Source organism: Empidonax traillii, unplaced genomic scaffold (genome assembly GCF_003031625.1).
Source record: "Empidonax traillii isolate 1590-97213 ecotype Southwest subspecies unplaced genomic scaffold, ASM303162v1 scaffold474:size1423191, whole genome shotgun sequence".
Lineage (NCBI taxonomy): Eukaryota > Metazoa > Chordata > Aves > Passeriformes > Tyrannidae > Empidonax > Empidonax traillii.
The window spans coordinates 411,492-537,120 of record NW_020955667.1 but is presented as its reverse complement, the minus strand read 5'-3'; the positions used below and the strand labels follow the sequence as shown (position 1 = coordinate 537,120).

General features: G+C 47.4%; 2 protein-coding genes across 3 annotated transcripts; both read left to right on the top strand.

The window, feature by feature from the left end:
* The first annotated feature begins 8,338 nt into the window (after positions 1-8,338).
* On the top strand, positions 8,339-24,035 carry METTL11B (methyltransferase like 11B). The gene is made up of 4 exons (XM_027895907.1): positions 8,339-8,556; positions 15,695-15,870; positions 21,080-21,329; positions 23,211-24,035. Exons 1-4 carry the CDS (start codon positions 8,403-8,405, stop codon positions 23,483-23,485), a joined length of 855 nt encoding a protein of 284 aa, XP_027751708.1. The 5' UTR covers positions 8,339-8,402; the 3' UTR covers positions 23,486-24,035.
* Positions 24,036-25,737: 1,702 nt separating this feature from the next.
* On the top strand, positions 25,738-111,086 carry GORAB (golgin, RAB6 interacting). Of its 2 annotated transcripts, XM_027895859.1 has the most exons (14): positions 25,738-25,992; positions 31,064-31,255; positions 32,695-32,844; positions 34,043-34,156; positions 50,143-50,188; positions 50,673-50,811; positions 88,247-88,791; positions 91,672-91,863; positions 95,156-95,260; positions 95,846-95,942; positions 102,769-103,123; positions 104,863-104,964; positions 106,685-106,825; positions 109,360-111,086. In XM_027895859.1, exons 8-14 carry the CDS (start codon positions 91,852-91,854, stop codon positions 109,820-109,822), a joined length of 1,275 nt encoding a protein of 424 aa, XP_027751660.1. In that variant the 5' UTR covers positions 25,738-25,992; positions 31,064-31,255; positions 32,695-32,844; positions 34,043-34,156; positions 50,143-50,188; positions 50,673-50,811; positions 88,247-88,791; positions 91,672-91,851; the 3' UTR covers positions 109,823-111,086. The 2 variants fall into 2 exon arrangements, with proteins under 2 accessions (XP_027751660.1, XP_027751661.1); XM_027895860.1 differs by lacking the exons at positions 25,738-25,992; positions 31,064-31,255; positions 32,695-32,844; ... (5 more) ...; positions 95,156-95,260; positions 95,846-95,942 and adding an exon at positions 101,988-102,063.
* Positions 111,087-125,629: the final 14,543 nt, after the last annotated feature.

The following is a 125,629-nucleotide window of genomic DNA, read 5'->3' as shown; positions in this document are numbered from 1 at the left end:
TTCAAAAAAAATAAAGAAGATTTTGCACAACGCTTTATGACCAAAATAGTTTTCAGTGCATTCTTGAACTGTCCTGAACAATGCTAGCCTTGTTTTTCGTATCCATGCAAATCCTACTCGTCTTGCAGGCTGCAGCATTTGTGTCTTTGTTTCCACTTACTTTTAACCAAAGCACATAAGAAATGCAGCAGAGTGAAAAACAAGGAGAGGCATTCAAGCTGGATGAATTTAGACCTGAAATCAAGCATAAAATTTTAGTGGGATAGCATTTAACATCTGGAATAACCTTAGGATTTACAAGCTGATGCTTCTCCATAATTACCAGTCTTTACATCAGAAGTTTAAGAAAGAGAATGTGGATGAGTGTACAGTAAATTCTTTCACAGGTTCAGTTCTAATGCTGATTTGCTTTATTTAGATTGTGGAAGTGCTCCACTAGGTAGGGGGGATGATAAGTCAGTTTTAGACTCACTGGGAACCCAAGCAGAGGCTGTACTTCTGTTTGATTTCCTCCACTTGCCCCTTCACCCTGCTTGGTCTTCCCAGAACCATCTGAGGCAACATGTCCCGAGTGGAAACTGGGAAAATGTGCCTCACAGAGAAAATGTGAGTTACGTGCCAGTCAGCTGGGAGCAGGTAACAAGACGGATGCAGGGGTGAGGGCTCATCATGGGGACAGTGGATTTCCCTCACAGTGAGCAAAACTTTAAGGCTGTGCTTGCTTGCCCAGAGCCCACCTCACGCTGCACCTCAGCCATCAGTTCGGGGTGGAATTGCCTTTTCCTCAGGAGCTTTCCAAGTTATCCCTGACAAGACTGGATGTGACCTGCTGTACTTTCCAGGAGTCTGGAAGGCACAGGGGGAAGGAAGCACTGGAGGCTGATCTAGCTGGCCCGTGGGTAAGAAAATATGAGGGCCCAGGAGTTCAGCTCTGGTAATTACTGGTTTTCAGGAGCTTCTGGGTTACAATAATGGAAGTTTTACAGCGCTGTTGAGCTGTGTGTTGCAAAAACAATCCTTCAGCTTCCAACTAATTCAGTTACCATCTGTAAGCTGTTTAAGCAATTCCCCTTATTTCACTTTCCCCATTTAATTTTGCTATGTGTGCTTTTTCTTCATTCCACCTCCTCCACATGCATCTGACCAGACACACAGGTATGGAACTCGAGTTTGTCCATAGGACTGGAAAACACAGTAGTCACTGATGTGCTTTGTGGGCAGACCAGGGTAATGCCCATCCCCAGACTGGAGGCACTTTGCTGGGGGGACCTGCGGTCTCTTCCTACACCAGGGTATTTCACACAGGCCCAGAAAGAGTGGAAAACATAAATAAAGAAGTGATTTGTCCTGTGAAACTCCGACATTGGTGTTTGTATACATGGCGTGAGTTTTCTTTTGTACAAAACTCGATTTTCTACTAGATTTCACATTTCGAAGTTACATATTAAAGTTGTCCTTAGTTCACCCAGCTCTGGCTAAGTACTGCTTCTCACGTGGTTCATAAGAGTTCCCTGGAACCCAGGGGCATATCAGTTGTCGTGGCAAGAGGTGAGTTAATTAGTAGCATTCCAACATATCCTGGGCTTTATTGGCTAGTAGTGAAGAATCCCAGAAGAAGGAAAGCACTGTAATTGTGCCAGATCCATCCTGTGTTTCCTATAGTTTCATTCTTTTTTTTTTTTTTCATACATATTGTCTCAGTGCCAGTGCTCATGCTCTCTGAAATTAAAAGCATTTCTCATAAAGGGGATTATGAGATTAAAAATATTGCTTGTAAAGAACACATTGATCCTCACTGGGAGGATGACAGACATAAAACCATCAAATTACTGATGTCACCGAATAAAACTAATTTAGGAGATAACAGTGCATTTTTAAACAAATAGTGGGGATGAATTAGATTTACAAACTGCAAGAGCTTTCCTTCCCAGTATGCTCATTCTTCATTTGTCATAATAAGAAAACCCCTTAAACTTAAAGTTAGTCTCATACAAATGTCACTTGCTAGCTTTCTTGCTAATCCAGAGGAAATATTATCCTAGTGGTCCCTGAGGTCCAATGTCTAGGTGTTGGATACATGATAAACTTACTTGAAGCTTTCTTAGTGAGATATAGTCCTCTAGAGACAGCTGTGGATTTAATTTTTCAAGCTTTAGTACAACCTAACCTCTTAAAAATAAGATTTAAGTTTCCCTTGTCAGGTCACTTAAGAGTTTCTTCCTTTATTTTACTTTTTTTTTTTTTTTTTATTTCCCTCCTCTGCTACTTGCCCAGACTGCTAATCCCCAGCCTCTGGAGGAAACACTTAACCATCTTGAACTTTTCATGTCTTGATTATTTTTTTGGTTCCCAAAGACAACACACATACATTTGGCTTTTGAATGGTCCTAGTCCGAGAGCTCAGATAGAAAATCTCAATAAAAAGCAAATAGTTTCCAGTCTTGATCATTTCATTTTCTGCTTCGGTTCTGAGCAAAGGTGGGTTTTGCAAATTTGGAGCCACTCCTCGGAGTAAGAGCAGCATTTCACAAGAAGAGGCGTGTTTATAGTCCCTGCAATCCAAGTTCCTGTGAGTTGGGTTTAATCTGGTTTTCTTGCCCCTTGATACTTATTTTTTCAGACACCAAGTTTAGTGTTCCGAGGCATGCTCAGGATTTAACTGCTGAGCTGCTGATCCTCTGAAACTCCACGCAGCTCAGAGACAGGTTGAGGATGGAGGCTGACCAAGCCACCAATGTCACACTGTGTCTGGAAAGCAGGGGGTATTATACTCCTGATACTCGTACTGATCCACAAAAAAAAATGCTGTTTACAGCTCCTGAACCTCTCTCATTTCCCTGCTGTGCACACACACCCCCAGGTTCTGCTAGACCGTTCCTTCTCAGGAGCTAAAGGTGCAAGAAGTCTTTTAAGGTCCCTTGTCAGATTTGTTCCCTTACAATCTGCTTTTCTTTTTTCCTTTCAGCTCATTTGGCTTCCTCAGGAGATTAGTTTTATCTTGCCTTACCTATCCATGCATTCATCAGGTCTCTTCTCCCTCTCTCTGATAACTTCATGACATGTTGGCCAGGTGCAGTCACCACTGAAAGATGTGCAGAGTCGGAAAGTTAATTAAGTTTCTAGAGGTCTGTGTGCTCTGGCTGCCAGGTAGATGAGAGAGAGAGAGAGACCTGTGTTAGGGACTGCGTTGAGGGAGAGTTAAGCAGAGTTCAACTCTTTGGCAGCAGTGAGGGGTCAGTCCCTCTGTGCGCACTCACCAGACAGACAGACAGACAGCACAGATGAACGGGCTGGCCAGGCTGGCCCAGAGCAGCTCCAGACTGGCTGCAGCACAGGCAGTTTTTTGTCCAGTGTGGATCTTCCAGGATGGATGGCAAATGAGAGGAGGCATGGGCCTTTTTTAGGGAGTAGCAGTAAGGCACAAATCTAAAAGAAAAATCATGGGTGGCTTTAAGAACAGCACATTTTCCAGTTCAGTTTGAACTGTTCTAACAAAAAGGGAGTTACCACCAGTGCCATGTGTGAAATGTGCTGCTGTACCAGATCAGGGAAATGCCAGTCTGATGTTTGCCTTCCGAGCCAACAGCAGGCAGGGATCCACAGAGCTCCAGATCTCAAAGTCTGGATCTTAACATCTCAGCCTCTCTAAAAGGACAGGCATAATGCAGAAAGTGAAATGACCTCTCCAGTGCCCACAGCACTTCTTTCTACAGATCTGTTGTTACCCCTTTTGCTCTCTTCTTGCTCAGGTTGGAGTTTCTCTTTTGCCATGATGTTCACACTCTGCAGAAAGGCTGTTCCTTCCTGGAGTCACCACTGCCACATCACATCACTGGCATGTGCCCTGCTATTCCCAGGATGGGAGGCTTCATGCCTGTGCCTTCCAAGAGCTCAGGAAAATACCTGGTCTGGCTCTGTGCAGGAGCAGTATGAAGTGCTAAGAGCCAGCCAAAGCACATTTCCTAGCTAATGGATTTAGGCTGGTCCCTAGGCACTGCTGCCAGTGGCTGTCAGACACAGGATGACTGGCCAGTAGCTCTTTGGTCTGAGCAGATGGGTCAGTCATATGCCTTAGGTAGGAAGGATCCAGCTGAGAGGAAGTGGAAAGGCATGTTTTTCCTGGCAGCGTTGTGTGCAGAAGGAGCTTTGATGGTGTGGGTTGCCATCTTTCTTTTGCTTTGGAATTGAAAATAAAGCCTTGAGAGACCTTTCACCAAAGCATTTCTGGCATTTGCATGCCAGAGCTGAAAGACATTAAAATGCTGACTTATCTCCCACTTGCCCAGTTCTCCCACAGGCTTTACTGTATTGCTTTTTGTGCTGTTTCCTGAGCGTGCAACATCCTCCTTTATCCTGGCCCACCAAACCACTATCCCCTCCAGCCACTCCTTAAAACTCTCCTCTCCTGGGCTGTGGCAATGGCTGAGACAGGCAGTTTCCAGTCCCCCTTCCTCCTTGGTGAGGGCTGTGCCTGCATTTGAAACAGAGCTGTGAGGGATGTGAACTATGTACACACGAATACACAAGGCTACAGCTGACTTGATCCTGCATTTCCCAAAACCCACAAGCCCTGCCAGTCAGCCAGAAGGAGATTTTTGTTAGCTTTCACCTCGAAAGGGAGCTTTATCCTGTGCTTGAGCCAACAGAGGGCAATAGACTCAAAATTCAATACCGAGAAGAAATGCTTTTGAAAGATGCCTCTGAGCAGCCCAGCCCTTGCTGTATCTGGAGTCACATATCACAGTGAAAGGCAGCATTCCATGCTGGACCTAAAACCTTCTCAGGCTCCATCAATTAAACCACCACATATGGGGTGGAAGAGACTCAGCAAGGAACTCTCACTAGGGTTCAATGAAAACCAGATGTTGTGGGCACAGCTGTCATGCTTCTTATCAAGAACAACAGAGCAGCTCCTGCTGCAGTTTCATCAGGAACCCTGCCCTTCTTTTCCCTCAGCCCCAGCACTACTGGGAGTCTCTAACCAGAACCAAACAAAATGCTCGTGGCCAGAGCATGCAGGAGTCCTCCCCAAATATTGCTATTTACCTTGGCCTGCTGTTTGTGGATCTCCAGATCAGGGTCCTACTGTGCCTGTTGCTGTGCTTGGGACATGAGGAGACAGCTCCTTCTCCTACCTAAGAGTGGTTTCTCTCACTCCCTTTAAAAGGTAATTTAGTGTTGGCACCAGAGCTGGAAGGATTAGAGGAAAAGTGTGTATTCCCTCCACAGGGACAGAGCTCTGGCCAGTTTCATTTACATGAATTATAATGTCTTTAGCCATAGGGCTCACATGCTGTCTTTTGTTGCTTTAGATGGAATTCCAGATTGCTAAATTCCAACTGTATAAACGATAACAGATTGCTGCTGTGACTGCACCCATGAAAGCGCCTGGGAATTGGGCAGGATATGCCCTGAAGGGTGTGAGTCATCCTGACCTACAGGCAGTGAACTCTGCTTTGGAAATGTGATTCAAAGAAAGGGTTTCTCCTGAGACATCAGCAGTCTATCCCAAGGTTGGGTCTTTGCCTAAGGACCTGTTTTGCTCTGCATTTCCTTGGGTCATTTTCACAGAGCGATTTTGCAAGACTGACCAGTGTGCTGGTGACAACAACATTATTCTTGTTTGCACTTGTAAATGAGGGGCAGAAACTAAATTTACCTAAATTTGATTACAAACAAACAAAAATTTGAAGAAGGGAAATACCCCTGCAAACAAACCAAAACATTTTGTTTGGCCTGACACAGAAATTTTTTTTCGGGTGAGAAAAGGGAAATATTTCAGTTTCTCATCAACCCAAACCACTATTTTTTGTCAGTTCCACAGTCAACTCAAAACCAAAACACTTTCACAGTAATACTTTTGAAAACTGCTAAGTCTAGTTGGACCCATGAGTGGAGTTTAGGTGGGCAAGGATTGTGACTAAGAAAGTCAGACCATTAGTGCATCTGTTGTCATATAAGTGCTTTCCAGCCTGACACCCAGACCTGGCGTTCATTCCCTGTCGCTCTGAATAAGCCAGCGAATCTGCAGCAGAACAATCCAGGCAGCAGCAGTCAGTTGTAAAGGTTACCACCTGCCACCCAACCTGCAGCTGTTCTTCTCTGCCCTCACAACTGCACGTGTGCTCTCTGCCCGTGCCTCTTCTGTCAACAGCATCCGGTGGTCCCCAGGAACTTTTAAAAACTTGTTGTCAAAGATAAAACAAAAATGACTTGCTTTAACCACATCTATTCCTGACAGCATGTGCCAGGCATGAGTGTGAGGGAGAAGAGTTAATAGAGGCCTTTTTAAGGTAAGGAGACATCTTACAGCAGTTCTGATGGTTTGTCCATGTGGAAATTGGATTGCATACCAGGTGTTTTGTAAGCAGAACACAGTAATTTAAAGGCAAAATTGACCCTTTGTGATCTGTGTGATATGTTGAGCTGGTGCACATGGTTTTGTTTTTCATTGCTATGCAGCTGATGTGTTTCAGAAGTAGTGTGTACAGCTCAGATCTGCACAGGCAGGTGGTTACCTACTAATGTAAAGGCCAGTACAGCTTCTCTTTAAATACCCTGATGCTCCAACAGCCAGATCCACCTTGGATCCTGCACGACTCATCATAAGCCATCTGATACCTTGTTTTAAACCTGCTTCTCTCAAGCAGGGATCAGCTGCAGGTGTTTTAACAAGAAGCAGGAAGGAGTGGAAAGGTAGAAACATATCTTCCAGTACTTAAATCACCTTTGGCTGTTGTGGAACCCTCTTGGGCACACCTCTCTGCCAGGATGAAGCAGGGAGATCTGTGTTATTGGTAAGGCCACTGTGTACTGTTGGATGCTCCCTCCTCCACACTGCTATCCCAAGTGGCTGTTCCAGCCCCCATAGTGCAGCACATGACACATTCCCTTGTGTCAGCTGTGGGCTGGGTTGGGGAACTGATCCCATTTGAAAGAAAAATAAGTATATTTTTCTGAATAATATTTATTCATTAATCTCTTCACCAGCACGTTTGCACAATCACGCAGACTGGAGCAGCTGGGGGAGCACGTGCCAGTGCAGTTAGGTAAGAATGAGTAGTACAGGATGGTAGTTCAAGGAAACAAAAAAGGCCAGGGTTGGTTTTGCCCCTAAATACTTTGAATAAGTAATATCAAGGCAGAGAAACAGAGATTGATTGCTCCAATGGGAAAATGACGTTGAAAAATAGGCTTTAATTGATGCATTGCTAAAGCATCATCTGTAGCCAAATTACTAGTGATTCTTTTTGGTAAAGGCTGGGTCATCTTTGTGCTGCTCTTAGAAGCTTGATCAGATATTAGTCAGGAGGTTGCAGTGCTGCTCAGGTCATGTGGCAGCCCTTTTGTATTGGAAACATCCAACTTCCTGACTCTGTGTTGCTGTTTGCTTACACTGCAGACAGCTGGAATAAACAGCCTGCAAAAAGAAAGCACTCTTGGGCACACTGTGGAGGCCAGTGAAGTCAGAACAAAGTCCCTATCCCCTTGCCAGGTACCTTTGCAACTCCAGAGTCTTGAGGCTGTCCCACACCAGGAGCCTGAACTGCCAAGGGACAAACAAGGTTTTGAAGCAGTGCTTGTCTCTCCTTGTCCCTTGGGGGCCTGAATCTCCTCTGGGATGGGACATACTTTTTGTTCTTCTGTGTATTTTGTTAACTGAAGCAAAGAGCTCTTATCCTTCCCTGACTTTACCATTCCTGTGTTGCCAGAAAGCAGTTCATTCCAGCTAGTCCCTGCTGATGAGGTAGTCTGTATGATTTAGCCAGATTAAATGAGCCCAGGCAGATTGTAGAAAGTAGTTTGCCCTGTCACACACAGTGACAAAGCCTGAAGCTGAATCTGTTGCTTTCTCTTTGCTTGCTCTAATCACAGTTTATTAGCACACATGGTTTGTGTGGAGACCTATCCATGTTCTGTCTTCTGGCTTTCCTGTTGAGTGCTCTGGACTGAAGAACTAATAGTGAAGGAGACACACAGAAACAAAACCACCCTGTGAGATATAAAAGAGGGAGATCCTGGATAATGTCTGAGTTCCTTTGAAGTGAAGGATGAATAGATAAGGAAAAGTGTAATTGAATTAAAGCTAGTCTCTCCTGGAATAGATATACTTTTACCCTGGCTAAGCAATTTCCTGGGTGATTTTTTTTTTCCACTTTCCAGCACCTGCTTGTCTCAGAGGGTGACACTCCACAGCCTGCTGTGAGCCGGTGCCAAGAGCCAGCATTTCTCACTCCCCTCGCCCGCCCCCGCCCCCTGCGCCGCTCTCGGCACACACCCCGATATAGAATGACAGCACATCGCCACAATTTAAATGACACTGCCTCTGCCGCTGCGGCAGGACGGGTCCTGCAGAGAGCACCAGCCACAGCAGCTGTCCACCCTCACACAACATCTTCATCATGGCCTATAAAGCAGCACATTTGGCCTTCAAGTCGCGCTGGCACAAGACGGACGAAGAGCTCTGTCGGCACAGCATGTCCTTTGTCTTGCACAAGGCGATCCAAAATGACTTCTTTAAGTGTTACCTTTACCTGCTGGAGAAGCTTCCCCTGGGTGAGTGGGCAGGAGTGTCTGTGTGTGTGTGTGACCGTGCTCTGGGAAGGTGTATCATGTTCTGTGTAGAGGGCAGACACATCAATGACAGCAAGTGTAGTAGTTCAGAGAAGAGAGAGTAGCTCGGCTGGAGAGACTACAGTGCTCACTAAATCGTTTGGCTTTCTCTCTCTCAGCTCCCTCTAATTTAGTACCCTGTTGTTTTACCTAAATACTCCAGGAATTGTTAGAAGACGGCAAGGGAAAGACCAGAGTGAAAGCAAGGTCTGGTTTCTGGCTGACGGTTCCTTATTTTGTCACCATTTGAGTAAAACACTCTTTGACCTGTTTGGAACTTGGAAGGACAAATGCAAAACTAGCAGAGCTGGCAGGCCTTGCTTTCTGTTGCCTGATACGGGTTTTGTTGTCATTCCGGGTGTCCTTAGCCCTGTTGTTTGTATTGTTTTGGAAAAGTGCTTGAAAGGTAATGATTTAAATTTTTTTTCAAGACTCTTCTTTGCCCTGATCTCTGCAGCAGGCTGTCTAGAGAGGAAAATGCTTCTAAAACATTTGTTTATAGGCAAATTCCAGTAATAGCCTCTGGTACAGAATACCAAGGCATGTTCTTTTTTTTTTTTTTTTTTTTTAGATGCAGAAAATGAATGTTCACTTCTTATGAAAATTTGACCCTGAATAAGAAAGAAAATTTCCATAGTATAATATAGCTAAAAAGTAGATTTGACTTGAGTCTGCATTACATTAGCAAGTCATGTTTTAAGCAGAATTATTCAGCCTACACTCGATGTCAGAACTGTAGGAATTTAAAGATGGAAAGGATGAGTCTGTGCAATCTGTTAAACTGCTCTTCACAGTGAATTCCTGAGAGCTCCTTCCTAAAGGACTGATCCGTTTAGGTGAGAGGATTATCTTACCTAGTTGTGTGAACAATACAGATCCCAGTGACAACTCTGCTCAGGAGGGCAGAACTCATGAGTCCTGTAAAGAGAAAAAGCATTTCTGTGTATTATCTTAGTATTTTGATGTGGCTTTTTAAATGCAGCAATATCTGCAGCTATTTGAAATGAAACATGGAAGATAAATAGTTCTATACCTAGTGGTAGGTAGCTGTGAATGACGGAAAGGAGGGAAAGATGTAATGGAAGGGAAGTCAATTACATGTTGATGAAACCTCATGAGGTCTATGAAAATGTTATTCTTTCATTGTTTTGAAAATAAACACAACATATTAGAAACTGAGCAGGGTTTTCTACCTTGTTAACTATTAGTGTAAGTACCAATAGATCATTTTCAGGTTAGAAAGTACCATCACGACCATCTAGCTTAGTATTTCATGTAAAAGTTCTGCATTCAGCTTGTAACTTGTGTCTGGGTCACAGTATGTATTTGTGAAAACAAAAATATCTTGATTTAAGGGCTTCAAATAGCTGAGAATCCATCAGTCACCATTAAGCTGTTTCCAGGCCTAATTGCTTCACTCTTGTAAAACTATATTTTATTTCTTGTCTGAATTTTATTTGAATTTCCATTCCCAGCCAACAAGCTTTGTAAAATGTTCCTATCAGACTAAAGATCCCCTCTGCCCGGCTTTTCATGACCTGACTCATTAAAACTCCACTAAAGATCTTACAGGCCTATTGCCAGCTTATCCAAATTGCTTTGACTCCATGGAAAATGGAAGCCCAGGCTTCCAGTGAACATGCCATATGTCTGTTATTCCACGGTTATTGTCCGGAGGGAAAAATGGGCATGAGGACACTGCAGGGGAGCTCATGCACTGTGAATACACATCCAGGGAACTTCACGACGTGTCAGAACTGCCATGCAGAGGCACCTAAATAGGCTGGAGGAAGGAGCCAGTGGAAAACCGGTACCATTCACATTCCCTGAAATTCAAAGGCAGATGCCAGGTTGTGTACCTGGAAAGAGAAAAACCTTTGGCAGCAACGCCTCAGGCTGGGCAGGGACTGGCTGGGGAGCAGCCCCGCTGGGAGGGTTTTGCTGGGCAGCAGCTGATGGTGGAGCAGCAGCGTGTCCTGGCAGCAGAGCCAGCCAGCAGTATCCCGGGATGTTACAACAAAGGCACGGCTGGTAGATGGAGGGAAGTGGTTATCCCCTTTTCTGCAGCAGTCATTAGACCACACTGGTGGAATCTTGAATCCCCGATGCAGGAAGTGACCTGGAGCTAGTTGGGTGACCTCCAGGGTGGTGAGGGAACTGGAGCTCATGCCCTGTGAAGACAGACTGAGGGAATGGGGAATGTTCAACCAAATATCACCCTGCTAGTACCTACCCCAGAAGATCACAAGCAGATGAAGCTGAGCTTTGCACAGTGGTGTGAGGCAGGAGGACGAGAGACAGTGGCCACAAATCAAAATAAAAGTAGTGCAGACTGGGTGTAAGGAAAAACTCTTGCCCCAAGAGGACAGTCAGTCAGTGGAACAGGTTGCTTGGTGAAGTTGTGCAATTCTCTGTCACTGGAGGCTTCCTAAGTCTCACTGAACAGAGTCCTGGGGAACCTCATCTGCTGTCACGTCTGTCCCTGCTTTGAGCATAAATTTGGATTAGGCCTCCCTATACTGTGATCCAGTGCTGCAAGGGAAAGCACAAAATGTGGCAGGTCTGAACATCTCTGCAGAATGACATTTTCCAGTTCAGTTCAGAGCAAAGCTGAGCAGAATTGAACTGAACTTCTCAAGCTTCAAGACTAGATCCAGATATCTCTGTGTAAACAATATTAAACGACTAAAGCAGCACTAAGACTGTGACCCAGCAGGGTAGTTAAGCGTGTCCTTAACCCTAAGCATGAATAATAACGCTGAAATCAAGCCTCCTGTTGAATCTTGCAGTGCTGCCCAGGGTCAGCAGGGTACAAAGCTTCCTTCAAGCTATGCTAACTCCACACTCCCCCCACTTCACTGCCAGGTTCAGTGGTGGAGCACTTTTGGTCATGTTTACTTAGGAGCTGAGCATATCTGGTATCACAGCCTGTTAAGAGAAACATGTCATTTTTACAGACCAGGGTAACATTTATAAATAAAAGACATGAGTAACTTTAGGCCCTGGTCCAACAAAGTACTTAAATGTGTGTGAGTGCCCTTAAGCCCAGTGGACTTTAATTGGAGCTACTCAGATGCTGGAAATTGTGCACGTGTTTACATGGGCTGTGGGACTCGGTGCCAGTGGGGTGAGATCTGCAGTGGAAAACTTAGATGATCCATCCCTGGAGACAAATATTCCTGCGTGTGAGGCACGTGTCTGTAAGTAAAATCTGTTCTGGGGGCGGGATGATGTTCATCCTCTATAAAACAGAATTTACATGGTTCTTAGACCACAGCAGAGAGGTGAATTCTGCCCTGCACACAGATAACTATTTTTCAACTGATGCACAAAGCAGATGTTGCATTTAGAAGGGAATGCTCAGCCAAACTGGAATTAGTTCAGTATCTTGCAGAAAGCAGTTGGAGCCACAAAATAATGTTCAGAAATAAAAACTTCAGAAAAATTGCTTGCAACATTTACTTCTGCCAGGGAAATTTAGCTGAGTAAACCCTGCAACCAGGAGCTGTAAGACAGTGTACTGCAGGTTGGGATTGCACATGGAATTGTGTATTGAGGGGTCAGTTTCTTTAGAGGTTTAGACCAGATGCACTGGAAAACAACATTTTTTAACTGATCCATAAGAAAATATTAGAGATAATGTTTTTGGACTTTGCAGGGCAGAAGGCTCAGGTGGATCGTGTCTGTCTAGTCCTCAGGTTGGCATTCAGCTGTAGATCACCCCTCTGCATCCAGACTGTGTTTGCAGGGACTGAAAATTATTAATATCTCATGACTGGAGTGACCTTTAGGGAGCCAGTTCCTGCCCTCAGCCTGATTTTGGAGTGGGTTTGCTTTAACTATCTCCACTTGGGGGACTTGCCAGCAGATTCAGCCGAGGGACAACTGTGCCATGGAAAAGTTTATTCTTAATTTACTGGAAACACATTTCTAACGTTAAATCTTACAAGTTACCTGCCTTAACTCAGGAAACCTCATATGTTAGACAGCTGCCCACTCTGTAATGTCTGAGAGCCTCCATCGTCCCGTCCTGCCCATGCCCTACTTTACAGAGTTCACTGAACTCAGGCTGTGTATCTGTAACAGGCCCCACAAGTATTTCATTTCCTGATGCACAGGATAGTCCCACATGGGTCATGGAAAAGGATGGATATCCTCTGGCTGGATAGACCCTGTGATGAGGGGGAGGCATGCTGGAGCAGGGCTGCAGCACTGAGTGCCACCAAAGGCTTGTGTGCCTCCATGCTTCTCTTTTGGGGTAGATTCCTGCAAGTTGCAAAGCTCCCTCTCCCTGTGGATGTGCTGCTGGAGCTACATGCCAGGCACAGCTGCAAGGCAGACCAGAGGTGAGGCTGATTGGCTGTGTCTGGAAAATTGGGCTGTGCATTGGGAGACTTGGCAGTGCCGCAAATTCCTGAGAGGGAGGAGTAACACTGAGGGAGCAAGAGGTGAAAATCACCTCTAGAGATCTCACCCTGCCAAGAGGTGAAAATCACCTCTAGAGATCTCACCCTGCGTGAGTGAGACTGTGGGGCCACAGGAGAAACTTTGGGTACAGTGCCAGTCTTTCTGTTAGCCTGTGTCCTTGCATGCCCTCGGGTGGGAGACATGCATAAAAAGGTCTTTGCACAGTTTGATGCGTGGAGAAGCCCCTGTGGATGCTGACCCAGAGCTGCTTTGGGATGCCAGCATGGAAGGCAGGGCTGTGGGGCCCCAGCTGGCCCGGGAGGAGCTGCAGTCAGCTGGTGTGTGCATGCAAGTCCCGGCAGGAATTCTGCAAGCCTGATACTGGTTCTGAGTGAGAAATCTGAGAGCACCCACTACAGATCTGCTATCTTGAACAGCATATCGTCCCCATGTGTTGCCTCAGGTCAGGCTCATGTTTTGAGTAGAGGGACTCTGAATATTTGTTGTTCGTGCTGTCCTGTTGTGCAGACAGCCTGTAAATGCCGTTCCCTTCAATGTAACAAAATGGGATAAATCACTGTCCCTTGACAGGTCCATTAAACAAGCCCTGGAATCATCACTGGACTCTTATATGGAAGATCTTGCAAAGCCACCATGCAGGGATTCAGTTCTGTTCACCAGACAGGCTGGCCTCTGAAATGGAGCAAAAGGAGACATAAGAGAAGACAAGATATTGCCACTCCTGGGGAAAGATGGAGATCACTTACTGGAAGAATCACAACTGCCAATGGAGTCTTTTTTCCAGGCTCTGGGAACTACCCTGGCCAAGTTGTGCTGGGGATTGGCTGCTGCCCCCTTTGTGTTAATTTCTTCAGCTAAATGGTTTCTTCTGAGTATGTGAATATAATCAGCAGAGTGTGTAAAACTCGCAGGTTTGACCCTTGCTGGGCTCAGTGCTTCTTGTGGTATAAATTTCTCAGGCATAACATAAATGTGTAATGGATTAAAGCTTTAATAGTATCCGTTCAGCAGTTGACTTAAGCAGGTGATGACAAGAGGGGCTGTAATGCTGCTTTTGTTGGATGAAGGATATGCCGGGCATGCTGCTTATGTGTAACCCAATAGCACTATTCTGTTCCGAGTGGTCCTTGGTGGTAATTATTCCCCATCCTACTTCCTTTGTCCCCCCCTCATTTGCCTCCAAAATGTCATTCTCCCGCTGAGGATGGGCAAGCACACACTTATCATTCCCTGCTGAGCTTGCTTGCCCTCCATAAATACATTCCAGGCTTATATTCAGGGCCTCTGGCCTAACTCTCCTCCTCGGTGTGGAGGGCATCATTCCCGCTCCCCAGCCGGCATAAGCACGGCATGGCCTGTGCAGACCCTTCCCAGCAGCGACTGGCAGCGCTCCCGGGGACGCTTAAAGATGCGGTGACCAAGCACTGCTCCCTGACCCTGCTGTGTGTGCAGTGGCAGGGAGCTCTCCCTTCCTGTTGTTATTAACCCAAAGGGTGTTTGCTGCTGGATCATTTCCAGTTCCCTGAGCGCACAGGGAACCTGCAGCAGAGCTGGTCTCACCCTGCAAGGTGGTGCTCACAGGGGATTGTTCCCAGTGTGACTCCATCCCTCCTTATCGCTTGGCTTTCTCTGTCAGGCTTGCAGTGGTGTTTGTGTTGGAAGGTCTGTCACACACACAGGAAAATGCCTGGGCACTTGTTTGTGCACATGGGATGGTCAGAGGGGATGGTTTCTGAGCAAACTTTATAACCTGCCTTAATCCAAACTTCTGAGCTGCAAAACACAACTGCTTTGGATATGCTGATGCACATCAGATATAGGGGAACTCAGGATGCAGAGCACAGACCTCAGCTTTTTAAAAGATAGAGGTAAATACTCCTTTACCCTGCAAAGCTCACTGGTTTTAATAAAACAAGCTTCAAACTACTGATTGCTTTATATTATCAGCAAAGCAGCCAAGCAGTGAAAAGAAACATCCAAGCCTCTGGCACACAGGAACCTTCCAGTATATCACCCACTGATTACCTTGCTCCTTGATCTGTGACAGATGAAAATTTAGGACTGCCTCTCCTAAATTGTCTCTCCCCCTGTATACCCATCTAGGCCTGGGGCTACCACCTGTGCCTTGGTTCAGCTTACTTGCAGTGCCACAGGCTGTACAGTACCACTAAAAATAGACCAGAGCAAGCGCCTCATTCATCCACTCTCCTCTTGGTGCACTCTCCCTGCAGCTGTCAATGGCTGGAAAGCATATCTGGAAATCTGCACAACAGCGAGGTTCGTGATTACAGAAATGATGACTCTGCATAGCAAGAAATGCCATCCACATCTTTTCTGGGAAAATCCAGGCGCCTTGCTCTCTTTGGTGTGTGTGTTCACTTCAAACTTGAAATGATCTTGCACTGACCTGAAAACATAGTGGCATGGCAAAAATGGCCTCTGAGCCTGGGAGGCACTGAATTTGCCCAGGGGGGACTGTATCCTTCAAGGTCTCCCAGGATTAAATCCAACAGCTTTCCTTCCACCGTTGCTTCAGAAACAGGTTTGGTGGTTTGAAAGCTCAACTTCAGTTCATAGATCTTTGTCATTATGCCATTAACTAAACCAGAAATACCTGTCACTAACAATAAAATAGTGATTTCTCTGCTTGCAGTGAAACTTTATGCTTTGACGAGTCAAGTCATCAACGGGGAGATGCAGTTCTATGCCAGGGCCAAGCACTTCTACCGGGATGTGCCAGCCACGGAAGAGGGAATGATGGGAGACTACATCGAGCTCTCCAACACAGATGTTGAGTCCTCCAGGGAATTTCTCAGGAAGTTTGTTGGGGTGAGTCATCTAATCTCATCTTCTGCAAGAAGCAATGGTGATGTGTCAAAATGACATGCAGGGTGCCCAGTCACATCTGTTTTAAATGGCTCCAAACACACATTTTGCCAGGTCTTACATCATTATTTACCTGTTTTACATCCTTTTGTTGCTCTCCAAAGCTGCAGAGAGGATTGTGCAAGGAGTCCTTAGAGCTGTGTTTGAATGGAGGATTAATTCTCAGTGCAGAACTGAGATATGATAAAACCCTTGCTGGTTTCAGTGGCAGGTTTGCCTGTGCAAATTCCTGCAGTCCACCTGGGAAAGTGGCTGAGACTAAATGCCAAGTTTCTGGTTTGACTATTTGTAGATATTTCTGAGAATGCTGCAGCAAAACCCAGCCCTCCCCTCCCCATTTGAAATATATAGAATATATAGAATAAGCTACATATTAGCAAAAGATTTTTTCTTGAACATTCTGGTGTTCCTCCATCACTGAGGACCATTTCAGGCAGATTGCTAAAGGTCTTTAAATACCTTCAGAGGTCTGCTTTGACCTGAGTTGCAGAGAGATGCCAAGTGGGATTTTAAGACCTGTATTTCTTTGATCCTTAGGTGTCTAAAAATCTTGTTCTTTCCTAACTGTGTCTTTGAAAATCTGAAATTCTTTAGAAGTGTGGCCTGATGGTTTTCTAACTGCTCTTCCCTCTTCACAGGGGAAGAGCCCACTAAATTAGCTCAACAACAGTATTAGGCACTAAAGAATCCACAAAACCAATTTCTTAAATTCTCCTGCTGACCAAATGACTAGTTCTGTATAATGCTACCATAGATCTTTAATTTTCTGCTCCAGTGTACAAGTTTGCCATAGCCAGATGACCTTTTTTTAGCCTTAATGATCCACTGTGGAAAAAAAAACATTGAATATGTTAATTAGATGTTGTGTATGGAAAAAAAAAAGGGGTACAATTGAAATGGCTTGGATGGAAAATGAGTGTGGCTTAACACCAGATAGAAATCCACAAAATGGGATAGAAAGGAGGTTCAATGGGGAGCTGAACCTGATGGGGACATTTCTGAACGACATTTCTGAAAATGGCATTTGCAGAAAAAACGAAATGCAGTTGAGGCACGTGCTTTAAGTTTTATACAAGAGTTGTTTTAAAGACATTTTTGGAATTCAAGGGGTGCTCAGGGAAGGATCTCACAATTCCCAGACATCACATGGACTCGGCTCCCTGAGCGGCAGGTTTGTATCACACTCTCACGCTTTTCCCATCTCCAAGACCCAAAAAGGAAAGAAGTACAGTCTGCAGCAGAGTTTCACATGCCAAAGAGAAGTCATACCCAATGCATCAGGTGTGATGACAGATGCAGAATGCTCCAGAGCAGAGTTCCTACTCCTATAATTAGCCAGGGATAGAAAGGATACTCTGAATGGCCAAGATCAAACAAGGAAAAAAAAAAAACCAAACAAACAGGAGTCTGCACATGTTGCTAATTTTGCTGATTTAATTTGTTAAAGCTTGTCCCCTGTTGAGATGCAAGTCAATTGATTTTGTGACTTATGGTTTATTTTACTTTCTTACTGCTGGAATTTGAATCCTACTCCGCCAGATACAGATATTTACTGGCTTTCTGTAGCAGTGACTTTATCCTAAATCTGATTTGAGTTATGTCTTACCAAGTTTATGGCTCTATGAATAGGTGTTTTATCCAAAAAGGTGATCAAGATAGAAAAAAAACAGTCTTCTGCTTCACCCTAACATAAACTATAAGTTCTTTTTTAAGAGAAGTTTAACAAAATTGGAAAATAGGAAAATTAATTTCAGATCAGCTAAACAATTTTTTTATTGTTTTACCCTCTGAAGAACTTTTCCCTTTGTTTTCGAGAGTTCGAGCCAGTTCCAAAATAAAAAAATGCTCTTTAGAAACTAAAAGTTGACAAGTTTGGTTTCTTTTTTTTCCTTGAAAGTCATGAAAAAGAAACCTTCTGACATTTTCAACGTTCTTTCCCAGGTTCTTTTGGCTATAACTATTCTCTAGATTTGCAATAACAGTTTTATTCTTCAAAGCCTTTACATTCTGGCAAAACTAGTGCTCCTTGAAAAATAGTTGCCCGGTTCCGCTCAAATTACCCCTCCTGAGTCAGTTTGGCTGGTGTGGAAATGCCACACAGTGACATTTCCCTTCCATGACTGATGTTGCATACCTTCAGGTACGGCATTTCTTAGCATGATTCTTTGCACCGCTGTAAACTGAGCTACAGAGTCCTTTACCATCGGAGGATTTATCTCGCCTGGGCACATGGAAGGAATTACAGGAAGGACTGAGGACCTCACTTATATTTTAGCCTGTCTCCCTCCCAGGCGAGGCAAAGGGAGTTGAAAGTGCCACTGTGCTCGAGTTAAGAGGTTTTATGTGTGTGTGGGCAGAACTCAAACCAAGAGCAACACGCCTTGAGCCAAGAGCGCTGTGCAGACAAGCTCCAGGCTGTCTCAGGTACAGCCCTACGTGAAGGGTTATCAGCAGAGCTGCAGCCCTGCATGTTTATGGCACTGTGTTAATGCCAGGTAAAGCCCGGGTGTCCACACAGACACTGTGTTTTCAAGTGCCTACTTCAGAGGTAAGTGAGTAAAAAAGGAAATAAAGAAAACAAAGAAACCATTAATTGAGGAACAGTTGTGAGCTATAGGTGTGTAAAATAATACAGGCAGAGGCTGTGTTAACTTTATAGCTCCCTTTCTTTCCTAAACCCTTTTCCCTTTTTAGCCTGCAGTTCATCTGCCTCATGGGTTATTTGATGAGTGAAAAGCTTCTTGAAAGTGATTTTTCTCCTGTTTGATCAGGAAAACAAAAGAGATGTTGTTGAAAACATGCTTTTTTTGTTTTAATTTAGAAAGAAAACTATGATTTTTATCTATTTCTTGAACTCTGATTTCCTTTTTATCCTACATACCTACATTTCCTTTCAAGACCTGAAGTAGCATCAGGAACATATTCCATAGCTCTTTTATCCCTAAGGAAATTTTTGAGTGCTCTATTTAGCTTTACAGAAGAATCTGTGGGTGAATATGTGTCCTAAAGGGTGGTGATTCTGTGGGGAAGCAGGTAGTCAGAGGAGCAGTCAGTCTTAAATTTTGAAGCCTGTTCTGGCTTCCAGTTTTCACTTATACTATTTTTTTAATAAGGAGTCTGATTTTCAACTCAATTAGACTTTTGGGAAAATGATTGCCTTCCAAAGAAAATGTTAATACTCTGTCAAAGCCCTGAGCACTTCCAAACTGAAAATATATTAGCTGAACATGGAATTATGTCAACATTTTCATTACAAACGGAGCCGTGGTTTTTCACAAGGCTTCTCAACTGACTGCCTGATGCTCTCGCTCCCTTTCAGCAAAGTGTGGGATCGAGCTTTGTCTCCCATGAGTGTTCCCTTTCCTTCCTCTCCATGACCAACAGGGATGTGTCATCAGAGGTCCTTGCCGTGACATAGCATGGGAGATGAATTCCCAGTTCTGAGCGAGCTGCTGGGGCTGTAGATTCTCTGAATCACAGATGTTGAAGGAGTTACGTGGCATTTTGTCGAATTCTGGTGGTTGTTTTGGTAAATCCTCCCAGTTTTCTCACCAGCTTTCTCAGAGACTTTTACTTAATCAGATCAACATAGACCAACATGTGTCTGCTGGCAAACAGTATGGAAAACCACCTTGTAGAGATCCAAGACACAGTTCCTTCTCCTTTCCTGAGCTGCTTGTTACAGCTTAGTCTGGTCCCCAGGAAAAGCCACGTGCTCCAAAGTGCAGCCTGTGGATGAGCAATGGCTCCCATTTTCTGGATAACTACAAACAGAGAGTCTCCAGAGTCCTGTAGGGTTGCAGGCTTGGGGACTCTTGCACACATCAGGAGATTAATCTTCCTGGTATACATATTGGGACCAGCAGCCCTGGGGACTGGTGAGAGCCCTTGAGGTCCGGGTGCTCTTTCTACGGTTACTCCGTGTAATCGGATGCTCGGCTGGGCTATTCATAGTCATGTCATTGACAGTGCTGTCCTTTGACCTTAATAATCTACTGAATTACCCACTGAAGCAAGGCCAGAAAAGTGTGAGTTACATGATTTATGCTTGATCGTTACAGAGGGGAATCTCCCAATAAGTGGGAAGAGCAAGACTTTTCCTGGGCTTCTATCCTTTCAGAGCAGTGAAGCTGCAGCAGGGACTTTGGCCCATAGCTTTCACTTCAGCTCTGTTCCAGGGGACAGGGAAAAGGTGTTTACATTTGCTTTTAATGTATTTGTTCAACAGATAACTTTGGCCAGGGGAGCTCCAATCTCACACTCAGTGCTTGTGCAGACTTAGAATTTCTGTTTTACAGAAGAATAACAGGCTCTTAAGAGCCTTTTTATAGCTGGAATGGAAGCTTTAGGGGTGAAATACAGCTTTCATTATAAAGCTCCTTTTACAGCACCTCATTATTTTCTCATCACCTTAGCCTTTGTACCATGTTTTTTCATGTCTGATCTCTGTCCAAAGATGACATTTATGAAGAAAAAAGGAACAGTTAAGCAAAATCTATTCAATCATCTTTCTTGTCGCTGTGCCTAAAAGACATTCTGTATATGCTCCAGCCCAAACTTTGTGAGCTGTCACACGTTACCTACCACTCCAAGGTCTTCGTTCAAACACAGCTTGTTTTGAGAACTGCATCCCTGATCCCAGGGGTTTTGTGTATCTGGAGAGATGTCTGTGGGAACCTTGGGAGTTCTGTGCTGCAGAAGTTACTGCTTGCATGCACTATTTGGGATGTGCTTCCTTTTCTGTCAGGCCTTTACAGGGCACAGAATGGGGCTTATCTAGCCGTGTAGTCGGCCGTGAGGTGTGAATATTTGAAGTTGCAAGGACTTTACAAGGAGCAGTGGATCTTCTGAGAATGCTAGGAGCTTCTGAAAGACTTTTTCCCTTCTTGTTCCAAGCAAAAACTTACTGCACAGCAGTAAATCCAGTAAGGAAATCCCCTCAGCAGCAGCCTGGGAATGTGGCAGCCCAGCCGGGCTCACACAGCGGTACCCAGGGGTGGATTGATCCTTACTAATCTTGCAACAGTTCTGCAGAAATGAGGAGACAAGACACTAGATTTGGTGGGCTCGGGGCCATAGGGGATAACACATCACTGTGATCTCTCAGGTGTGGCATTTTTCAGATTTCAGATTCTTTTCTTGTGTCCCGCAGGGGGTGGGGAAGGCCGGCACCAACCGCGCGCTGGACTGCGGCTCTGGGATAGGCCGGATCAGCAAGCACGTCCTGCTGCCGGTGTTCAAGAGCGTGGAGCTGGTGGATATGATGGAGAATTTCCTGGCCGAGGTCCCGAACTACCTGCAGGGCAAGGGGGACAGAGTAGAGATGTATTATTGCAAAAGCCTCCAGGAATTCACTCCGGCCCCACAGAGATACGACGTCATCTGGATTCAGTGGGTTTCAGGTTAGTTCGGCATCGTTCACCCAGCCCTACATCTCAGAGAATATACAGCCTGTGCTCAAGTTTATGCTCAAGAATGGTGCAGCTGTAAAGGGAGGTTCTCAGACCGTTGGGACTGCTTCCTAAAATATCACAAGTGGCTTCTGAGAGTCCTCCCAAGCCACGTGCACAGTGGGTACAGATTAGGTTGTTTTTTTCAGGTCATGGACCGGAGGAAGGTACCTGTTCCTGGAAAGCAGCCTGCATGCTGAGGTGCAGCTGAGGAGGAGGCCTTGTATATGGGTTTTCTTGAGCAGGAATCCTGCTTCTTACTTGCCCTTGCTGCAGACAGATGCACCAATGCCTGTAAATCAGATGATGTCTTATACATGCACTGATACTTATTAAACAGGTTCCCTTAGCTACGTCCCACAGCACACCCTCCTATAAGAAATATCTACTGCTTCTCCTGCAGTGAACATCCTGCAGCATTTAGAGCAACAGGCTGGCTATCAGATAATGTGGACCATGTTTCTTACATGCCTAAGAAACAAAATCATTTCTTCTAGAAAACTTGCTGCAGAAAGAAGGTTTTCTTCTTGTCTGTTAACCTGTGTCCATGGCGCATTTGCAGCTGGCAGAAGGCATTATTTTAAATTATTTTAAAGCATAAGAGGAGGTCTGAACAGCTCCTTTTATCCAAAACACTGGAGACAGTTTCTTGCTAGGCAAAATGAAAGATAAAGGTAGAGAGATTAGCACAGGAGATAGTTTTATTCAGGAACACTTACTTGTCCTTTTCACACAGTCTTAAAGAGTAATAAAATTGAGGTCCTTAGAACAAGCCTTTACAGCTGTACAAGCAAACCAGTTTCGTTTTGCTTTGTGTTTTTGCTTTTCTGGAATAACGAGTCATTGCAGTAAATGTAGCTCCTGCCTCATCTTTTGAGCGAATCTGAGGCAACATGAGGATGAATGAGCTCAGACCTGTCCCACGCTCTGCTGGTCAGCTTTGTGGCTGCTGTCCAAGGCAGTGTGTGCCTTTTCTTTGGCATAGACACATATCTAAATCTTCTTTCTCCATCAGTTTCAAGGAAATAGAAGTTACCTATATTATTAATCAAACTTCTACCCCATCTTGAATTTGGCTGAAATATGCCAACAGGTTCATTTGGTGGAGCGAGAGCAGGACTGTGTGCTAGAGAGCCATGCCTCGAAGATCTCATTTCCTTAGAAAACTGCACTAAAAGTCAATAAGTTCCAAATCAGTGTTTAAAAGCTTCAGTGAATCTTGCCATTGCTGTCTTGGTTTGTCTTATGCATGCATAAGTATGTGAGCCCAAGCAGTTATTTAATTAAAAAAAGAAAGTTTATATGTCATATAGAAATTATCATTTTCCTTCCACTTGAAAGGTATTCAGCTTTAGTCAGTAGTTTGTGTTCAATTAAAACATATCTTGGGAAATTCAGCTACTTGATTTTGAGGACTTCAGGAGGTGGTAAACACCGCTTCTGGTGGTAGTTTCCAATGGGTAATTGCTTACACTTAAGCAGTTGTCACTTATTCCCAATATGAATTTGTTTGGCTCCAGATTCCTGCCACTGATTCTTATTATGACTTTAACCACCAGATTAAAGAACCCTTCAGCACCCAGTATTTTCTCCACTCTCCTCACTGGCTTCTGTCCACATCTGCTGCTACTACTAACACGGTTCCTAAATCTTGATTTGAGTTTATATCTGTTGATCTCATTGATTTGCCCAAGATTTCATTATTAAATCTGTCAGGACTAGAACTTCTGCAACGAACAGGGTGCGGAGACTCAGATCAAGGCACCATTCTGGTGTGTGCAGGGCGGGTCTGGATGGTTACCAGTGATCTATTTTCCATCTTTTCATCTGTAGGGTATCTGACAGATAAAGATCTCCTGGAGTTTCTCATCCGGTGCCAGAATGGCTTGAAGGATAACGGTGTTATCATTCTCAAGGACAATGTAGCCAGGGAGGGCTGCACCCTGGATTGTCTGGACAGCAGCGTGATCCGAGACCTGAACATCCTGCACAGCCTCATCGAAATGAGCGGACTCACCATCCTGCGAGAGGAGAGGCAGGAGGGCTTCCCCGAGCAGTGTGTCCCTGTCTGGATGCTGGCCATGCAGAAAGGCCCTGGCCAGTCCTGACTGCCCAGGGGGACTGCAGAGACTGGGCTGTGGATGAACCACTGGACTGGGAAGGAGGAAAGCATCTACTGGAATACTCCTAACCGTGCACTGCTACTGCTGCAGCTCTAGGGCAGCAACTCCTAAAGGGTCAGGAGAGAATTACGATGGAGTCAGCTTCTCCAGGGAATAGTCTGCTTCTAAATCCTGCCTGCTTCATCATTCTTCCCATTTTTAAAAGCCTTCCTAACAGCTCCTTGTTGGATCTCTCTTTCATTAAGGAGTCAACACTGGATGAAACTTAACCAATAGAAAATAATTAGGTGAATGAATTAAAAGAATTTTCTGTAGTTGCTGATACAATTTGGAGTGTTCTGTACAAGGTGTTAACAAATAAGCCTGGCTTTTACTATGGCACTTAAATCTTCTTGGAATTTAAGAAGGGTGTGTTGGATCACTGCAGCAGGAAATTCAAATAACTTCTTGGAAAACTGAACCCAAATTTTGACTGTTCTCACTATCTGTACTTCAAAATATTTAAACCAAAAATCTAAGGGAAGTTTTATCTTTTTCTTGGCATCAGCTGTGCAGTTTATTTAATTTTTTTTTTTCATTTCTGTCAATTTGGGCAATAAACCAACCTGGTTAATTTTCCTTTTTTAGGCACTACTTCATCTTCCTGATGTTTCTGCCACAGAACAATAGTGGTGCATAAGGGATTTCACACTCTGGGGGAGAACTTAGCTGACAAATCTATGCATGTTTGCATTGAAATTTTGCGAAAAGCTCGCCCCACAAATTACACTCTGGAAAATATTTTTTTTTCAAAATGTTCACAGTGGAAACCACTTGAAAGCTTCTCTTTATTATTCATACCACTGTGCCTGCCTTTCTTTCCCACATTGGGAACAAGTCTGGCACCATATGCAGAGCTAATGGGATTTCATGGGCCGTTAATAGTAAGACTATAAGAAGAACTAATACAGTATTGTATTAATTAACAGCTGTGCTAAACTGCAGAGGGTGTTAGTGCAACCAAAAGCTTCTGTGATTTATACTCAGACAGCAGCTGTATAAGCCTGGATTTGAAAGGACTAACACGCACCCCATCTCCTTAAGGCTCACAGAAATTATACATTAAACCTCTTGTCCTCTTCACACAGGCACAGGAAATGCTGTGGGAGGAAAGAAGTTCATTTTGCAAACAACTTCAGAATTTGAAATTCTCTTGTCGTTCTGAGTGGAGGCAGGGAGGGAGAATTTTGAAATTCTTTATGAAGGAAAACCACACAACCACAGTTTTCCAAGTGGATTCATATTTTTTTTTTTATTCAGGCAAAATAATATGTTTCTTTTGAACAGAAGTATTAAAATAAATTGCACTTAAAATGTTATTAAGGCTTGTTCAAAATTTTAGTAGTTAATGGTGATGTTAGAGAGGACTGTTCTGACTGTCAGAATTTTTATCACATCTTACTCCCCTGAAATGCAACTCAGGCAAAGCTTTTTAGACTTTATAAAGAGTTGCATAATATCAAACCTCCGTGTTCTGATAGAAGGGAGTTCTACAAAACATCCTTCACATGACTGCAGGCACAACTGGCTGTGTCAAACACTGTCAGCTGTGTTAGATTAACTAAAAAAGAAGCCTGAAGATAACGAGATCAGGGAACCTCTCCGCTGGATTTTAGTACACAGAGCCATCCTTTGATAACAGATCTCCAGTTTTGATTTTAATTGCATAAGTCATCTTCTCTAGCAATATGGTTGCACATGCTGAGAATTTCCAGTTTATGGCAGAGGGCTTTCTGCCATCAAATCTTAGCCTGTAACTCTTCTGTTTGTGTTCCACTGCTAATTGTAGCATTAAGGAAAACCACCCTGTGATTTGGTGAATATTCTGGTGTGTCTTAGAGCCCAGAAACCCATAACACAGATGCTTCTGGGATGTTTTGGCTGATTCTTCCATTCTGTTTAACTGGTAATGGACACAAATTTAACATTGTTAGAAACCTTAGGTGCACACTTGCATTCTGGAACTGGCCCCAAAAACTAAAGGCTTCACGTTCCCTTTAAGCCACTTACACTGCTTTCATTCTGCCAGGGCTGCTACAAACTGATGTGGACTTTGTGTGCATAGGAGTACATGCAGATACTTGAAGGAGTCTTAGAATCATTAATATCCTGAGTTGGAAGTGACCCATGAGGATCATCAAAGTCCAACTCCTGGAATCCCCCAGGAATCCCACCACGTACCTGAGAGCACTGTCCAAACGCTTCTTGAGCTCTGTCAGGTTTGGTCATCTGTTTTTTCAGGAAAGAGGCATCAGTCCTAAAATGAGTAACAGTGGTTAGCAGTAAGAGGAGAATATTTAAAAGGCCTTTACATGGATCACAAATTAATTTGTCCTTCACCCTTTTTTCTTCCATCCAGAGGCAACTGCCATGGTGCAGAATACTTGGACTGCAGGAGATCCTTGTACAGTGTCTGTGCCAGGCATTCCTGAGTGGTGCTGGTCCCTGCAATGGTGAGAGAACAGCATTGTGGAAATAGGGGAGTAAAGAATTTTATACAGATCTAAACAGCTGCCACATCTCACAGGGCAGAACACATCAGCTGGTCATGTGCACACCAGAATGGGTGCGGTTCAGTAATGAGAGACGTGGTTCCAAGATGGATATAGAAGTCAAAGTGGTTTAGGATGAAAAGCAGAATATAAATGACTGGTGTGGTTACCAGTGAAATACATTTTTCAGGGTGAAAATGTTCTTCCTGTGTTTTGTATATCTTTCCTATTTGAATTTCCAGAATGCATATACGTGAACATATAATGAAAATTGGTTCCCTTAACTATGTGAGAAAAAAGTAAAATCTTAATTTAGTAGAAAAACCCATATTTCATGGTTTCCACATTCCTGGAAATTAATGTTTCATGGCTGCGTTGCTTCCACAGTGAAATAGTAAAGCTTTTCTGGTGACATAATGAACCTCAAGAGTAAAGAAACACAAGCCCTTCAGGAGCTTAAATGCATGAGATTGCTGCAGACTGAATAATATTTTGATTTCCTCCTTTTCCAAGCTATATTTTAATTCAACAACTCCAAGTCAACTAGCTTGGGCCATCCTTAAATTTTCTTTAATTTGGATAAGAGCCATTCTTGCCTTAGAAGTTCGGGCTCTCTGCACTTTACCATAGTATATAAAAATGATTCACAAATTTCAAAGAGAAGATCTTGCTTAGAAATCACCTATGTATCAGTCACTTTTTGATGCTCTGCCTCAACTTCCAGGCTATTTAAACCATTGATTTAAAGAATGATCATCTGATTGCAGAGGGAGTTTCAGTCCCATTTGCTTGGTGCTCATTTAAGACTTGTTCCCGATCTTGGTGTCACCAGAAATTTAACCCAAGATCAAGCCCCTGTCTGAGACAAGGTTCACAGAACACTGAAGGTCCTTCAAGCTCAAGTGCTCATCCTCCACCAGCAGGTGATGAGGGAAGTACCCAATCTGTCCTTCAGTCAGACTTTTCTCCCAGGCCACCACTACTCAAGCAAAAGCTTGGCCAAAGCACAGTAAATCCTGATTCTGCTGTGCCACCACATGGTGGCCCCAGGTCAGGTCCATTGCTCCTGCTTACCTTTGTTAATGACTAAAGCCTCCCTGCAAAAGAGATGCAGCCCCCAAATGCTACTGCAACCCAGCAAAATGTAGGGAAGCAGTTCCAGCATTCTGAGGAGCCATCCCAGCCGTGCAGCTCCAGCAACCACCAAAGCTCAAGCTGTTTATGTTCCTGAGGCAACTCAGGCATTCCAAATGGACTGACACAAGAGCCTCCTCTCTCTCCAGGGGCTGTGCAATGACAGTGCATCCCTGTTACGACCAATTCAGCATCTTCACTGTTAAACAGGAATTCAGTGTGATCTGAGCAGATGAAAACTGGAAGAAGGCATGAACTTGGATAACCAAACACCCACTAAAAATCAGAGTCAGAGCAGCAGGACACTACATTCATGGGAGCAATATTTCCCTGCCTCATGCCAGCTGGCAAAGGCTTTGCCAGTCATTCCACTGAATGCCCTGAGTACCTTTGTGCCATCCACTTGTTTTTCCCATTCTCTTAATCCAGGCTCCCTAGAGCACTTACAATGGCATATCAGCCAGTAGGGCTGTCTAGAGGAACTTGACTCTTACATGTAATTAAAACCAGTGGTGCTGCATCCCATCCTTCTTCTCTTCCTTTGATGCCCCTTCCTACTAGCCAAAAAAACCCTGCCTCCACTTGCCAAAAGTGATTTGTTCTCTGTGGACATCACCACATCTTGCTGAAGTAAAACAGATTACCTTTGATTTTAAGAGGAGGTAATTCTGTTTGTCTGAGAGCAATATCAACATGCTGTATTTCAGACGTAGAGGTTAATACCTGTCTTTTCCAAATGATGTCAGGTAGGCACTTCCAGGCCATTGCACCAAACAAAGCTCACGTTCTCATCAACACCATAAATAGCAATATTTATATCACACTATCCATCCCTAGGCCTTGAAACATGGTTTTCATTTTGTTCAGGATAAGGAAACGGAGGCACAGAAGGGTGATCTGGGCAGCATTACCAAGTGGTGGCTGTGAGTGATTAACACCTGTACAAACCAGGCCACTAAAGGAACTACAGAATGTTTTTCAGGCAGACATAAACTGGTGCTGGTTGTGCTTGGAGCAGATTGAAACAGCACAGTCATGGTTAGCCTGCTTACCAGGCCAGCGTGGAATGTTGTCCAGAGAGGGCTCATGAACATAAACAGCTTCTGGTCCTTCCAAAGCATTGGAAGAGCAACCCAGTGTGTGCCTGCAGCAAAAATAAAGACAGAAAACTGGTGAAAAGCCTCTCTCCCCTGTATCCCTCTTCCATGAAATGTTGAGTTTGCAGGCATTTCAGCCTGTTGTTGGTAATTTCAGGCTCCTGAGACAAAGATTTGTAGAGGCATTTGAAGATGCAGGAGTCCTGTAGATTCACTATGGTTTAGCAGATACCTGCTGGTGTCTTTGGATGCCTGTAAGTCTGCGAAGGTCTCATGTGCAGGAACCTCAGCTTCACACAAAACTGCATTTTCAGAATTTTCCAGGAGACCGGATTAAGTGCCTGCCAGTGGGGATGGGCATTTCTGAAGCATTTGGCCAATTCAGTCAAAGTTTACCACTCGCATGTCTTTGCAAACCCTGCAGGGGGATGTAGGCATCTTTGGTACAAATAATCTCCCTTGATTTAGGACACCTAAATGTAGATGGCTCATCTAAGGTAATTGTCTAGGCTCTCTTTGCAGTCAGTGGAGAAGAACTGGCCCTTTGCAGGAGACGTGGCAGGTCCACACATTCATCCCATTCTAAACAGGTGTATTAAAGATCCAAGCAATAAATAAGTCCTCCTGAAAGCTCCATTCGACTGTGCCACTTGACGGGGACTTGAACTGATTTGTAGGTACATTATGCCTGATTGTGCCCCTCTCCCTTAACCTCTGCCAAGGCCCTGTGAACGTAAAATCCTGATTCAGAGGCTGCCACTTCCAGTTCTGTAGCAGAGATTCACGGTGTCACACATGCCACAAGTGCTACCACGGCTCTGCCAAGTGGTAGCCAGCGCTTTCTGAGCAGCCTTCTGTGTGCAGGTGCAGCCTGACACCGCTGGGAGCAGCTTCAGTTCCTGCTGCCGTGGCTGTTGGGGCAACACTGCAGCGTGCAGGTCCTCCCACACTCCTGCAATGACAGAATAACACACAGCATCATCAAGTCAAAAATCACAGGTCTAGGTTCAAAACCTTAGTTTGGAAGACTCCCCTCTGGGTGCACATACGTGGTTAACTGTTTTACATGTGTCTACACATACATGTGGAATATGTGCAGTTTGTATGGGCCAAGGTGACCCGTGGGCCGTGGAGTATGTGTGCCTTGCTAGCTTTTCACAGGGCATCTGCTGCAGTGGAACAGGGACAGCTGTGTGATCTGGATCCTCAGCCACACAAAGAAACTGTTTGCCAAGGGAACTGTTGCTGGATCAGCACTGGATGTCATCTGCTCAACCTGGCTCCAACCCAGGACTCCGTGGCAAATCCCTTGGGTGACACCTGACATGTCTTGCTTGTAAAACCCTCTCAGATCCATCCCAGCCTCTTTGAATTAATGCTGCTTGTATCTTAAGCCTCTTAGTCATGTGAGGATTTTGTAATGTGCTACACAGGATCGTCTAAATGACCTAAGGACCTTGTGGCTCCCTTCTCTCTGGCTGCACATGATCACAGGGCACTTCGGGGCTGAGATGCTTCTTGCCTAATTTGGACATCTCAGAGATACTTGTCTGAGCTTAAGATAATTGTCAAGACTTCCCATGATTGTCAGTGGGGAGAGAGCAGTTCCTCCCAGAAGGCTTCTTCCCTCCTGCAATGGTTAGCCCACATACTCAACTGTAGAAGAAGCCTGCAGGACTGTCTTAGGACCAGACAAGTAATACTTAGGTGTTTAAAGGAGGGGAGATGAATTTTAGCTCCAGTGTGTAGGAATTCCTGGACCTGCTGTCTTCAGTGCCTTGTGTTCTTTCTCCCACAGATGCAGAACTCGGAACTGCAGCCCAAGATGTAAAAATCTTACAACTCTGAAAGCCTCTTCAGAGGTCCAAAGTGAAGGTTGTTGGCAATAACTCCATCTTGGATCTTTTAGAATTTTCCTTTCAGAAGGTACGGGGACTGAAACTCCTGAGAACTCTGTGGAGTACAAAATCACACTGGTATTTGGCTGGTACCTCCCTCAGATAGACATGATGAGTTTCCCAAGGGGTGTGCTTTTTACACTCTGGATTGATCAGTTTACCAGTGAACCAGGGCTGACCTTCTGTTGGGTCTTATTAAATAACACTCTGGTTTTATTTATGGATCAGTATGTGAGTGCATTGCTAAATAAACAAGTGACTTCTCCTAAAATGAGGGTACCATTGGCCAACTCTTAAAAATCCAACCCATAAAATAAACAGACTCCAGGAGTTACCTGTTACTCCCAGCACTGCAGAAACTTCAAGGTAACAAGAAGTCAATAAACCCCCATCAACAAAATCCCCACTGGGATCCAGGCAACTGAGACTCTGAAGCAGCACTCATCAAGAGAAACTAAGTGATTCAGTAAAACATTAAAGTTCCCAGAGGAACCGTATTTGGGCTGCCTTGATTTGGTGAGGGAGGAAGCCCTGACCACTTAGCAAAGGCAAAATGAGGGCCCTTGAGGAGGCTCCTGTTGGATGGTGTCTGTAGAGCCACTCTGCCATAATCACACTGCTCACAGCCTGTGATTATAGCCTGTGTTTCATCCCTGACTGCCTGGGTGCCAAGGCAGAAGGACCCTGAGCAGAGAGTACGTTCTCACCCTAATCCAAGTCATGTCACTGCTCAGGTAGGATTCTCTGCTCTCCTCAGACTTGTAGATCCCCAGCTGATGTCTGGTAATGCCTTCAGTTCGCAGCAGGCAGCAATTCTGATCTCCATAGGCAGAGCAAACCCTGCCTTGGCCCTAATGTAGATGAGACCGGGAACTAATTATCTCTTTTTCTGGGCTCTTCCAGCACAGGCAGCTTTATCCTGTCTCCATCCACAGACTGCAATCTCTACAACAAGGACAGAAACACCACCTGACAAAAGATGGCTGAGCACGTCGTGGTGATCCAAACCGTCCACACAACTGCCAGGACGGGTGCATGTACCAAACAGAAAGAAGTTGGGAACCAGTGGACTACTTTTCATTACTGCCTTCTCAGGTAGATATATCTGCTTACAGTCCGGCTTTTATGTCCTCCAGCATTTCAGCATCAGAGCAGGCTGTAATAATTAATGTACATGGATCCTTTCCACCCCACTGGCAGCTAGAGAAGGACTAGGTAGCTTCATTGCATCTATGGGAATCCCAAAAAGCAGAATACATTCATTTTGTCTTACTTAGTCCAGCGGGCTGTTACAGCTGCCTAGTAATCAGGGAAGCAGGGCCAGTACCTCTGCAAGACTGTTCTGTACACCCAGTGCTATTGGATAAATCTGACATTAGGAATATCCTGTCTTCTACTGCTGATGAGTGATTTGGCCTTCAGCTGGGACCAGTGTTAAATGAGGGAAGAGGGGCCTTAGAGTGTTGTCTGTGTTAGAGCAGGGAACAAACCCAGCTCTCCTGCGCTCAGGCCACTGAGCCATTTTCTCTCTTATTTGTGTGTTTGGGATTTGGGGTTCCAGCGTGGTAAACAAGGATTTAACTACTTCCTCCCTCCTCCCAAATAACTTTCCCTGAAATTAACATGGTAAACAGAGCCCCTGCTCTCTAAAAACCCTTTCTCCTGGGTGTTGTTTTTGTAACTGATCCTCTGCTGGAAAACAAGCAACTCACATTTCTGCTAAAAACAACCCAAGGGAACATCTAAATAATAACATTACAAGCAGTTTTATATCCTGCTCTACTGGGTCTTGTAACAAAAGAGTGGACACCCGCCCATGGATGGGTTTGTAATCCTGTGGGACAGAGAACCTGTGGGGCAGCTGGCAGCACACAGCAGCACGGAGTGCCTCTCTCCTGTCCAGCTTTGTGCCCTGCCTGGCTCTCAAGACTGGACAGAACAGCCTCTGGCTCCTGGGAGCAGGAGCCAGAAAGAAGACGTGGCCTCATGCTGGGCATGTGTGAAATGCAAAAGTGGTGGTGTAGGAAGCAGGAGAGTTGACAGGCTGGACTATTTTCATCCTCAAACACCCCATTGTAATAGCGGTTTTCAAATAATGACATTTTAGGAAATAATCATCTTGTGGTTTCAGTTAATACCCTTTAAGGCTTAATTCCACTGTGGAGGATTAGAAAATTTCTCTTTCAAAATGAAAATTCTCACATAACTCGAGAACGCAGAAGTGGATCTAACTGGCCTTTGCAGATTGTCCTTCCTTTCTGACCCCTAACAGAGAGTGCACACAAACAACCTGATGTATCCATGGAAGCACAGCGGCTGGCAGAAAACAAAGATCAAGACAAAGGTGAGGAAGAGGCAGAGTCACAGATAAGGGAAAACCAGGGATTGTGCTACTCCTTTTGCCTGGAGAATAGCAAGAAACCTGCTGCCTATCACATGGTCGAGGAATATGACTTGGAACTGTGCCTTCTAAATGGCTTTACTTAAGGTTAGGCCTAAAAGCACAAAGCAGCTTACAGCACTTTCATTCACAGGTCTCAAAGGGTGCAGTGCAGAGAGAAGCAAAAGTGTGGGAGGGAAAACAATGGTCCAGAGCATCACGTCACTGAGTAGCCAAGTTGGGAATCCCTCCTGAATCAATCCTGCCTCCGGACAAAGCTGCTCCTTCCTTGTGTGGACTACAGGTACGTTTTTCATAGGCTAGGGCTATGTTTTCTTGGCATGCTGTGCACCTTTCCTTCACAAGGGAGCTGACAATGACAGCATGAGACCTGCAGGGCCTCACTGCTGCTGGAAGCAGAGCAGGGCCTGCAAGGAGAGTCTCTTGGTATGGTAGGACAGGAGTTCCAGCCAGGACAGCTGAGGTGAAAATCCTGCACAAATCCATATGAGACACCCTTGCAGCTCAAGACATCCATCAGCTAATCCTCCCTTTGGCAATCTCCCCACTTACCCCTTCCATCAAAGGAGCTTGGATTACAACGGCTGCTGTCCTAATGAGTGAGAGACTCTGAGGAGGATGCTTTCTCCAGGACAAAAATAAAGCACTTTGCACTGTCTTGGTCACGTTGCCTCTTAAGAGAACCAGGTGCTTTAAAAAGTGTTACTGAGGCCCAGGAGGGAGGCAAATACTCACCCAGGGAGCTGTGCACACACCCAAGCTGGGGCTGAGGGAAGCAAAGTGCCCTGTCTCATGCTTCAAAGTAATCCTGACCTGAACTGGGCACAGAACGTTCATGTCCCACCTTGCAGGTTTTTGAGCAGATTGTGAGGCCTGGCCCTGGCCATGCACCATCACTACAGACCTAGTGGTGTTCCTTGGCAGAGGGAAGGTGTTAACTCACGTTTCCTGGCCACACTTCAAATTTGGCTGACTCTATTTTTGCTTTCCTAAATTCCTGCCCCACCCAACCAACCGGTTTGGATGATTTCCTGATTCCCCACATTGCTCATTCCTTGTGGAATGGCCCCTCTTTCACCCTGGGCTTTACTGCATTATGCTGCATACATGGTCTCAGGTTGTGAGGTTATCGACTGCCACGTTCCCTGCTCTGGAGAAGCCCGTTCGCAAGATGGGTTTCTCACTTTTTTTTCCAAGCCTTGGAAGTGTGTCTGTCACAAGAAGGATGGTGGAGTAGGGCAGTCTCATGTGCTGTCACAGAGGTGATGTGCATAGAGAGGGATTTCCAGTTTCTCATTTCTTCTCATTGCTTTTTCCTCTGTAACTATTGCAACAAACTGCCCATGCCCCTCTCATCAGAGAAATGTGAAGTTAACAAGAGGCCCCAAATACATTTCCTGGCAACAAGACAAAAGTAAGCCTACTGAGAAGTTTTTGCAAAGAGAATATTCCTGTTATATACAGTTGTGTCTTGTTCTCAGATGCCCACACCAGAGCAATTACCATCTGGGAGATGCTGACTGGCTGGAAGAACCTGTTCATTCTGGGTCTGTAATGGAGTCTGTGAGGAGCTCAGCTTCCTGGTGTGGAAGAAGGTAAGTGTGTGTGAGGAAGGGAGACTGGGCCGTGTTTATTTGGGAGGGCAACCTTTCTGGGCTGGGAGCCTACTTTTTAATTTATTTGGTGGTCCAGGAAAATTTGTCACGTCGCATTCTTCAGCTCCTATTTCCACTGAGGTGGTTACATCACCCCAGAGCCTTTGCTGGCTAACAGGGATGCAGCTGGATAAAGTGCAGGCTGGCTGTCTCATGATGGCAGAAATGTGGTTTATCCCTAAGACAAACAGAGTTGCACAAGAGAGGTAAAAGTTTGGGTCCAGCCAGGGAATTTCAGATTCAAGGCCAACCCTGAACTTAGAGCCAGCTCACAGTTGGTTTTTTCCATGTCTGCTTTTACCCCACTCATGGGCTCCTCATATCAGATCCAGAGACACAGTGTGGCCCCTATGTTCCTGCAAGCACAGTGGTGGCAGTTTTTGGGACAAGTGCTCAGGACCAGTACCAAGGTTTTCCAGTGATAACTCAGATGGTCTGAGAAACATTTGGATGGTCTGGAGTTGCAGGGGATCTTGACTTCAGCGCTGTATTTCGCAAAACAAGAGTGAAGGATCAAGGCCTGCAGGAGCTGGGGCAAAAACTGAGACACAGGGTTGCGGAAAAGTGCTGAGGGCTGAGGAGAGTTAGAAAGGGAGAGTCCTGGAATGGGGGATAAAGAATCAGTGGCTCTCCTATCACATACTCACTTTTTGGTGTTATCTCGTGTGCCAGTGTGAAATACAGAACACTTGGTGTTCTTGGGTCACAAGCCCTTGCTCTGGCATGCCTGGGTTCATACTCTTAGGGATGTTGGTGAATTTACTCCTGGAGTCTCACAGCACCTCTGAGAGGTGTCCGAGTGGAAAAGCAGTGCTGGGAATCGCCTTTCCCAGCAGAGAGTGCAGCAGTGTCAAAGGAGAACCCTTGGGGCTGCCTGGTGGTGCTCAGCCCGCTGTGTTCTCCTCCACGTGCTGCTGTTCGCTCTGCAGAATGCTGCAGCTGCTTCTGTCTCGTGTTTCTAGTCCATCTCTACACCAAAATCTTAACAGCAGTGTAAACTGGCGTAATTGGTTTTGATAAAATGCACCTCCAAGCTCTCGCAGGCCTGGATTCTGCTTCCAAAAGCTGAACTGTTCCTCCTGCCTTGCAAATCAACCATACTCTCAGAGAGTTCATAAATTCATGAGCGCTCTTTAAAAGAAGAAATCAGGAGGATTTTTTAGACATTTTTAGGCAAAGGTTCTCCTTTTTTCCTTTTTTTTCTTTTTTCCATGCAGCCTCCTTGGTAACCAGTTAAAACAAATTCCTCCAGACTGTAAACTAGAGATAATGGAGTTCGCCTTTAATCTCAGCCCGCTGCAGATCAAGTTACCTCTTAGAAATTACTTATCCTGGCCAAGCAAATGAATTGGAATTGATGTTCTTAATTGTTTTCTAAATTGCTGTTCCCCACTCCCTTCCTCCCCTTCTCTCCACACAGCTGTTTTGCATCAGAGTCTAGTCTAATGGGTACTGTCACTCACACAGGGGGTGAAGTCATGTGGTCATAAAAGAGAAAGATTGGGGGAAGAGAGGGAAATACCACCCAGTGCATTATCTGGCTGTGACACACACAAACTGAATAGAAATAATTCCTCCTAGGGGGCTAGTCCCAACAATGGACACGGTTCTGTCTTGGGCTAGGAAAATGTAGAGATCCACTCCGCTCTCTGATACTTGGTTCTCTCTCACAGAGAGGGAAGATGGTTCAAGTGCTAGTTTGGGACACAGGAAACCTGAGTTGTAACTGCTGACTCTGCGGCAACCTCCTTTGTCTGGTTTTCTGCAAGTTGCTTTGTTTATGCTTTACTGGCTGCATTTGTAATAATAATAATACAATTCCCTTCCTTTCTCCTCGGGGCACCAATGGTCTTTTATTAGCTGTATCTTACAAAACAGCTTAACCTGCGCTGCATCTCCAAAAAGTGCCCCAGCACTCTGTGTTTACGTATATGAGTCTCCAGCTCACTCGGAACCTGCACTGCAAAGTCTCTGGGCTCTGAGAACATCAGGCCAGGACTAACACCAGGCTCCCATCCCTCCACATCCTCTGAAGTGGGCACAGATCTCAAGTCTTAAGTAGGACCCATCCACTGAAGACCTTTTGCTCACATAAAAATCATTCCTGCATGTGAAATGTGTGCAAACAAGGTATTCCACCAACTTCCTCATCCTGTCACTGTGTTCCTTTCCAGCCTGTAAATGACCAATAATCCCAGTTTTGCTGCCAGCAGTTTTCCAGCACTCAGCTGTTCCCTTATAGACCTTATAATTCCATGGACTGGCAACTGTTTTTGGCTCATCAGTCCATTCAGAGTAGAACCTCCAAGAGCAGAGGTTATCCTCCTCTTAACCTCTCCCAGAAGGTCTCTCTTGACAAACAACAGTCCATCACTCTCATTACAATGTTGAGTCAGTTTTCTGAGGGAGACCAGGGATTCAGAGAATTTGCTGCTCACATAAAATTCTCTGAAGTGCCTGCTGGAAGAGCAGCAGACTACCTGTTTATAATATCTGAGAGCAATGTGTAGAATAAGTCCAAGAAAAAATGGCAGGAAAGGAGGAGTTTCATACAGAATCAGTTAAAAAACCACGCTAACTGATGGTAATGGTGAGGAGAGCTGACTGTTACAAGGGTGGGGATTTTCTCCCTCCTTTTCAGTAAGGAAAATATGAATTGCTTGGGTTTGTAGCAGCACTGCACACAGCTATCAGGTACCAGACTCTTGTTGACACTAGAAAAATTCACATGCTTTTATTCTGCACATGCTGGCCTGTGGGAGCTGCATGTTTAGTGTTCTTCACAACTGCAAAGAGACTCTGGCACTGGCTGGCCTGTCCTTACAGTCACAGCCACACTGTTTAGGCAGCCTTGTTTCTCGGGAGGTGTAGTGCAAGTAGTTCTGGTGATCCATATTAACATCACAGTGCAAATCTACCTGTGACAAAGCTCAGCCACATGCCTGGGAGGTGTCCTGGTGTGGAGTCCTTCTTCCTTCATGTGTGGGCACTATTTTGCAGTCTGGGAGGGAAAGCAGACAAAAGGTGTTTAGAGAAATGCTCAGGAAGGAACTGACCTCATCACAGCTTCCTTTTATCACAGAAGGATTTTTCTAGCTCTTGGACCTACAAGCTGAGCTCCTGTAATTTGCAGTAAGGAGCAATCTGCAACCAGCGTTTTGCTTAAGAGGTGCCAGGAAGAAAGGAACCCAATGTGCTTTTCCTGTAGCAGTGTGTGCTAATAGCAGGAAGGAGAAAAAACTAATTTATGCCAAGGAAGCAAACAGATGTGACCCTTAGATGGTGCTACCCTTGCTGACATGAGGTACTTGCTGAGTCCTTCAATAGCCCCATTCAAATCAATGTAACTGCTCTTGGAGTGAGGCTCTGCTCAGTGTTAATGAAGATGTCAGCATCTGGCCCACAGGGAATAAATGCATTGGGCAAGAAGGGGCTCTTTTATAACCTCCTTCCTAGAACACGTTTGGAGGCCTCAATTTGCAGCTGGTTCCTATCTCAAAACCAGGCCAAAAACAAGCCCCCCCTCACCAGAAGATGCAAGCGTGCCCAGACTTTTGGAAGTTCAGCTCCAGATCCAAAAGTAGGCCTGATCCAAAGCTGATAGACTCCCACTGACCTAAACAGGCATTTGGCTTCAGTCTCCACGACTTGGGCCCATCCTGACACAAACGAACACGCCACACACCAACACTACTGGCGTGTCTGGGCCCATGTCTGTATAAATATGATCCCTTTCCCCTTTTTTTTTTTTTTTCCCTCTTGCTTTAACATTTTTTTAGGGAAGGAATTGGTCTCAGGGAGGCATAAACTCCCTTCTTTTCCATCCCTGATTGAGTATCAAGCTCCTCCGCTGAGATTTCTCCATGGAGCCATTGGGTTTTCCTGGCAGGCAGGGTTGCAAACTACTCAGCGGAATGTCTGCAGCTCTGCAGCTCGAGAGGAGCCAGCAGGCTGGGCATCCCAGCCAAGGGAAATACTGCTGTCGTCCCAAGAACACTTTCATGGAGACTGAGGTGCATACTGGATTAGAGGCGGCTAAGCTGGCTTCTCGTGTTTTTCTGTTGGTTTCCTTCTTCCCTTTCTGAAAATGTAAAGCCTGGGGAAGAGAAATCCACAGACGAGAAAGCGGGGGGATCCTTGTGGATGTTGAAAAATGCGGTTTGTTAATGGATCTTTTTACTTCTCGTACTTCTGGCTTGTTCAACACATACACACACAAACACACATACAGAGAATAACTTGGCAAGCTCGTGTTTTCGTGGCACAGCACCAGGAAATGGGAGTTCCCCTCCCAACAGAGAAGATCAGGGCAATGAGGCAAAGGTGGGGAATCAAACCCAGCCTGAGTCTCAGTGGAGCGCTGGCCTGGACAACTCTTACACAAATAATCTCCAGGAGCTCTGAACCCGTGTTTCATTGTGGACACAGACAGTGCTGTAGAAAAAACAGACTGAAATTGCTTCTCTTTCATGGCATCTGTAGTGTAAAAATGGTTTTCGTCCAAGACATTTGTGGTCGGAAAATCCTGACACCTCATAAATTATCTTAGAGGCGCAACAAAGCTTCAAAAAGATGAAACTCAATGCTGAGGTCAGCAGGAATTTTTTTGCATCTTTCTGCAGTGGAGGAGCGTTTTCAGTCTCAGGAAAACCACCACAAAAAGAAGCAGCAAGAAGTGAGAATATTTCTTGGCACGAGAGCCTCGGTGCTCAGGGGAGTGAGGCATCTTCTGTTATTTATTTCTGGCCACCTCTGTGTTCACACATCATCAGATCATGATCCAAGCGACCAGGGGCAGCCTGACAGCGAGGTGGCTGCTGCACTTAGGTGACACTTGCAGGTCCACCCAAACACTCAGCCTAATTACCTGAGCATAGTGCTGGGGGCTGATGGGTTGAGCACCTTCCAGTCTGACAGCACTTCGTAGGTGAGGTGGGTGTGGGATGGGGCTGAAGTGCTGCAAAACCACAGTCAGCATCAGTGTGAGGCTGCAGAGAGCGTGGAACCGTGTTGTGAGGAGTGGTTTATGGTCTCTAGCAGCTCGTGTCCCCAAGCAGTCAGTTGGCATTTTTTAAAGCTGTTTTCCTATTCCTCCTGACTACAAATGCAAACCCACTGCTGGAGCTCTGGCTGCCCTGCTGTGTGAGGCTAAACAGGCTGCTTAATCCCTCACACCTTCCCAAACTATGGCTAGTCCAAATGAGGACAACTGCCTAGTAGTTTCCTTTGCTCCCTGCTTGAATATTTCTTCTTTGTTACAGACAAGTTCTTCTTCCAGACAAGAACAAAGTGGAGAAAGAAGACTCTGAGGGCAACGTCGTACACAGCCTTTTTCAACGCAAGAAACTCTGCAGATTTTTAGTCACCACTTGTGGTATTGGGGTGGCACCCAACTGTCCTCTGCAGCACCTTAAATTCCGTGTTGCTCAAAACAGGAAAATCGAGGTGGTGTTGGAAAGGAGAACAGCAACTTGATGTCCAGGATGGCCTGTGGTTCCCCTGTTGTGGCGTGTGGCAGGAGGGATGTAGCCAAAGCCAGTCAGTTCAGGAAAGAAAGGCTTTTTTTTTTGCAGGGTGAGAAGTGGAAAAGATGTTTCTAAGAAGGCAGAGACTCTTGTCTCTTTCAGGAAGCAATCATCTATCTTATAGCAGTGCGTGTTGCTGCTCCTAGCTCTGCCATGCAAATCCATGGCTGGCCTTGCTCTGCAGTGCTGCTGGCAGGAGGTCTGGTGTGCTGCAGGGTGCTGGAGTTGTGCCTGCAGGCTCGTGAGGGCTGCCTGGGAAAGGCAATGCCCAGGATGTGACAGCCAGCCCTCCTGCAGGGTCCCAGAGCGAGGGGCGAGCTCCCGACGTAAAGCCGGTTTTGCAGGCAGGGACAGTGCCCGCTCTGGGACAGTCAGTGAGTTTTTGGGTCATTATTTATCCCCTTTACTGAGCAGTCATCAGAATGGCTCCATTTAATCTGTAGAATTTTATGCATCTTATTTTGGCAAGTGAAGTTACAGGGTAAGATGTGAACTGCTCTCCCTTTCTGTGGGTGGACAAAACTTTCAGATTTAAAACTTCTCTCCATATGTTGAGCTCTCCAAGTCCCTAGCAGGATCTGACCTCCCTGCCCACTTAGTAAATCAGTGTTTTCCAAGGCATGTAGAACTGATTTTATGGCAGCAAGATGCATTTCACTAGATTTATGTTATTAAACTGGAGGGGGGGAAGCCTCCTTTTATTTGGGGCAGTCCTTGAGTTTTACAGGCTTGTTTGAGTAAGTAATTATTTTGGTAATGCTGGGGCCTCCTTTATTGAATCGTAAATGCATCCTGAACAGCTCTCGGAATAACAGCCAGACCTTTCCCTGAAAGGCTATGGATTGCCCTGATTAGCAAATCTGAACATTAGTAGTTTACTTAGTGATTAGCTTTGCTGCTGAGAGCTGCCTTGGTTCACTTCTCTGGGACTACTCACAGGATTAAGCCTTGTGTGTAAATGTTTGCAAGATCAGTGCCACAAAGGGGGGAAAAAACCAACCCAAAAGCCGTTTCTTTGGAAACATCCTCTCTGACCATGTTAGGAAAAAGGATCAGATAATTGGGATCTTTATGATGCTTATTATAAAAAATGTTTTGGAACTAGTTCAAGCACCAATCAGAAACCACATTGTTCCACTAAATCACTTTCAGATGCCATTTCAGATACAGAATACAATTACTCCTAGTTTAAAAATATAAATGTTCCCTTCATAAAACACACACACACACACAAGTATTTTAATTTCTTTTATTTTTATCTGTCTTGGCTGGAGTTCAGGCCTTCCCCAGATGATCTATCAACAGATTTTGTGCCATTTCTTTCTGCCAGGCCTTGTGCAGAGCCCACCATATGCTACAGAAATGGACGTGGACATGAGGGCTTTACATGCAAAAGAGCTCTTGCACAAGCCAGGGGGCTGGAGGCCCAGGCTTGGATGTCTATGAGCTTAAGAAATAAACTCCAGGCAAAACCTGGAACAAAGATTCTGCCTGAATGCTGCATTAAAAACCCACCAGAGATGCCTGGAGGGGTTCCTGCCCTGTCACTTCTTGTTATGGGATAGCTGTGGGGTTTTGAGAAGCAAACTCCCTTCCCTACGCAGTGGCTGCCGCCCACGTGCTCTCCTTGCTGCTGGGGGAGCGTGGGGACCATGTGGGATGAGCTCAAACTGTGGCTCTGGCCCTGCTGGGAACGGGGACCCACCCGCCCTCCGTGCAGTTCATGTGCCAGCACACGCTGAGGTGCCGGCACTCTGGGAGATGGGAAGAGCTGGAGAGGGAAAAGGCTGTTACAACCACAGGCTGGAGGGGCCAGGCACTCTCTGATCACCCGGGGTCAGCACAGCCCCTGGATAAGACACAGTGTTGGCAGACACAAGCGTGTCCTTCCTTCTGAACCCGCAGATGGCACAGGGCTCCTCAGCCTCTCTGTAAGGTGTGACTCATTTCCTAGGAGGGAGCATCCCTGCAGGGAGCTGTGGAGGGAGCCAGAATGACAACAGCCAACCCCAGGCCCTGGGGAGGCAGAGGGTTGGAAAGGGTCCCAATCCACCCAGTAACAGCCCAGGGAGAGGTTTCTGAGCCTTGAGCTCCCACGGTGTAGCTGCTGGGCTGCAACGAGGACTTTTCCACCTCTCCAGAACACCACGTGAACTCCAGGATGGGACCGTCTGGGACATTGCTAATGGAAACCTTTCCTTGTTGTCAGGAAGTCCTTCATCGCTGCTGAAGTCCTCGGGAGTGGTTCCGTTTTGGTGAGCCCAGCCTGTGCTCCTGCCAGGCGGCTGCCGGCTTTGCCAGGGCTCGGGGCCCCTGTGCTGGTTCAGTCCTGCTGTGGGACAGGAAGCCCACAGACACTCAGAGTGTTGCCCCCAGAATCCAGACAAACCCCCCCAGAGATGCTAGACCCCTAACAAGCTGGCAAGAAGCCCTGGGAACCTGGGATCAAAACAGGGATAACAAGGCTTGGGGATGCTTGAGGATGCTGCCATCTTTCAAACACTCTGCGGGCTGCCCTTTTCTTTTGCTATTTCTGTGGAAAGCGAGGGGATTTCTCAGCATCAGGGCAACATGAGGATCCTGAGGGCTGCATTTTGGAAAAAATATATGGAAACATTATCATACTTTCCAAAACAAAAGATGCTGAGGGGTTTGTTACTAAGGGAAAATTCCTCTGCTGGTTTTGGAAAGGCTGGGATTTCTGGGTTTCCTTAGTGCCGCTCGTGGCTTCTTTAGGAGGGCTTTAGTCCTGACACTGAGAGGAATGGCATTAGAACTCAGTGGCAGCTCAAATCCAGTGCGTGAAATCCTGGTCCCACAGAAAGCAGTGGACTCCCAGTGACTTGCACCAGTGAGTGAGATGAGGAATTCGGACATGCTGCGTTAGCTGATGTTCTGGGGCCTCATGGTGCAGCAAAGGATCTGCTGTGAGCTAAACTTTTGGCAGGCTTGACCAAAGACCACTTGGCTTCCATGTCTGCAATGGCTGGGAGGCAAAGTTTGAATGGAGAACAAAGCCATTTCTGAAGAAGAGATGTTTAGGCTGATGTACAAGTTATGTGTGATTGTGCAAACCTCTCAGGTTTTCTGTTTTTCAAGATTATATTCCATGCCCATCTGATTACAGAAAAGTTTCTAGCACAGTGAGTCAACTGCACCTGAAAGCTTAACAAAACCTAGAGAAACAGTAACATTGTGTCACGTTTCTTGTTCTTTTTTCTCTTTTCCTTTCTTTTCTTCCATTTTGTGCCTGCCTCCTGATTTCAGCAGTGAGGTTTGGAGGCACAGAAAACTGCAGTGGGAAGAAAGCCAATATTATTTGGGCAGATGGACTTAAGCTACGGTATCAAAGGTGCAGCCTTGGAACCAAATATGACCAGAATTCATTTTCCATTGGCTCTGATGGTTGAGCTTGAGCTCTTCTGCACAACAAAGAAAACTCAATTCACCTCTTTGGAGGTGTGGAAAACCAAGTGTCAGTAGTTATTAGCAGCAGCAGGACAAGTGCCATATTTCTAGGTGTGTGCCTCTTCTGGGGCTCACTCCTCATTCCACGGCAACATTGAAAATGCCAGAGGAAGCAGGAGCAGCGGGAGCAGAGCTAATGGGCTCCGAATGGTGCCAGAATGCCACGGGTGAGCTTCCTTGCAAGCTGCCCGTGGAGAGGGCCCGTCAGCACGCACCAACAGAGCCATATTTCATCTGCACACGAGAACCTGGGGTTGTCCTGGGAGGCTGCCTAAGAAATGAGGCTCCATGGTCGGTGCAAAACCAATAACAAATAACGGCGTTCCCTCCTAGCACGAGATCAGGGCTGAGGGGGAGGAGAGCTGGGACAGGCACAGAACAGCAAAGGATGTTTGTTAGTTCTTCACTGTGTCTCCTACCAAGCGTAACCAACCTCACCACCATCAGTAGGGATTGTGACCAAGGAATGAACCCACCTCTGGGACCTACTGGCCATTTTTCATTAGGAGATTTTTAAACAAGACATGTTATTTCTTTTTTTTGGTGCAAACATTAAAAAGTACCTGTTTTGAATGGTTTTTTTCTGTAGAAAAGAAAAGCAAAGAAAACCCAGTCTTTCCCCAAAATGAAACATTTTCCTAACGTGAGAAAGTTTTGTTTCCACAGTTTTCAAGGGTTCTGAAATTTCATATTGTCCAATATGAAATGTATTTGGTTATATTTTTTTGATGTGTCAGGAAATCAGTGTCAAAGTGGAACATGTGCTCATATATCTGTCAATACAGTTTGATTATGAGAAGTGGGTTTTTTTAAATACTACTTTATCACCAATATGAAATGTTTTTATCCACTCTTTAAGAGCAAAGGAATTCAAAATCATAGAAAAAGCTCATGATCTGGAGGACCAGAAAGAAGAGGAGGGCAGATGGCAATGAAGAGAAACAGAGAAGACTTTAGGGTGGAAATGGTGGTCATTCAGTGAAAATTCACCGAGGACAAAAACAGAGAAAAGCAGGATGAAGCTCTTTGCAGAAGAGATTCCCTGGTGTGGAGAAGTCCTGCCTAGGAGGATGGCTCTGGATAGTTCACAGGCCTTGATCCAAGTTCAAAAGGTTGTGCAAGGATGGTGATGGCAAGGAGGACAGGGATGAGCTCAACACTGTATTGCTTTTTTTGGATCTTACAGTTTTATGCAACCTACTGTAAAAAGCAGCAGTGCTAAAGATTTTTTCAAAACCTCCGTGCCCTGGGCTTAGACTGCCACGTGCCACTGAAGAGGTGATCCCTAAGTGCTCCTACAGGGTTGCAGGAGTGGGGATATGTGTGCCATCATTAGCAGCATGAGCAAGAGACAGAGGCCTGGAGGTCTGGTTTCCATGGGGTGGGATCAAAGCTCCCAGGTTCAGGATGTGCAGGGAGTGCTCCCGGAGCAGGAAGCACTGTAGGCTCGGGAAACCTAAGGATCACTGTTCCTGTGCACTGCTGGGAGCCTGGAGATCATCCAGAGTAGGGGCAGAATCTGTCTTGCAGCACGACGACTTCTCCACAGCCGAATACCAGACAGAGGAGGGGGATGAAGATGACTTGCTTCACTCCCAGCACCCCTCCTGCCCCGGCAGGCAAACCTGTCCTCAGGGGCAGATTGTGCAGAGGCAGCTGCAGCCACCCCCTCTGCAAAACATCCACGGTGTGGGGTTTCAGGTGCTTGAAACCCACCTCTTGGGTGTGCTCCAGTCTTGAGTAAACACTTCAAGGACACCCAGGAGGTCCCCTGCCTCTCAGGCAGCACGAGCCAAAGTGATAAAAATTGAAATAAAACTCCCAAAACAAAGGCAGAGGAAAGAGGAGGAAAATGCTGTGAGGCCCAAAGGGCTAAGGATGTGAGTATTGCTGCGCTTCGTTGTCTTCTCCCTTGCCCTGCAAGGAGGACTGTTGTTGGGACAGCAGTGTTGCCTTTTGGATTATTACTGCTTGGGTTTTTTAATAATATTGTTTTCTTCCCACGAAGCCAACAGGCAAGTAACATAAAGCAAATGGAATTGCGGTTCTGAAGCCAGGAAAGTCGGAGATGATCCCTGGCTGAAAAATCCAGATCTGGTTTTGAACTCCCAGTGTAGCACAAGGCCTTGGAGGCCTTCAGCTGGGATGGGTCTCCTGTGTGCAGAGGGGGAGAGTGGCCAACTTCAGAGTCAGGTCCCTGGATTCTGAAACACACCTCCCTCACGGAAAGTTCGGGGTCATTCCCAGAGGCTCAGGAGGGAAGAGTCAATTCCAGCCCTTCTCCTCTGACAATTCATCTGGGCACTAATGAGGAAAGCCGTCTCCTTTGTGATGACAGTTAAATGTGTGCTCAGGCTCATTCCTCAGTCAAAGGTCTACATTATTTTGGGTTTAAATTATTTTTTGTGCTGTGGTTGCACCCTAATTTCACAAACCTTGCGGGCTAATCTGGGTTGGAACATGGGGAGAACTTCTAAAGACTGTTGAATCAAAGCAGGTAGATGTCTCCTCACAACCTGCAACCTTGTTTCTGTTTTCAGCCTTGAATCCACACTGTTGTTTTGTCTATAGGGACATGAGGGGGCTGGAAACAGCTGGGAAGGACACATAAAACCTTTGAGCTCCAACAATCACAGCAAATCTGTGACTGATCCTTGTTTTGAAAGCTGGAATTCTCTCCAAACCCATGGGCTGAGTGGACCATCCATCAGGTTGTTGGAAAGGAAGCAGTTAGGATTTGATCAGTATTTCAGGCAAACCAGGGAGGTCGATTAAAGTGAACCCTTAGAGCGTGTTCACGTCGTGGGTTCTCTGCAAAAGGGATTGCTCCAAGCTCTTGAGCCAGGAGAAAGCATTCCAAGTCAGTTGTGACTCCTCATCCTCATGGCCTCCCCAGGCACAAATCTGAAGGGCATTTCAAGGAGATGGAGCTGGTACACACAGAGTAACCCCAGAGTCTGTGGCTGACTCAGGTCGGTGAAAGGAGTGCAGTTACCGGGTAGGAAACGGGGTCCATGAAGCTTGCAGGGATTTCAGACACTGGGATTTTTTGCAACGTTTATTGGAACAGACAGGCTAAGAGCACTGAGGGATAAAGGATCCCAAATCAAACAGCCTAATTGGTCTCAAATGGAGTGACTAAGGAACTCTCTCCATTCCAAAATGGGTCAAGTTGCATTTTAGAAGGAGATCTCTGAAATTTGAGTGGGAGGCCTGGATAGGAAAACGAATGGATGAACTCATAATTGACATGGATTCCATTATGGCTAATACCTGTGTCAGAGCTGCCACCGAATATGGCCTGCAAATCCAGTCTGGGGAAATTCCCTTTGGAGATGTGACCCAGGTGAAGCAGACTGTTTGCCATGAGCCTGGGAGGAACTGAGACTTTAATTGCAAACATATGGCTGGGTAACTTTCCAGCAAGTGAAAACTGGGGGATAGATAGAGACCTGCTCTGAAACAGATGATCTAGGAAGGCTTTCACTGTCTCCAGTGATGGGTTTCTGTGCTCTCATATCCCTTTATGCTGAACAGAAAATTGTAAAGAAAGGAAACATGGTGCCAAAATACAGAGTTGGCACAAAGAGCCCCATGATTTTAGGAAGAATGATGGTGAAATTAAGTTCCCTGTGATTTTACTTTGACACATTTCCCTGTTTGTGTCTTTTAAAAGGCAGCAGGGTGATCTCCAGCTTTCTCCTGTCCTGGAGAATCATAGAATCATAGAATCAGATGGGTTGGAAAGGACCTCTGAGATCATCAAGTGCAACCCTTGATCCACTACCACCACAGTTACTACACTATGGCACTAAGTGCCACATCCAGTCTCCTCTTAAACGCCTCCAGGGACAGAGAATCCACCACCTCCCTGGGCAGCCCATTCCAATGTCTGATTACCCTCTCGGTAAAGAATCTCTTCCTAACATCTAACCTAAACCTCCCTGGCAGAGAGCTTGAGAAGATGTGTTGTGAGCAGCTGTGCCTGGGGTCAGTTCCAACCTGAGAAGGTGGCCTGAAGAACAAGATCATCGCTCATTTGTGATAGGGACCAGTGTGCTTGAATTGCCTGTCCTGGTGTCCAGCAGGCAGGGGGAGTGCTCTGCAGCAAGGCCGTGGACACTGGCTCCTGGATCTGATTGCATCCACGGACAATAGGGAACAGCTCTCCCCCACATCCAGGATCAGGATCAGCAGGGTGGATGAGCACAGGTCATATAGGATTAAGAGCCTGAGCTCAAAGCCAGTTCCTGTGGGAAGTGGGGCAGGGCCCTGTAAAGGCTGCTTACCATGGTTTTCCAGCAGTGTGATCCCAGTACCCCATCAGAGCTGGCTGTAGCACAGGCAGCCAAACCCCAAGGAGAGGGGAGAGGCTGCAGAGCTCCCAGTGCACCCAGGGCCTTGGGAGTGCAGACTGAGTGTTTCATCTCGTCTGTTGCTCTCTCTCCTGACTGTCCTGAAGGTTTTCCATGCTTTGCAGAATGTCTTTAATACGAGGAAGTGCATGTGTGTTCATCTGGGACCTGGAAGCTTGTCTTTATGCATAATGAGGGGTGAAGAACTACTGTCTGTGTGACTGGGAAGGAGCGGAGGGGAACATGGGCTGGCATCAATCCCCAAAACAGAAGGGATGAGCTCAAGGGAGTTTTCTTTTCTGAAAGTGTTTTTGTTTGTCAGGTGACCTTGAGAGAAAAAGAACTTAGCAAGGCAAAGAGTTCTTTGGTGGCTGGACAGGAACGAGCTGGGTCAGTGGAGTTTTGTGAGGTTGCACAGCATCATCTGAGTCCTGGCTTGGGAGGAGCAGCTCCTTTGTGTTGCAGACAGACTGTCCATGGAGACCTTGGGTTTTTGCAGCACTGGAGGAGTTTGACTCCTGAGTTTTGGAGGCTTAAGTTCTAGAGGGAATTGAGGAAGGCCTGTACTTGCTGCGGAGAAGGGATTTCTCCTTCCTTGAGCAGGCACCCAGGTAAGGTGAGCAACACCTCAGATGTCAGCTGGGAAGTTGGCTTTGGGAAGAGGACCAAAGATGAGTGTGAACAAATATGGCAACCTGGTTTTGTGTCCACAACTGCACTTTTCCATGTGACCTAAACATTAAGGTTTGAGGAGGCAAAGATCATAAGTAACTTACAGACTAATTGCTGCTTTGTGATGATGTTTAGCAGTTCACATAGGCCAAAGCACCAATTTTGGTCAGGATAATTTTTTTAAAAGCAGTGTCTGGAACATCTGTGGCAAAGGCTCTGGTTGTGCTGTGTAGTCCCGAGAATGAAACCAAGAAAAGTTGGGTCTGCAAAAACTGAGGCATTTCACAGTAAATATTCCCTAAACCGGTGACCACATGTCTGAAGAGGAAGATTTATGCAAAATGGGAAGGGAAGTTTCATAACAGCACTCTGTAATAAAATAACAACAGTGACGTATGCACACGTGGACACACACACTCGTTCCAGATAAGATCAAATATCCAACACTCCAAAGCTGAAACACTTCTATTTGTTTTTCTCCTTAAGACTATGATATGTAGTTTTTCCTGGACTGACAGTTCCAGGTGGAAGTGCTGCAGACAATTCTCTTAGCCACTGCTGGGGGTGACCTCTCTACTTTGCCTATACCAGTGGATGTACCCCAGGTCTTTTCTGCCTCTAACTCCTCTTGCATATCCCAGTCCTCCATTCCCTCAAGTCCTGCTCTCTCTGCTTGATACATCCCTTTCCAGGACACTGGAATGCATCTCCACTTAGATGTTCTGTTGTCAATGATTTTAACAGATAACACAGAGGTAGAGGCTGGAACAGAGCCATCAGAGCAATAGTGGGATCTGTTGGAAGGGAGGAAATGCAGAAAGGAGAGAGAAAAGGAGGCAAAAAGATAGAATTGGAAAGGAGGAGAAGTGAAAAGGGGAAGGTGAAGAAGGAAGAGAAAGGAGAGCAAGGATCCGAAAGAATGACAGATTACTCCTCTGAGCTATGTTATATACTGCATAATTTACAGTAAATTGAAATATTGTTAATCTATAAAGGCTGCATTGTTCTCTTTTTCTCTTGGCCAACTACTGCTGACGTAAGCAGCTCTGGGCTGAAGAAGTGGAGAGCCTTGAAGAGAGCCTGGTGCCCAGACTGGAGCTGGAAATGGGATTTGGCCTCTGCTACAGAAAGAACTTCGAGGACTCAGGCTTAGAGGAACCCAGGGAATGTGAGATGGCTGGGCAAGCTTCAGGAGCTTTTTAGTTAGTGCTTCTTCTACAAAAGCTAATAAAAAGGCATCTTTAAGTCTTGTCCAGGAAGATCTCAGAGCTCTCCTGCAGAGTTAATACCCCTAACAGAGACAGCTTAGTCATTGCAGGATAAGGCATAGCCGTGCTAGGAGTTCACATATCCTGCAGGCTTACTCCATGCTATGTGTAAATGTATGTGTGTGGCTGTGTGTGTGTGTGTGTGTGTGTGACTGTGTATAAGCTTATGCAGGTATCTGTTTTCTCCCAATAATTCAGTAACTCTGCCTGCAGCTTTGCAGACTCCAGGATCCTGGCCAGCCAGAGCAGGAGAGGCTGCCAAGTCCATCAGGTTGATGGAGCCAGCAGGCTGCTCCACCTGACTGTCTGGAAGCATTCTTTTGCTCTCTTGGGAGGTTTCCAGCACATCTCCATTTCCTCTGAAGGAAGGTTCACCCATGACTGCCAGCATCCATGGGTGCTGCAGCTGCAAAACCCAGGGATCTGTGCCCCTTCTTAGCGCTGTTGTAGCCATCTCCCAGTGGCACAAGTCCTGAAAATCTCCAAAGTGTAGCTCATTAAGCAGGTGAAAAGCCACAGGCTCTTGGCTTGTTCATAGCTTCTTTATAGGGATAGAAAGGGTGGTCTAATTAAGAATTCAGTGTATCTCACAACGTGGTGAAGACAGTAACAAAACGTATCTTTCTGTTCTTTTAAAGGAGAACTTCCTTGTCAACAACTGAGAAGATTCTGATGAACTCCAAGGTATGTGAGGAGGTAACAAGGGGACAGCTAAAATGTGTGTTATTGTTATGTTTCTGTGCTAATCTCAGGAGTGATCGTACCGAGAAGGTAAATCCTTTGCTCACAAGTCTCTGGTATTCAGGTGCCCAGCGGGAGCACTGCAGAGATATAGGAAAGATTTTCACCACTTGATCTCAGCATGTGGCTCTCATCTGGTGCTGTGCTCTGTCTGCTCCTTGCCTGGGACAATGTCAGAACAAGAGGGGTTTTCAAAAATGATCTGTATAGGGGAGAACCAACACCTTCCTGTTTTCCTTCCTGCCCTGACTGAGCAGATTTCTCCAGCTGCACCTCTCCTTCTGAATCCTCCTTCCAAGTAGAGGGGAAGGATGGTTTTTCACAAGAGTTGGAAGCAGAGGCTTGCACAGCACATTCATGGGCAGGTCTGTAGCCATGCCCTGCTGTTTCAAACTAATGGATCGTGTTGTCTCTCCCTGTGTTTGAGGCTCGTTTTACACCTGGAAGTGCCATCCTAAGTGCGTGCACAGCATGAGGTGGAGCCTCGAGATGGGAGTGAGGGACAGCAGAGAGGTGGAACAAAGCACCAGCAACCAGCCCAGGATGTTCAGTGAATCCATGAGCAGGTACCCTCAGCGTGTGCTTGTGAAAAGGGCAGTGCAATAGCAGAGTAGCCTCGGTGGTTCTCAGACAGGTTCACTGGCTCACTCAGACAGGTCTCTTCTACCTGACTCTTCTACCTGTCATTCATGTGTGAGGTGTTCACCCTGCTCAGGAAGTCCAGCACTTTTTGCTCAGCTCACTGTAGCTTGTCACGCAGAAAAAGACATGCAATCCATGCTCTTCTGCTCTTCCTCAACAAAGAGGCTCCCAAACCGTGGCAAAGAACCTGACAACCTTCTTTATGCCTTTTGGAGCGCTCACACTTGTATTGTTCAGCTTTGAATAGAGAGTTTTTAAAAATAGTTGCTTCACCAGACCAACTACAGGCTTTTATAACCTTGCCAGCCAGCCAGCCATGGATCAAGGGTGGGAAGTGCTGTTTTGGCCAAAAAGGTGTCAATTTTTATTGTTTTCTCTTTGAGTTTCTTTTTTTAGTTATAACAAGAATTCAGGTAAAGAAGAACTTGCATGTAAAAAGCAGGTGAGGATTAGTGAAGAGGCAAATGGGAGATTTTTTTGTTTGCTTATGTGGAAAGGGAGAAAAATAAAACTGCTGCTTTTAGAAACATGGAAGGTCTTTAGTGTAATGAATAATAAGAATAATTTCAAACATATTTTCTGAGACCTTAACAGTATCTATATAAAAATGCCATCTCAGAAGGTAGTGGGGGAAAAAAAAAAACAGTTTTCCTAACATTGGCCAGGAAACAAAATTTGCAGTTCTGGAAGACTTGCCATTTCCATAGGAACCAGAGGAGATGAAGTAGAAAGACTTAACAGAGGTGATTAAAAAGTATTTTATACTGAAAACAAACTTTCTAGCTGAATGACATAAATTGCATTTAGGGGACCAAATGTCTTTCTAGCAAGTTTAAAAAAAACATGCCAGTGTATCTGCCCTGTGGTAACTGTGTGTTAGAAAGCCTTGGAGAGCAATGAGCTCAGCTGCACAGCACAACCTTATAGGAACCCCATCTTTGGGTGGCACACTGAGTTGGTGTAAATCTAGTTTATGCTTACCAGAATTCTGGGGTTCTGTTAATATTTAAATACATGCAAAAAACCAAACAAAAAACCCCACAAACAAACAAAAACCCCCAAAATAAATAAACAAACAAGCAAACAAACAAACCTGCCGTGCTTCATAAATCAAGAAGGGACCTTCACTATTTTACATTTTTCTGAACAGAGGTTGGAGGTGAGTGACGTGGGCAGAACGCTTCTCCCCAGTGTTTGGTGTTTGGGAATTTTAACAAGAGAAATAATTATGGATGATATCCTACATGAAAGGTTTGCCTAATTCTGCATTTTGTTTTGGTTATTTTAGCAGTAATAATTCTGTGGTTTCTGTAGTCACCTTCCCAAAGAACAGAGCCATCACAAACAAATGAGCTGCTTCCTCTGCAGTGCTATTTCTGTTTGGGTTTATTAGTGAGCTAAAAACCAGCTTTGATCTACCCTCCAGCTTGATATGTTATGAGATATTTTCATCAAACTCTGCCCTCGATTGAACTCATATTAATCTGGGTAAAATTAATGCAGATACATGTTCTTAGAGGTTTCTGGGCAGTCAGATGGGATCTTGCAGTCAGATCTCTCTGGTGTGCATTCAGTGGACATCACTGCAGGGACAGAGACCTTCCTATAGAAAATCCATTGCAGGGTGGGGGCGTAAGAGTGAATGCCTTTGGCTTGAAACACAATTAATGCGTGGCTAAAGTTTGCCTGTATGTGTTGGTCCTTCTCCCATTGATGGCAAACCTCCCATGGAATTCAGCAAAGTGGGATGGAATCTATACAGAAATTATTTTTCCCAGAACAACTTCGCAATAACCAGTGGATTTGCGAACTCCTCGCTCTGACACATTGAAATAATTTGGGACTTTCATTCCATTTTGCTTTAATTGGACTTACACTACATCTGACTCTTCCTAAGTGGGTTGCTATGCCTAAAATATGTGCAGGCATGTTTGCACTCTCTGAGGGAACATGGAGGTTAAACTGGAAGGCGAGGTTATGTTAGCAAGGATATTTTCTTTTTATCCTGCTTCCAAAGGCAACCCTGTTTGGGGCTCACCGCTCTGCCTTGACCGCTCTGTGCCTCTCCGGACCAAATCATGCTGGGATTTGATGATAAAGCACATCCTCTTTCCAGGAGCCAAGCCAAGCCCTACATCCGAACTCACTGGTGTTCTGGTACCTAAGGCACTTTGTGGTTAGAAGGCAGACTGCAAATGTGGGTATGTCCAAACCCTCTGGAGGAAGGGAAGAAATTTCCTACAGAGCTGCTGTTGCCCATTTGATTCCCAGTTCCTTTGTTTTAATGTTTCTCGGGCTGTGCCAGCTGAGACAGCTCTTAGCTGGAGACCAGCACTTGCAGGGCCCGATTTGGTTCACGTCTTCTATAAAAGTTTTCCATCTCTGACCAAGGCATTTCACATCAGGGTAAAAATGTGAGTAAATCAGAGCTGGCATCTATCCCAGACATATCAATTCCCTTAATTCCCTTTTTCCTGTGGCTTTGGGACAATCAAAATAGGGAATGTTTCCATTGCTATACCTTTATGAAAGTACAATATGTGAACGCCATATCCTGAGTGCATCCAGCCCGTTCCCTCCCCTCGGTCGTTACCAACTACGCAGCTTTCCCTGGCAATTATGTGAAACGGAGCACCGCAGTGGAGTAAATCTTTTGGCAGGGCCTGGCTCCAGGGAAGATCAAAACCCCCAACGTGACAGCTAATGAAACAAGGAGAAAGAAGATGGAAGCCATCGGTCCCAGGCGGCCAACACTAACACGGGCCGAAGGCGGTGGGAGGTGCCAAGGTGTCTGCTTGCGAAATTTGGAGACAGCTGGGGGAGTTGGAGAGAGGGCTGCACTGGGGCCAGTTTTCCTGGCAGGAAAAGCCGTTTACGACAACGGAGGAGCAGTGGAGACAACTCATCCTCTCTGAGAGGACACATACTGTCTATTTTAAGATACGGGACACATTGGCATTATTCTGCATCCCTGGGGTGATGGTGCTTTACCGTGGAGCTGACCTGGGTGGAGTGCACGGAGCATGGCCTGGATCCAGGGGGATGCACTGAATGCACGGGAATTGCCAGGACAGGGTGGCATGAAGGGAGCTGTGCAGAGCACCTGGTCCCTCGTGGGTAAAGGAGTTAAAATCAGAACATCTGCTGCAGCTCGAGCCAGAAGTCAGAGCAGAGAGTCAGGGCTGCCTGTAACGAGCCTGTTTATCTCCAAAGAAGTGTTTCTCGGACTCTGATCCACAGGCCTGTGGTGGTCAATAAAACATCCAGCAGTGGCTCATGAAACAATAGTAAACCCTCTCTCCTCCCCTCCGACAGCCACAGAAGCAAGCATGCAAACAAAATGGGAGGAAATAAGAGCTACTATAGATTAGCTTTGATTCTGTGAACTTTCAAATTTTAGTCTTTTGTTTATTTGATTTGATATGTGAAAAATATACAAGTTGGTCTTTGGATTATTTTTATTTTTTTCTGAAAAAAGGTTAATCCTTGGACTTGAGAAGTTTAAGAAATGTGGCTCTGAGAGTGCTATTTTTGGAGCCAATTACAACAGCAATGAAATGTTGAAAGATTCCTTTTGTTTGTTGAAAGATTAGGCTGAAGCCCTTCAGTCTATAAAAGAATAATAAACCCTAGCAGGATAAAATCCTTCATTGCAATGAGGATACAAAAGCCACCTCAGAGTGATACGTGGCCTGGGCAGAGGCACAGGGCTGCCAGGGCTGGCACTGATAATTACTAGAGCTATCAGTGCCCCGAAAAAAAGCCCGTGAGAGCTCTTGCTTCATTCAGCTTATACAACCTCATCCTCCACCTCCTGCCATCATCCAGAGCTGGTTCAATGCATTTGCATAATGAGGAGCATTTACACAGCGTGCCCAGTCCCTGGTAGTGTCCTGCAGTCTTGTATAATCTGCTCTGAAGTGAGCTGTTAGAATGGAAGGATTGGCAAATTCACATCTCCTGACATCCTGGATTGAAAAGGAGGTTTAAGTGACCTTTTCTGCCTTGCCAGTATTGTCATCTGGGCTGTCTCGGGCTTGGGGACCAGGCAGCATTTGTCTTGCAGTGGAGTGGAGTTTGCTTTTCAGATAATCCCACTTTGGCAAGCATAGTTTCTGGATTATTAGTAAACCACCTTGAGACTCATCAACAGCGAGGGTTCTGTAGCTGTGCCTGCCTCTGATTTCGTGCGTATCCTGCATGTGCAGGAGGGTGTGGCTGAGCTGTGGAGCTTTCCAAGGGAATGGTAGGGTTGAGGAGAGGTAGGCAGTCCAAGGTGCAGAGACTAACTGGGACAATAAAGCTGCAGGAAAAGACCAGGCATGCCTTTGTCTTGTCTGCCTGAGGCAACACAAATTCAGGAGTGGGGAGGGCAGAAAACATCTCATGTCAAGGGTTAAGGGGGTCTGTGACACAAACAGCAGATGACAGCAGTGTCCTGGCTTACGGGCTGAGAGCCACTTGTCCCTGCAGTCTCAAGGAGCAAGAACTTCTCAACCAGCGAACCAGCCTGAGGCTTGATGGGCAGCAGTGGGTCGTGTCCAACAATCTCAGTCACACTGTTGGTTTTGGAAGTTCTGTCCAGCCCTTTCCCTCCCTAGCTGAGTACTGATCCTGCCACCCCAGCCCATTCCCCTGGGATGCTGCATTACCTGTCACGCTGGGGTATGAGTGGAACACTAACAGAGCCTGATAAAAATCACATGGTGCCTTTCACTGTTGTCTTAGCCAAGTCTGAGTGTGATTAATCACACTGTTCCTGCCTAAAGTTCCCCTCATTCACCACGATTTTAACTCCTTTCATTTCTGGATGGTGTGTTCTGTGGAACAGCGCTGTTCTCATCTGTTCAATGCCTCACTTTCACCCCAGAAAGCGCCCCCTCTCCATAGCAAATGAGGTGATTCCCCTGTGTCTCTTATTTCTTCCCAGGACCGTGGTGAGGATTAATAAGCAGGCATTTGTAAAGCGCTCTGTGATCCTCTGAGTGAAGGGTTTAGACAAGGGTGAGGAGTTGTCCTTAACAGAGCTGGGGTGTGTGACCAGGTCAGCCCACAGCTGTACGAGCCTTTTGGGCTGTCAGCGAGCACGGCGCGTCACGGGCACGACCCGAGAATATCTCACATATCCTTGGCATCAAAGCTTGGCTTGGCATGCTGACAGGGATGAATATCCCTCAACACTCAGGCAGGGTGAGGGACAGCTGGAGTCCACGGCACGTTCAGGTCTGACGAAATCAGCCTCACTGGGATTTGTGAGGTGGAAGGAAATCTGCCTGCCCTTGGGTCTGTGAATTCGATGGCAGTGTGGAGGGGCTTTTAGGCAATGGGGTAGAAAAAGAAACTCTAAAGAAAAATAATTTCTACCCCACATAGCAATTCCAGCAGAAATGGAAAACAAGTCTAATCAGAAAGACCCCTCAAACCAAAAAACCTGAAGCCATGACCAGCTCCTGCTCATGTGCTGTCTCTGCCTAATGTTTGCCAGGCTGTTTAGGGCAGCTGTTCCTGCCTGATGTACCATCCTGCATCCCCTTCTCACCAGCAGGCTGATGACAAACTGAAGCTAAGCAGGTGATGTTTGGATGGCTGCAGTTCTGTAGACAGGTCCTGCTTTTATCAGGGTGTAGGGGTGGTGCTCCAGGAGCACTGGAGTCACTTGTCTAACTGACCTTTCAGATTTAGAGGACGTAGGATTTCAAAGTGGTCTGATGAATCAGAGCAGACTGTAACTTCCTGCCACCTCTCCTCTTGGTGCCAGCTCAGCACATGGAATCACACACAGCAAGGCAGGGATGTAAGGCCAGGGCTGTCTGATCCGCGCTCTTGAAGACAGCAAAGCACAGCCCTCCCTGGGTGACGGAGTCAATCACCTCAGCAAGGAGGAGCTGTGGCCAGAGAGATGTGGGATGAGTCAGACACTTTGCCAGGGACTGGGAAATCAGAGCGGAAGGCAGGGGTTTCCAGGACTCAGATTAATTGCAGGGAGGGGGCTTTCATGGAAGAAGGAGAGGTCAGTTACTCTGGATAATGCCTTGGCTTCAACTTTTCTAGGAAGCTGCAGCCCAGAAGACGTCTTTTCCCTGCCAAGCGAGGGCCAGTACAATGACACCCTTCCCCCCGGCCTCCACCCTCTGCAATGCAATCATTAAAAGGAAGATTATTTTTTCTATGCCACACATTAACACTGCAGCTGCCGGAGGGGCATTCCCGTGGTGGATCTGTGCTGCCATGGCAGATCAGCAGTGCCCTGGGGGAATGTGCCTGCAGCCTCGGCTCTGCTCTCAGCTATGGGAGTGCAGGGTTGGGTGAATGGGGAAACACCGTGTTGGACCCAAAAACTGCTGTTCTGGAGGCAGCAGCAAAGGGTGGGAGCTGCCTCTGCACAGCTCACATCCCTGTCCCCTTAGCTCATAGCTCTTGAGCCCTGCCTCTTCCACTGGGCTCTTTGCTCCCCTGTAGCCTTCTCTGTCCTTTGTATCACTGCAGTGGGTGCAGACTGGATGGATCAGACTGGGAATCTGCTCAGAGCTGACACCACTGCATGGATGCTGCAGCTCAACCCCTGGCAGAGTCAGGCTTGCAGAGCAGCGAGGTTGGAGTTTCAATCTTACGGGACTTCCAAAGGTGTGAGCCAAGCCCAGCTACCAATAACCAGCCAAGGGCTCCTGCCAGAAGATAGATTCACCCCCAAGGACTGAAGCCTGGCAGGGGGCTCTTCAGAGAAGCCCACTCATCTCCTGCTTGAGGGGAACCAGGGGAGAAGGAACCTCTCAAAGCATCGCTTGGTGACCCCGTATGTCTTGAATTTCTCCACTCTGTCCCAGCGCTCTTTTTATGGAGCCCAGGAGGAGTGTACAGCTGAGTGGATACTACTGTCCCCTAAAAGAGCAGCTGTGCTTGCTGATCCCTATGTTTCATTTCAAGGCAAGCTCCTCCCCAGGGCACATGAAAATGCCCTCAAGCCTGGTAGCTATGGCAAAGCACTACATGGCTACTGTGCAAAGCCTCCACAAAGAGATGAGATCCACCCCTGACCACTGGCCCTGCGGGGAGCTCCTGGAAACACTGCCAGCCTTGCACCAGTGCCTCTGAGGGGAAGCAGCTGCCATTGTTCACCCTGTGCCCAGAGGTCCCTGGGCAGCAGCTGCACAGCCCAAGTGCTGCCCATTTTGTCATGTGCCATCCATCATGCTGGAGGGATGGGCAGTAATGTCATTGTGGACACCTCTGGTGTGTCACAGCCACTCCTTCCATGCGGTCTCTTGGGACCCACTGCAGGATGGACAAGGGTGGGAGCCGACTCCACCGCTGCTTGTGGCAAATGATGCTACTTTCATCATCAAAGCAGAACCTCTGGCAGCGTGTGTGGGGATCAGCGACAGATCCTCTGCTTGGACCAGCAGCTTCATGGCCTCCTACCTCCGTCCCATCACCTTCACCGGCCGTGTCTGCCTGAGCTGTGCTGTGCTTCCCCAGAATGAAGCAGGATCACTGCAGGATTCCTGGGCACAGCCACTGGAACACACGAGGGGATGAGGACCCCGTTCCCCATCTCCAAGCGGGACAAGCCAGGGGTGCGAAAGGGTTAAGCCGTGTTGTTGATTGTCACATGGTGCTGGGAATGCAAAGGGAGCTAGAGAGGCAGCGGCACATCTTGACTGCACATGTGGCCTCTACCACAAACACTTCAAAGTGCTTCCCTCAGACTGACGGAACAGCCTGACGCCGACTGTAAATGCCCTTGACACGCAGAGTGGAAAATATCAAACGCTCCGGCGTTCCCCCCGAAACGCGGCCTGTTTTCGCTGGGGAAGCCTTAATGAACCTGCGCGGGAGAGGAGGAGGGAGGACAGGAGGTGTTACGGGTGGTTCTCATTTAGTCCGTGTATGGGTACACGCCAGCCTGGGCAACTGGACTTAATCTGAGGCAAATCCAAGTGCTCAAGGACATTTTAAAAGAGGCTGGGACATGCGCTTGAGGCAGCTCTATGTCAAGATCCCACCACACCTTTTCCCCTCCCAACTCTGCTGCCTGCCCCAAATTGTGCCAGGAGGAACAAAAGGGTTTCCAGTCTGGAGGTTTCTCCCGTTTCTCAAGGAACCCCCATCTCCTCCCAGCCCTGTGATGCCTCTGCTCCACCACCCCCAGTCCTGAAATGCCCACCCTAATGAAGTACTTTTGAGGCACTGAAATCCTCCCCAACCTTGGCACAGAGAAAATGCCAGAGGGAACCTCATTGTGGCCACATCCCTCTCCTGGGGCTGTGAGGTAGAGCAGACCTCTGAGCTGCTCTGAGCAGGACAAGCCTCCCCTGGGACACAGTCCTGCCCTGATGGGGAAGAAAAGCCTTGAGGATTTCAAGGACAAGATCTCAATCCCCGGTAGCATCACGCTGTCACTGAGGGCTGTCTGTTGTAACCCTGCCTGGGGCATCATCTTGGTCACCCTTGACAGGCCAGGACTTGCAGTCCTGATTGAGGATCTGAACTGGTGGCTCTGGCTGCTGTGGCTGGGCAGATGACATCAGCCAGCAGTGCAAGGGAGAAAGGCCCCAGACTCTGAGGCCTTTTCTCCAGGATGGGAGCCAAACAGGGACTCTGATGCAGGGACAAATCACCACATTCCCCTTGCTGTATGGAAACCTGCAGGCAGAGGGGAAGGCACTGCCTGTGCTGGTAGAGATGACATGAGGGACCGAAGCATGGCCAAGATGACCAACAGCTCTTGACCCTGAACGAGCAGCAGAAAGACACAAACAGGTTCTGATGGCCCCTTCTGACTGCGACCCCCATAGACCTAAGGGAGAGTATGAGCACAAGTGATGGCAGGGGAGCGAATGTGCTCAGACAGACACAAAATTCCTGCCCAGCCAGATGCAGAAGAGGGGACAGAAAGATGACGGGCCTGTGTGCGGTCTCCTTGGCTCCAGCACAGCACACATCACCGAGAGGCAGAGCAGGGCTCTGATGGCTGTAGGCAGGGATCCATTGGTTATGACACATTTGGCATGAACGAAATTGCCTCATAAAATACTTCTCAGATCAGCAAGAACTTGAGGGATCTCAGGAGGGAGTTGAAGGAGAGGAAAGTTCAGACGATCGGAGGCAAGACCCCTCCTTGCATCTTGGAAGCAAAAGCAGACAGAGGAAGGAGACCACCAAGGGGCAAAAGGTGTAAAATGGAGGTGTTTCAGGTCATGGAGCATCGGGTCCGCTTCCTGAGGGACCATATGAGCTGGACCACCTCCATCTCTCTGGGAGAGCAACCAATTTTCTGGATAACAAACAAGGTAGAGCAGTTAAGAGGGTTTTAATGGAACATCTGTAGGGAACAATATTAAGAGGATAAACAGAAGACGTAGGCACCACCATAAACTGCTGAGTCCTGGCAGCACAAACGTTAAAAAGCAAGCCCAGAAGCCTGGGCAGTAAACAACAGGAGGTGGAAGTCGCCACCGATGGCACAAGAAGCGAGTAGCTTGGGATTTCTGAAACCTTCTGGGTGGGTTTAGCCACCAGTGAGCTGTCGGGGTACCCTCCATTTGGTAAAGATGCTGTTGCCTTCATTAGTGTTGTTGGCTTTTCAGAAGGGCAGGAGGTGGAGCGCTCGCTCTCTGGTGGATCACGGGAGGAAACCTCGAGGGTGGCTTGGCTGCCTGTGAAACTGCGAGGGGATGGTGCCCAAGACAGTGGGAACCTACTCTGAGGGAGCAGGCAGCGAGGAGGATTGGGTCTGGCATTGGGGGATCTTCCCGGTGCCGCCAGAGCCGGTGGGGGATGGCAGCCTGGCACAGCCGGGGCCCTCCTGCGCCGGTCCCCGCTGACAGATAAAGATGGATTGATCGCTGAGTTACGGATTGATGGCTGCTGTCAGCTGGTGGCCTGCCTCGCCAGCCAGGGAACGGAAGCAGACTCCATGCCCAGTCCCTTTAAAGGCTTTTTGCCTCAGGATATGATTTATTGTTAGAAAACAAAGGATGTTTAAGGAAGAAAAAAAAGGCAACACAAAATAAAACATCTCAATTGATGAAAGCTGTCTTTGGTCCCCAGTGGCTCTTTCCCCTCTTGTGAGCCTGGGAGCACAGGAGGGATACATCCCCCTGCCAAGTAACCCAAACCAGCTTCCTCTGCCTTTTAGGTATGCAGCGCTCTGGTCTCGTGATGGGCAGGGACACCATAACCTATTCCCAGGCTGTCCCCCTGCCAGCGAGCGTGACACTGTGTGCAAACACAGCAAAGCTCTGACCAGAGCTATTTATATGGGATGAGGGACTGGCTTTTTAAAAGCACAGAGGTGCCCAGCTCTAGCCCCTGGTTCTGGAAAAAGAACAGCTTCCCTGGGCTAAAAATAATTAGGAGTACAATTAAGGAGTGGAAGGAATTATTTAAAGAAAACTGAACAGATGATAATCGGGGAGTGTTTGAGGCTGTTTTGTGAGATGCTGTAAAATCAGTGCTGTTCTGGAAGGCTGAATGCTGTTTTGCAGAAGCCAGCCCAGCTAAGAGGGAGGGTGGAAACAGGGATGTTGTGGGTTTAGCATAGTATATAGACATAGATAAATAGCATTGTGGGCATAAATATGTGGAACTGATGTGTGCATGTTAATGGTAAATAAAAAAGGAGGAATCTGGTAGTGGTGAGAACCTGGGAAGAGAAACTAAGGGTAGGAGTGAAAATCCTCTTGCCACTAGGGTTCATGATGATTGTCTAAATGTATCAAGAAAAGCCAAATCCTATAATGACATCCCAGACAATAACGGGAAAATATTCATCCTGTGTGTAGGAGAGATGAGGTTGTTTGTCCAACATTTATTTTGCTCTTTGGAAAGAAGTAGGATGACACGTCCATACTTTACAGAGATAATGAAACACTTTGTATTCTACCAGTGATGAAGCCGAATGTTAAACAGCAGTGATTAAAGTTAGACATTCTGCAGAATCAGATAACTTGCATCAAAGGATAAACAAATTGGCCCGAGAGCTCTATGAACCATTAGTGTCGATTTTTAAACAAATCTGGGAACTCTGGGGAAGTTCCAGAGGACTGGGGGAAAAATCTAACACCAGACTAATAAGGCAGTAAATAAGATGGGCCATGAAAACAAGTGGTGTTTGGCAGGACATGGATCCAGAAAGACTGATCATAAGAAAAACCTTTATGGAGCACAGCCCATATGGACTCGCAGTATGTTGCATAATTAACGTCAATCAGCTGCAGTTTGCAGAAAAATAAAGACTTTTTGCTGTTTGTGAGGGGGTAATGACCTTAATTGACAAGGTGGCATCATCCATGTAGGGTTTTTTGTGATGCTTGGCTTACATCAGCATGGCATCTCAAGGAAAAAAAAAGCAAAACCAGATCCCTGTACAAAACCAGTGCCATTGGGATTTGGTTTTATGGCTCTGTAACCGAGTCAGTTGGAAATTTGGAGATATTGTCTGGTGGGGCTGTTCCTTATGGGACCAGGCAGGGGTCTGATTAATAAGGGTGTTGCTCATTGCTGGAGGAGTGGGCAGACAGTCAGGAGAGGGGTGAAGCTCAGCATGGGCAGGCAGATCCCTGAGCTCTGTCTGTGCTATCCAGTCCTGGTGTCCTTGTCCCCAGCCCCCACAGGGGAGGGAGCTGCTGCAATGCGCCAGCATTCCCATCTGGGTTTCCTCTGTCTGCAGACTGAGGCTCTGGGGTTGCTGGTACGTACCCAATGAGGAGTTGGGATGCAGCCAAAGCATGCCTCCAGATCTGCGATTTGGGAAGCATTCTGGGATAACCTCATCTAGGCACAGCTTGGGTCCCTTGGCCAGGAGGACTCCCCTCAACAGGATGTGTCCTAACCCAGCTGCACTTGGGGTCTGCTGTAGCTGGAAGGATTGACCTGCTGGAACCAGCTCAGATCCTCAGAGCAGCACAGTTCCTGCATGGGCTCATGAGCTACAGGATCTGTCATCCAGAGCAGAGGTGTGTGCGATAGCGAGCTCTGTCCATCCTTCCTGGGGCTGCCCTGCAGTTCCAAGCCAGCTGTTCCCAGTCATACCCGTTTATTCTTTCAAGTCGTGATAACGATCGTCTCGGTTCCAGTGCCTGTGACAGTCTGTCTACTCCCTTCAGCCAAGTTTCCACAACAGTGGTATTTACAATCAAGTGCTCACACCCAGAAACAGGCTAAAATGCTGAGACAAACGCTCATGGAAGCTGAGAGCCCAGTTATTCCAGCTCTGTTGTTTTCAACCTGCTGTGTTTTTTTGGAGTCCTGAATCTTTTTCTTGAGGGTTAAAGACCCCCTTTAGAAATTTCTAATCTGTATGTGATTGCTGAGCATATATGAACTCTCATTCCTTATTCACTGTAGGAGTAGCTTGCAGTGCCTTGACTCGGTGATGGGGCACAGGTCATAGCCCCTGGTTTAAAACAGGGAATTGCTGACCCTGCAGGGCATGGAGAAGGTCAGGCTGGGAAACAGCTCGGGTTTTACACGGTGCCTTTGAGCCTGGGGGCTTTCAGTGGTCTGATGCAGAGACAGCACTCTACATCACAGACATGGCTGGGGCACAGCTGCCCGCTCTGAGGAGCAAATGCAAGGGGAAAGTTGGATCAGAAGGCAACTAACCCAGCTCAGCATCTCCCTGGGGGAGACCTCCTTTCCCTAGGGAAGGGCCTGGCCCAGAACAGTGTCATTTCTGGGGGTCGGTGACAAAGACTCTGGCTCATTTGTGGGGTCAGCGGGACAGGAAACCAAATTCCATTTCCCCTGGCGAGTTGTGTGCTCCATAACTCAGGAATGTGAACCACCACGTGTTTGGCTGAAAAATGATCGTCCTGAGGAAGGGAACAGGTCTATCATGGTAAAGGAAGGGAACAACTCAAAGCATGACGTGCAGAAATGACACCTCAGGGCTTCAGATTAGTTCCCTGTCAATGCAGAGGAAGACAACTGACCTAGACGCCGTTGAGGTTGACAGGTCTTAAATTTAATCTGCTTTAAAGGCAAGACATGACCCTGTTCTTATGTGCTGCAATGCTGCAGCTGTTTTACCCATTGGCTTTTCCTGCTCTCTGGCCACCTCACCACCTCTCCAGCAGAGCAGAGAAGTATTCCTGCCTGTGCACCAACAGTTAAATTTGGGCTTCAGCTGGGACCCTCTGGATTGAAACCCAACCCCAAGAGGGGGCTGTTGCCAGAGGATGCTGTTCCTTTCAGGACGTGGCTTCTCCCTGCTGCACAGGAGCCTGTCTCCAAGCACTGGGCTTTCCTGCCCAGCCATCACAGAGGTACAGCAGAGCCTCTGCATTCACTGCTGAGCCCCTCCAGAAGAAGTCTTGTTGAGCTGGGTTTTTTCAGAGCCCTCCTTTCACCCTTCCTCGAGGCAGACACATCTCTTCCCATTTCATTTTCCTGGAGCCCCAACTGCGGGTTTATGGGTTGGTTTGTCTGCTGTTGCTGCATTTGCCTTTTTCTCCCTGTTGGTTACGTATCATCAGGCAATTCTAATTTCAGACCATGGTTCCTGCAGCCAAAGCTAGACTCTCAGTCTGCTAGGAGCCATCCCAGGGGTTCTGACCCCATGGTCCTGGGGGATTATTGCTGGAAGTCCATATGATGCTTAGGGACCTGTGGGTGAAAAGCCTGGATTATGGTCCCATGGGGCCCCACAGTTACTGCAGGTGTGAAAAGTACCTGGATCATACTGAAGCCACTGGAATAATGAAGGGGGTTTTTAGTTTTACCAGTGGAGCCAAAGCCTCAAGGAAGAAAAGGCCCTGCCAAGCCAACAGAACACATCCATCTTCCTGGTGAAGAGAACAAAAAAGGGTTTCAGGTTAATCGATCTGCCCCAAACAAAGTGTTTTGGTTTGGCCTTCCCCATCTCCTTCCCTGTTCCCCTATTGCAACTGTTTGGAGCTAGAATCTGCTGGATTCAACCCAAAGCCACAGAGGAGTCCAGTCCGCTTGAATCAGTGCTTCCAAGCAGAAAAACATCCCTATCTGAAAGCTTAACGTGTGCTTTCAGATTCAACTGCTTCCCCATCACAAATTCCCTCCTTCGGCCTCGGTCCAAATACTTGAGCTCTGCGGGACCTTTGTTTATTTGCACAAGATGCTCTTGTCTTTCAGCGCCGATTGTTCGTCAAGGCAAGGACTATATTTAAGCCGTGCCCTGTGTTTACACAGTTGGCCGATGTGTTGTTGTGAAACCGTTGATTGAGGCCTGTTGGAAGACGGGGAGCGCTCGGCGCGGACGGACTTTGTGCTTCATCCGTCTGCCAAACACCAACCAGCCTCGGCTGTTTCAGAGACTCGTGATCCGACCGACTCCGGGCGCTGTCATGGGGATGGAGAAAGGCCCGTCTTCTCACTCAAGGGACACCTCTTGCCAAGCCTGGAGGCGGTGCTGCTTCCCAGTAAAATGGTTGTAATAATGTTTTAAGATGGGCAAAAGAAAAAAAAAAAAAAGAAAGAAAGAAAAGACCTCCCTAAACCTTGTTCAAAGGGCTGGTGGAAATGGAGTCATGGAATTTTTTGACAAATACAAAACAAAACACAGCCCGAGGCAGAAACCCAGCATGGAAAATTGGAGCCCAGTTATAGTCTGGCAAAATTGTAAGTGGGGAAACTTCTATTCTCTCCTATTCTATTCCAGTCCTAAAAAGCTGCCTGATGTCCCTTCTCAGCTGGGAGGCGAGAGTAGGTATGTGATGGGTACTCACCTCGGAGCACAACTGAAAGATGTTTGCATTCATCATGGGAATGAGGACACAAGAGCCCCGGAGAACAGGAGAGCGTGGGATGTTCCGCAGGGCTCAGAGGCCTCATGGAGGAAGTGGGAAATGAAGAAAAGCAAAGTCCCAGCTCTGGTTCAGCCACTGATCCCATGGTACCAAGGGAAATATCAGAATTCCCCCTCCTGCCTTCCATCCTGACTATCCTTTGGGCATGAACTAAGGAAAGGACCTTCCTATCTTTTTGGGCTGGTTTGCAGATCCAGTGGGCAGGTGGGATGAGAGGGGGTTTCAAGCGTGGCTGCAGCCTCATGTGCTTCTGTGTCCCCATGCAAAATGTGCACTCTGTCCCCCAGCACATCAAGAAGGGAAGGTGGGGACATGACACTGTGTGAGGGTGGTGCCAGAGGGGATCTGCTTAGTAAAACCAGGAGGAAATGTGATTGATAACTATAGGGAGATTGAGGGGCCAATAATTTTCCCTCCTGGGGTCTCTGTCTGGGCATTGCTGTGTGCTCATGGTGAGTGGGGAGGGCTGTGAGTCGTGCCGTGCTGGCACTGGCAGGATCACCTACTTGCCCCAGGCCAGGCTGGCCACGTCCTGCTCTCTCCATCTGGGACATCCCCAGCCAGTGACTCAGGCCCTCATGGATGCATGTCTGAGCCACTTCCCTCTGGCCATCTGGGGAGCATCCTCTCCCAAAAAGTCCCCCTCGTGAGGCCAAAATATCCTGCTTCCTTTGCCATCAGTGGACCTTGGCAGCTCTGCTTCAGGCACATCCACACGTGGTATCCTTGCTGTCCCCATGGCTGTGTCCAGAGCAGGGAGACCCCCAAAACTGCCTGGACTGAGGAAAGTGAGGCAGCAGAGAAGGCATGGCTCCTGTGAATGGATGCACAAATAGGTCAGAGGAACTGGCCAACCCTTGCTGCAAGGGGCCAAAGTGAACGCAGCTGGGGCTCATATAGAACTTGGTGGAGGCCATTTCATGCACTGCTTGGGTTTGTGTCTTGTGTTTGGATAAATCTGGACTGGAGCCAGCACGTTGCCATTTGAGCTACTTCAAATGCTGCAGCATATGAAGATGAAAATGAGTTATCAGTCTCCCGGCTGTTCAGGCCCTGGGAATAGCAAGCTTTTGGAAAATAAAGGTAGGAGCCTTACTTGCAGTCTCTCCTTTTTTAGGTACCATTGTCCAGCTCCACAAACACATGTTAGAAGTCCATCTCCTGTGAGAGATTTTGTGGACTCCCTTGATTCCGGAATGAACTCCTCCTTCTTTTTTTTGTTTGCTTAGGATGTTTGTTCAGCATTGTCCCATCCAGCCAGGAGGAATGGGCCATTTCTTGGTAATTTCTTGACAAAACCATCATTTAGTCTCAGGTACCTCCATACCACTGGTATGAAGACAGTGGGGTCTGAGTGCAGACATACCAGAAGTGGTCTGGTTCTACCTGGTCTGGGTGGAAAGGGACAGACTGCCAGCTACAGGGCCTGGACAGACTCACTGTGGTTAGAGCAGTCTTGATTTTTAGATGGCAACAGTATTAAATATGTGTAAAGCAGACAGACTGGTGCTAAAGTACTTACTAGGAACATGAATACACCATGGACCACCCTTCCTCATCATATGATGTGGTTCTGTCTATAGGCAAGATATGTAAAAACAATTTAAAATTAATTTAGCTTTTAAACCTTTTAAAAACATATAAACCCCCCAACCTTTTGATATAGGATTGGGCTGTTTTTCCAAGTGGGAAAATGTTCACATCAGGATTGATTTAATTTTTTTTTTCCCTTTTAAATCATAAACAGTCCTGGTACAAGAAACAGTAGCTGTTATTGATTAAAAGTTCATTTGCCTTGTCTTTGCTGATGATTGATATTTGGGAAGGAAGGATAGAAGAAGGGAAGGGTGTTGTACTTTGGAGTGAAAAAAGAAAACGTGTCACATGTTACCTGCATCTTAGAATAATGTTAGTGTTGGAGGGCACATTATCCTGAAGAATAATAGTTGTTTTAAGGTTCAGTAGAGCCTGGTCCTTTTTACATGTGTGCGTGTGTGCTTTAACGTGTCGGACGCGCCCTCTTTAAATAGCAGTGGGATGCAGGAGGGGACTGCAGTTCCAAATGGGATTTTTATGGCCCGTTGAAGGAAAGCAGCTACCCACGGGATAACACCGCGCCGCTTCCAGGGGCAGATTGTAAAGGCTTCCTTTTGGGAGCACCGCGTGCCTCGCTGCCGAGCAGGCGGGAGGTGCCGCAGCCCCGCGGGATGCTCGGGAGCTGCCAGGGTTTGCCCGGACACCTCGGAATTTTTACTGGGGTCCTCAAACCCCCAAAACTGGTGTGACAAGCTGGGGGTGCAGGATACAGCTGGTGAGCTGCCCAGTCACAAACCGGGAAGGGATGGGGTGGAGGGATTGTGGCATCGGTTCCTTTTCCCAGTGGGCGCTCCCATTGCCCTGGGTGCAGCTCCGCAGGTGATAAATGGATGTTTCACAGGTTTAAGAAAATCTTTGATCTTCTGGGAACCTCTAGTTTCAGGCAGTTTACATGGAAACCACACCAGACTGCTGGAGGTAGAAAAGCCCTTTGCTCTAAGGCGTTCAGAGGACTTACACTCAGTGGGGCACAAAAGGCATTTCTCGGTCAAAACATTTTCCAGACAAAGGGGATTGGATTCAGAGAAGGTGAAATTCTGTGAATTCATCTCCATTCCCCAAATTGTTGAACTGGGGAAGAGGAGAAAAGGGAAATGTTTTACTGAGACGTTTTCAAAGCAGAATGTTTCTGAGGTTTTTTTGTCTTGGCCCAGTCCTTGATTCCAGGACCTCCTTCAGTTTCAGTAAAAAAAATAAAATTCTTAAAAAAATATTTAAAACATCTGTCAAAACACCAACTTCTCAGTAGAACCGAAATCTGCTTTTTCCAAGACTTCATAATTTGCTGCAAATATTTGTGGCAAATTTTCTTCCCAGCTTGTTCCCAGTGCTAAATGCCTGTGAACTGGCAGGGCATGAGCACGCCGTGATTTGCAGAGCTCCTGGGCGGCTTTTCCCAGCACTTCTCTGAAGGTGCCTCAATGTGTGAAGAAACTTGTGGCAAAAAAAAAACAAACAAACAACAAAAAACAAACCAACCAAAACCCAACAAACAACAAGTTTTCCAGTAAAGGAGCTCCGGGGTTTCATCACATGTACTTTCAGACTGATTTAATGGAAATTTATTGATTATAAATAGATACGTGATAGAATGGGAAAGTGAGGCTTGTCTCTATCAGCTTGACTTGCTTTAAAAGTTACATCCCTCATGGAGATGCTGCTGTCTCGAGTGTTCCTGCCCACCCTGGTGGTCACATTTAAGGGCTTTGGGGTGACTTGCTGCTCTCTCCCATGGCAGCAGGGAGCAGATCCTGGATGATATTCGGGGGGATGGCTCTGTGATGACCTGGACCTGCAATGCCCCTGTCATTAGCACTGATTTACACCTCAGCACAGTGAACGTTGACCTTATTCTCATGACAAGCAGTGAGTAGCCCAGAGGGAGCCTTTAACCTAAAAGGGCAGAGTTAAGGGTATTTATAGCATTATGTGAAGGTAACTTTGACTTGAGCTGACTCATTACACCTTGTCTAAAAATTATTATGTCCATAATGCAGAAGCATCTGACATTTTATTGGATTTTCCTGTGTTTTGAATTTATTTCAAAGGAGAAGGGGAAGGCACTCCTCTATCTGACATGTGTGGATGTCTTCTGGCCTTCTACCTGGTTTCTCTACATCCTCCTGATTTTACTGCTAACTTTCCTATACACAATGTGCCCTGCTACTGTTCCCTTGTCCTGGGAACCCCATCCTGCTCTTCTGAAGCAGTTTACAGTGTCAAGAAGCAGAAACCCATCTGAGCCCCAAATCCAGAGCCAGGGTCCCTCCAGGGACCAGGCCTGCCCTCCCACCAGTGGTATCAGATGAGGGGGCAGATCCTCTGCTGCTAAAATTGATTATCGACAGCAACACAGCCACACTTGTTTGTGGGAGAGGGGGCTTGGCCACATCTGTTTCCAGGCCTGAACCTCTCCCAGTTTATTTAGATGATGCAAAATCCCAGCCTGCAGGGCTCCAGGGTCTGGGATTTTTCAAAGTAGGACAAGTTGGATCAGAAGAGCTTGGGAAGATCCCTCCCCTCCAGTTCATTAATTACTTGTGTTGATTACCAATAACCCTTTGCTTGGCCTGGCATCATCCCCAGTGCCTTTCACCCCACAACACCGGGATTGTGTCTGCAATGCAGTGTCCCTCTGCATCCAGGACTGAATCCTTTACATCCACCCATCCAGCCACTCCCACAGAGACAAAGCAAAGCAAGGATGAGAGATCCCACCTGGCAAAGCAATCTCAGTCCTACAGGCGTGCACAGAATCTGAGCAGGAGTGATGGGGGACAAGTGACACAGGCAAGCCACCTCCCTCTGCAAGGCATCACCCCATCCCTGCCCTGCACCCAAGGGACTGGCTCTAACCCTGACCTGCAGGGACATCACCCCCCATTCCCTCTTCCTTCTCCAGAGGAGATGGAGTTCCAGGCTCTGCAGCTCACCCACCCTTTCCAAATCCCCTCTCCAAAGCAGGCGTTCCCAATCATGCATAAATACGGCGGTGGATATAGCCGTCTGTGTTGCTCCAGAGAGAGCCTTTGATCCTGGATTGAGAGCTCATGTTTCAGGTGTTTGGGCAAATCAAAAGTACAAAATAGAAACTCCAAATTGCCTTGTAATTTTTAAGAGGCAGATCAGGAAGACACTGCTTGCTGGATGGGGAACAGATGTCTCCCTGACGACTTCACCGCTGTCCAGAGCTGGGAGAGGGAGCACAGCTCCCTTTCCGTGGGTGCCTGAGAGCAGAGAGGGTGGGGGTTTGGGGAACATCTCTCAAAGCCTTATGGATCCTCTCTGGGGAGGGGGCAAATCTGTCTCTCTCTGTTCAAACCCCAGCTTCAGTCCAGTGATAGCCCTGCCCTCCTCCTTTTCACTTATGTTTTTTTGGGACTGCAGTCTATCAGCAACACTGCAGGCCCTTTCCCCAGGGGCTTCACCTGAGAATCAAGTCCACCTGGGGAGTAAATCAACTCCCCATGAAGCAGGTGGGGTTGGGAGCAGGATGGTCCCTGAGCCAGACAGCAGGGAGAGGCTGATGGAGCCACCTGAGGGATGTTATAAAAGGGGAGGGAGGAGACCTTGTTCTCCTTTGGCTAGAGCAGCAGTGGGAGCTGGGAGAAGATGGGCTGAGGAGGGCTACAGCCAGCATTCCCAGGGAGGGCAGTGTCACCTTTAGGGAGCTTATGGCTTATTTCCATAATGTGTCATATTGTAGGCTTTGCCCCTCTGGAAGAGGATACGTTTTTTGGAAGCTTCCTCCACCAGCCACAGGGGACACAGAAAGAGCACTGCCCTGAGGCTGTAGATACGTGAAGTGAGGGTGCACTAAAAAGGTAAGCTGGCTGCACTGGAGGCAGAAAGTGAATGAGGTGATGTACCTGGGCCCTATTACAGTTTGGTGATTGTCCTCCATGCCAGCTGGTGACACAAGCTGGTCTCTGGATGGTGCCCAAGAGCTGAGCCTGCTGAGCCTCCTGGGGCGAGCCCGAGGCTGGCAGCCAGGCTGGATACTCCAGTGAGCATGGTGCCTAATTCCCTGTGCTTTAGTGCCTTGGCTGGATCTCCAAACCACTTGAAAGGCAGTGGGGCTGGTGCTCATCGCTGCCTGAGTCAGCGGAGCAGGCACGCGGGAGCCTTGAGGTTGGGGCAGAGCCTGTGAGTCACAGCTGCTGGAGCCACTGGGGCAGCACCACGTGCCAAGAGGCCTTCTGACAGAAAAGAGCAAAAACTGCATTTGGCATTGACAGTAAACCTGAGCAGGGCCAGGCCAGGAGGCTGCTTAGGAGATGGAACAGTTGTGTTCTTTCCTGAAGGCTGGTGACCAAGAGAGGTCTTGGTGCCTGGACAGTCCTGAGCTGCCTTAGTGTTGGTGTGGGGAAGGGCTTCCTCATCTTCTTCCTCCCTACTGAGGTACTGCCTTGGGCAGGTGGATGCACGAGGGCCTGCTGCATCCATGGGGCTGGCCCTTCCCAGCCACAGTAAGCCAGTGTTTTGGAGAGAAATGGGATGTGGGGGAAGATTTTTCCAGCAGTAGTGTTTATATTTCCTCCCTTTGCCTGAGGCTCGTGGCTGTGCCATGAAAAGCCCAGGTAATTCCACAAGACATGAGATGCACTGAATAACCCAGCACAGAGCAACAGGGCCTGAAAGCTGGGACTGGCTATGAAGGTCTGTGGGGAGGCAGTTCAGGGCCAAGCAGGGGGCAAAGATCTTCTCTGCTGGGGTTGGATTGTGGACAGGGTAAAGGGGGAAATCAGGTCCTTGGATTGGTGTTGACTCTGGGAGAACTGGTGTCCATCAACACTGGGGTCCCTGAATGGCTTTTGAGGATGTGTTGGGAAGCCAGTGGTGGAGGCTGGTCCCAAAATATTCCTGATTATATCAAAAGGGTCTTTGGGGGAGATTCCTAAGCTAGGCTGGAGAGGAGCACCATCAGGTCCAAGTGTGGTACCCGCTGCTTGGTGTGTTAGAGAACTTGGGCCCATCTTGCCAACCCGTAGCATGATGAGAGACCCTCTCTTCCTGCTGTCCTGCAACCTCCCAGCCAAAAGAAGTGTTGTGTTGTCTGCAACCCTTGGAGCACAGGATGGATCTGCTCATGCTTTGGCCTCCAGCATCTGTGATTTATGCTCTGGGCAGGAGGTCTGTCACCGAGAGCACGGCTTGGCCACGATCCCCAGGCTGGGAGCAGACAGAGCATCTCAGCCATGCCGAGTCTGACCTCAGGCTGATGGCTGCCAGCTCCAGCACTGTGTTTGAGACTTCAGGGCCATGTTCCCCTAAATCGTCCCAAGAGTGGGGAGGGGGGGTGAGGGATGTGATGGGACAGCTGCTGTCAATTAGTCCTCTCTGCTAAATTGCCTCTGAGCCCACCCCCTCCCCGAAAGGCAAGCTGCAAACCCCTCTGAGTTTATGATCTGTGAGTTCACGCAGCCTCCATTAATTTTATGAGTAGATTTTCCTATATCTACTCTCATATATCAGCCCCAGGAGCAGGAGGTGGTGGCGGTGGGGGAGATGACGTCAGCCCGCTCTGACACACAGCACTGCTGGAGGGAGGGGTGTGAGCACCAGTCCTGCCCCTGTCAGTCACCCCCCTTGTCCCATGGCTGCAGGGAGGCTTTGGGTCTCCCCATGTAGAAGGGGACACTTCTGAAGTCCCTGTGGAGGAAGAGCAGCTTGTTGCCTGAGGAGCACTGGGAAGGGGCACTTGATGCTATTGGGGTGAGGGTGCTCCTCTCTGGTGTCCCTGTCCTGCAGGAGGAGGGACTATGGAAAACTCTGTCCCTGTTCAAATCTGGATGAGAAATGAGAAAATACCATAAATCGCTCAGGAAAGCAATAGAATTGAGAACCCAGAAGGCACCAGTTCCCAGAGCACAGATCGCTGAACTAAGCCCCCTCTGAGCAGGGCCGTATTTTGCTCAGCTAAAGCAGTGACTTGTCCACATTGTGTCCATGGGGCTTTAAAAAGATTGAGGTACAGTGGGAAGCAAGGATGTTGTGTTGAGACTGGGCTGTCTGCAGGAGAGGCGAGCTGGGGACTTGCTGTAGGAGCCAGGTGGGTGGCACAGGCTAGTTTACCTTCCTTGGAAAACCTTGAGACCCTTCCCAGGTGGATAATGAGAAGGGGCTGAGAAAATGCCCCTTTTCTGCTTTTATTTGCCTGGTCCAAGCATTGTGGGTGCCCCTGGCATGCAGGGAGTGTTAACCATGCCCAGAGCCCCCAGGGGCAATGGGCTGCCTGGGCAGAATGGAAGAGGGATATAAACCCCCAGAGCTCCCTATAAATTTGGGGGGTAATTGGCAGCATTGCACTTGCAATGAAACCCAAGAAGGAGCTAAGCCCTCAAACAGGGCAGAGCTTTGGGAGGAGGGTGCAAGGGAGCCTGGTGGAAACCCTGGTTGTATTTCAAGCTTGAATTCTCTTTTGCTTTCCCCTGGGGACCAGCTGCTTGTGTGGCTCCAGCCCAGGTGGGATTTGTTTCCTGTCCTGGGGAGGAACAGCCAGAGATGCAGGTGTGGGGACCCTCAGTGTGGCTCCTACGCCCTGGGAACTGCCAAAAAAAGCCCTTGTCTGAAGCTTTGATTTCTCAAATCGCTCCATGTCTGAGCAGGTTAATCCATTAGTGAAGGCAGTTTAAAGTTTTAGGGCAGTATTTTGTGCTGGCCAAGGGGACTGTCACACCCTGGGGCTGCCAGGAGCCTGGGCTGGGCAGTGGGGCATCTTATGGGGCTTTGCTCCATGGTCTTTGCCCAGGCCAGCTCCAAGGTGGTGCAGCTGAAGTGAGTCTGGCAGTGCCCTGGGGCTGTCACACTTTCTCCGGCAGTGCTTTGTTTCCACTGGTTACCGGGGTCACTTTCAGCGACATTTTTTGATGATCTGGTCATTCTCGTTGAACAAAACCTGACCATTTTTGTTCATCTTGCCAGTGCTTTGTGTCTGTTTCCCAGTTGGCAACACTTGGGAATTCTTTAGCAACTTTCTGTTGAAAGACTTTGGGGATTTCCCCCCCCCAGGATCAGTTTTGCAGTGGAAAAATCCCATTTTTCAGCTACCTCTATGCATTGACTCTGACAGAGCACCCTCTCCCAAACCAACAGTAACCAGACCACAAAAATTGTTCTCAAAGAAGCAATTAAAAGGAAAGGGAAAAATGGCACCGACCAGGACCTCTTTTTCTTTCTATATTCTGAGAAAGCATGTGAATTACCCTGCTTCCAATTCTTCCCAGAACATCGTAGTAATGTTACAAATTTAGCCATAAAGCTGCGGTTGAATTATAGTTATCATTGTAAAACAATAATAACTATGCAGATCCTTATTACGGGGCATTAAGTTACAATGATAGTAAATCTGTCATAATAACCATGGCAACCCTCTCAGCCGCGCAGTCGGGACCCGCCACGTTATTGATAAAATCTGCTGAACTCTGCTGTCTTACCCTCCGCAGAGCCGCTGCACCGTTTTATTGGGAACGGGGATGAAGTGATGCAAACCATATCTCCCCGGGCACTCGTTTGTTCCCTTCGTGTGCGAGAAGCCCCGGAGACGAGGCGTTAAATGCCCTGTCACGGGGGACCGGCGGTATCTGCGGACCCCGGGTGAGACACTCGCCGCTCCGGGAGAGCGGTTTGGAGGATGGGCTCAGGCTGAAAGGAATGGGACAAGGGGTGGGTTTGGTTTGCCGACGGCTTTTTTGGGGAATGGCTGGCGTTTGGCTGGGCTGCACGGGATCTCGGGTGTCTTGGCTGTTTTGGGTGCTGGCGCGGGCTCTGGGGACGGCTGCTGGCCTAGGGGTGGTTTTGCTGGGGGTCCGTACCTGAAAGCAGAGGGTGGGCCCCAAACTAGCACAAGTGCCAGAGTTTAGCCTGGAAGATGGTGAGCCCTCCCTCGGGCTGGAATTGGTTAATGGCACTGCGCTGCCCAGGCCGGAGCTGGGAGTGTGCCCGAGGCAGGTCGGTGGCAATGAGCTGACTCAGGCTGTGGTCGGGCTGGAGCACCCAGCACAGAGAACTTGCATAGTGTGGCTGCTGCTCTGACATGTTTTATGGCCCTGTGTCATCTTAATCCTGGTCCTGTCCAGCCTCACCACTGCCAGAATAACCCACAAGAAAGGCTGTTCTCTTGAATTTCCCTGACTTGTCTGGGGGTGAGGGAAGATCACACTTTTTTGGATGCCTCTGGGAGCCAAACCACAGCAGCTCCTTCCGAGTTTCCATCGACCTCATCATGCATGTGCAATCTTACACAAACGTATGGGGCAATGCCAGGCAGGGGCACCAGTTTGCCCAGGCAGAGATGTGTGTACAGGCATCAGAAGCTTCCAGCACATCCTGGTCCCATTTTTCCAGGCTGTGACAGCTTGGTAGACCCACCTGTTGGCTCTCCCTCTCTGTTCCACCACAAAGTGAGGCATTTTATCCTAGAACAGACTTTGGGTTCATTAACCCGGTTCCCCACGGGCTGTGTGGGCAGTTGCTCTTTGAGGCTTGTTTCAGGTGAGCATGGCAGAGGCTGTCTACCCCAATCTCTGCCAACTGCAGCAAGTTTCTGGGGTGATGGGAGACTGCCTTCCTGCAGGGTAAGGGGCTCCTGAGCCCAGCTCAGCTATGTCAGCCAGCAGAGAAGCCACATGACTGCTGGGCTCTACTTGAGCTGGCAACAGGCTCGGGGCAGCACTGCCACGTGCTGGCTGCTGTGGCCATGGGTGACATGGCCTGCCTGGGGCTGAGAGTACACTGGGGAAGATCCACCCTGCCTGCTGGGCTGGTTCTTGCTCCTTCACCCCCTCCCCTTCCCTGCTAGTGCTGCCAAAAATGGGCATGTTCCTCCTTTTGTCATTTTTCCATTGTGAGGTTTCCTGCTGGGTTAGGAATAAAGGCTAATAATTTGTCACTGCAGTACGGAGTTTCTGGCCGAAGAAAAGCCCATTAAGGTCTTGCTGAGTATAGAAACCCAAGTTTTGTTGGGAGTGTTTATATTTTCTAATTACTCACAGATGACTTTGATTGTGCCAGTGGGCAGCTGGGCATTGGGCTGTAAGTGCTGGCTGGTTTCTGCCCCACTGGTTTACTGACTACTCCGTGCAAGTCTGCCACTGTTAGAGAGTCAGAGAGTTTATTTGGAAAGGGGGGGAAGATGCTGTGAGGTGCCAGCCTTACCTGCACAGTGATCCTGCAGGATGCTTTTGGTGTTTGCTCCTCTCCAACCACGCTCTTTGTGCCAGGATGGGACTGCCCAGGATCTCTGAGTGCAGCTGCTGTAGGTCAGTGAAGCTGCACTGATTGACGTGAGGTAACCCCAGCTCTTGCCAGGGCCCTTTTGAGGAACACTTTAAAATACAGCAGTCAAAAATTCCTTGAGGAAAATGTTTTATTCATTTTTGCACCCCAGGTATTGACCCAAACTCCCCCTAGCCTTGCAAATAGTTCTGGTGGGGCTTTTCCAGTGCTTCAGTGATTTTATTTAAATATTATTTTGGGTGAAATGTGTCTCAGTGTAAGACAGCCTTCTCCATCCTTTTACTAGAAAATTTCCCAGCCCTATGGGAAATCCATCTGGATCCCCACATGTGTCAGCTTTCAGAATGAAGGGGAGAGCTGGAATGTTCCCATCTGAGCACCACGCCTGCCTCTGCTCATGCAGGAGAGTGGGCTCAAGAGGTTGGCAGGAGCCCTGTGGAGCAGAGGTAAGGGCTGGCAAAGGATGGTCCAGCAGGATGTCCATTGTCCCTGTGACCATCTTCCCTGCTGAGTCACACTGTGCTTTGCTCCCAGAGCGCCTTGGACTGCTGGGATCTTTTCCCTTTCGTGTAAGGATCTGTGGACATATTTTGTTTGTTGCCGATGGGAAACTTATCAGTATAATGACACAAACACATGTTTTATAGGTTGCATCTTAACACTGTTAAGTGGAAATCTGGTACTTACTAAAGGTTATATTAACTGTTAGTGATGACTATTACAGCAAATGCTGACATAATTATTGAACAAGGGCCATTTTAAATTGCAGGCTCCCTGGATATGCCACTGTGCAATACTTCTCTCTAGTGCTGAACTGACAAAAGGGGCTTCAAGTACCCAGACTCCTTGATGTATTTATGTGGCCAAAGGCATGATGGATTTCATATGTTGCAAGATCTGGGCTTTCATTTAAACATAATAACTGGGCTCTCCAGGTTGCCAGCTCTGCTCAGTGCCCTCATCCCCCCTTTCCTTGATCATCAGGAAACCCCCAGTAGCCAACACACCTTTCACAGTGCCTGATTGCAACTTTTATTGAGTGGTTTGGGGTTTTTTTTGTTTCTGTTGTGGGTTTTTTTGTTTTGTTTTGCCCACATCTGCAGACACTGTCCCAAGGGCTTTCAGCTCTCAAGGCAGCTTTCCATGTGCCATGGACAGGGGATATTGTCACAGAGTGTGATGGCCTCCTTCTGGTGTCACCATGGGACTGTTTCAAGGTTGGGATCATCCTTGAGGTGTAATGTGTGAAAGTGGGGTTACTGTGGTGCTCTCTGTCGTGGTACCCTTGGAGCAGCCCCAGTGAGATGCTGCTTTCCAGTGGGTCTGATGGGGAGGGAGGTGAGGAAAGCTGGGAAGGTTTGGTATGTCAGGAGAGCAGACATTTGGGAGCTTGTTAAATTGGGGAAGGAGGGAAGAATATTGGTTTTATAAAAAGGAACTCTAAATGACTCAGGATGCAATAAAAGGTCCATTTCCAGCTGAGTAGATTGGGTTACACTTTGGATTGTGGAGTTAGGGGGGAAAATAATCCTGTGCCTCTCATTTGGGTGTGTGTGCCTTGATGTCTGTGCAAAGATGGGGCATGACCTTCTCCTGGGCTCACAAGGGCTTAGAGGGAGATGAGACCTGGGGTTTGGAGCTGGTCTCAGGATCTCTCCTGCTCCATCCGTGTCCAGGATGGCACAGAGCAGCCTCTAATGGCAGCTTATTAAGGAATGTGCCTTTGATGGTAGGGCACCTGGGAGCACTAAATAATAACTTATAATGGCCCAGATAAAAATAAAGACTCATTTTGTTCTGGCTGTGGCTCACAAATGGAAGTTATCATCTCTCTGGTTCTCCAGAGGGGCTGGAAAACCTTTGCTATCTTAGCAGTATGAAACCTTGGGGTGCAGGATGGGAAATGAGGAAGGGGCTCAGGTCTTGTATGCTGGGGCTTCAGAATCTCTGTTTTGAAAAACTTCCTCTCTTGGGGGAAGATGGATCTTGATGAAGATCCTGAACTCTGTGCTGAAGTTGCTCCTCAGGGACCTGTGGTGAGACAGCCATCGTGGGTACCTCAGTCAGAGCTGCAGTAGCTGTGAGGGGCTGCTCTGCTGGGGAGCTCGGGAAAGCAGCTTCTCCCCATGGTTTTTCTGGCTGTGGGATAGAGCAGGTGACTGAGGCAAAGCACCATCGGTCCGAGCAGCCCATCCATTAGGACACCTTGCCCAAAAGTGATGTGGAGCTTAAGGCTTTGCTGGGTTGTGTACACACCACCTTCCCTGGGGGGATGTCTGCTTCAGGTGGCCATGACAACTGGCTTTGGGTGTCCTTGGCCAGCCAGAGAGGAAAGGGCTGCCTGGAGCAGCAGCTCAGGGTGGGGAGGGAGTAATGGAGCAGCCCTTGGCACCATAGGAAGGCATTGTTGCTTCACTGGCTTGGGAAATCCTCTCAGACCAAATGAGCCACAAAGGGGAAAGGTCCAGCACAGCAGTGTCTTTACAGTGTCCTTATCCTAGCCCAGGGAAGGAGCATCCAGCTCCTGCTACCCCTAAGGTACCTCCAGGATGCATTTAAACCACAGCTCATTGTGTGCATGCCAGTGCTGTGAACTCATAGCTCACCGTGCTTATTGTGCTTCCAGTCCGCTTTCCCAGGAAAATGAGTCCTGCCAACACCTCTCTGCCTGTTCTTCCCTTTTCCACCCCATAATTTTGTTTCCAGGCTGACAGTAAGGTGACAAAGGTGACAAAAAAACATATTTGTGAGAAACAGGAGGCAGTGAGCAGGGTGAAGCTGGGGATGTCCCCACCAAGGACAGGCTGGTGTGGGAGCTCGGTGCCCATCAAACACCAAAGCTCTGGAACCTGTGCCCTGTGCTTTCAATCCCTGGGTGTTCTTGGGGCTGGGAAGGGAATCTGGGCTGCTCTGCTTCTGCAAAACACAGCCTGGGGCATCCACATAAGCACAGGCAGGTGCTGTTTGCTCTCGAGGTGGAAATAACGTTAGTAAATCAAGGGTTCTTTACTGCCTTTAAGGAAAAGCTCCTTCCCTCCCTGCACTTTCCCCTCTGGAGAAGTATTAAAGTGTAGGGAGCAGAGCTGCAGGAGAAGAGGAGCTGCTGGCTGGGCTGCAGGGTTAGGCACTGCCTGCCAGCCCTGAGGGCTTGCTGATTTAATATTTCTTACATCTAATGGGAGCAAAGAAAGGCAAATAGTCCATGAGGAGAGTCCCACAGCATAACCTATTGGAATAACAGATGGAAATATTATATTTTTTGAAACATTCTTGCTGCAGAGCCTCCTCTTTGAAGTGTGTTTGAGCAGAACACACCGTGCCAAGAACAGGGGGGAAAATTATTCGTGTCAGCAGAGCTGGGAGCTCAGGTGTCCCAGATGCTGCAGAGCCCCAGCTCTCTGGGCCACTCACCCTCGCCAGGCAGGAGATGAGGGTCTGGCAGGACCTGTCCACTGCAGGCAACTCCACCAGCTGTGCCCAGGTGAGATGGTGAATATGGGGTTTTCCAGAGCTGTTATTCCCCAAGAGTGGTGCCAATGCCCTGTGCTCACTCGCAGCACGGCCCAACTACGTTTGCACTTACCCTTTTTTCTCACGAATGATAAATGATTTTGGGGAAGGGAAGAGGATCAAAGGGTTATGGAATCTTTCTCCGAAAACATGCAAGCATAGTTTTTCCTTCCACCTGATGCTCTTGTTCTTGGAATGAAAAATTTCATATTCACTCAATTTAGGGGAAGTTAAGGAGTGTGGCAACCCCAGGGCTCTGCCTGAGGATGTGGCATTAAAGCAGAGGCTGGGAGGAAGAGGTGAACAAAATGGTGGTGGAGGCAGGTTGCAAGAATCCAGCAGCACTAAGGGAATGGGCAGAGAGCTCCTCAGCTGGGGAAGTGTCCATTGTCTGGCTGCCACTGGGGTGGCTCTGCAGGGCTGGGGACATCCAGCACAAAGCACCCAGGCTCAGAGCAGAGGAGCCCCATCTCACTGGGCACTGAGGGCACAGCTCGATCTGCCCAGTTAGCAGGGAGAGGTTTGGCTTGGAAGAAGCTTCCCCCAAAAACATGCAAGAAGGATAAAACAAGGTCAAGCAGTGTGTCAAAGCTCTCAGCTCTGTTTAAGAGGTGCCCTTGGGTCAGGAAATACCACTGTGATCTGCAGAAGCTGTTTCTGAGCCCTGGCTGTGGAAGAAGGTGGTTCGTGGTGCAGGGCTGGTGGGTTTGTTCCTGAGGGCTGCAGCACACCTGGGTGCTTCCATGGGCCTGGAAGGAGTGTCCTGGGAGGACTGTGCTATGAACACAGCGTCCTCCTGCTCACAGCTGTGTGCCTGGTGCCTGCTGTCCTGGGCATGGCTGGCAGAAGAGTGGCTGTGTCCCCTGCACCATGTGAGTAGGAAAATGGGGTCCCTGGGTGGGAGAGGAACAGGGCAGTGCCTTTTCTTGGGCATCGTGAGCAGGGAGGGTGATTGTGCTGGATGGGGGGAAGCTGCATTGCTCTGGCTTGTCCCCAGCTCAGCCTGGTCAAAGCAGGGCATTGGCACTCCCCAGAAATGCTTTTCTGCCTCTGAGCAGACAGATGTGACTGTTCTGCTGGGTTGTGGGTACACAGAGCTGCTGTGTGCTGTGGGTAAGTGGAAGTGTGTAGATCCCAAAGGATGCTGTGCCTCCAAGGGATTAGCAGGAGAGGCTGGCTTTGCACTGGTGGATTTCCTGAGCTGGTCTGGCTGCACAACATCAGGATGAGCATATGTGGCTCCTCTCCATCACGCAGCTTCAGCATGTTTTCTGCTCACAGCACGGAGCAGCACTAGCTGCTGGGGGCCGTCCTGTGACAGCAGGCTGCAATGCCAGCCCATACCTGTTTGATCTCGTGGTGCAAAGACGTGTGTGTTATGAGCTTGTGATAAAGTTCCTGTGATAAAGCAGTGAAGATGTGACAGCTCCAGACAGGCCCCCGCCCCATCCGCGCTCTGGGATACAGATGTTGGCCGTGCCACTCCACACGCTGCTGGTGGATGTTCTCAGCAGAGCTGCTCCAAGAAGAGCATTTAGGACTTGCAGGGGTATTTGGAAACTTGTTTCCATTCTGTTGGGAAGTGAAGTGTGTGATGCTGTAGGGCTCTCACTGAAGGGAATCAGGGCATGAGAACTGCTTGCTGAGTTGTCCCAGCATGGCAGCCACACATCCTGGGTCCCCCTTTCTCCTTCCAGGGGGTAGGCAGAGGAGCCTGAGGAGTGTGGACAGATTTTCATTCCTGGCCTGGGCTGTGGTGCTTGTTAGCAAAGGTTCTGCTACTTCAGTGAGGGATTTTGATTTGGATGGGGCTGCAGAATGAGTGTTCACTCAGGGCTTTCCCTTCCACCTCTGACTCGCATTCCCTCTAAGGGATGGGGAAATTGAGGCACACAGACTCACCAATGTCCCTGCATTGCCAGTGGACAAGGTCACCAGTGTCCTGCCCTTGGTTCAGTGCAAAGAAGTGGCTGGAAACAGCTCCATGAGCTCCATGAGCTTCCCGTGTGCTCCATGAGCTCTCAGGCAGCCAGAGCCGTCTTTGCTTCTACCGGCCTGATGGCAGTTCCGCTCCTAATAAGTTAATCTGATGGGTTTTGTCATGAGCAAAACAAGAAATCACGTTTTTAATAATAAAAAAAGGGTCCTGCATCTTGTTAACATCTGGAGTTCAATCATTTCTGTGCTCAAAACTGTGGAATGCTTCAGCACAATATAAATCTTGCCACTTGCTGTACATGGGCTCCAGATGGGGAGGGAGAGTTCATGTTCACTTGTAATCCAGATGGGTGCTGGTGGCTCTGACCGGAGCTGCCACGGAGTGTGGATCTCCTGGCCCTGTGCTGGGTGATGTTGGTGAAGCCCCCAGATGGGATCTGACAGTGTTCAGTGGTGGGTGTTTGCATATGGCACGGCGGGGTGGTGTCGTGGTGCCCTCGTACCCATGGTGCCCATCTGGAGAGGGGTGAGGTCTCCCTACGGCCCCAAAGCTTGTGATGCTGGAGGCTCCTCAGCACCGTGGAGTGATGGAGCCACAGCCAGACATTCCCATGGGACCAAAGCAAAGACCAGGCTGGGCATCTCCAGTGGGTGATGCACAAACTGCTCCCAGGAGCCAGTGGCAAGGCAGGAGCTGTGTGTCCCCTGATGGCCCGTGGCTGTGGTGATGGGACCCTGAGCCCCAGTGGGCTTGTCCTGGGCAAGCATTCCCACCTTGTTTTGCACCCAGATCACGGATAAATATGTTAAATCCTGGAGCAGAGCTGTGGGATGCCTGGCTGTGACCCTAACGTCAGGCTGAGAATGAAGCATTTATCCTTGCTCCACTCCTTTGCCAGGCTCTAACCTGGATCAGTTCCTTCCCTTTTGCACAGCAGCTAATTTCCTTAATAATCTCTTGAGGTGGAGTTTTCTAAAAATCTGAGTGTACCCACGACACCAGGAACACTTTTAATGAAAGCAAAAGAATCTACTCTCTCTGGAAGCTTAATTTTCACTAAAAAGAAACTTAAATTGCATTTTTGTTCAAAACCAAGATTTTTGCAGCTTGAGACCAAAATTCAATGTGTTTTTTTCTAGTTTTTTTGATATTTCAGACAACTCGGGCAAATTTCCACAAAAATATTCGGGGTTTGTTGGGGGTTTTTTTAAAACAAAAAAGCTGCCTTTGACTGAAAAATGACCTGCTACAAACTGTTTAGATGGAAATTTTTCAAGCAGCCGTAGTCGGGGTATTGATGTGAGAAAGGCAGTGGTAGAGCTGCAGGCAGGAATAGGAAATGAGCGCTTGGAGAGTTGGGGAAGGGCTGCGCTGCTTGTGGGTTTGTCGGTGTTATAGGTGAGGCGCAGCGGTTTGGCTTCTCCGTGGTTTTTAGGGATTTTTGGGGATGTCTAGAGTGGAGACATCCTGATGGATCGCAGAGGTTGGTTTTCTGTGATAACACGAAGGTTTACAAACCCTGATGCACAACGTGTGTGTCCCAATCTCTTCAGGAAAGCCACCAGCAATGTGTTTTTTTTAAGGCACGCGTGCACTTCAAGCCCCTGCCCGCAGAAGTGCGTGAGCTCTTCATTTTCCATTAAAAAGTGTTTGCCTTAAATACCTGCTGAGGGTCTGGGTTTGGCCAGCTGGTCTCTAGGTCTTATCTGTTCCTTCAGGCATTTAGATATCTTTAAGCTGCCTGGCTCTCAGTTCCCAGTGGTTTCAGAGGAGAGCAGGGATGTGCCTGCTGGCTTTCCTAAATAGAGATGCTTTCCTGGGCGAGGGCTAGTGCAGTGTGCTTGGTGTGGCTTTGACGGATTACCTACAGCCCTGACAACCCCCTTCCCCCAAGTTTCCATCACTGTCTTATTTATGGGGAAATTGAGTCCAGGCATATGAAAATCATTTTTCATTTTTATCAGTTTGGCTGGAAAACTCAATCTGCTCCTATGTGAGGGCTGGTGCAAATTCAGTGCTGCTCGTAGGCAGCTCTTGGTCAAGAGGTGAAATGAGGGGCTCGAGGCTGGATTACTGCATGGAATCTTAGAATATCTCATGTTGGAAGGGATCCCACAAGGATGAACGAACCCCACTCCCTGCTCCTCTCAGGACTTCCTAAAACTGGTGTGCTCCATCCTGCTGGATGGGACCTGCTGTGTTTTTCAGATGGTCCACAGAGTGTTTTGGGATCTACGTGAGCTGAGATCACCCGTGGGTTTCTAAGCAGCTTCCCTGTGGCAGGGTAAGTCTGCAGAGGAAGTTTTTGAGATCTGCTTTAACAAGTGTTGATTAATGCCATGGTGATGGTAAGGAGGGTATGTGTGTCCCTGCCACATGGAGGGAGGGTGCCAGCACCGTGGGGTGAGCCTGGCAGAGGTGACTCTGGAGATGCACGAGCAGGCAGATGTTGGTTGCCAACACACCCAGACTGGTACACTAGTCAAACCTCACCCTTCGAAACTCCCTTTTCCACCCCAGAAGGCTTGACTTGTGGCAAAATGAATGCTTCCACAGGAAATGTCAGGCCTCTTTTTGAAAAAAGCTCCAGCTTTAACAGAAAAACCCAAAAGAACCAAACTGGAAATGAAAATATTTGGGCTGGAAAATATGAGTTTCTCAGAAATTTAAAAAAAAAAAAAAATCAGGCTGAATTGTTTTGCTTCCCAGTGTTTGTTTGTTTGTTTGTTTGTTTCCCCTGGCAAACCATCTACCCCTCCATTTGACAGGGGAAGAAAGAGGCAGGCAAAATAAATCCCTGGCAATCTCAGCCAAGCTGATCTAGGGGGGGGATATTCCTTCCTGACCTTACAATCAGACATCTGGTAGCCCCAAGTACTTACAGGATGCTCACCCAGCTACTGGTAGTTTCCCAGCACCTCAGGACTCCCTCCAAACTGCTTTAACCACCTTAGCTGTGAGGGAAAAGGGAGAGGATGGATTGGAAGTCATCTCCTCAGGATCAAAGTCACTTGAGGCTTACGAAGCAGGGGTTAAAGTTTTACCCATGGCTGTCCCAGTGTGAGTTTGATGCTGACCAGGCTGTGGCTCTTTCATGCTCTGATAACCCAGTGAGGAGGAAGGGTCCTGCTTTCTTCTTCAGCTCTTCTAATGGGGATATAAAAGGCAACTGCCTTGGTTTGCTTTTCCCCTTGTCCATGGCTGAATATCTGTTGATGTTGTTTGCTAAACAAGAGCGCCGGTGGCAGAGGAATTAGAAGAAATCCCTTCTTAATTGGAAACAGTGAGTCTGTGTATTTTTTCAGTTGTCTATTTTGGGCCTTGTAAAATTAAAGTTATTAACTGTAATGCAGCGGTTTCCAGATTCCCACAGCCCTTTACAATAGCGGGGAAATTCATCCCAGGTCACTGGGAGCCTTTAATGAATACATTAAGGCTTATTATTAAAATAAAGTACTTGCAGCTTTATGGGAGACATCTGGCAAGGATGCTTGTCTCTCTGAAGGCTCCCTGAGTGTCCTCTCCCGGCGTGCACCGCGTCTGTCCCGGCAGAGGCTTTCAGGAGCTGTTCCCCACACGAGGATTCCCACAGGAGGCTCTGGGAAGACAGAGAGGGCCTTTGCTGGATGTGATGGAGAGTGTTTGGGCCGAACCTGCCCCTGTGATCTCTCCGTTGATGTTTCTGGAGCCAACCAGCCCCTCGCTGGTGCTGCCGGTACCGGTGTGAGCCCTGCTGGGGATGCTCCTGCTCAGCAGAGCAGATGCACCGGGGTAAAGCTGCCTCATTCACCGGGTGATGCGCAGGCAGAGCCGAGACTGGGCTAATCCCAGGCAGGGGGAGAAGACACTGGGCAGAGCCAGCTGAGCTGGTACAGGCAGGGTCAGCTTGGAGCCAGCTGCTGGCCAGCTGCGCTCCCCAAAGCGCTGAGCCGGCAGGGTGCTGATAAGGGACTCCGTATCGCCTCGGGTGAGCTCAGCGGTGCGGCTGCACCCAGGCAGCGCTGCGCAGTTACATCATAAAACAAACTCCTTGGTGTTGCACAGAAAGCTGGGAGCCGAATCCTTGGGGTTTAGGGCCAGAAAGCTCCCCAGACTCCCCGGGCTGGCACCGATGGGAGCAGGTAACCTGCAGCCAGGGTGTTCGCGTGCCGAGGAGAGCGAACCGCGGCCAGCGGGGCTGCGAAGGGGTCTGGAATGGCTGCGATCTTATCGCTGCTTTATCTCTATCCAGGCTTGATCCCGGCAGAAAGCGGGGCCACGTGGCAGTAATTGTGTTAGGAAAACAAACTAATCTCCAAAGGGACAGAGAGCAGCTGTTGGGCTCTTGGTGCTATCAGGGAAATGGATGTGGCCTGCCAGCTTGCAGCGCTGTTCTGCTGCAGCGGGGGCCAGGCAGGGGATGGAGGGGGCAAGAAAGGGATTAGAAGGAAGTTTGGGCTGCCAGGCGAGACTAAAGAGTGTTTGTTGTGGCATAAGCTGCCCAGTGTTACCTGCCCTGCTTTGCCAAGAAGCCCTGTGCTTGCCAGAATGTTTGAGGCGTGGTCTGGCAGATCAGGTGTGGGAGTGGGGAGAGCCAGGTTTAATGTCCTGGCTTAGCCAGAGCCAGGTTTAACCTTAGCAGATCCCTTATCACCATCTATCTGATGTCTCCTTTGTGCTCCCTGTCTAGTTGGGCAGCAGGTTTGCAGAACTTTCTCTTAGTGTTCTCCATACAGCCCCAGGCACCCCAAACCCTGGTGCTGACTGCAGCTGAGCTGCTGCTCCTCCCTCCCCACCCCACTCCCACCACCACTTCAGCCTGCTCTGGGAGCTCACAAATCTAGCTTGGCAGGGCATCATTGCAGGCTTGAGGACCTGGAAAGATGGAGATAACTCTTGGAGATGCCTCTGGAGATTGGGCTGCAGTAGGAGGAGCCCTCCCAAAGGAGGAGCCTTTGCCCAAATTTGCAGGGGAGAGGAAACACGCAGTGGTCAGTGTGGTTTGGAGCTGGTTATCTCCTGCAAAGCCATAGGCAAGAAATTAATTACAATGATCCTACAACTGCTGTGCTTGGCCCTCCCCACACCTCTCCTCTGTGACTGTGTCGAGCCCAGGAGCTCAGGCAGGAAAACACAAACTCCCCCCCCCCCAAATCCTGAGTGGGAGTATTTTTGGGGTGGTGGAAGACAGGGAGGAAAGCAAATGGCAGAGGCAGGTCAGCCCCACGGGTTACATGTGAGCTCCCCTCCCCAAAAAGCTGAATCAAGCCCCTGGCTTTGAATAACCCCAAATTTGGGGAAGGTTAAAATCTACCTCTGAAGTGTCTGGCTGCAACCCAACACAGACTTTATTGTTGTTTCTGGATTATGTAATTTAACAGAAAACAAAATCCTACCATTAAGTAACACCAATAAGATACACACTTGTGTCTTGTATTTAGTCTGTCCTACGTGCTCTACTAAGGCTCCAGTTGAGATGGACTTGAAAAATCAAAAAAGCCCAGAATTACACAGCTCCCAAAAGTTTTCCTGAAAATAAATTCTTGCCATGTTCCACCCCAGCAGTTAGTTAAGACTTCTATTAAATGCTGACAGGAGCGTGATAATGTAATATGTTGCAGCAGGCTCTGTTCGTGGTGTTATAATTATGGCAGTAAAACAGTTTCCATTATAGCCCTCCTTTTCATAAGCTCATAACTTTTGAAAACATTCACTTTTCAGGTTGAAATCTTTGCATGCCTGGCCCTTACCCAGTGGGGAATTTTTTTTTTTTTTTTGTTTGAAACTCCGAGGAAAAAACCTGAATCCATGTAGTCTTCTTTGAATTATGGGGGAGAAAATATGAGCTTTTTTCAGCTGGAATATAGGTGAGGGGGGAAAGGTAATGACATAATTTTTCTAAATAGATGGATAGTAAAAGCATGTGATACCTGATGCTGGCTTTGGAAATGGATAGGCTGGGCTTTGCAGAGTGCCTGGGGCATGTCCCATCCAAAACCAAAAAAAAAAATCCTACCTCTGACTTAAAAGCCTTGATGAAGGCAATGACAGAGCCTCGAGAGAATCCAGTTGTCACCCATGAGAAGTGACTCTTGCTTGCAGGTTAAAAATAGAGGTTGATAATTAATAACTCTTTCCTTCTGGCAGCATTTTTGAGGCACTGACAGTATTTCTCATCTCTCCTGGGGACGAGGAGTCAGTTCTGAAAAATTTTGTGAACTAGAAAACCAAAGGGTAAGATCTTTAAGGTCAATGAAAATATTTTTCTTTGATAATTTCCTGTTTTGATAGGGTGGGTTTTTTTTCCCCTAGAAGCAGCTTAATTCTGAAGAGAGAAGACCTTTTAAACTAAAACCCTGGGATGTCACTGAAGGAAATGTAAAAGCCAAACATTTGGACAATTTGGAAACACATTTGAGGGTTTTTTTCTCAAGTTGAAATAACTGTCTGAACTACCCTCACCTGCAAAAAGTTAAATGGGCATTTTCCCACCAGCCCCTTCCCCTTCCCAAGGCCATTGCACAGGGAGTTTCCCAGCTGGCCTGTGTTAGGTGGTGGATAGATGTAGAGATGGGGGGGCAAATGAGGTGGAGCCTCATTAGCAGGAGCAGCCTGAACCACTGTGAGACTTCACATGGACTCATGATTTTAATTGTCCCGGGGCACAAGCCCTGTTTTGGCTCCAGGATTTCATCCTCCTTCCCAGTCACCACCATCGTGATCCCTCGGGAGCTGCTTCAAAGGCACGTGGGTCCCGTGGGACACTGAAGATACAGATGAGCTTCTATTACGGCCTTCAGAAGCATCTGGGGTGATTAACAGCCTGCCTCCTGATGGGGCCTTTAACCACATGGAAAGTGGGATTTCAGCTCCCGAGTTGTTTCTGTGCTTCTGAAATAGGCTTGTTGTCTTTGTTGGGGCTGGTTCTTCTCGGTTGCTGGCCGTGGTCAGGGAAGGACATGGGAGTGGGGTCAGGCAGGAGCACGGCTGGAGGGTGGTGCCTTTCCAGCATCATGGCCCTTGGTGGCACTGCACTGTTTTCAGGCAGAGCTAAGAGAAAAGGCGTCCTGGAGAAGGATATAGAGGATGAATGGAGGCACAGACCTGCCCCTGAGAGGTGGCAAATGCACTTTGGCAACGTGACTAACCGACAAATCAGGAGTAGGCTGGCTACTCTCAAGCCCCTTGTCCTCAGCAGCACTAAACTCAGTAGTTATGCTTTTTTCCTCCTCTCTAAAGCAGGGCACTGACTGCTCAGCTTGGTCACGTGTTTGTGTGGCTGCACCTTCCCCAGCCAGGGCTGCAGGGTTTTCTGCAGCTCCTTTCCCAACTGCAGAAGGTAGGACTGGGTAGGACTGTGTGCGTGGCACAGGGGTGGGTCTGCAGGCTGTGCTGCCCCAGTGAGAGGGACCAATGCCCTCCCCACAGTGCTGTGCACAGCCCCTGGCTGGCCTGGCTGCTTTCTTTAGCGTGCCAGGAGCTCTGCTTTGGCTCTGGCAAAAGCTGTCTTGCCAGTGATGTAATCGAAATGCAGATATCACTGGGGGAAGCTTATCTGCCCAGCCCTGGAGCCAGCACCCCCAGCACAAGCCCACTGCCCCAGGGTTGTATGGCTGGTGTTGAGTCAGCTCACGATGATGGTGTGTAGGCATGCTGCCAAGGCTTGGAAAGGAGATTAGAGCTGGAAAAATTTGCCTTGACTGTCAGACCCAAGGGTCTTTGCTGACCTGGAGCCTTTGTGTTTAGATTTTGCTCCCTGGAGTGTTCCCAGAGGGCTTCCCTGTCAAGGTAGGGGTAGCAAGAGGGATGTGTGACCCAAGTCCTGCCCAAATACCCTCTCTGGTTTGGCTCCAGTGACTCCAAGGAGCCCCAAAGACAGAGGCAATGGAAAGCTTGCTCTAGGGAGCAGACCCAATTTGTATCCTTAATTGGAGCCAAGGGGGAATGTAGGCTTTTGGGTAGGATTGAGGCCAAATGTACATACCAGAAACAAAAGAGAAAAATTCTCTATTGATTTAAAAAAAAAAAAAAAAAAAAAAAAAAAAAAAAAAAAAAAAAAAAAAAAAAAAAAAAAAAAAAAAAAAAAAAAAAAAGGCAAACCCATACCTTTAAATGCTCAAAACTTGCTCATGGTATTGAGTTGGACAAAAATAGGATGAGCAAAGAGAGATTAGAAGGTAGGAAATTACACCAGGCACTGCACATGTTGAGAAAGAGGTTTAGTCCATAGAGTGAGATGTTCAGAAGGTTTGTGAACACCATGGTGTGGTGGAAAGGAGCTGCAAAAGGAAGAATGTCAGAGATGTTACATGAGGTTCAACCAAAAGTCTCTGGTGTCCATCCAGAGGCAGCAGTGACTCTGGGGGTGGAGCACATGGCATGGAGTGTGGATGCTGTGATCTTTAGAGCCAAGGGTTGCACCTGGCCTGGAGTTTCCAGACAGTTCCCAACAGACCAGCCTTCTTGAAGTGTGAATCCGTTCTTCCTCAATCCCTCCACGCCATCCTCTGGTGTCAGATCCAGCAGGACCCTGTAGCAAGTAGTCCCTGGATTTTGTGTCACTGGCAGTGGTATGGTACTAATTTTCAACTCCTTACCCCAAATTTCCAACAGGAGTGGAGGAAACTTGAGCCAGTGCTGCTCCTAGTGGGTCCGTGCACCAATCTCAGTGCAATTTTAGGGGGTTTGTCACTGGGTGTTTCCCCTCATGGTATCAGGCTGCTTCCAAGGATCTTGCTGGTTTTGTCTTATGTGCTGGTGCTGCACCTCGTGGTTGGGCTCAGACTTCCCTGCTCTCCCACTAACCTGCTCCCTCCACCCCAATTGTTTTTCCAGACTGCATCAATAATCGAATGTACAGAGGCAGCAGGGCACGGATCTATGTCTGAGCCCTGCTCACATTCAGTACCCCGGGAGGGAAGAGAAGAAGTGGAGGGGGAAGGCTTTTATCCCCTCTTAAAAAGCAGGAACATGGGATGTGCATTAGGCTTTCTTCTTCGGAGAGTATTCCTGCCTCTCTCCTCTCGCAGCTGTCCCTGGACGCGCGCACCCCGCGCCCCTCCCCGCGCATTCCTGCACAAACCCCTTTTGTTCGCTGCCCTCAGCCAATATCCAGGCAGCAACAGCAGCCCAGATGTTCCCTATCAAACTCCGAGCCATGCCAACAAACTTTGGCACACATGAAAGTGCGCTGAGGAATGGGCCTCCGCAAATACCATTTCTTTTTTTCTTCCCCCCACCCCTCCGTTCCTGTAAGTATTTTTAAATGTTAATGGTTTCCACGCCGGGGCAGCCGGCGGGGGGGGGCTGCCAAGCCGGGCTCGGGGGCGTCTGGCAAATTAGTGGTTCAGGTATCCCCGGCGCCTCGGCGGGGCTGTGCTGACCCTGAGCCCCCGCTGTGTTTTCCCCAGCGGCTTTCCAAGGACGGGGCCGAGCCGGTGCTGCGTTCCCCGTGGGCTGTGCTGTTTGGAGGCGCTGACCCGCAGCCCAGCCCGCAGTGGGGAATGCAGGCAGTGCCTGGGGGGGATTTGCTCTGAGTCTGTTTCCTCCTCGCGTTGTCAGGGCTGGTTTGTGACGGCCTAGAAAAGCATAGTTCAAGATGCTGCGGGGGCTGAGTGGCCCCTTTAGGCTTGGCTTTGCCACAATTCCAGAGCTTGGTGGGTGTGGAAGTGAGTTGGGTTTTTGGCTGGTGTGGGGTGCAGTTTTTTCTCATCTCTTTCTCAACATCTTCCCTGCAGGCAATTCCTGCTGCTGTCATTCAGCTGTGAGCCCTGAGTCATGGTGCAGATGGGGCCACTGTGCTGACCAGGAGCACTGTGGGCACCACAAGCTGGCAGAGATGACCAGAAAGAGCAGGAGCTGAAGAACAGCGTGGCCAGGACTCAACTCTACAAACCAGAACTGAGCTGGCTTTGGCCATGGGTGGATGGGTGAGTGCACAAGAGAAAACCTTCCTCTGCCCACGTGAGTAGAAAATCTACTTCTGCTGAGTAAAACACAATCCTGAGTCTGCATGGATATGCTTCAATGGAAGCACCCTAATGTTGCACCCTGATATGTAGATGTGGTTAAAACCTGCTGCAGGTGGGAGCTGCCACCCCTTTATGCTCCTGTGCAGGCTCAGCTCTGTCCTTTGCTGCAGATGTTTCTCTTGCCTCCTCAAACAGCAGAGCCATGTCCCACCTCTCCATCTCTGAATCCCATGGGGTCAGTGCCAGATTTGGTGCCAACCACCCTAACTGTGGAGAGACAGCCTTGGAGAGGAGGCAGCTTAACAAAGCAAAGGTAATTTCTGGCAGAAGATCCATTCTTACCTAATTTAAACATTTGTTTCAGCACCAAGGCTCTTCAAAGACTACCTGAACTCCTTTTACCCGTGCACTATAATGGCAGCAATGTATTTTTTCACTCTTCTCTCACACTGAGAATTGAAGCATTTTTGCCCCAAGTTAAGAATTCCTATCTGGATGAAGACCAGGGCTGGCAAAGTTTCCAGGGAGGGTGGTGAACCTCTCTCCCTGGCAGTGGGCTTATCTGAGACCATCTCCTCATACTCCTCTTCAGGGAGGGTTTTGCACAAGAAGGGATGGCACAAACCATTGTCTGCCTCCTCCTCAGCCAAATTCACTACAAGGTCCCAGGGGAGGGAGAACAGCTCAATTCCAGCCTGGAGCTGGATGGAGAGGAAGCAGTGATTTCAGAGAGGTTCAGAGGAACAGTCAGATGTGCACTTGATAGCCAGGACTGTAGGAGGAAGAGGAAAGGGGTTTGTACAATCCAAGCACTGAAGGCAGCTCTGGCTCCAGGGACATGCTCTGATGGGCAGCAGTGAGCTCCAGTGAAGGGCCTGATTGGGTGAACTGGAGTGGATGAGGAAAGGAGCCACTTCCAGAGACATCCTCCCCACCCCCAGGTTTGTGTCTCTTGCAATGGTGACAGAGATCCTCAAAAGACAGTGTCAGCTGCACCCTCTGTGTTCTTGTCCTGGCCGTGGACCTCGGAAAATAAATGCAACCTTTGAGAAAAGGTTAAGATAAAGAGGTGGTGGAAGAAAAATGGTCTGAGCCGATGAAAACCCTCTCTCTGGAGGGGGGGGGAGAGAGAGAGAGAGAATGGGAAAAATACTGTGGATTTTTTTTTTTTTTTTTTACAAAAGATTTGCCGAGACCATTTCTAGAAAGTGGGAGAAACTGAGCACCAGTCTCTGGTTCCCTTCATTAAGGAGGGGAGGCAGCACCACTGAATTTGCTATTAAAACAGTGGTAATAATCATAATGAAAAACATGGCCCCTAAATTATCCTATTTAAAAATAAAATAAAATATAAAATCAAGAGGTAGTTGCCATTTCACATGTGGTCTGGTTTAAATCCTGGGAGCAACGTGGCCCCTGAGATCTAACCTGTTGGAGTAGATTCCCGCTGTGTTCAAAGGCAATGGCGAACCCTTGAATTTGCTTTCAGACTTGGGCTGGGGCTGCTAAAGTCTTTTTTTTGAAGCCCTCAGCAAGTTGGGGAAGATCTCTTTTCATGATCAAGCATTCTGTGGGAAAAATATATCAGTAGGCTTGCATGGAGGGACGGGTTTGGGATGTGAGGCAAGTCTCTCTCCAGATGCTCCCTGGATTGTTTTGTGGCTTACACAGAAAGTCTGCAATCTTTGAGGCTTCACATAAAACCTGGAGGACAAAGGTCTTTCCTGTAAGCACAGACAGAGTCAGATTCCCCAAATGAGGCCAATTTCAGCAGTTGATCTTCATTTAACACTCCCAAGCCGGATGAAAAATTGCAGACTGAATCTGACCATGTGTACTTGGGAGGGTTTTCTAGTTGCTGGTGCACAGGTGTTGCTCCGGGGAGGATGCAGACGTACCCTGACGTACCCTGGCTCGATAATCCTGCTTTTCTGAGCTGGACAGTCCGTATTGAATTCAAAGGCAATACTGGCTTAGTCTCAAAACTCAGGATATCTGTTTGTCCTCCCCGGTTCATCTTCAGTTCCTCTGTTTGTGAGCGCATTGCTACACTGAGCACGTGGACAGGGATTGCAGAGCCTTTTCTCCTGCTAGCAGAGGGATCTGGAAACAATTACAAGCTGCTCATGCTTAATCACTCGGGTAAATCTTAAATGCCTGTCTTAATATTTTGCAGGACTGAAGATGGCATCTGAATTTTTGTGGTGTGCAGGTTACACAGCAGAGCACGCAGACTTGGACAGTTTTGCTCTGTGCATGGTTCAGGGGTCCTGAGGACCCCACAGCTTCTCTGAAATTCGGGAACAATTTCAAAGGAAAACTAAAATACAAAGGGGGGGGGGAAAGACCCCAAAGTGTTTGCCTGACATCTGTACAAATTGTCACCTCAGTCACGTTCTTATGAACCTCTGATGAACCTGACCATTTGTACCTCAGACTGAACAAGTAGAGAGTATTAAATGAGTTTTAAAAAAATAAAAATAAAAAATGAAATCCCCAGTGAAAATGCAGGCAACCAAAATAACTCACAAATCTAGGCTGAAGTCACTCAATGACAAGACAAAACAATAGAAGTCCTTCTTTCCTTCCTTAAATATTGAAATGCTTCACTTCAGCATTTTCAAGCAGAAGCAGATTACTTTATGGAACATCATTTAGTTTGAAGCTTTCTTTTATGTTTTCATTTTCAATGGACCTAAATTTAAAAGGAAGTGAGTTGAGTGTTCTAACTTGACTTTTAAAAAAGATTAAATGGCCTCCAAGCAAACCAGAACATTTTGTTACTGGTCAAGCAAAATGTTTTTGGTTGACCCAAAATGAATTGAGATGTTCTCATTATATTAAGCCTTTCCTCTTCAGCTCAGCTCCAAACCCAGAGTTTTCCACCACCAGAAGAAACCAGCCATCCTTGTTTTCACCTTCCTGCTGCAGCAGTAAAGGTCTAATTTTGGTTGCTCCTGTTTTAATCAGAGCTTGCTGTATTAACCTCTCCATTTACTGCAGGCAGAGGTCTGATAGCAGTGTTTGTAGGCAGGGTGATTGATCTCCAACAATCTCAGACACCTCACCAAGGAGCTGCTAAGCCTCCCTGGCCATCAGCCTGCTTATTTACAGGCTTTATAGCTATGGTTCAAACCCTGCCAGTGGCACCATCATCATCAGTGTGTGGTGTTAGTAAGCCAGTGGGTGTCAGCTGGGTGTGCAGTCATGGCTGTATTCAAAAACTAAAGAAAACACTCTCCTCCCACAGAAACCGCTGAAAAACAACTTCTACACAAACACTGTGAAAGGCAGCAACTGGCTGATGGGGAGGACTCTCCAAAGCCACAGAAGGAAGTTACCTACTAAAGCCTCGGTAAGAGCCAAGCACTCTAACTCGGCAATCCTTTGAAAGCCTCCTCCCAGATCCAGCCTTGGCGAGCAACCCGTCACTAAGATCAACAATAAACACGTGGGGGGTTATATCTCTTTTGTGTGTGCTTGTTACAGGGAGAAAGTTTCAACGTTTTGTGAACTTTATTGCGGGAAAGACACAATGTTTCATCTTAAAATTGTAGCAGGTGTTGTGTGGGGGGTTGCCGGGGCTACAGGAGCTCCCTGAGTGTCACCTGAAGCACAGGCCCTCCAGACATGGGGCACCACAGGTGGTGCTTCTTCAGGGTGACACTGGAGTGTCAAAGCTGCACCCAAAGTTGGCTGTGCTGTCTCAGAGCTCCTGTTTGGAGTGCTGAGGGTAACCTGCCTGAACTTGGGCTCCCTTCACCTCTCTGGCAGCTGAGGGGATGGTGAGGTCCTAACCCTGCACTTCTGCCTCTTGTAGCTTAAGTGTTTGCAGGATGGGGAGGGGAATTAGGATAATGTGTGTCCTGCAGCTTGCTGGTCTCCAAATGGGTTCCTTGGTTGTTCTTTTTTATAATTCTTTTTTATATTTGCATTACAGACACCGCCAGGGACGCTGAATGAGGAGGAGGTGGCTGTGCTGTGGACAAGACTCCATGGAGAAATATCTGGTATCGTACTGCAAGGATACGGGAAAGGTGAGGAGGGGATGGCTTGGCTTGCACATAGGTAGGTGTTGTCACACATCCTTCTGTGGCACCGAACACGTGGCCTGACCTGGTGTCCCTTCAGCCACCCAGGCTGAAAATGAGCCAAACCAGCGTGCACGGATTCCATGCCGTGCCTTCCCACAAACAACAGCATTTCTGGGTGCCCTGTGGGAATGCAGCAGGATGGGAGCAGCGTCCCACACCACTCCCAGCATTTCACTTTGCAGAAGGGAGTTGTCTCAGCCCAGCGTGCTGTGTTGCAGTGCTGCAGAGCTGGGAGAGGGGAGAGGACAACACGCTGCGGCGCGAGGCTCGTGAAGCTGGAAGGAGAGCTGTGAACTGGCCAACACACACTGGGCTCAGCTGTCACACTGGTGCTGACTGGAACTTTATGGTAGGAAAGTGATTTTCACATCATGTAATACTCTACTGCAAATACATATTACAAGCAGTTCTGCCTCTTGGGTTTGGCAGCCATCTGTCCCTCTGTCTTGCCGTGAAAAGACAAGGATTTCCCACAGAGACTCCTGCAGGGGTGGCAGGAGCTGCACAGCTGATGGCACTGGAAGTGGTGCAGCTGGTGGTGCAGATGTGCGTGCCCAAGGGGAGGGTGATGGGGCTGTGACAGCAGCAGGAAGAGGTGGGAATGGTTTGGGAAGTACCACTGCCATGGGAACAAGGCTGGGAGAGGTGTCAGGAGCTGGCCAGTTCTCAGCTGGCAGCAGCACACCCCGAGGGATGTGGGTTGTCTCTAATGGGACAAAATAAATGATGCAGCAGAGCAAGGTCAAAAATGTTGCTCGGCAGCCTGAACCCACGAGGGGCCTGGGGGTCTCCCCATCTCCTCTGGAGCCTGTGTGGGGATCCACACACCCAGAATCTCCAAAACCCGCATCTTGCTGTCCCAGGGCTGCACTGACCTTTCCTCTGCCTTGCCCAGTAGATGTTTGTTGTTAAAAATACCTAAATGGAGGCTCTGTGAGGGTCTTGAGTCAATTCTCTCCACCTTCTGCTGCCCTGGCTCATCTCTAGCCTGAGTCTCGCTTTCTCCTTCACCTATCCACCAGGGGCACTGAGAACACGTTTCCCCTGTCTCTTTACAGCTGTGTTTTATATATTTAAAGGCTATTATCATGTCTTCTCCCCCACACTTCTTTCCCATCCAGACTAAACAACCTCAGCTCATTCTCTTGAGCGTGTAACAACAATAAGTTTGTTTGATGAAAACTCAATTTGTTTAGTGCAGTGGTTCTAATCACTCAAGCTATGCCAAAGATAACAAACATTAAGCAAATTTCTCTTCGAATCTTTAATTTTATCAACTGTTTTGACAGTTAGATTACGATTTTTACACAAAGGGTTAGAATGAAAGCAATTGCTTTCTAGTTTTTCTGTATAAACATTTGAATTACGACTTTTACATTAGGCAATGCAATTAAAAGCATTATAGAACTGTCATGAAGTATTTAACTTGGGGTTATAAAAAGTATTATTTTAATTATATTTCAAAACTATTTAGAAAATATCTTTTTAAATTAGCTACAACAATATTTCTTTAGCTATACAAAAACATGTATCAATAATTACTCATTTCCACTTCTTTTACTGCTCAGCTCTGGTTTTCCCAGCCAAAATGGTAAATTTATAATCTTCAGGATATTTCTGGTAGTAATAAATTTTATTTCTTTTTTATTTTCCCAGCTTTTTTTAAAATTGCTTTTAATTACCAAGCTTTTAATCCTGTTGAAATTTTTTGTCTTGCAAATAATTTGAGGAGTTACTACAGAACATTTTTGTCTGTGTGGAAAAATGAGGTGAGAAAGACTCAAAAAATGCCAGTAGGAATGTTAATTTTTTTTTTTTTAAAGAAAACATTTATATTGCATGCTGAGCTTTCTGCCAGTTCAGATGTGATTTTCTGAAAGCCAAACTTGTCTTAAGGGAAAAGCTCAGATGTTTGAAACAAGAAAAGGTGGGGTGGGGGCCTTAAAAGCTGCGATGTTTGGAGGCTCCGTTTCAAAGCAAACACATCACTGTAATGAGAAGTGTCCTGGACACACACGCTGCTCTCCCCACCCAGCTCTGCTGGTCACAGCCCTGTCTGTGTGGTGTGGGGTCCCTGTGGGAACAGCTCACCCCGGTTTGGCTGCTGACAGCCCCAGGTACCCTTGGGAAGGGACAAGCGGTATCTGCAGGTTTGGCTGGGGAATTCACAGCCTGCTGGAGTTCATGGCAAAAATCAGATGGTTTCTGCAGCCCTGCTCTGTCCTCCTGTTCCATCCCCCTGGATGTAGTGGGACTTTGGTGCCACGGGTGCCATGGGCAGCCCTGTGGGATCTGCTGGGAGCACTGCTAGGACGTGTCCCCTCTTTCCTTGGGAACTGAGGAGCAAAATTTGGACCTTTTAAAGCAAAACAGCTGTGGGTTCAAACCACAGCCTTAGAGCAGGGGTCAGGACCTTACCCCTAAGGTCTCTGTGAAAGGTAACTCGGAGGAAGCAAAGCCACAGACTTAAACTTGCTAAGTCTGCCTCTTCACTAGAAAATGTGCACAGAGCCACAAATCAAAAGATGCTGAAAACCTTTGGTTTCTGATGTAGTTTTTTTTTCACTCAGTACCTTTTTATATAAGTGGATTTTTGTTTCCTTCTATGAAGTTCTTACAAACCAAAAGACTGCCTTGCTCCCAGAAATTACTTAATCCCACTTACCAGGCAGCTGAAGGGAACAGAAACTGAGGAGGAGGAATAGTGCTGTATTTTTTTTTAATTCAGTTTTTTCGCCTTACTCCAGAATGAGAATAATTCATTTTACAGCAGAAACACTGCTTGCATTAGATGTACCTGCATTTTTGCATAACTCCTCAAGCCAGCCTGTTGCAGTAGGCACTGGATAATGCTGGGTTTGCATTCTTGAAGTGTTTCTGGGGTTTGAATCACTGGTACGCAGTGCCATGGCTTGTGGTGGTTCTTCCTAAGCCAACCTGTGTTATGATCTGGTAAAAGATGGGATAATATTGGCATAAGATACAGTGAATGGATATAGTTTGGATGGATACAATGGATGCAAATTTGCTAGTACAGGTTACGAAGAGGAACTAAATCTATTTAGGAATTTTTGGCTGAGTTATTTTCACAATGTTTCTGACCCCATGTCTCTTTAATTAGATGTCACAGTCCTTGGAAGCTCATTATAGGGTCTGAAACATAAGCAGAAAGGAAACTTCTCCATACAAGTCTCACATGAGGGCTCAGTCCTCTCCTGGGAAAATGTTGCTTTGTGTGTTAGTGTGACAGCGTGAAGAGCAGTGCAAGAATTGAGTTAAAAATATACTATCTAAGTCAGGGAGCCCCTTGATGGAAGAACTTGTTTGGCTCTTAAAACCCCCTGAAGTTTTCAGTCTGAAACCGATGCAAATTGAAGTTATGTCCTGGTACAAATTGCATCTGTCCCAGGTTGAAATGTCATCTGAGGTCTGACCCTGAGGTCTGACCTGGGGAGCCCAATTTGCCAGCCTGTGATGACATTTCCACGCTGATTTGGGAACTGCATGAGCAAAGATGTTTCTGTGATCTGCTGGTGCTCCCTGATTCTGGAATCAGCAGACTCCAGGCCAGTTAGACCACGAGAAAACGGATGCAGCAGTCATGGGGGTCTCCAGGTCTGTTAGTGATGGAGCAGCTCTTGAAGCACAAAAAGATACAGGACTCAAATGCAGTCCCAGATGTAACATGAAAGTTTGTGTTGTTCCCAGGGTCTAGGAGAGAGAAAAGTTTTCTATTTTCCCCTCTTCTTGCCTTATCTGGCCTACATTTTAGCAACATTTGCTCGGAAAACACTTTATTCCTAGGCGGCAAATGTTCAGTGCCATGTTCTACTCACAGGACTTTAAACAGCCAGAGGACATGGTCAGCCTGCGTTTTCTAAACCTGCTGTTGGTAAATGCTGCATGAAATGACTTCACTGGGCTGTAATTGTTCCTGGAGCAACCTGGCCCAAAGGCCAGCAATTAAACCTTTGGCTGATGGAAGCTGTTAGCATGCATTGCTGCTTTGCCTATAGCATTCTAGTTAACAACTCTGAAGTCTTTATACTTTTCCTATAAAACACGCTCTGGGCCTGGAATAGATATTTACTGGCAGTAAAGCGAACATGGTGCTTCACTTCTGTTCATAGCACTAAAGCTTGGAAGAGAAGAAAGAACCAGAGTTCAAAAAGTACGTTTCTGTACTTCATGAAGCACGTTCTGTTGGTATCTGTGGGTTTGGTGCAGCCCCTTTCTGTGATTTAGACATCAGAACAGGTTTAGATTTGTGACTCTTATATGGGCATCTAAAAGGGAATTAGGTGCCCACACCTTGTTGTAAGCCAACGCTGTTCCATTGTAAAATTCAAGCTGACACCTGGTTCTGCCATCTGGACTCCCTGGAGACTGAGAGTGTTTGAGTCAAAGTTGGATCATGGCTCTCATTCAGATCTCTCCTGTGCTCAGTCAGGTTTCCCAGAGGAAACCTCCTGCCTGAAGGGCCACTCAGCATCCCCCTGCCCCAGGCTCATCCAGGAAGGATTTCCTGGGTGAGATAACCATGTTCTCCTCCTCCACTGGATGCCTGCAATGCCTCTGCTCAGCATCAAGGCTTCCAGCTGAGCTGCAGGTGAAAAAGGGTGGCACTTGTGTTCCCCAAAAGCACTCACTGGGCCAAATCCCATCAGAAACACTTCATGCCTGCTAGTTCAGGGCCGCTCCCCCCCTGTCTAGGGTCGGTATTTATGGGTTGTGTTAGTCATGCAGGAGCTGCTGGAAGTGCTGCCGCGGTAAATTGCAGTGTCATCCATGGCTGTCAAGTTATGGGCTTGCTTGGGGAGCTCCAGAGCTTGACTAATCCCTTACAGATTGGAGTTGGGGAGGGATGTGGTGAGGCACTGGAAATGTCCCTGTTTTGCTGATGATGATGTATTATTGCAGCCCGCAGGCCCCTGGGCTGCTGCACCTAAGCTGGGGGCTCGTGCCTTTATGCTCGTGGTGGGAGGGGAGCTCATCCACAGGGCCTCTGACAGCAGCCACCAGAGTCTGGGATGGAAGGGGAAAAGCTTCTTTTCGTGGATACTGAGGGATACTGCTGTTTGTTGTGGGATCTTCTCAGTTTATGCCTAAGGATGGAGCGTGTGTGTGCAACCTGGTGCACAGTGGTCAGAGCAGACTTTCAGAAACATTAGCGTGGGCAAAATAATACTTTTCCTTGCTGGCCTTCCAGTACTTAAAGGCAGCTTGTAAGAAAAGAGAGAGAGCGACTTTTTACATGGACAGGTTGTGACGGGGCAAGGAGGAATGGTTTTAAATGAAAAGAGATTTAGATATTAGGAAAGAATTCCTCCTGGTGAGGGTGGTGAGGCCCTGGCACAGGTTGCCCAGAGAAGCTGTGGCTGCCCCACCCCTGGAAGTGTCCAAGGCCGGGTTGGACAGGGCTTGGAGCAACCTGGGCTAGTGGAAGGTGTCCCTGCCCATGGCAGGGGGTGGAATGAGATGGATGAGCTTTAATGTCCCTTCCAACCCAAACCACTCTGTGATTCCATGATTTCCTCACAGTGGTGTCACTGGAACTTCAACTAGACAAACTGGAGCAGGACCTCACCTGCTCTTCTTACATTAATTATAGATTGTAAGTGACCAGGGGGTGGGGTGGTGGAGCGTGTAATGTTCCCTAAAGTTTGCTTTATTCGGGTGCGGCTTCCCCCCTTCATTCAAGCCTCATTTAAGCCCTGTTCGGTCACAGGTCGGACTCGATCATCTCAGAGTTCTTTTCCAGCCTCGTCGATTCTGTGTTTCTTTACGGCACTGTGTTCCCAGGAGCGCCGGCGGGGCCGTGCCCACGGCGGCTTTCCCCGGAGCACGGACCATCCGCGGCCCTCACGTCCCTTCCCCTCCCTCTCCCGCCCCTCACGCCGCCATCTCTCCCGCCCGCCCCGCCCCGCGGCGCCCAGCGAGGCCCCGGCCGGGCTGTCCGCGGCGTTCGCCGGCGGAGGAGGAGGAGGAGGAGGGATCGCCATGGCCGAGGCCTGGGCCGGCTTCTCGCAGGAGGAGCTGCGGCGGCTGCGGGGGCAGCGCCCAGGTACGCACCGGGCAGCGGGGGAGCCCCCCGGCCTCGGCACCGCCGCGGCTGTACCTGCCTCCCCTCAGCCCCTCCGCCCGCAGCTCCTCCGAGCCCTCAGCTCAGGTCGTGCTGTCCCCGCATCAAACGCCTGCGCTGCCCCGGGCAGCCCCCCGGCCCCTCCTGTCCAGCCCCATCTCTCACCCTTCCCCTCATCCAGCCCCTCTCTCTTTCCCCACAACCTTCCGGTCGCGTTTCCAGACTCTCCAGGCCCTAGTCCTGCTTCCAGATCCCTGCCCACTGCCCCATTCGTGTTCCCGGCCTCCTCTTTGCCCACGTGTCTCCTTGTTCTTTCCCGTTCCCCACTTTATGTCCTCAGTTTGCCCCTCAGGCTGCTTGGGACCCTTCTTCAGCCTCAGATCTGCCTCCATAATTATCCCAAGAGTTGCCTCGCTCCTATCGTTCTTCCTTTTGTCCCGTAGTCCAGGCCCCTTAGTCCTCCTTCTCCTCATTTAGGGATGCTCATATCCTTTAAAACTCCAGATCCTTATGCTAGCAAAACTTTTCCAGCTTCCCGGATTTTCCCCCACGTCGCCTTCCGGTGGCACCCTGGTTGTCTCATCCTTATGTTGCTTGCGCAGCAGTTGCTCGCCCAGAAAAATTCATTCACGGATTCTTTGACGCTGAGATTTGTTTCTAATCCCATTTCTCCCTCTCCACTGATAGAGCTGTACGAGCCCTCGGAGCCACAGCAGCAGCAGCAGCAGCCTCGCCCCCACCCTGGGAACAAGCCTCGGAAGCAGTTGCAGCGGGAAAAAGCCCTCCAGCAGCAATGCCAGAGGCTGGGACTGCAGGGTGGGGCAGCCCCTGTCACTCCAGAGCAGTTGCTCTCTGCACCAAAGCACAAGCCCTGTCACCCTCAGCAGCCAGTGCCAGCTCCTCGTCCTCCTCCTGCTGGAGATCAAAGGCAAAGTGACAGCCGGGATCAGCAGGAGGAGGTGACACCTTGCAATGGCAGGGAGAGTGCCCAGCCCCGCCCTGCACAGCCCAGCGCCCAAGTGGAGAGAAAGAAAGTGGAATTGTTAGTAAGTCGGTAAAATCTGGGGTGGGGGATATTGCTCTGCATTGATTCGTTCTTTCATTGAGAAGTAAAGGGAACTTTTCTGTGTCTAATTGGAAGGTTTGAGAGATCAAATCATTCCCTCTCCTGCCAGGAAAGACTGAGAGAATTGGGATTGTTCAGCCTAAAAAAGGGAAGGCTTTGGGGTGACCTAGTTGTGACCTGAAAGGAGCCCACAAGAAAGGTGGAGAGAGACTATTTACAAGATCATGTAGCGACAGGACAAGGGGGAAGGGCTTCACTGACAGAGAGTAGGTGTAGATTAGATATTAGGGAAAATATCTTACCTATGAGGACAGTGAAGCCCTGGCACAGGTTCCCCAGAGAAGCTGTGGATGCCCCATCCCTGGAAGTGTTCAAGGCCAGGTTGATCAGGGCTTGGAGCAACCTGGTCTAGAGGAAGGTGTGTCCCTGCTTGTGGCAGGGGGTTGGAATGTGGTGATTGTTAAGGTCCCTTCCAACACAAACATTCTGTGATTCTGTGACCATATTGCTCTGTATCAGAGCTTTGGTTTTAATTACTAGTTGGGTTAAACGTGATTAAGGACCAAATTCTGCAGTGTACTCTGTGCAGAGATGCACAGTGCCGTTTTCAGATAATTTCTTGTGGCAGTGGCACTGCTCATCATAAAGTGCCTGAGATGTCTTCTAGTGGTTTATGAAGGCTGGCCTCCAAACTTCCATGCATCATTTGTATTCCCTAGGCAGGGATCAGCAGCTTTCCAGGCATCGTTCAACTCCCTTTTGGTGAGGAAAACACAGGCACTCTTTGGGGAGAAAACACCTGGAGCTTTGCAGAGAAGTTTTTCACACTGTGGTGACAAATGACATTTTGCTGCAACAGCCACCTCCTGGATCCACTGGACTCATCTCAGCCTGGGCACTTGAATCTACATCTTACTGCAAATATTTCTCTGCATGAGGTTTTAGGGATGGGGTGATGAGGAGAAATCTGAAGAGATGTTCTTGTGCAGAAATGGTTGGTAGTAGCTGAGTTACTTGGGTATTTTTAAGCTGAGGGTTCTTCAGAGAGGGCATGAAGAACACGATGGAGTGGAAAAGCGGCAAAGCAGTTTTTTGTTTCTCCTAAATCCTACCCAGTTGTGCTGTCCCCCCTCACCCGGATCCCATCTTCTGGGGCTGGTTATATTTCTTAGTAGATGTAGCCTAGGAAAGGGAATCAATATTCTTTCCCTAGTGATAAAAGTGAATTCTTGTTCTTTCTTTTTATGACTTTTATCAGTTTAATTATTTGGGGACTGTTTTGTAAAGCAGGCCTGTGAAAGAATCTATTTTATGCAAAAAAAAACCATTTCCCCAAAAGAGACTGTGTTGGCAGACTGAACAGATGGCAACTTGTAGCAGCCAGTAAGAAACTTGAAACTGCTTCTACCTCGTGGGGAAGCACATCCTTTAAATGAAAAATTCCATCCATTTCTGAAAAAGTGCTCCATGCTCTCAGCTTATCTGGTTGTGCAGATTTTTGTGACGATCAGCGGATTTAATTTGAAAATGGTTTTATTGCTCTGAACGACTTCTTGCAGGTGATGCTTCTTTCCTTAGAACTGAAGCCTCTTTATTGTTCCTTTGACATTTTTAGGGTTTCCTCCAGGAAGTATGATGATGAATATTTGTGTTATTTGGAAAACAGGGAGAGAAACGAACTTTCTGTTAATTTTGATCTTCTTTTCCACGAGCAGGCAGGAGAAATCCCGATGGGAAATCCTGCAGCAGGAGCAGCGGCTGATAGAGGAGAAGAACAAGCGCAAGAAGGCTCTGCTGGCCAGAGCTATTGCTGAGAGGTAACAGACTGTGCTGCACGGGCTGGGCACGGGCAAGGGGTTACTTTTCATCTGCAGATCTTGATTTAAATGTCACTTCTTCCTCCTCTCTGTGCTCTGTGCATGCTGCTCCACAAGTGAGCAGCTGTGAGCGACGTCTCCCTTTGATGACAAGTGCTGGCTAAGAAGTTGTGACCGAGCTTTTCACACTTCCAAAGCTGCAGCTCTGTGTGCAGATGGAAAAGTTATTACACAACTCGAGAATTAGCTAAGTCCTTGAATTTGTTAGTGAGATCATGTTTGGAAGTTGGGATGCTCAGATGCGTATCCCTGTTTTGTTCCTGAGTTGTTTTTGCTGAATTTAAGGAAAGTTCATTTGATTCCTAAATTATGATGAGAAACTGTTTGAGCTTTTGACTCTTATGAGTATGTGAAGAGTATTGAAAAGAGAAGATGATCAGCTTTAATTTGAAGAAGATACCATTTTATCATTGGCTGATTAGAAATGATAGAAATTCACGTGTTCTCATTTGTTGGCTCTTGCTCCTCAGGGGACCAGACTTTAAGGCATTGTACAGTGAAATAGTTTAATACTACACAGAAAGCAAGATTTGTAGGGAAGGATGTTGGAACAGCTCATAGCACTGGATCAAGGAAAGTGATGTGAAGCTTTCAGGTTTGTCCCAGACATGTTGTGTTCTGCCCATCAGAGCCCTTGGGTAGCACAAGTGAAAACAACAGTACTGTGCAGAGGATTCTCTTTAAAGTCATGAAAATTATGTTTTCCTTTGCCAGGCAGAGAGAAAGCAGGAGTACATTTGCTGTGAGTCACTGCAGGACAGCAAATATGGGTGTGACCACCAGGCTGGGTTCTTCCTCCTGGAAACAAAGCCTGAGGAGAGAGAGGAGGACGTGGAAAGTGATACCGAGGGAGTTACATCAGACATTCACGGCCCTTCCTCAGGCTTTCAGCAATACCACAGGTGTCTTTCCCCTCCGTGTGCATCAGCTGGTCTAATGAGAGATGGTGTCACTTCCTGCGCAATTAGTCTCGGTGTCAGATACCTACTTGGGGTGTAAAGCAGTGGCTGGAAAGTGTGAATTTGCTGGTGATGATGAAAGTCACTCCACTTGCTTGGGAGTGAAATCCATCAAAGTTTGCTGCCCTTACCAACGTTTAGTTTTCAGGACTAGGGAATGAATAGGCTGAGTTGAAAAAGGTTACGTGAGGCTTGATTGAAATCCTTTGTGTTTGATGTAAAACTTTCCATTCACTTTCATGGGGATTTGGCTGGGCCTTTTGGGAATAATTTTGCAAAATGGAAATCAAGCTTAGGTTAGCTGACTTTTTGGCCCCTACTAACTGGGCTTCTTTGAAAGGGGATATTTGCAGGGCTAAATGCCCTTCCCCCTCTCACTTCCCCCCCAAGCCATTTCCTGTTTCCTTACACTGGGAACTAGTTGGATACAGCAGCTTCTTGTGTGTTTCCACAGTGAAGGAACACAATCCATTTTAGGCACTTTGATTATAGTCATTACGTAATTTTGCCGTAGTCCTTTAATAGCAGGCATTTTAGATCCCTGTGGATGCTGAAAAAGATCAAAAGCCCAAAACCATAAAGGAGAAACCTTCCGAGCAGATCCTAAAGAAGTTGGTTGCTCTGCAGATGAAATGGGGCCTGGTATGTCAAGAAGAGAGGCTTTGAAAAGGGGGGTAAAAATAAGCATCTTCCTTTTGCAGATCCAAAAGAACTCAAGCTGAAACAGTGAAACTGAAGAGGATTCAGAAGGAGCTGCAGGCTCTGGATGACATGGTGTCTGCTGACATTGGCATCCTGAGGAACCGCATCGACCAGGCCAGCCTGGAATACTCCCATGCCCGGTAAGTGACGGACAGGGAGGAGGGAATAGGGAACAGCTCTGCCCAAGAGCAGGGAGAAAATGCTGTTTCCTGTCGCCAAAGCAGTAATGAAGTTATGTCATTGTAATAACGTGTAGTTAAAGCAGTCACAGTCTGGGGGGCTTTCAAACCTTGAGGTAAAAGTGTGGCTTTTTATTTCCTAATTTTTCCCTTGGAGTCTGGAAACCAGAGCAGGTTTTCTGAGTGCAGAGTGTGCTGTCACGAGACGTGAGCAGTGCTTTTTAACTGTGCAGTTGTCCATAAGCCCTGCTTTATTGTTTCAAGGTTGTTTATTTCTTCTCAGGGGGAAAGAGGTTTTCCTTGAAAAGTCCTAAAATGAAAGTCCTTTTCAGGGAAACTTGCTTGTTGATGACAGCTCTGGTCCTTTTGGAATCAATGGGACCAATTAAGCTTAAAACATGTAATACTGCTGAAGTGCTTTTGGATCCAGGACCAAAAACTGAAGGGAAAAGCAAGCTTTCACCCTTCACAATGTGCCTTTAATCACTCTGGTTCTGATGAGTTCCTTAAATGCAAGAAATTAATTGGAACACCCCATTAGTTGTGGGTAAGCCACAACATCAGTAGATAAACATCAGCATGTTTGTGCAGCCATTTCATAAAACAGAAATGTTTGGTTGCGGTTTTTGGTTCACAATTCAATGTGTTAAATGTGCATTTCTGCTCTTGACTTTTGCTATACATTGACCACAGGCCAATAAACATGAGAATTAGTCTTTAAAAAATAGCAGTGGTAGCTAAAAAAAAAAAAATTAACATTTCTTTAGTGTAATTATAATTTAAAATATCTAAGATTAACTGTAGTTAGAGCGACTAATTGCATATGAATACAGAAATTCATGTCCTCAAGTGGAAAAACATTTCAGTGTTTCTGAAACCATGACATGCTCCTGCAAATCTCCATACCCAACTTTTGTAATAATGTGTCTACTTGGAATGCTTATTGGCAAAAGAGCACAGAACACGAAGGGCTCTGACATTTGGAAAGCAGTTTTTGATGGCAAGAACAAAAGGAGGTGCTGGTAGGACAAGTGGATAAAATTTACCAAATTCTTAATGACTTTTATGAACTTAGTCTTTTTGTGAGGGAGGGATTTGGAAATGCAAGTTAGATACTTCCAGTATTGTAGCTTTTATGTATTACAAGCTAAAGCCAATTTAGTTTTAAATGGTGTCTTTTAAAGCAAATTTTGTTTTAGGGCTAAACCAAAAATCACTTCAGTGGGTCAAAATTTTTTAATAGTTCCTGAGCACATACATAGTTAGGGGCATTTGACAATCGCCGTGGAATTGAATTGTCATAAATATGATGTGAGTAATTTCTGTGAATTCAGCCCAAAGGTTTAACTGTGCAGATGTTTCCAGCATAGTATTATTAGTTTTTCCATTTCAGGTGTCTGACCCAGAGAAATCTTGACTTTCCTGAGAGGCAAATGTAAATGAGCATCTTCTGCCCAGTGCAGACACAGCCCCTTTTCATATGAGTCAAAGTTTTGTGATGATTGCATAAAATAACATATTTGGGAAGGCTTTTCTATGTCTTGTTTCCTTCTGTTTCACTCAGCGAAGGGTCCTGTCTTTCTGTTGCCTTGTTTAGACAGATTCTGGTTTTACAAAAGGGCTGGATTCTTTATTCAGCCCCCTTCCTTCCATTAGTTTTGTAAGTGCTGTGTCAGGTGCATCCCTTAGCCATGCTGCAGGAACCTTTTCCTGATGAGCAAGATTGCATCTTTCTGTTAATTGGAATGAATACACCCATTTACTGATGCAGGGGAAGAAGCATCACTAATGCAGACACCAGCCATTAAAGTGCTGGATGGTCTCTGTGTGTCAACCTCCCTAAGTATTTAGAATATTTCCTTTTTGCTGTACTTGTCATGACAGGAAGTGCACACTGGCGGGAGGTGAGTGTCGGGGGGATGCTCGCAATAAAATCCTACATCTGTCGCCGCGCGGAAGTTGTGATCACTTTTGATGTCACGTGCTGTGTCAGCCTGGGCTGCTCCTGGTTTTCTCAACGTGTCTCTGGGTGGCCAGAAGAGCACACGATCCCTGTGTCCATGTGTATCCACGCTGGGCTCCTTTGAGCATCCGTATCTGTCGGGGGGTGGTTGGGTTAGAGGAGCCCCGAACTGCTGTGCAGCATCTCAGTTCGCTGGGTGGGTGTTCCTTACAAGTGTGAAAACACTGCGATTTCTGGTGGTTTCTTTCTGCATCCCTTCAAACAGGCAGCAAAAGTGCGTGTTTGCGATTCAGTGTATAGATTGCAGATGAGCATGTTAACTCCTGGAGTGCACAGCAGCAGAGCCTAGAGCGTCCAGAGAAGTTTTGATCAATTCACGCTTATTTTCTTCCCTTTTGCTAACGGAGCAGCGTGTCATGAACAGCTGGTGTAATGCACGTTGCATTTCAGGGGTGTTTGAAGTGTCTGTCCGTATGTCAGACTGTGGAGTGCTTTGAGAATTAACCCACTGGAAATGGTGATGATTTTGCAGGAAGCGGTACGAGAAGGCGGAGTCGGAGTACGTGGCGGCCAAGCTGGACCTGCAGCACAAGACGGAGCTGAAGGAGCAGCTCACGGAGCACCTGTGCACCATCATCCAGCAGAACGAGCTCCGCAAGGCCAGGAAGCTGGAGGAGTTAATGCAGCAGCTGGATGTGGAGGCAGATGAGGAAAATCTGGAACTCGAGATCGAGGTGGAGCGGATGCTGCAGCAGCAGGAGGCAGAAGCAGCAGGACGAGGCAGCCAGTCACACAGTCACGCTGGGACAGCGAAGGAGAGCCCCACTGCCAGTGGTGCAGGGCGGGAGGGCGAGCGTGCCAACCATGCTGCTGCTTCTCCTGCTGTTTCTGAACAGTCTCAAAACTCTGGCACCAAATCCCTCTCCAGTATGGACAGACAAACTCAAGCAGTAGATGTGACTTCGGAAAGCTCCCCAGCTTGTTCTGCTACATGACTGCTGGATGCAGATGAGCAGTGGTTACTGATGATGTACTCTCTGCAGGCTTGTAGGTTATATCTGGGCTTTGGCAGTGCCAGTCATGTGCACTTCATTTCCCTTTTCCTTTAATATTGTTTTCAAATTTTAAAGGTGCTTTTTATTTTTTCATGAGACTCTCATTTGGGGTTCACCATCTGTCATCGTCTCTTCTGGTTTGCGTTCATGTTCTAATGCCCGGCTCTTCACGGGCTTTTATACCTTCCTGAAACAGGACACTTGCAAGGGAACAGTAGGGTTTTTCCAAAGATTTTCAGCCTGTTGGTGTCACAGATACCTGTTCTGAGCGGGGTGCAAGAGATAGGTATCTACAGGAGAAAACACACCTTGATCTGCTTCAGAATGCATTCTGTCCCCTGGCATCTGCAATAGGATGTTTGTCTTCCTTTGTATCCATAAGGGATTAGTTTTCAACGGTTTCTAATGCCATGAAACCCAAGTGCTTACTTTAATTGCCTTTGTAGATGATACTCCTTCCTCGTGTAAAGGAAATTTGCATATCGGGGCAAATTGCAAAGTCAGTGTTAATACCTCATATTTATCACTTTGCCTGTTTGTTTCAGATGATGCTGGGTCGTTACCAAGCTGTACATGGATAAATCTGTTATCTGTGGAATCCCACCAGCTATGCTTTAACAAAAATGTGGGTTACAGTTTAAAACCTTGCAGAGAATGTAGAAGTAGAAACACACAAGAGAGTGTGTTACATTTAAAGCTGTTCCATTGCAAACATTTTCTCCGTTGTAGTTGCCTCAAAGTGCCAATAATTAGCCAGGGATCTTGTAATAAATAATCTCCGCTGTTGGAAATGAGCCTATTTTTGTATAACGTTCAGTGCATTTTCTTGCTGGAAAAGCAGTTTTGTACCCCACAAAAAGTTCAGCTGGTTCACTCTGTTGCTGTTGAAAGGCTTTAAAGAGCTATTCCAGGTGGAGAAAGTCTCAGGAATTAGAGGAGGACGTAGGAAAATCTCCCATAGACTGATTGCAGCTGCAAACCGTGGGGACTTGCACTCAGAGTTATCCGCTCTGTAACGTGGAAGTGTGGGAATGGTTTCCTGGAATACCTGACCCGAACATGTCGCTCAGAGTTTATGAATGAGTTGCAGAGTGACGCCACCGAGTATATAAATGGGACGCTGATTGTCTCCGTGGCTTTAACAGTGGAAAAGCATGTCACTACATTTCGTTTTTATTCTATTAATAAATCAGTGCATCTTGTACGCAGTGTGGTTGCTTTCAGTTGTGATATCTGAGACTAACACAGTGTATCCCAGGCTGTTTTTCCACAGGAGGTGATAAATGGCAGAATCAGATACGTCCTTTGGCAACTCTCCGCTGTGTGAAGGTAAAACCTTCAAAAAAGGCTGTTCCAGAATATGGAGATGTATGAAGCAAAGCCATGGCAGGATACGGCTTGGCAGGAATCTCTTCAGCTAACTGGCCCAGGGCAACAGTGGAAAATCTTTACTGGTGTTCCATGCACAGGAGAAAGTGTTTTCTAGAGAAGCCACTCATAATTGTGGTTGATTAAAGTTAGAGAACTCCAAAATAGTGCTTGAAATACGTATGAAGCATTGCTCTGTTGTTGCTGGTTTACTGCATTCCCTGTTATTTTGCTGGAAGACCTGAAGCAGAGGATTTGATTTTATTATGAGAAAATTGTGAGTGACTTCCTTTGCTCTGTCTGCGTTTGCAGGACAGCTTGTAGCCACCTGATGATGGTTTTCAGAGCTGGAAACCAGCAAGTGCAGTAATAATTTAATTGTACCATTCTTGTTTCCATCCTCTGCAGCTGCCCCCAGTTGTTCCTCAAGAGGTTCAAAGTCCTGTTCCTCATTACAGTTGTGTTAAGCTCGTTGGGGACACACAGCAGAGCTTCTGGCAGAAGAGTTGAGTTCACTGGAATCACACTCCATTTTGCATCTTATTTGTGGTTCTCCAGCAGGCTAAAATGTGGTTAAATTAGTCCTACTCGTTGCACCTCGTTGTCACAGGTAAGATAATTGTTTGAACTCTGAAAATGGCAAAAAATTACAAGTCCAAAGATCTTTTTTGACAACTGCTTAAGAATATGAGTTGCCTAGAATGGATTAAGTTTATATCCAGCAAAATTGCTTAAAAGCTGAAAAATTCTTCTGTACCATCCTGATAGCGCTGGTGCTGTTTCTGCCTGAGAGGGAAGATGCTGTTAGAATCAGCAGGTTCTGTTCTCTGGCAAGTCCCTCGTTGAAATTCTGGCCAGTTCTATCTACCTTTAACCTCTGAGCTTCCTGAATGGAATGAGCTGGCTGGGAGCCACATGAAACAGCCGGATGGGATAACGGCAGCAGCCTAACTTTTGGTTGCTCTCGCTGGACAGGGAGCTCAGGAGTTAAATTGTTTGATCTAAGTTACGAAGCCTTTGTGTGACGTGTGATACAAACCACTGCCGTGGTGTCAGTTCCACTTTGGAAGTGCTCAAATGTTTTGATGGGTGCCAGTGTGCCGGTTTAACATTCCCCCTGTGCCGGAGCCAGGGAGTCCAGTCCTAATTGTAACAGCATGTGTGCTGGTCAGAAATGCCAGGAGATGATTTTGGGGCAACAGGAGGGTTGGGTTTTTTGACTTGTTTTTCCTTGAAGGAAAGAGAACCGTTGGAATTGAGGCTCTCCAAGCAGAAGCCGTTTCTCCCTTCGTAGTATCTGCTGTGTCCTACAGTGTTTGGGTTTGCTGCCCCTGGAGTGCACCGAGGGCAGGTGTGCTCTTCACTCCACTGGTGTGCTGTATCTCTTCAGAAGAACGGAAAAACAAGAAGTTCAGCATGGATCAGGAATGAATGGACAGATCTTTAGTGAGGAACAGTTGCACAGGTAGGGGGAGAAGTCTGAGTGTGAAGCGTGCTGGGACTGAACACCCCCAGCAGGGGGAACAGAGCGAGGTGTGATGTCTGACAGTAACACTGCGGGGCTTGTCACAGGGGACTTGCATTCTCCTGTGGCAACGTGGCCGTTTCTGTCTTGGACCACCACATTGCCATGACGGGAAGAATTGGAAAACACCAATGTACACCCCTGTGAGAATGTTACAAAGCACGGTATAATTGTCCATGTTGTGTTTTGGCCAGGATTTCAGGATTAGCACTCCCTCCTCTGTCAAGGAATGTTTAAATGAGCACAGATGGTCATGACTCAGCCTGGGGTTCCCATGGATGTCTACTGCGTGGTGTAAAACACTTGGACAACCCCCAATCTGATTGTATATCCAGCCAGATGAAGCTGGGCTCTCAGGAGGTTTGAGCTTGGGGTAGCTGTGTGGGGAGGGAATCGAGTTCTCCATCAGCCATTTGTCTTCCTAATACCTTTTGTGAAGCATGGAGTCTTTCCTTTGAGCCTGGATCCCACACGAGCCGAATGAGGGAAAACCAGTAAGAAAGAAATGTAGTAACTGGAATGTTGTTTTGGGGGGTACTGTGTTTACTGACCAGCTGCACTAAGAACATGCTAGAGAGGGTTGCTCATGGAACAGTTAACCTTGGGCAGTTCAGGAGCCAAAGAAAGGGGCAGAGCACCACTGAATTCCCTCCCTTGCTGGGATTCCCTCTGTGTTCTGTATTTCTGCTTAGGACAGTAGGATCTCTAGGCTTTCTGTTCCTATCACCCTTTTGTCAAGGTTCAGATTTGGGTTAGACCCTTGTGATACGAGGACTGGAGTTTACCCCAGTTTTTGTGGGATCTTTGAGCACCTGTGGGTCCTAGGCCGAGTTTGGTACTTTTGTGTGACCCTTTGTAGACACAGGGTCTGGGGTCTCTGTGCTCTGCTCTTGCACGTGCCATGACTGTGTACAAGGGTTCCTGCAGTTACTGAGAGAGAGCTAAAATTTTTCTGCAGGCCTGATCCAACCCAGAAATCTGTGCCCAACACTTTGGCATTATATCATGATCCCTTTTCTAATTCCATGGATATAAGCATGTGTGGTGCATAAGGGGCAAAGGTTTTTGCCAGTGGCAGTGCAAGCAGTGTGTAGATGTGGGCTGGTATTACAGAAACCACATGCTTATTAAGGGCCCTATTTAGGGCCTGCCTGCATGGTCCCATTAAAGGGAGTGTTGGCTGCTTTGATGGGGCATGAGACTGGTTTGCTTCATCGTTTCCCCTGATTTATGTCCCAGCAGCAAACTTGGTACGTCAGTGGGGAAAGACCAAGTAACGAGAGAAGTTAGCCAAGCCTCACCCCCTCGGCATGATAGGACATCAGATCCTTCAAACCCTTGCCTTTGGCAGCCTGTTAGTTACAGGGTTTAAATCATGCCCTTTTAAGATGCAGGTAGAGACACTAAAAAGCTTTGGCCTTTCTGAATTAGGGCCTGGGTTGTGTAGGTAGAGTCATTTTCTCAATTAGCTAAACATAAATCAGTATAACGAGGCACTTGGGAGCACTGGGCAGGTTTAGTACCTTCTCTCCTGCCTCTGTCTGTACCACTCCCACCTGCTTGTTTGGCTGACCAGCCAGTGATTTTATTTTTCCGTGCTGTGAGAGCTGAGCAGTGGGGTTTAATGTCTGCCCTGGTTTTCACACCTGGCACATGTGTGCGAGAGGGGAGAGCTGGGAGGAATTGCTCTCTGGCAGCAAGCAAAGCAGCCCTCTCGTGTGGCAGAGACTGAGCAGCCTCAGCACTCCCTGGCACACCTCCAGGGGCTGGGGACAGTGTCCTGTTGAATAGGCAGTGGTGGGTGGTGGCATGACTGTGGGAAGTCCAGCAGCAGCAGGGATGCCATTGGATGTGATATCTGGGAACATGAGCTAGGTAGACTGAAACAGCTCTGTCTTTGCAGGCCCAAGTCACTGTCCCCATTCCAGTGTAGACAGATCCTGTGGCCCAATGAGGGGTTAATCCAATTCAGACATCATCTTCCTCAGAGTTTCTCCATGTGCATCTGGAGTAGCTTTCTGAGTATCACCCCAAACCCTGCATCGTGTCTCGAATAGTTCTGTAGCTGTTTAGGTGATGACTCTGGTTGCTGATGGTGCATATTCCATTGTCTGTGGTGCTGATGGTCTCCCAGAGGTTGTGTGTCTGGCTTGGCTGTCGTGTGAGCTGCAGCTGGTCCCACGTTTTGGTGGTTTGCTTCATGGCAGAGAAGTTGATAGGACTTGGCGTGAGGATGTGCTTGTAAAGAACCAGGTCCATTCCAGCGCTTTCCTAACGTGCTTCCCTGATCCTCCAAGAAGAACATCTTGCAGCTGTTTTAAAAAATCATGCCTCATTCTCTGCAGGATTTTCTTCTTGCTTCCAGATCTTTTTTTTCTCCCCCCATCTGCTAAAATGCCAATTGTTTTCTTTTCTTCGCTCCTCAAATCAAAATATTTAGCGATGGACTTTTCTCCATGACATCCCACTGCATCCCTTAACTACTGTGGAGTGTTCATCAGTCTCACTGACACTAAACAGTTCTGCAAACAGCTCTGCCAAGCAGGCAGGCAGGCTCCTGCTCCTGGAGTTGCTCAGCATATCTGGTACCGTCAGTCCCTCTGTGAGTCTCTTGGGGATGATGCTTTTGCTGGCAGAACTTGCAGAATGCTTTCCTTGCCCTGGGAAGTTGGACTTGGGCACTCATGATGCTCCTTCTAGCCTTGGCATTTGCAAAGCTCTATCTGCTTTTCACAGAGGGGAGGCATGATGTGCATTTCAAGGACTACTCAGTCCCCTCTGCCCCAGCTGCCTGCCACTCTGGAGCCTTTCATTACTCAAACCCTTCCAAGCCACCAGTAAGTTTTCTCCTTCTGTCCTTCAAAGAGTTTCCCTTCCTCCTTCCAACAGCTGCTGAGGAGCTTCATGGACCCATCTGTCCTCCAGGCCAGACAAATAACCCCAGAGCCACCAGGCTGAGCAGAAGGTGGGTGAGCACAGGGTGGTACTGGAAGGGCTTTGATACACAGAATTAAAACTCAGTAAGATTAAACTCACAGCCAGTTTCAGAAGCCCATTCCTCACCGTTTACCCACGTCTCACAGGCTCTGGGGTTATCCATGTTCACCATTACACTTGCCCTCAAGAAATCTCTGCATTCACCTACTGTGTCTGAAAGCCCAGAGTGGCTCTTTTGAGTTGGTCACCTCTGGGGAGGTGACAGATGATAACCCATCTGGGCATTCCTGGAGAGAGCCAGAGGGAGACTTCCTGATGGGGGCGAGGCCTGGGGAAGGCATTTGGGATGGCTGCCATCCACAAACACATCAAAGGTGCGAATGGCTTTTATCAAGAGGCAGTAAAACTTTAATCCAAAGCCCACTTTAATGTATTTGCCACGTATTTAAAAGGGAACTGGTTTCAGAAATGCTTTCGAGAGTTTTAAAAATTCTTCTGGACCTGTGTCTTACAACTCTTTCCACTCTGGAAACTCGATGCTTTTGTTTTTGGGATCCCAGATGTTCAGAACTCACGAGTGAGGGAAGAATAAGAACTAAAACTATTTCTAAACCTCTCCTGAAACATGGGCACAAATAGGCTTTTTTTCCTAGCTCTAACCCTCTGTTAAACTCTGAGGGTTTTTTTTTTTTACTCCCAGGCCATGCTTACAGTAAATACCACCTCCTCAGTCAGCAAGTGAGACATCTTCCCATTCAGTTGTCAAAAATCCCTCATTTCCACCTCACTAAGCCTCCAAGACACTGGCCTTTTGACCTCCTGGGGTGCTCGCCCCTACTCCGGAGCTTTAGGCTGGTCCTGTTTTTGCTGGAAAAAATCAACCTTTGGTGTGGAAAACGGGAGCAATTCCTTGGCAAGATCAGAGGAACTGTAGCCTTTCTCATTTCTTTTTTTCTTCCTTTTTTTTTTCTTTTTTTTTTTTCCTGCAGGAGAGTTTAAACATCGCCGCTTTCATTCGCAGAGGGCGAGTGACTTTCCCATGCCGTAATACCCGGCGAGTGTTGAGAGAATGCGGTTACATAAAACCATATTTTTAATACAACCGACAGACTGTCTTGAGAGCTAAGTGTTTTTTGACAGTTTTTATGCACCTGTTAATTCAAAGCTCTTAACATGTGCCAGTTAAAAAGAGCCAGGCACTAAAACATCCACCCCGTGGACGGCAGGGGCTCAGCTGCACACCAGAGCACAGGGAATCCGTGCAAGGTAGAAAACTTGGCTTCTCTTACAGGGCCCGCTGGTACACAGCTAATTCAACTCAGAGCTTTTTTTTTTTTCTCAGTCCTGCTTGGCCTTGAAGATTTCTGCTTCTGCTTTGGACCTGAAGAACATCTGATGTTTCTTTGTGCTTCTTCTGTTTGCTTTTCCCAGCCACAAGTAAAGAGGCTGAACTACCTGTCAGGGCCATGTCCTTAGAAGAGATGCACTGACAATACTCCCCCAGGCTCCTCTGCTGATTTTGTGTCCCCTTGTTTTCCTGATAGTGGGGTTGCTTCTTCTAATCAGTGTTGAGACAGGCATTGGTATAACCCAACACAATCCTCCAGTGTGTCTGCTCAGGTATCACCTCCACCGTGCTCAGGTTTTTTGTTCACACACAGCCTTGCTACAGTAGCATAAAGTAAGGCTGGGAAGTTCTCCTACTCTTCCCTAAAATTTTCCTTACTCTCCACCCCTGCAGTATTACCAAACTCTCAGTTTAGAGATTCTATCAGAGTCATTTTAAACCTCTCAGCAGACAGATCTTCCCTCTTCCTTCTAAGGCTTCCTCCACACACCCTGCTCCCATCACATCTCCACAGAGCTTTGCCTGGCTGTGCACACTCTGGACCCCCTGGTGGCCTCATCCCTGTGGAGAAAAGCTTGGAAACTCAGCACCATCTGAAAGAAAGGCTCAAACAAGAAAACCCAGAAGGCAGATACAACAATACAAGAAACCTTGAGAATTTTAAATACTTGCAGATGCTGGCACAGTAGTTTCTGTGGTAGAAATGACCAGCTTAACCCTAAAATGAGTGGCCACTTGCTTTCTGTGCTAGCACCTGTGCATTTGGGATGGGTTTCTGTGTAAGGAAGGGTCAGCATGGCACTGCCACCCTCCTGCTGTAGAAATTTAGTCAAGTCAATCAAGCCCTCAGCTGACAATTGCACTGCCTTCAGGAGGTGGGGCTGTGGCAGCTCGAGACCCTTCCTTGATCTCAGGGCCAGGAGGCACGAGGACAGTCTCTTGTGTTAAGCCCAAAGCTTTGGGCTCTGAAGAATCAGGACTGTCAGAAAACACAAGAGCCTGGAGGACAGGGGTGCCTTGGTACGTCCTTTATGTTGAGCCCTAGCTGAGATCGCTGCAGGGTGGGCAGTGGAACTGATGGGACATGGAGGGCATGTGTGATGTCTGTAGCCGAAGGTGGGAGAAACCCTGGGCACAGGTGTGCTGGATTTGTGTGCTACATGATGTAGAGACCCAGGTTAGTGGGGATCTGCCTCAAATTACAGCTCCATGAGCCTGGACAGTTGACTAAGAGCAGGCTGTGTTGCCTAGAGCAGATCAGGGGTTGCTTGTCTCATCCTCTGCTCAGAGCTGATGGCTGGGACTCCTCTGCTGGGTGGTTTTCTGCGGTGGGGCTGAACATCGATATTCCTTCTTGCATCTCTGCTAAGAGGCATAAATCCCTTTCCTTACAGGCTGCATTTGTAGGCCTGATTGCTTGAGAGTGGGAAAACTCCCCATGAATATCCTGCCAGGATGGTGTCGGTGTCCCTGAATGCTGCACGTGAGCTCGAACTGACAGGAGGGTTCTTTAAGCAGGAAACACGAGGTGAGGGCTTGTCAGGGCAATAGATGGGGCTAGGATTCCACCTCATTAACACTCTGGCTGTGTGTTGCAAAATCACCTGGCAGGACAGATCTGATCCAGATCAGGTGTGAGCACACTCTTGCTTTGTACTGAATTAGCTGGAACATGGTACATAATGTTTATATTGGCTTCACATTTTACACTGGCTGCAGGAAGACATACGATACCCCATCTGGCATGAATTCTGTTGGACTATAACAATTGAGAGGATAAATCTGACTAGGCAGAGTGGCATATTCTGCATCAGTGTTTTGCTGCAGTTTTAACTGTGTCCTGAGTACCGTCACACAAAACTCTGTCTCAGCACTGCTTAACTGTGCAGGTCTGTGTGATGTTCACGGGGATGTTTCCCTGAAAAAATGTGACTCTGCTCCTGCTGAAAGGTTATATTAGTGTTATTTTTTTACATTGTTGTTCATGGACATGACCTGTAGACTATGTCCTTTTGGGGTGCACCTTCCAAGCAAGGTTAAGGTACAGCTGGGATGACATTCCCATTCGGGAATGACAGAACTGGAAAGGATCTCAGCGTGTCCTCTGACTCATTCATAGCCACAACCAAGTCCACCCTGTGTGTCCTGACATAAAATTGTCCCGTAGTTTCTGCACCCTGCGGTGCTGGAGAATCTGTCTCTCAGCAGCTGAAGTTTAACCCAGGGTCTAACTGGAAGCTCCACTGCTCCAGCCAAACCTGGGTCCTCTCTCCCCATCAGCTGTGTTCCAGGAGAATGGTTTTGCCTCTTCCCAAGGCACAGCCCTTTCTCCGTGTTCCCCTTGGAAGCATTTGCACAGCAGGCTCCGCAGTGAGGCAGGGAGCGAAGAATGCGCGGCGGGAAGCATCCAAAACTTGTTCAGATCTGCGTTGAGTTTCCAATCGAGCCATCTGTGACTCATCTTCATGCCTGTGCGTCAGCTCACGGAGAGGTCCTCAGAGCAGGCAAAGCACTGGATCCCTGCATGCTCGCACGGACACCAGCTCTGGGGTTTGGGGCGGTTGTCCTCGTGAGGGGACAGGGCTGTGATGCAAGATAAGTCCATGAGGAAAGCATGGTGGTTGTTTACTGCTGCATTTGAGCTCTGAAACACACTCAGTTTGCAACTACAAGAAAATTATGAGAGTCGTAATCCTCGCTGAGTGCTGAACTACTTCTCCGAACAAGTTGACTCCATTTCCATCTGATTTAAATTTGAGAGAACTGCTCATGTCCCAAAGCTGAATGATTTTATCACCTCTTCGCCAGCCCCAGTATGCGATGACAGATTTTTTTGATCAAACTAGAGAATAACTTTGCTGAGAGATCTCCCAGTTTTCACCCATCTGAGATGTTTCCTTGATGTTTCCTTAGAATCCCTTCGCCCTTTCCTGCTCTGAGAGCAAAACAGTTTTTTAGGGCTGAAGAGCAAAGGGAGGCTGCAGCACAGCCTCCAGATCAAGCTCACAAGTTTCTTTCCTTAAGTGTAAAGAATATTATCCTTTTTTTAAAGTGCATGTTAACTGCATTCAGTCAGAAGAATTGTTCACGGGCTGAAACGTGCAAACCTCATTTAGGATGCTAGAAGTTATATTCATTACGTTGTTTAAAAATGTGCAGAGTTAAATCTAAGGGGCCTTTTTTTCTGGCATGCTCTTTCTTCTTTGGAGAACTTCCTGAAAAGCCCTTCCTTGGACTGGTGATGGTGCAGCCAAAAAGCACTTGGCAGGAAGGTGGTGTGAATGCAACCTTAAACATCAGCGAAGCACTTGAAAGCCGCTGCAGTTTTCCCAGCTGCTGCTGACAAACTAATTTCCAGGACAGATGCAACAGCTGATCTGTGTTGGATGAAGGTTTTGCTTTCCACAGCCACGTGCAGTAATGGAAACAGCAATTTCCACTGATGCTTTCTGCCCAAGGACAGATCTGTTGCAGACTTCACATCCCGTCGCTTCAGGTACCTCTGAGTCCAAACTGCGCAGCTCGGTTCCCTCAAAAATCAAGTGGCACGTTCTGAGCGTGGCTGGTCCTAAGGATCCTGGGCTGGAATTTCTCACTGTCAGCTATAGAGGGAGCCGTGATGAGTGAACCGGATCTGGAAGGAACTTCAGCACAATAGGAACTGCCCCGTTAAGAAGGGAATTGTGTCACCAGAGCTGAAGGGAGAGCTGTGCTGATCTCCTTAGGGTTTGTGTCCTGGGGGGGGGAATGACTGCGACCTGAGTGGATAAAGGATGCTTTGTACTGTGGCCGCATTCAGATACCTGGGGGAGGGGACCAGGGAATGAAGCAATTCTGTTTGTTTTGAACCAAAACAGTCTTAAAAAAAAAAAAAAAAAAAAAAAAAAAAAAAAAAAAAAAAAAAAAAAAAAAAAAAAAAAAAAAAAAAAAAGATAAAATAAAATAAACGAGAAATACTGAGTCAACTCAAACATGGTGTTTGATCCGAAACACAATGTTTCGCTTTACAGTTTAATTTAATTTTTTTTCTAAAGTCGGGTTTTTCAATAAAAACCTCCAAAAGGCTCATTTCAGAAACACCTACGTGAAGTCAACCCCCTTTGCTTTGAAAACACTTTGGAGCGAAATGTTTTGAAGTTTAAAAAAGGAGCCTCCTGTATTAGGCTTGTTGGTTTTGTTTGGGTTTTTTTGGCACAAGGTGCTTGTCAAATTCAGCTCGACTTGGTGAATGGTTTATGTCTCTCTGAAATCAACCTCTGGTCAGAATTAGTGTTCACTGCACAGATTCACCCACTGTACCTGTGGATCTGCCGAGGGCAAAACGGAGCCTGTGATTCAACCCGCAGCTGTCCCAGCCCCTTGGAACCAGGGAGGAGAACCCAGGGTGTTTGCATAAAGGAAGCAATTCAAGCTCTCAGGAATCAGAACCCAGGTCTTGCTTCTTTTCCAAGGGCAGTTGGAGTCCCCTTGCTTCCAGTGGCCAAAATTCCCATTGTCCCCGTGAGGGGTTAAAACATACCCTGCCACCAGACGAAGAAAATAGAAGAGTATGGCCCCAGCCCATTTTATTTATCTGCTTCCAAGGGAAAAAACACGAGCACGAGACATGAGGTTTCTTTTCAGGCACCTTCTAACGGCTCGGATGATCCAAGGAAACACAGGAGAGCGCTGCTCTTCGGAAGGGCAGGGAAATATCTGCCAATGCAGCAGCTCTGCAGACGTGTGAGGCTGTTAAGCTCCTAATCCCATGTCTTATTTTTATGAATTTTCACACTAGTGGGATATAATGAATGTTGAGCCCAAAGACATTAATTACTCGGGTCCTTTTTTTTTTTTTTTTTTTTTTTGGAGAGGAATTTCGATGGAGTGTAACGTTTTAAATTACAAGGTGTGAAATAAACTCTACAAAACTTACAGCTTTAGTGGAGGAACTCCAAAATCAAATAAAAATGCAAAACCGCTGATGAAGTCCAATTTACTGTAAAATGCCCTGGATCATGGTGTTCCAGTAATTTTTTTTTTTTTTCCCCTCTCTACATACTTTGGTTAAAATAATTTATATCCGCTGCAGTGTTTATGTACCTTAAGCTTTATTTATTAAAGGATATGTATATTGCAAGCCCAGTTTTAATGAGACATGCTGAAATCTGTAAGGTACAGTGCGACTTTTGTTCTAATCAGCCCTAAATCTCTTCTCTTTGCTTTCTCTGTGTTGAAAACGTTCATGTTGGGTGGAAAGGGCCGTGTGCGTAGATGAATTTCAGGTACGGATAAATATATATGTGAAGTAATAAGCAAAAGTTATTTCTTTTTTTCTTCTGTCATCAGGGCAAATACTCCATCATTGTTCAGTCTGAGCACTTACAAGTGTGGATGAATTTTATCCTTATTCTACTTCTTTTTTTTTAGGCAAACTGTGTATTTGCCAAAGACTGTGCTTTAGGTTGGCTGAAAATGTTTGTGAATTCACATCAGTTTGACGAACTGTTCTGGCAAAGGAAGAAAAAGAAATCCAAGTGTTTTGGCTTTGTTTTCTTTTTTTATTTCATTTTGAACCAACACCCTTAAAGTAAAGTTAACATCAACTAAAAAATACTTTGGAAACTTAGAAACTTCTTAAAATTATGAATTAAATGGGGCTGTAAGGATGTTTGTTGGGGGAGTTGCTCTGAAACTTTCTTCCTGTGTTCTCATTCTTGCAAGGAAATAGAAAATAGATAATAGAAAATATATGGCCATTTCAGTGTAGCCTTAGGAGTAAGTTCTAAAAATTCTTTTAGGTTTTAGAAACTTAATCAAACCTAAGCTGTATTTTCAAGACATTGTAGAAAGCCTGGCTTTCACTGACACCTCAGGGTGAGATAAAAGGTCTTTAGCAGCTTCAGCTTTACTGATAGCACTTGAAAATGGAGATGAACACGCAAATGTTCCTTGTAGTCCCTAAACCACTATTGAAAATGCTACAGTGGTTCCTAAATTCCTTTACATGTAGTAGAGAGCACAGGTATCACGGGCAGGAAAGTGAATCTCTGCCCCTACAAAACAGTTCTTGATGAAAATTAAAAGGTCCGTTTCTGCCAATTTTTGTTTCAAGTTCATGAAAGAAAGGAATAGAAAAATCTTTAGTTTAAAGATTCCCGTCACAAAGAGGGCAAAATCTCTTCTCTTTCCAGAGATGTGGCACGTGGAAAAGTTATGGTAAAAACCAGCTTTGCTCTGAGTGTCAGAGGCAATCTGCAAAGCACAGAAGGCCTGGTGAACTTTATTTCCTCCTTGCGCTTTCCTCTGCAACTATTTCTGTGATGAACCTGAAGACACAAGTTCCCAGCAAAGCAAAGTGAAGTGTGGGAGCAGAGGAGGGGGAGACTTCACTCTGCCTGTTCCATGGAAAATGTTGCCTTTGGAAATGAATGCACTGCTCAGAAGCAAACCCCAAAGCCCAGGAAAGGCTGACCAAGGAATTCGAAGGGAGAAACACTCGGAATCAGGGAGCAGAGTAATAAAGTACAGGTTTGTTCTGCAACAAATTCCAGCACTTGCAAGAGTTTTTTAGACATATGGAAGTCCATTCAGGAGGAAAATTGGTTGCAGCCGCTGACTCAGAACCTATTGGAATCATAGTGGAAACATTTCCATTGTCTTCTGTCCTGAAGAAATGCTGTTCCTGTCCTTCCTTCCATCCTTAGCCTGCGCTCGCTCTCCGGGCCATATGGATTTCATCTCCCTCAAAGACATGTAAGAGAAGAGGGTTTGGCTGTTGGAGGGTATGAGGTAGTTTTGTGGACAGGAACGGCTGATTTCTGCTTGATTTGCTGCAAATCAGGTAACTGACACCTCGGATTCAAGCCACTGGCTTCGGAGGAGTTACCTGGGTGAATCTGGCTCTGCTGACGTGGCTTTAATCACATCATCTAATTGTGCCCCTCAAGAAGAGCTTGGAGGAACGAGGATCTGTGTTCTTTACTGCTGACCATAATTGCTGGGCTGTCCCTGGGAAGGAGCGCTGGGTAATTGCTGGGATGGTTCCCCCCTTCAGCTGGTTCAGCTCAGAGACTTTTCTGGTGTTAAACCCAAAGCCCTCACAAGGTGTCTCCCCCAGATGTTCTTGTGATCATTGTTATCTGCCTCCTGACACTGAGGCCAGGACAAGTTCCCCACAGAGGGGATGATGACCTGCAGAGCAAGAAATATTGAAGTATTTCAGCCTCTAGAAGAAAACATTGATATTTTCAGACTGGAGCTTGGGTTGAGGGAGAGCACGAGAACAGATGGATCAGCTCAGTCACTGCTGCCACCCCGGACCTGCTGTGCAGCCCAGACAAGTCTTTTCCCTTCCCTATCCCTCACTCCCTTTCATCCAGTCTTCCTTTCCCCTCCAGTGCTCCAGGATGACCTGCCTTACACAGAGGCACCCGTCTCCTCCTCCTGTTTGTGATGACCATCCCAGTGCTGCCCATCAGCTCCAGCCTGAGTGCAGGTGCCATTACAGAAATCTTCCCTGAAACCATGCTGGGTATCAGCTGGCTCTGCTCTCCTCCTCTTGCCACTGAACTGCAAATTTGGTGGCAAATCTTCTCTGGGTACTCTGGACAATGAATGTGTTTCTTGCCATGTAATTAAATTACCCACTTGAGAAAGAAAAAGATGTGGTTTCGTTCCCATTACAAAAACAAACAAACAAGGACTGATGTTTATTACGGGCCGAGGCTACTCAACAAGTGCTTTCTGGAACTCTAATAAATTGCTGAAGAAAGTTTACAGCTGAGCCCTAAAGATGGTTTAGTTTTCCAAGGGGCTGGGATGTATTTATTTCCCATTTTCCGAACCCGCAGTATGGTGAACAGTTTAACGTGCTCCTTCCAGGGTTCAGGCGGTGTCAGCCCAAACCCACGCTCTTCACCCCGAAACAGTTAACCGCTCTTTAATTAAAAACACGCCAATTATTCATTTGCAAGTTTTGCACTTATTTTTCCCCATTTGCTCAGCCTGCTATTTGGTTTTGCTTCCGCTTCATTAAAACAGCTTCAAAAAAAAAAAAAAAAAATTAAAAATAATTTAAAAGCAAACCTAAAATCTCCAGCCCCACACGCCAAACCCGAACAACAGAAGGAGCCCAGCAAGGAGCCTTTCCTTTCAACCAAGTGATGTTTGGGGTGTCAGGGGTGTATCTGTGAGGCACAGGGCTCTGCAGGTTAGTGATGCTCTGGTTCTGTGGCACCTGGAGAGAGCCTTGTCCCCTGAGGACATCGGTCTGGAGATTGCAGAAGGAGAGGGAGGATCAGTGACCATCAGTGAGTGGGTGGGGCACCCCCGTGCAGCTGCTGTGGGGTCTGTGTCATGATGTGCTACCAAGGCAGTGAGTGAGTATTCCACTCCCCTCCTGCCACAGTTTAAACACCCTCCTCACTTAAAGCACATCATTTGTGCACGAAGACGAGTGTGGACAGATGTGGGAGCAAGGCATTTAAATACAAGTCGGTTGTTAAGCACATGCTTAAATATTTGGCTGGATTTAGGAGACTGGTATATTTGCTTTTAGAGAGAGACCCCAAAACATTAGAAAGTTGAT

Bases quoted from the DNA above. Each gene is read 5' to 3' on its own strand.
- GORAB (XM_027895859.1), top strand. The intron at 95,261-95,845 runs GTAAGAGCCAAG...TTTGCATTACAG, and splicing joins AGTTACCTACTAAAGCCTCG to ACACCGCCAGGGACGCTGAA. The intron at 106,826-109,359 runs GTAAGTGACGGA...ATGATTTTGCAG, and splicing joins CTGGAATACTCCCATGCCCG to GAAGCGGTACGAGAAGGCGG.
- METTL11B (XM_027895907.1), top strand. From the start codon at position 8,403: ATGGCCTATAAAGCAGCACATTTGGCCTTCAAGTCGCGCTGGCACAAG. The intron at 8,557-15,694 runs GTGAGTGGGCAG...CTCTGCTTGCAG, and splicing joins GCTGGAGAAGCTTCCCCTGG to TGAAACTTTATGCTTTGACG. The intron at 21,330-23,210 runs GTTAGTTCGGCA...TTTCATCTGTAG, and splicing joins CTGGATTCAGTGGGTTTCAG to GGTATCTGACAGATAAAGAT.